The sequence below is a fragment of the Triticum urartu genome, chromosome 6A, assembly GCF_056163025.1.
Source record: "Triticum urartu cultivar PI428250 chromosome 6A, HENAU_Tu73, whole genome shotgun sequence".
NCBI lineage: Eukaryota > Viridiplantae > Streptophyta > Magnoliopsida > Poales > Poaceae > Triticum > Triticum urartu.
In genome coordinates this window covers 11811920-11956098 of record NC_141878.1, presented here as the reverse complement: position 1 = coordinate 11956098, position 144179 = coordinate 11811920, and the positions used below count along the sequence as shown (strand labels likewise).

Below are 144179 nucleotides of genomic sequence, written 5' to 3'. Positions count from 1 at the left end.
CTGGATCTTGTGTATCATTAAAGTTGACGCCGGAACAGTTGAAATACTGGACTCGCTACTCAAAGCAAATAGTGACTACAACATCTTGTATGGGATAGTCAACAGGTAATTTCAATCATTATTAACTATATATCTCGGCCTATTTAGTTCGTCATTTCATGATATGAACTATTTAATAACCCCTTTATTCATTTTTTTGTCGGCGGGCAGGGCTTGGGCAAGGTTCATCAGCGTCACGGAAGGCGAATGGAAACCACAGCTGAAATGGTTTCGATCCAAGGTAAGTAATTAAGTAGTACTAGCTAGCTAGCTAGCTGCCATCTCTTTAATTATCATGCTTGATTAATTATTATCTGATCAAATTAAATTCCATTCTCGTAATAAAGGCCTTGAAGCAGGCGCAAGGGACTAATCTGTGTGCATACTGCGTTTGCGAGAACATTCGCATGATGGCGTCCGAAAGGAGCAGATCTCAAAGACAGGAATGGGTACGCTTGTCAGAACACTATTCACAATTTTTACACCATTATCGATATCTAGTCACACAACTAATACACATGCATATTGATCTCCTTCTTAACAGTTCAAAGAGGTGCGGGACAAGCTCCTAGAAACGGAGCACGTAGAAGCACTTCAAGAGGAAATAGCGGGATTTTTGCTCGACCAGGTCATAAATCCGAAGGGAGAATACTATTACCCGCTACCGCCCCCATCGAACATGTCATGAACCACTTCCAATTGTCATCGTGCTCCGAAGGCACCAATTAGGCTAATGCCACTGGCTCCGAAGGCAACATGCATATGTAGGAGAAATTGTATATAGTTATACATGTGTGTATGTGTAAATTAATATGGTGGTTTGTGAGACATTGATGATATATATATATATATATGATTGGTTCTACTAGAAATTCTATATATATATATATATGCATAACGTGTACAATGTGTAGTACCGTAAAATACCAGCAAACGAAAAAGAATTAAAATGGAAAACACAAAATTAAATGAAAAAGAAATCATAAAACCAAAAATCCCCCAAACATTTTAGTACCGGTTGGTGTTACCAACCGGTACTAAAGGGCTCCCGACCCCCGGAGCTGGCTCGTGCCACGTGGTTGCCCTTTAGCACCGGTTCGTGCTGAACCGGTACTAAAGGGGGGGGGGCTTTAGTGCCGAAATGTTAGTGCCGGTTCCGAAACCGGCACTAAAGGGCCTTACAAACCGGTGCTATTGCCTTGTTCTGCACTAGTGGTCGTTGGTGGCGGTGGTGCAGGCGGCTCTCCCGGCGGCTGCTCCGTGAGGTTTGGGGCTGAGCGTTCCTCTTCTCGGTAGTTGTCGCATCTGATCAAATTGACGAACGCCGTCGGGTGTTGGATTTGCGTGGTTTTCTCCTTGTGACAAAACCGGCCGGTCACTCGAGCTGCAGATTGTGGTGGACATCAGAGAATCTCTTTAGATTTGATGACTGCTGCCGGCACCTTGTACCGCCAAAGCTGTGGGATGCAACCAGAAGGCCCCGTTGTGGGTTTTGGCGGCTCTCCCTCCTACCAGTTCACCTTTGATGATGGTGTAAGGCAATTTATGGATGCAACTTGATGCAGAGGGTACAGATGTGCAGCGGAGGCTCGATGCAGGTAGCTGCTGGGATCGCGGAAAAGTGGGGGCGAAAACACATGTTTGACTTTGATGTGCTGCTGCTGCTTGAGTACCTGGTCTTGAGCTTCGGGGTGAAAACCCTAGGTCAGACCCGAGTTGGTTATACCTGGCAATGATGATGTTCTTGCATCGTTACTTTGTTGAAGGCGTTGCTTGGATATGCTCGGACTTGTTCTTCAGGGTGAAAACCTAGAGTCTAACCTTTCGTGGTTGGATCCGGTGACGGTGGCGCTTGAGCGTCGTTTCCTTCTTGAAGGCGCTGTTGTTGAAGAATCCCGTTGTCCCTCTGGTGTTAAGAGAAGGCTGGTGCACATATGGTTGTTTTCTTAGTTTGCCGGCCGTTGTTTTTATCAATTCGGGTTTTTTTTCTGGCTAAGGTATAGCTTTGGTCTTGTATGACTTTGCTATTTGCCGGTGTGTTTCTTTTTGTGTGTGTGTGTTTGTGTCGGCAGTGTGCATTCTAGCTATGCAGAAGCCGGGTGTGTACTCATTGTGTTTTGTATCTACTTGATGCTTCACTTTGAATCAATAAAATCCACCCTTTATCGAAAAATTCCTATAAACTTCCTACAAACCAAAAGAGGCGTGAGAGGTGCTGGTTGCTATAGCAGAATTATTTATTAGCTCAGGGGCTTCATACAATCATAATGTATTTTTTGATACAACCATGCGAACGAAGAAAGTAATTAAAACATGAGAGAGAGAAAGCAGAAGAGCCGCTCCGGCTACTGCTTGTGGTGCCCCACCCATATGATGATGATGGCTTAAGTTGGGCATAAGAAGTCAGTCCACCTGGGTATGTTTCTTTACGGTATCAAATTGTTTTTATGATGCTCAAAGTATTTATGGTATAACAGGAGGTGACGTACAGTAGAGAAGAGTTACAGGGAGAAGACTGGTGTTCTTTCAGGTTAGTGCTGGAGCGTGGGGGTTAGTTTTGGTCAAAAGAAGATCCAATGGGTATTGCTTATCGTTTACTTGGAGTCAAAAGCGCCAGTAGTCCATGAACTCAATTTCTGGACTAGTGCGCATTTCACTCGTTTAATTGAAGATGCACTAAATTAATGGCTGGCTGTTTCTCATTTTTCTTGACATTTTCAAGCTTAATTATCCCTTTTCTAGTTAGCTTGTTAGGTACTTCTAATATATAATAGATGCCGGCCGAAGAGGCCAAATACAACCATCTCTTTTTTCTATTTTATTTAGAGAAAAGTATACTTCTCGTCCCTCAACTCTTCGTTGAGTTTACTTTTCGTCCCTCAACTCTAAAACCGGACAGAGTGCGCCCCGAACTCTCGAAACCGGTTATTTTTCGTCCCTGCGACTGAGTCAATCCGGTTTTGACCACGTGTGAACAGTACACCAGATGAACAGTAAATTCGAAAAATAGAGCAAAAAGAATAAAAAAAATCTGAAATGTTATGACATCGAAGATACTCAGGTGTGCCATGTGCGTGCAAATTTTCATCATGTTTGGAAGTTCGAGGAGCTCGCAGCAAAAATAAAAAATTAATCTACTCTGAAGTGAACAGTAAAATCAAAAAATAGCAAAAAAATCTGAAATTTTTTGGTATCAAAGATGCTCGGATGTGCAAGATGCGTACATATTTTCGTGGTCAAATGACAACCGAGAAGGTCATGCCAATAAAAACAAAATAGCGTACGTGTGTGTGCCGCTTCGGGTGGTTTCCAAACCCTCGGATCTTATTTTACCACGAAAATTTGCACCCACCTTGACCACCCAAGCATCTTCGATGGCAAAAAATTTCAAATTTTTTTGACTTGTTTTCTAATTTTTTTTGAATGTACTGTTCACTTCAGAGTAGATTTAATTTTTCTTTTTTTGCTGCGAGCTCCTCGAACTTCCAAACATGTCAAAAATTTGCACACACGTGGCTAACTGAGTATCTTTGATGTCATAAATTTTCAGATTTTTTTGCTATTTTTTTGAATTTACTGTTCATCATGTGTACTGTTCAAGTGTGGTCAAAACCGGGTTGACTCAGTCGCAGGGACGAAAAATGACCGGTTTCGAGAGTTCGGGGTGCACTCTGTCTGGTTTTAGAGTTGAGGGACGAAAAATAAACTTAGCGAAGAATTGAGGGACGAAAAGTATACTTTTCTCTTTTATTTATAAAATATTTTTAGAAGAAATTTAATTTACTTTATGTTATTTCATTTTATTTTAACATTTTTGGTGGACATGGAACATTTTTCTCTTGAAGCCGGAACATTTTTCTCTTCTCGTGAAGTTAGAACATTCTTTCCCATAGATGAATGGGTAGTATCACATAGATGATCCGTTTATAATTTGATTACAAGCAATATGGGCAATTCAAGAAATCCAGAAGAGTTGGCGAGAATTTCTAGAGGGAAAAACTAGTAATGATATTCCAGAAGACCATGTCCAACAAAGAAAATGCTAGCATTTACTTTGATGATAATTAACAGTGCGACGAGTGATCAATTCATCATCTACTACATAACCTTTTCTACTGTAGATGAAGATCAAGTTTTACTATAAATACTAATAATTCTTTAAACTGGGATAATTTTGTTATATATTTAGAGAGTGACTACCTATCACCCAGATGATTTTTTCATTTAGTTTTTGGACCAATCAACCATAACAAACCATTGTAATGGAAGCTAAAAACAGATTGACAATTAAGAAATGGATTGAAACAATAAAAGAAAAATAACTCAATCTGCCTTGGGCCTAGGGGTGTGTAGTCCATGCGACCGCATCGGGCCTAAAGTGAGGAGGGGCCCGAATTTTCCTAGGGCTTCACTTCACAACCCATTGGTCACATGCCCAACATTTCCTATTTGGTGCCTTAAGCGTCTGTTACTATGCATTTTATAAACGGACGCACACCCCTCTTCCGCGCTGGGCTAAATCACAAAAAAATGGCGCGGTGTGGAGTGAATCGAACCGCCGACCTCTTGCTTCGATGTACGTTGCAGTAACAACCCTGGCAAACAACATGGTGTGATTACTTGCATCTTTTTTCCATCTTTTCTTATTTCTACTTTTTTATTTTCCTTTCGTTTTTTCTTTTTTATTTTTCTTCTTCTTGGTTTGAACTTTTTCTTATATTCATGATTTTTTTCAAAATTGATGATCTTTTTTCAAATGCCATGAACATTTTTTCAAAATTGATAATTTTTTTTAAAATTCAATAAATTTTTCCAAATTTGGTGATTTTTTTTAAATCAATGACTTTTTCTTCAAATTCAATGTACTTTTTTCAAAATTGATGGACTTCAATTCAAATTTGATGACCTTATTTTCATATTTGTGAATTGTTCTAAATTCAATGAAATATTTTCGATTTTTGAATTGTTTTTCAAAATCAATGACCTTTTTTAAAATGGATTAACTTTTTTGAATCAATTTTCATGATTTTTTTTATGTCAACTGGTCGAGCAGTGAGCCGGTCAACTGGTACAATAGTCAACCAGCGATGGTTCTAAAGTGAGTGCACTACTTGACCCACTCGCGTTTTGTTGCGCTGCAGCGAGATGTCATTGTTTGTCCGCTTCAGGGAACCTTTTTGGTGCCTGAAGCGCTGAATAGGAGCTCCTCACATATCGATCGATCCTGCTTTGGTTGGAAGCCTCTAGTGCTAGGAAGTGTTCTACGAAGTTTTGGACGGTGAATCCTATTCAGCGCCCGTGCCACTTAAAGGCAAAACGGTAACCGGAGCACCCCCAGCGCTCACGCGTGACTCTATTGGGCTGACCCATGTACCTTTTGTCAGTTCGTGTTTGCACCAGCGTACAATTCGGTTTCTTTCTTTCTCGTTAGGCCCCCACATGTGTGTACTTTGCAACATGCGCGTCTTGTTCCATCCTGATTTTTCCTTATTCTCTGGTTATGAATAACTGGTTTAATATTTGGTTTTTTTCTATTTTCCCCTTTCATTTCTTTTTTATTATTTTATTTTTCTTTTTTGCTCTCTTAGTTTTTCTTTTTCAATGTCCCATTGTAATATATATCGACCATTTTGAATTTTGTGACATTTTGTAGTTCTATTTAAAAAAATTGAGAAATTTCTCTCAAATTTGCAAAAAAATTCAAATTCCTGAACCCTTTTTCTATTTTGTGAAATTTTAACAATTCTTGAATGTTTTTCATATTAATGAATATTTTCTAAATTCTCAAACATTTCTCAAGTTCATGAAACTTTTTCTGAGTTTGTGGGTTTTTAATGCATTGACTTTTTCGATTTTTGTTAATATTTTTCAAATTCACAAACTTTTTGACTTCATGGAACTTTTTTTGCTTGAACTTTTTTCTATCCGTGAATATTCCTCAATTTGCAAACTTTTTGTTTCAAATTCGTGAATATTTTTGTGGTTGTGAACTGTTTTTGAATTCATTTTTTATTTTGTCAGTATTTCTTTAGAATTTCTGAAGTATTTTTAAAATTATGTGCACTTTTTTGAAAATGGCAACGGTCAACGGATGACCAGTTTGTCATCTGTCGAAGGAGCTGAGTGATCAAAACTGTGAATATTTTCAAATATATGAACCTTTTATTTACCCGCTAAATCTGTGAAGTTTCATTAGCAAATATATTAACGGATGACCGAACAGGTTTTTTCATGGGAAGAGCGACCAAACAGTTCAGTCGCTAGCAAGGAGCGCTCATTTGTTGGGCCGGCTTACGTAAGCGGCGCGCGGGTACTCTATTCTTTTGCAGGCGCAGGCACAGGTACTGGTTTTTAGAAACTGGCGCGTCAAGCACCATTAGGAGCTCTCGTGTGTTGGACATGTTGTGCTGCAGTCCTCCACAGCAGTATATCTCGCTTACAGCACAGGTATCATCATTTCACCCACATAGCATGTTCCAAAAAGTAGAGAGGATTACGACAAAAGCTTGATGCACTTCGTGTACAAAATGGACAATCACTTTCGAAGTATCAAAGTTTCGGACAATAACTGCGCCACATCATTGGCTGGGACGAATGGTTCGTCTGTGTACCCAAGATTGTTTAGATCCACTGTTGTCATACCGTACTGTGGGTCTACCTGTACCCCGCCTCCTGACATATTGATCCATTTGCCTCAACACATAAAACCTTGAACCATAAGACATGAAAGCATTTCAATGAACTCCGGAAAAGTTGAAAGTTGGGATGGTATCATAATTTCACCCACATAGCATGTGCATGTACAAAACGGACAATGGTAGCATGTTCTTCTGTTACAAATTTGGCATGGTATCATCATAATAGTTGCGGGAGAAAGTCTTCACTTTTTCTTCGCTTGTGTCATTTGCTTATTGCACCGTAACCATGGATAATCTTCATTGTTTATCAGGATGCTTGGGTCAGCCTTGACATTGAAGGGAGGAATTTCATGAAATTTTTAATAATCTTTAGACATGTCTGTCTTGCCGTCCACTCCCAGGATGTCCCTTTTTCCTGAAAGAACTATGTGGCGCTTTGGCTCATCATATGATGTATTCGCTTCCTTATCTTTTGTTTTTCTCGGTTTGGTAGACATGTCCTTCACATAGATAACATGTGCCACATCATTGGCTAGGACGAACGGTTCGTCAGTGTACCCAAGATTTTTCAGATCCACTGTTGTCATTCCGTACTGTGGGTCTACCTGTACCCCGCCGCCTAACAGATTGAACCATTTGCACTTAAACAAAGGGACCTTAAAATCAGGTCCGTAGTCAAGTTCCCATATGTCCACTATGTAACCATAATATGTATCCTTTCCGCTCTCGGTTGCTGCATCAAAGCGGACACTGCTGTTTTGGTTGGTGCTCTTTTGATCTTGGGCGATCGTGTAAAATGTATTCCCATTTATCTCGTATCCTTTGTAAGTCAATACAGTCAAAGATGGTCCCCTGGACAACAAGTACAACTCATCACAAACAGTGTTGTCACCTCTGAGACGTGTTTCCAACCAACTGCTGAAAGTCCTGATGTGTTCACATGTAATCCAATCGTCCCACTGCTCCGGGTGTTTGGAGCGCAGACTGTTCTTGTGTTCATCGACATACGGGGTCACCAAGGTAGAGTTCTGTAGAACTGTGTAGTGTGCTTGAGACCAAGAATATCCGTCCCTGCATATTATTGAGTCTCTTCCAAGAGTGCCTTTTCCAGCCAGTCTCCCCTCATACCGTGATTTAGGGAGACCTATCTTGTTAAGGCCAGGAATGAAGTCAACACAAAACCCGATAACATCCTCTGTTTGATGGCCCATGGAGATGCTTCCTTCTGGCCTAGCGCGGTTACGGACATATTTCTTTAGGACTCCCATGAACCTCTCAAAGGGAACATATTGTGTAGAAATACGGGCCCCAGGATGACAATCTCGTCGACTAGATGAACTAGGACATGCGTCATGATATTGAAGAAGGATGGTGGGAACACCAGCTCGAAACTGACAAGACATTGCGCCACATCACTCCTTAGCCTTGGTACGATTTCTGGATCGATCACCTTCTGAGAGATTGCATTGAGGAATGCACATAGCTTCACAATGGCTAATCGGACGTTTTCCGGTAGAAGCCCCCTCAATGCAACCGGAAGCAGTTGCGTCATAATCACATGGCAGTCATGAGACTTTAGGTTCTGAAACTTTTTCTCTGGCATATTTATTATTCCCTTTATATTCGACGAGAAGCCAGTCGTGACCTTCATACTGAGCAGGCATTCAAAGAAGATTTCTTTCTCTTCTTTCGTAAGAGCGTAGCTGGCAGGACCTTTATACTGCTTCGGAGGCATGCCGTCTTTTTCGTGCAAACGTTGCAGGTCCTCCCGTGCCTTAGGTGTATCTTTTGTCTTCCCATACACGCCCAAGAAGCCTAGCAGGTTCACGCAAAGGTTCTTCGTCACGTGCATCACGTCGATTGAGGAGCGGACCTCTAGGTCTTTCTATTAGGGTAGGTCCCAAAATATAGATTTCTTCTTCCACATGGGTGCGTGTCCCTCAGCGTCATTCGGAACAGCTAGTCCACCGGGACCCTTTCCAAAGATTACGTAGAGTAAATCATTGACCATAGCAAGCACGTGATCACCGGTGCGCATGGCGGGCTTCTTCCGGTGATCTGCCTCGCCTTTGAAATGCTTGCCTTTCTTTCGACATTGATGGTTGGTCGGAAGAAATCGACGATGGCCCAGGTACACATTCTTCCTGCATTTGTCCAAGTATATACTTTCAGTGTCATCTAAACAGTGCGTGCATGCGTGGTATCCTTTGTTTGTCTGTCCTGAAAGGTTACTAAGAGCGGGCCAATCGTTGATGGTCACGAATAGCAACGCCTTAAGGTTAAATTCCTCCTGTCTGTGCTCATCCCATGTACGTACACCGTTTCCATTCCAAAGCTGTAAAAGTTCTTCAACTAATGGCCTTAGGTACACATCAATGTCGTTGCCGGGTTGCTTAGGGCCTTGGATGAGAACTGGCATCATAATGAACTTCCGCTTCATGCACATCCAAGGAGGAAGGTTATACATACATAGAGTCATGGGCCAGGTGCTGTGATTGCTGCTCTGCTCCCCGAAAGGATTAATGCCATCCGCGCTTAAAGCAAACCATACATTCCTTGGGTCCTTTGCAAACTCATCCCAGTACTTTCTCTCGATTTTTCTCCACTGCGACCCGTCAGCGGGTGCTCTCAACTTCCCATCTTTTTTTCGGTTCTCACTGTGCCATCGCATCAACTTGGCATGCTCTTCGTTTTTGAACAGACGTTTCAACCGTGGTATTATAGGAGCATACCACATCACCTTCGCAGGAACCCTCTTCCTGGGGGCTCGCCGTCAACATCACCAGGGTCATCTTGTCTGATCTTATACCGCAATGCACCGCATACCGGGCATGCGTTGAGATCCTTGTATGCACCGCGGTAGAGGATGCAGTCATTAGGGCATGCATGTATCTTCTCCACCTCCAATCCTAGAGGGCATACGACCTTCTTTGCTGCGTATGTACTGTCGGGCAATTCGTTATCCTTTGGAAGCTTCTTCTTCAATATTTTCAGTAGCTTCTCAAATCCTTTGTCAGCCACAGCATTCTCTGCCTTCCACTGCAGCAATTCCAGTACGGTACCGAGCTTTGTGTTGCCATCTTCGCAATTGGGGTATAACCCTTTTTTGTGATCCTCTAACATGCGATCGAACTTCAGCTTCTCCTTTTGACTAATGCATTGCGTCCTTGCATCGACAATGACCCGGCGGAGATCATCATCATCGGGCACATCGTCTGGTTCCTCTTGATCTTCAGCAGCTTCACCCGTGGCAGCATCATTGGCCACATCGTCTGGTTCCTCTTGATCTTCACCAGCTCCCCCCGTTGCAGCATCACCGTATTCAGGGGGCACATAGTTGTCATCGTACTCTTCTTCTTCGCCGTCTTCCATCATAACCCCTATTTCTCCGTGCCTCGTCCAAACATTATAGTGTGGCATGAAACCCTTGTAAAGCAGGTGGGAGTGAAGGATTTTCCGGTTAGAGTAAGACCTCGTATTCCCACATTCAATGCATGGACAACATATAAAACCATTCTGCTTGTTTGCCTCAGCCGCATCGAGAAACTCATGCACGCCCTTAATGTACTCGTGGGTGTGTCTGTCACCGTACATCCATTGCCGGTTCATCTGTGTGCATTATATATAATTAAGTGTCCAAATTAATAGAAGTTCATCATCACATTAAAACCAAAGTGCATACATAGTTCTCATCTAACAACATATAGCTCTCCAGAGCATCTAATTAATTAAACCATACATTGAAACTATGTAAAATATTTCAATGCGAAAACAAATGCGATCATAATCGCAACCAAGGTAACAATTGATCCAACGGAATAATGATACCAAGCCTCGGTATGAATGGCATATTTTCTAATCTTTCTAATCTTCAAGCGCATTGCATCCATCTTGATCTTGTGATCATCGACGACATCCGCAACATGCAACTCCAATATCATCTTCTCCTCCTCAATTTTTTTATTTTTTCCTTCAACAAATTGTTTTCTTCTTCAACTAAATTTAACCTCTTGACAATAGGGTCGGTTGGCATTTCCGATTCACATACATCCTAGATAAATAAAATCTATGTCACGTTGGTCGGCATAATTTTCATAAACAATAAATGAACCAATAGTTATAAAGATAATATACATACCACATCCGAATCATAGACAGGACGAGGGCCGACGGGGGCGGATACCAAAACCATCGCACTATATAAGATGCAATAATAAATGTAAGAAAATGATACAAGTATCTATCTAAACATACAAGTAAGAATATTTTTCCTTTCAGAAAGAAGATAAGAACAAGAGGCTCACCACGAGAGGAGAAAGCTTAAGTAGTGTGGCTCGGGCATTCCATCGAACACCTCATGTGCATAGGAGGTGAGCTAGAGCACCACAAAGCCCTCTCCCCCCCGGCCAGAAAAAACAGAGCACTGTGCTCTCCTCTTGCGCGAGGGGGTATATATAGGCACCTCATTGGTCCCGGTTGGTGGCATGAACCGGGACTAAAGGGGAGCCTTTGGTCCCGGTTCAAGCCACCAACCGAGACCAATGGTGGTGGGCCAGGAGCGAGGCCCATTGGTCCCGGTTCGTCCCACCAACCGGGACCAATGGCCCACGTGGCCCGGCCGCCCCCTTGGGCTCACGAACCGGGACCAATGCCCACATTGGTCCCGGTTCTAGACTGAACCGGGACTAATGGGCTGACCCGGCCTGGACCAAAGCCCTGTTTTCTACTAGTCTTAGATCTGGACCTAGCAGGCGGCTGGGGTTTGTGTACCTCGAGGCACGTCCACTAGTAGAAAAAGGGTCAATCGTGAAGCACATTAGTGTCGGTTTGTATTTGAGCTGGCACTAATGTATACATTAGTGCCGGTTCCAACGGCTAGCCGGGCCGCTTTCATTAGTACCGGTTCGTGGCGAACCTTTAGCACCGGTTCGTGCCACGAACTGGTACTAATGAGAGTGGTGGCAGGATGTTGTCAGACATGCGCCCCTCCAGCCCCTTTAGTACCGGTTCTTGGCACGAACCGGTACTAAAGGTCGTCCTATATAAACCCTTCATCCACCAGCACTCTGTTCTTCCCCCTTTCCCCTCTCCGGCCCTCTCCTCTGTTCTTCCCTTCTTCCTCTCGAGTTCATCACAAAATTTGCCCAAAATTTGTCAAGATTTGAAGGCCCTCATCCATTCAAATGATCACAAAGGTTAGCAACTTTGTCCTTTCATCTCTCATTGCTAGATTAGCTCTTGCATTGGTTTATATAGTGATTAATTTGTGAGTTTAGTAATTTGGGAGGATATATATATATATGTGCTAGTATTTGATTTATATGCAATTTGAGGTCAAAATAACACTAAGTTTGCATATGTAGGTGTGGTTTACTTAGTGCCTTCTAAATCTCCATCGTAGCCACCGTCGATCGCCCGCACCGTCCCGTCGCCGGCACCACCTTGTGGTGAGCCTCTTGTTCATGAAATTTTATATAAAAATTGATGTGTGTGATTTGGATATATAGTTACTCGTATAATTATCTTACCCGTACGTTGTTTGTTATACATATAGTGCCATGGTTTTGATATCCGTCCCCGTCGGCCCTAGTCCTTGTTATGATTCGGATGTGGTATGTATATTCTCTTTTAAAACTAGTTGCATTTCGTGTTTATGACAAATTATGCCCATCAAGTTGACATAGAAATTTTTTCTAGGAGGTATCTGAACCTGAAATTCCAACCGACCCTATTGCCGAGAGGTTAAATTTAGTTGAAAGAGAAAACGAGTACTTGAAAGAAAAATTGAAAAGAATTGAGGGGGAGAAGATGGAATTGGAGTTGCATGTTGCCGATGTCGTCGATGATCACAAGATCAAGATGGAGAAAATGCGCTTGAAGATTAGAAAGATTAGAAAATATGCCATCGATAGTGAGGCTTGGTATCATTATGCTGTTGGATCCATTGTTACCTTAGTTGCGATCTTGATCATATTTGTTGTTGCATTTAAATGCTTTAGCTAGAGAGTTATTTGTTTGTTGCATTTAAGTGTTGTATGAACTTTATGTATGAACTTGTATTAATTTGGTCTATTCGGTGTTGTGTAATGAAGATGAGCCGGCAATGGATGTACGATGACCGATGCTCTCCCCAGTTTGTTGAGGGCGTGCGTACTTTTCTGCTTGCGGCTGAGGCAAACAAGCGGGCGGATGGTTTTATGCCTTGTCCATGTGCTCGCTGTAAGAATGGTCACAATGACTCTACGTCAAGAACCATTCACGTCCACCTGTTTAAGACCGTTTTCATGCCCCATTATAATGTTTGGACCAAGCACGGAGAAAGAGGGGTTATGATGGAAGACAATGAAGAAGAAGAGGATGACGACAGCTATCCTGGCCATGGGTTCCCTGAATACGATGATACAACAATGGGGGAAGAAGCTGAGCCGGTAATGCGGGAAGAAGCTGAGCCGGCAATGCGGGAAGAAGCTGAAGAAGAGGCATCAGATGAGCCCGTTGATGATCTAGGTCGGGCCATTGCCGATGCAAAGAGAAACTGCGCAAGTGATTTGGAGAAGAAGAAGTTGCAGCGCATGTTAGAGGATCACAAAAAATTGTTGTACCCGAATTGCGTAGGTGACAAGAAAAAGCTGGGCACCACACTGGAATTGCTGCAATGGAAGGCAGAGAATGGTGTATCTGACAAGGGATTTGGAAAGTTGCTGGTAATGATAAAGGATATGCTTCCAAAGGACAACGAATTGCCCGAGAGTACGTACGAAGCAAAGAAGGTTGTCTGCCCTCTAGGGTTAGAGGTGCAGAAGATACATGCATGCCCTAATGATTGCATCCTCTACCGCGGTGAGTACGAGGATTTGAACGCTTGCCCGGTATGTGGTGCATTGCGCTATAAGATCTGCCGCGATGACCCTGGTGATGTCGAGGGCCGGCGCCCTAGGAAGAAGATTCCTGCCAAGGTGATGTGGTATGCTCCTATAATACCACGGTTGAAACGTTTGTTCCAAAACAAAGAGCATGCCAAGGCGATGCGATGGCACAGAGAAGACCGTAAGAAAGAGGGAAAGTTGAGAGTACCCGCTGACAGGTCGCAGTGGAGAAAAATCGAAAGAAAGTACGGGAAGGAGTTTGCAGATGACGCAAGGAGCGTATGGTTTGGTCTAAGCGCAGATGGCATTAATCCTTTTGGGGAGCAGAGCAGCAACCATAGCACCTGGCCTGTGACTCTATGTTTGTATAACCTTTCTCCTTGGTTGTGCATGAAGCGGAAGTTCATTATGATGCCAGTGCTCATCCAAGGCCCTAAGCAACCCGGCAACGACATTGATGTGTACCTAAGGCCATTAGTTGAAGAACTCTTACAACTGTGGAATGGAACAGGTGTACGTGCGTGGGATGAGCACATGGGGGAAGAATTTGACCTAAAGGCGTTGTTGTTCGTGACCATCAATGATTGGCCTGCTCTCAGTAACCTTTCAGGACAGACAAACAAGGGATACCGCGCATGCACGCACTGTTTGGACGATACCGACAGTATATATTTGGCTAATTGTAAGAAGAATGTGTATCAGGGACATCGTCGATTTCTTCCGAGCAGGCATCCCGTAAGAAAGAAAGGCAAGCATTTCAAAGGTGAGGCAGATCACCGGATGAAGCCTCACCACAGTACTGGTGCTGATGTACATGATATGGTCAAGGATTTGAAGGTGGTCTTTGGAAAGGGTCCTGGTGGACAACCTGTTCCGAATGACGCTGACGGACGCGCACCCATGTGGAAGAAGAAATCTATATTTTGGTACCTGCCCTATTGGAAAGACCTCGAGGTCCGCTCCGCAATCGACGTGATGCACGTGACGAAGAATCTTTGTGTGACCCTGCTTGGCTTCTTGGGCGTGTATGGGAAGACAAAAGATACACCTGAGGCACGGGAGGACTAGCAACGTATGCACGGAAAAGACGGCATACATCAGGGTCATGCAAGCTATGCTCTTACCAAAGAAGAGAAGGAAATCTTCTTTGAATGCCTGCTCAGTATTAAGGTACCGTCTGGCTTCTCGTCGAATATAAAGGGAATAATAAACATGGCAGAGAAAAAGTTCCAGAACCTAAAGTCTCATGATTGCCACGTGATTATGACGCAACTGCTTCCGGTTGCATTGAGGGGGCTTCTACTGGAAAACGTTCGATTAGCCATTGTGAAGCTATGTGCATTTCTCAATGCAATCTCTCAGAAGGTAATCGATCCAGAAATCATACCAAGGTTACAGAATGATTTGGTGCAATGTCTTGTCAGTTTCGAGTTGGTGTTCCCACCATCCTTCTTCAACATCATGACGCACGTCCTAGTTCACCTATGCGAAGAGATTAACGTTTTGGGTCCTGTATTTCTACACAATATGCTCCCCTTTGAGAGGTTCATGGGAGTCTTAAAGAAATATGTTCATAACTGTGCTAGGCCAGAAGGAAGCATCTCCAAGGTCCGTCAAAATGAGGAGGTCATTGAGTTTTGTATTGACTTTATTCCTGACCTTAAGCCGATTGGTGTTCCTGAATCGCGGCATAAGGGCAGACTGGATGGAAAAGGCACGCTAGGAGGGGAACAAATAATATGTATGGACGGACATTCTCTCACTGAAGAACATTACACAGTTCTACAGAATTCCGCCGTTGTGGCTCCGTATATGGATGAACACAAGAATTTGCTACGCTCCAAACACCCGGAGCGGTCTGATGACTGGATTACACGTGAACAAACCAGGAGTTTCGCCAGCTGGTTGCAAGCACGTACCATGCATGACACCTCTATTGAAGATGACTTGTACTTGCTGTCCCAGTTACCATCTTCGAATATAATGACTTTCAAAGGGTACGAGATAAATGGTAATACATTTTACACGATCGCCCAAGATAAGAAGAGCACCAACCAAAACAGTGGTGTCCGCTTTGATGCAGAAACCAAGACGGGAAAGGAAACATATTATGGTTATATACAGGACATATGGGAACTTGACTATCGACGTGGTTTGAAGGTCCCTTTGTTTCGGTGCAAATGGGTCAATATGACACGAGGCGGGGTAACGGAAGACCCGCAGTACGGAATGACAACAGTGGATCTCAACAATCTTGCGTATGCAGACGAACCATTCGTCCTAGCCAATGATGTGGCACAGGTTTTCTATGTGAAGGACATGTCTACCAAGCCAAGAAAAAGAAAAGATAAGGAAGCGAATGCATCGTACGATGAGTCAAAGCGGCACATAGTTCTTTCTGGGAAGAGAAACATCGTGGGAGTGGATGACAAGACAGACAAGTCAGAAGATTATGAAAAGTTTGATGAAATTGCTCCATTCACAGTGAATATTGACCCGAGCATCCCGTTAAATGATGAAGATTTTCCATGGCTACGACGCAAAGGGACACACGCGAAGAAAAAGTTTCACACCCAAAGATCTGGGATGTGATCGGCTTAGCTATCATCACTTTCTTCTGTGTTTCACACCCAGGAGGGAATCTCTGTAATAGTTAGGGTAGCTAGTTATGTGTTTTGGCATTTGAAACGCGAAGAAATTTTATGTGCAAGCAAATTCTTTCATGCATTTATTGATTTTTTCAGCTAAATGACCCTGAAATTGAAAAGCATTTCAAATGAACTCAGAAAAGGATGAAAGTTGGCATGGTATCATAATTTCACCCACATAGCATGTGCAAAAAAGTAGAGAGGGTTACCGCAAAAACTGGATGCACTTCGTGTACAAAATGGACAATCTGTTTCGAAGTATCAGGGTTTCGGACGAAAACTCATCCGTTACAAAGGCATTTCATTTTTAAATAACTTAAGCATTACCAAATTGAATATAATGATAAAACACACTAATATTAAACATAAAAAAAAGAATCACTGGAAAATGTATTTTTAAAGTTAAGTTATTCACAAACTAGTGATTCACACAAATTTCAAATAATTCAAAATTTAAACTATTCAAATTTAAAAACTACCGGCACTAACTGAAAGTTTCTAAAAACTATCAAAAATATTCACAAAGAAACTCTAAATACAGCAAAAAACAACTAAAAATAAATAAAACAAAATAAATAAAGCATAAAAGAAAAAACTAAATGAAAAAAGCCCACCTACCGGGCCACAGCGGCCTGCATACGACTAGAAACTCAACCTGTTGTTGGGCCAGGATGCAGGCCCGCAAGCCCAATAGACCCCACAGGGCAGAGTAGCAGAGGTAGGCCCAGAAGGCCTGCTTTAGAGAGGAGCTCGAGACAGCAGCGGCGGCGTGGCTTATAAGCAGGTGTGAGCGCCCTTCGACTAGCGAGGTGGGACTAAACTTCTGCGCCCCTCGCCTGGCAGCGCACCCCCTTTAGTACCGGGTCGTGGCACCAACTGGTACTAAATGGGGGACCTTTAGTACCGGTTGGAGCCAGGAACCGGTACTAAAGGGGGGTGCTCCCCCCCCCCCCCCCCCCCCGCTTGGCCTGGCCAAAACAGGCCTTTAGTACCGGTTGGTGGCTCCAACCGGTACTAAAGGTGTCCCCTATATAAGAAACACTTCGAAAATTTTCAGTTTCTCATCTCCCACTTCTCTCTGCCGCCGCCCCGCCCGCGCCGTCGCCGCCCCCGTCGCGCCGTCCCCGTCGACTCCGCGACGCCCCCGTCCTCGTCGCGTCGTCCCCGTCGACTCCGCGGCACCCCCGTCGCCATCCCGGTCGCCGATCCCCTCGCTTCGCCATCGCCGTCGCCTTTGGATCGACCTCGCCCTCGCCGTCTCCTCGACCTTGCCCGCGCGCGCTGTGAGCCCCTCCCCCGGCCCCTCTCCTCCCTCCAATCGATCGTAGCGCACACCGGCGCCGGCGCCGACCGTAGCGCACACACACGCGCGCGCGCACACACACACTACATGCACACACACACACACACACACTACACACACACTAGACGCGCACACACACAGAATTTTTCTGTTTTTAGCTTTTAGTTTTTTCTGTTTTTCTGTTTTTCATACAAAGTTTTAGATGAATTAATTAATTAGATTAGATTAATGTCAAATAGTATGTAGAAATGTTAGTTATAATATATATAATGTCAAATGTTATAGAAATGTTAGTTATATAGAAATGTTAGAAATTTTGGAAATGTTAGTTTTAGCTAGCTAGATGAATTAGATTAATTTCAAATTGTTAGACGATGATCGATGTTTTTTTAGTTTCTTATATTTTTAGTTATAAAATTTAGAATTTGCATATATGAAATCATCACAATCCATCATTTAAAAAATGTTACTTTACTTTTGCGGCATATAGTATTTTGTTGTCGACGATGCCCGGCCCGCATCCTCGCCGTCGACACGTCCGCGACGACGTCCTGCTTCAGAGGACCCATGTCCGGGACTGGGCTCCGCCGGGCTGGCACTGGGAGGTGCTACCTTCAGGGGCGCGACGCTTGGTGAGGAACCCGGCCCCGGGTCCCGTCGTCGACCCTCATCTCCTTTGGTGGCATTCACGTGGGCCACTTTCGGTGCGGAGGGAGCCGGCCCCGCCGGAGGTGGTACGTCGCCGTGTCAGGGAGGAGGACGAGCACGTCCATCGCTACATGGCTGCTATGGACGTCAGGTTCTCCAATACCTGGCAGGTTCTTTGGGGAGATCACCCGAGCTATGATCCAGTGATGGTTCCTTCTCTTTGGGTGTCCACCGCCCGCACCTCAGGAACCGCGAGTGGCCTAGATTACTCTGTACTATTCGATCTTTATTAGCTTGCTAGCTAGCTAGCTAGTGATGTATTCAATATTATATCTATTATTCGAGATGATATATTCGAGATTATATCTATTATTCGAGACGATGTATTCGAGATTATACTAAATTGTTTTATATTTCTTTTGGCATAGTTAAATAAAAGCTATGGCGGACAATACCGACAGAGAGAGAGAACAGACCATGCTCGATATCATACGCGGGCCAGATGATGATCAGAATGAAGAAGATTTTGACGGCTCCGAATTTCTAAACAACACCGGAGAGGGTGATATGATATTCGATCACGACGACCGAGAAGATGAAGTCATGAACTACGACGAAGAACATGTTGATCCTGAAACAACAAACACCGGCGAGGTATATATATTTATATAAGCAGGAATCTGGTGATCATCGCATGTTTTAAATGAGTTGAAGATATATTAACGAATCGATATCTTTCTTCTTTCAGCCATCCGGATCGAGCAAATCTTCAGGCAAAAGGATGAAACGAGGCCCGAACAAAAAGTTGAAGGAGGGCGTAAAGTACAATATCGAGGCAATCAGACCTAATGGCGAACCATTAGCGCCTAAGAAGATTGCGGACAAGTTCGTTCGTCAGTGCGGAGTTCTTGTGAAGGACCAACTCCCGATCTCCCTTCAAGAATGGAGAAAGCCAGCAAATCCACGTCCATATGTTACTTTTGTCGACGAGAATCAAAAAAATCTGCTTTGGGATACTCTCATGGAACATTTCACCCTACCAGATAATTTCACAGAAGCAGACGTGCGGAAAGTCAAGGACGCTGCTTTTAGGAAGATGGCGGTTGCATTCAAGAACCACAAGAGAATGACGTGGGAGAAGTACGTCAAGGGAGGAAGGAAGACTCCAGTATTCGAGGGGATACTAGAGAATCAAAGTGCTCATTGGGATGATTTCGTGAAATTCAAGGATTCAGAATTAGCTAAGGAACGGTCGAGAATAAACAAGAAGAATGCCGAAAAAAAGGATAAGTTCCATAAGCTGGGGCCAGGTGGCTACGCGGTGGCAATGCCTAAGTGGGATAAGTCTGAGAAAGAGATGGAGGATGCAGGTGTCACTCCGGTTAGTAAGAGCTGGCCCCCCAGGTGCAGGACTTGGTTCTATGCGCATGGGGGGGAGTTGGACCCGAAGACAGGCAATGTTTCGACGAAGGCATGTCTGAACGGAGCCGACGATGCGCTACTTGTTGCAATAGAAGAGGCTCGATCGGGGGTGTTCCAGCCCAACAGAGAGAACGACGAGCTTACGCGTGCCCTGGGAATCCTGAACACCCGGGAAGAACACGAGGCAAGGGCGCTATTCCGTGGTATGAGGGGTTTCCGGACTGGAACGCCGACTACAGAACCCGTGCGAGAAAGAAGATTGCGGAGGAGAAGAAGAGGAAGATGGAGGAGGAGCAAAGGAAGCTCGACTATGAACGCCTTCAAGGCCTAGAAGCAAGTCAAGCGGAATTGGCAGCTAAATTCCAACAACAGCAGGAGTAGATCGACTCACTTAGCCAGCAAAGGGGGTCTCAGCAGCTGCAGCAGCTAGCGGATGATCCAGCATTGGATACCACCGCCCCATCCATGCCGAGAAGCAGCGTGGGTTCCGCCCCGGGCGACGCAGTAGTGCTGGATAGATACCCCGTAGATGACATCACGGAGAACACTAACTGCGAGCTACACTTCAAAATGAAGAACATATCCATGAAGGTCGCAGACGCCGTTGCTTTTTCAAATTCCCCCGAGGCAACCTTCCATTGCAACCCGATTCCAGCGGGCTATGCTCGTGTCTTGGTTGATGAGGTGGTGGACCAATATTCGGGGCTAGAGCTTGACATTCCTAGAGGTGATGAGGAGCACACACTCGGAGATGCCAAACATCGTATCATCCTATGGAGAAAGGATTGCATCATTTTTCGAAGGCCAGCGACACCGCGTCACCCGACTCCTCGTCGAAGTCCGCCACCGAGTCAGCAGACTCCCGCTCCTCCAAGTCCACCAACGCGTGAGGCCACTCCTCCTCCTCCAAGTCCGGCAAAGTGTCAAGCCACTCCTCCTCCAAGTCCGACACAGCGTCAGACGTCCACTCCTCCTCCAAGTCTGGCACAACCTCAGGCCACTCCTCCTCCAAGTCCGGCATAGCTTCAGGCCACTCCTCCTCGTCCAACTCAGCCCCGTCAGCCGTCTCCACCGCCTCAGCAATCGCAGAAGAGACACCCCGCAGCTATGGTGCGTAGCGGTACCAGTCGAGGTCATAGTACAGGAAGTACAGGCGGAGGCAAGCGATATAAATATGGTCCAAACCTCACTACTCCTCTTCCTGTGAGGGCTTACAACAGGACCGAGGAGCAAACCAATGCCATAGTGCGGGCAAAAGTCGACGCCCATTTTGGACCGAAACCGCCACCGCCGCCAAGGGAGAAAGTGCCTGTGGAAGTAGTTGACCACTTCATTCGTATGGCTCAACCACCAGCTCCTAAGCCTGTTGACACAGACTATGAGTGCCACATCAGGAAGTTACATCGACAACGTCTATAGAAGGAGGCGAGCTCGAGCTCGAGCAAACAACAAGCAGCTGTCGAAAAATGCGGGAAAACCGTTGCCCAGCTGGGAGAACAGGCGGCGCAATCGACCCCCCCCCCCCCCCCCCCCGCTTGTTGTGCCGACAACACGTGACAGTACGCGCGCCCAATATTATTGTGGCCAAACAGTTTACGTTCCCGAGGTGGGCGATGTGGTAATAACCCAGGAGCATATAATGCAGGCTGAAGAACTCAAGATCACTGTTGGACAACTCCTCGAGATCGAGGACATGCCTGTGATTACAGAGGAGGAAATAAAACGGAAATATGTCCGGGGCCAACCTTTGGTCAAGCCAGAAGATGTCAAGAAGCTCTCAACGAAAATGTATGAATTGCATCAATGGTACATGGACATTACCAAGAGATCCGATCGAGAGTTCCTCATGGTGTATGTCAAGAAGGATCATTACTACCATGAGAAAGCTGTGGCCGTTGAGTATTCTGAACTGTTTCAGTTATACAATCAAGACGCACTCGACAAATCTATCGTCAGTTGCTATTGTCTGTAAGTGATTTCTTTCTGTAATTTAAGTCTCAAGCTAGCTGTAGTGATCCTTTTGATCAATCATTACCTGTAATTATCCTTACTATATTCTTTTCTGTGGTATTATGCAGGATGAAGATGTATGAAATGAGAAAAGGTGGACACTATGGCATTGGGTTCATTGACCCAAACACCGTTAATCAATACACATGGAAAATGAGCAAGTATTATGAAAAGCAGGTAAAGGACAGCATGCTAGAGTTCTTGAAGCACCTCAAATACAATGAAGATATACTACTTCCTTACAACTTCGAGTGATTCACACTTTCTTGTACTACAAATTCTCTGTTTTTGCCTACTAGCTAGCTACATGTTTTTGCTTACATATGCCCGCTTAATTAAGACATGCAAACGTGTGTGCATGCAGATTTCACTGGATCTTGTGTATCATTAAAGTTGACGCCGGAACAGTTGAAATACTGGACTCGCTACTCAAAGCAAATAGTGACTACAACATCTTGTATGGGATAGTCAACAGGTAATTTCAATCATTATTAACTATATATCTCGGCCTATTTAGTTCGTCATTTCATGATATGAACTATTTAATAACCCCTTTATTCATTTTTTTTGTCGGCGGGCAGGGCTTGGGCAAGGTTCATCAGCGTCACGGAAGGCGAATGGAAACCACAGCTGAAATGGTTTCGATCCAAGGTAAGTAATTAAGTAGTACTAGCTAGCTAGCTAGCTGCCATCTCTTTAATTATCATGCTTGATTAATTATTATCTGATCAAATTAAATTCCATTCTCGTAATAAAGGCCTTGAAGCAGGCGCAAGGGACTAATCTGTGTGCATACTGCGTTTGCGAGAACATTCGCATGATGGCGTCCGAAAGGAGCAGATCTCAAAGACAGGAATGGGTACGCTTGTCAGAACACTATTCACAATTTTTACACCATTATCGATATCTAGTCACACAACTAATACACATGCATATTGATCTCCTTCTTAACAGTTCAAAGAGGTGCGGGACAAGCTCCTAGAAACGGAGCACGTAGAAGCACTTCAAGAGGAAATAGCGGGATTTTTGCTCGACCAGGTCATAAATCCGAAGGGAGAATACTATTACCCGCTACCGCCCCCATCGAACATGTCATGAACCACTTCCAATTGTCATCGTGCTCCGAAGGCACCAATTAGGCTAATGCCACTGGCTCCGAAGGCAACATGCATATGTAGGAGAAATTGTATATAGTTATACATGTGTGTATGTGTAAATTAATATGGTGGTTTGTGAGACATTGATGATATATATATATATATATATATGATTGGTTCTACTAGAAATTCTATATATATATATATATATATATATGCATAACGTGTACAATGTGTAGTACCGTAAAATACCAGCAAACGAAAAAGAATTAAAATGGAAAACACAAAATTAAATGAAAAAGAAATCATAAAACCAAAAATCCCCCAAACATTTTAGTACCGGTTGGTGTTACCAACCGGTACTAAAGGGCTCCCGACCCCCGGAGCTGGCTCGTGCCACGTGGTTGCCCTTTAGCACCGGTTCGTGCTGAACCGGTACTAAAGGGGGGGGCTTTAGTGCCGAAATGTTAGTGCCGGTTCCGAAACCGGCACTAAAGGGCCTTACAAACCGGTGCTATTGCCTTGTTCTGCACTAGTGGTCGTTGGTGGCGGTGGTGCAGGCGGCTCTCCCGGCGGCTGCTCCGTGAGGTTTGGGGCTGAGCGTTCCTCTTCTCGGTAGTTGTCGCATCTGATCAAATTGACGAACGCCGTCGGGTGTTGGATTTGCGTGGTTTTCTCCTTGTGACAAAACCGGCCGGTCACTCGAGCTGCAGATTGTGGTGGACATCAGAGAATCTCTTTAGATTTGATGACTGCTGCCGGCACCTTGTACCGCCAAAGCTGTGGGATGCAACCAGAAGGCCCCGTTGTGGGTTTTGGCGGCTCTCCCTCCTACCAGTTCACCTTTGATGATGGTGTAAGGCAATTTATGGATGCAACTTGATGCAGAGGGTACAGATGTGCAGCGGAGGCTCGATGCAGGTAGCTGCTGGGATCGCGGAAAAGTGGGGGCGAAAACACATGTTTGACTTTGATGTGCTGCTGCTGCTTGAGTACCTGGTCTTGAGCTTCGGGGTGAAAACCCTAGGTCAGACCCGAGTTGGTTATACCTGGCAATGATGATGTTCTTGCATCGTTACTTTGTTGAAGGCGTTGCTTGGATATGCTCGGACTTGTTCTTCAGGGTGAAAACCTAGAGTCTAACCTTTCGTGGTTGGATCCGGTGACGGTGGCGCTTGAGCGTCGTTTCCTTCTTGAAGGCGCTGTTGTTGAAGAATCCCGTTGTCCCTCTGGTGTTAAGAGAAGGCTGGTGCACATATGGTTGTTTTCTTAGTTTGCCGGCCGTTGTTTTTATCAATTCGGGTTTTTTTTCTGGCTAAGGTATAGCTTTGGTCTTGTATGACTTTGCTATTTGCCGGTGTGTTTCTTTTTGTGTGTGTGTGTTTGTGTCGGCAGTGTGCATTCTAGCTATGCAGAAGCCGGGTGTGTACTCATTGTGTTTTGTATCTACTTGATGCTTCACTTTGAATCAATAAAATCCACCCTTTATCGAAAAATTCCTATAAACTTCCTACAAACCAAAAGAGGCGTGAGAGGTGCTGGTTGCTATAGCAGAATTATTTATTAGCTCAGGGGCTTCATACAATCATAATGTATTTTTTGATACAACCATGCGAACGAAGAAAGTAATTAAAACATGAGAGAGAGAAAGCAGAAGAGCCGCTCCGGCTACTGCTTGTGGTGCCCCACCCATATGATGATGATGGCTTAAGTTGGGCATAAGAAGTCAGTCCACCTGGGTATGTTTCTTTACGGTATCAAATTGTTTTTATGATGCTCAAAGTATTTATGGTATAACAGGAGGTGACGTACAGTAGAGAAGAGTTACAGGGAGAAGACTGGTGTTCTTTCAGGTTAGTGCTGGAGCGTGGGGGTTAGTTTTGGTCAAAAGAAGATCCAATGGGTATTGCTTATCGTTTACTTGGAGTCAAAAGCGCCAGTAGTCCATGAACTCAATTTCTGGACTAGTGCGCATTTCACTCGTTTAATTGAAGATGCACTAAATTAATGGCTGGCTGTTTCTCATTTTTCTTGACATTTTCAAGCTTAATTATCCCTTTTCTAGTTAGCTTGTTAGGTACTTCTAATATATAATAGATGCCGGCCGAAGAGGCCAAATACAACCATCTCTTTTTTCTATTTTATTTAGAGAAAAGTATACTTCTCGTCCCTCAACTCTTCGTTGAGTTTACTTTTCGTCCCTCAACTCTAAAACCGGACAGAGTGCGCCCCGAACTCTCGAAACCGGTTATTTTTCGTCCCTGCGACTGAGTCAATCCGGTTTTGACCACGTGTGAACAGTACACCAGATGAACAGTAAATTCGAAAAATAGAGCAAAAAGAATAAAAAAAATCTGAAATGTTATGACATCGAAGATACTCAGGTGTGCCATGTGCGTGCAAATTTTCATCATGTTTGGAAGTTCGAGGAGCTCGCAGCAAAAATAAAAAATTAATCTACTCTGAAGTGAACAGTAAAATCAAAAAATAGCAAAAAAATCTGAAATTTTTTGGTATCAAAGATGCTCGGATGTGCAAGATGCGTACATATTTTCGTGGTCAAATGACAACCGAGAAGGTCATGCCAATAAAAACAAAATAGCGTACGTGTGTGTGCCGCTTCGGGTGGTTTCCAAACCCTCGGATCTTATTTTACCACGAAAATTTGCACCCACCTTGACCACCCAAGCATCTTCGATGGCAAAAAATTTCAAATTTTTTTGACTTGTTTTCTAATTTTTTTTGAATGTACTGTTCACTTCAGAGTAGATTTAATTTTTCTTTTTTTGCTGCGAGCTCCTCGAACTTCCAAACATGTCAAAAATTTGCACACACGTGGCTAACTGAGTATCTTTGATGTCATAAATTTTCAGATTTTTTTGCTATTTTTTTGAATTTACTGTTCATCATGTGTACTGTTCAAGTGTGGTCAAAACCGGGTTGACTCAGTCGCAGGGACGAAAAATGACCGGTTTCGAGAGTTCGGGGTGCACTCTGTCTGGTTTTAGAGTTGAGGGACGAAAAATAAACTTAGCGAAGAATTGAGGGACGAAAAGTATACTTTTCTCTTTTATTTATAAAATATTTTTAGAAGAAATTTAATTTACTTTATGTTATTTCATTTTATTTTAACATTTTTGGTGGACATGGAACATTTTTCTCTTGAAGCCGGAACATTTTTCTCTTCTCGTGAAGTTAGAACATTCTTTCCCATAGATGAATGGGTAGTATCACATAGATGATCCGTTTATAATTTGATTACAAGCAATATGGGCAATTCAAGAAATCCAGAAGAGTTGGCGAGAATTTCTAGAGGGAAAAACTAGTAATGATATTCCAGAAGACCATGTCCAACAAAGAAAATGCTAGCATTTACTTTGATGATAATTAACAGTGCGACGAGTGATCAATTCATCATCTACTACATAACCTTTTCTACTGTAGATGAAGATCAAGTTTTACTATAAATACTAATAATTCTTTAAACTGGGATAATTTTGTTATATATTTAGAGAGTGACTACCTATCACCCAGATGATTTTTTCATTTAGTTTTTGGACCAATCAACCATAACAAACCATTGTAATGGAAGCTAAAAACAGATTGACAATTAAGAAATGGATTGAAACAATAAAAGAAAAATAACTCAATCTGCCTTGGGCCTAGGGGTGTGTAGTCCATGCGACCGCATCGGGCCTAAAGTGAGGAGGGGCCCGAATTTTCCTAGGGCTTCACTTCACAACCCATTGGTCACATGCCCAACATTTCCTATTTGGTGCCTTAAGCGTCTGTTACTATGCATTTTATAAACGGACGCACACCCCTCTTCCGCGCTGGGCTAAATCACAAAAAAATGGCGCGGTGTGGAGTGAATCGAACCGCCGACCTCTTGCTTCGATGTACGTTGCAGTAACAACCCTGGCAAACAACATGGTGCGATTACTTGCATCTTTTTTCCATCTTTTCTTATTTCTACTTTTTTATTTTCCTTTCGTTTTTTCTTTTTTATTTTTCTTCTTCTTGGTTTGAACTTTTTCTTATATTCATGATTTTTTTCAAAATTGATGATCTTTTTTCAAATGCCATGAACATTTTTTCAAAATTGATAAATTTTTTTAAAATTCAATAAATTTTTACCAAATTTGGTGATTTTTTTTAAATCAATGACTTTTTCTTCAAATTCAATGTACTTTTTTCAAAATTGATGGACTTCAATTCAAATTTGATGACCTTATTTTCATATTTGTGAATTGTTCTAAATTCAATGAAATATTTTCGATTTTTGAATTGTTTTTCAAAATCAATGACCTTTTTTAAAATGGATTAACTTTTTTGAATCAATTTTCATGATTTTTTTTATGTCAACTGGTCGAGCAGTGAGCCGGTCAACTGGTACAATAGTCAACCAGCGATGGTTCTAAAGTGAGTGCACTACTTGACCCACTCGCGTTTTGTTGCGCTGCAGCGAGATGTCATTGTTTGTCCGCTTCAGGGAACCTTTTTGGTGCCTGAAGCGCTGAATAGGAGCTCCTCACATATCGATCGATCCTGCTTTGGTTGGAAGCCTCTAGTGCTAGGAAGTGTTCTACGAAGTTTTGGACGGTGAATCCTATTCAGCGCCCGTGCCACTTAAAGGCAAAACGGTAACCGGAGCACCCCCAGCGCTCACGCGTGACTCTATTGGGCTGACCCATGTACCTTTTGTCAGTTCGTGTTTGCACCAGCGTACAATTCGGTTTCTTTCTTTCTCGTTAGGCCCCCACATGTGTGTACTTTGCAACATGCGCGTCTTGTTCCATCCTGATTTTTCCTTATTCTCTGGTTATGAATAACTGGTTTAATATTTGGTTTTTTTCTATTTTCCCCTTTCATTTCTTTTTTATTATTTTATTTTTCTTTTTTGCTCTCTTAGTTTTTCTTTTTCAATGTCCCATTGTAATATATATCGACCATTTTGAATTTTGTGACATTTTGTAGTTCTATTTAAAAAAATTGAGAAATTTCTCTCAAATTTGCAAAAAAATTCAAATTCCTGAACCCTTTTTCTATTTTGTGAAATTTTAACAATTCTTGAATGTTTTTCATATTAATGAATATTTTCTAAATTCTCAAACATTTCTCAAGTTCATGAAACTTTTTCTGAGTTTGTGGGTTTTTAATGCATTGACTTTTTCGATTTTTGTTAATATTTTTCAAATTCACAAACTTTTTGACTTCATGGAACTTTTTTTGCTTGAACTTTTTTCTATCCGTGAATATTCCTCAATTTGCAAACTTTTTGTTTCAAATTCGTGAATATTTTTGTGGTTGTGAACTGTTTTTGAATTCATTTTTTATTTTGTCGGTATTTCTTTAGAATTTCTGAAGTATTTTTAAAATTATGTGCACTTTTTTGAAAATGGCAACGGTCAACGGATGACCAGTTTGTCATCTGTCGAAGGAGCTGAGTGATCAAAACTGTGAATATTTTCAAATATATGAACCTTTTATTTACCCGCTAAATCTGTGAAGTTTCATTAGCAAATATATTAACGGATGACCGAACAGGTTTTTTCATGGGAAGAGCGACCAAACAGTTCAGTCGCTAGCAAGGAGCGCTCATTTGTTGGGCCGGCTTACGTAAGCGGCGCGCGGGTACTCTATTCTTTTGCAGGCGCAGGCACAGGTACTGGTTTTTAGAAACTGGCGCGTCAAGCACCATTAGGAGCTCTCGTGTGTTGGACATGTTGTGCTGCAGTCCTCCACAGCAGTATATCTCGCTTACAGCACAGGTATTTGCGGAGCCATTAGTGTGTTTTCTCGCTAGATCGCTCGGTCGTTCTATAGATTGTTCTTTTGTTTTCTGACTTCTTTATACAATGGTTGTACTAGTCCGGTTTTTATTTTTTATTTTTTTCTTCAGTTCCTTTTGTCTATTCACCGGTTTTCTTTGGGTTTTTTTCGTTGTTATAGATTTGGTTTTCCTTTGGTTTTTTACTGGTTTTTCTTTCTTTGTTTGTTACACTTTGCTTTTCTCTGTTTCTTTATTCATTTTATTTTCTTTTTCTTGCTTTTTTTATTTTTGTTTCTTTTTTTTGCCGATTTTTGTTTTTTTTCAACAAATCTTAAATGTTTTCTTTGCATATTCAACATTTTTCGTATATATCAGAAACATTTTGTATATACACGTTAAGTTTTTTTTCAAAATACATGATTAACAATTTTTGATAACTCAATCGACAAAAAAGTTGCATACACATTAATTTTTTTTCAAATTCATGATTAAATGTTCTCAAATACAATATTGACATTTTTTGAATACATGGTAATCATTTTTCTATACATATTTAACTTTTTCAAATGCTTGATTAACATTTTACAAGTAAAGATTAATTTATTTTTTAAATACATGGTCAGCATTTTTTGATACACATTTAACATTTTTGAAATGCTTTATTAGCAGTTTTTTAAATGCAAGATTACTTATTTTTTCAAAATTTTGATTAACATTTTGAAATACAGGATAAAATTGTATTCATCAATGTATTTTTTTGTATACATTATTTGTATATATGAAAAATATTTTCTCTGTACACATTTAACATTTTTCAAATGCTTGGTTGGCAATTTCGTTCAAATGTTTAACGTTATGTCTTTTTTGTTATATACTTATTTAAAATATTTGAAATTATAGAGAAAGTACAAAAAAGAACATGAAAAAAATGATGTGGCCTAGCATGCCCCTGGGCGGCTCATGTGAGGCGATAAAAGCGAGGTATAGCAGCGCCCACCAACAACTTGGAAATTGGTGTACTTACCGAAGATTCCCCTAGGGTTTGCGCCTAGGGTTCCACCTATCCTCCGGCGATCCTGCCGGAGTCCACGTAAAATCTCTTCGGCTGCCGATCTTCTTTGGCCGTCGGTGAGATCTATCATCTTCCGTCGTGTGTGCGTGTGTGCATGGCGGACCCAGCGACTCAGGTGCAAGGGGGGATGGGGGAAGCGAGGGCGGATGTAGTAGCGATGGCAGCGGCGGCTCGGCCAAGTGGATCGGGGCAGGCGAGAGGGGGGCTGAGGAGGAGACTAGGGGGAAGGATAGGCAAGATCAGAATTCGCAGGATGTGCGGAACCAGGCAGAGGGGGTCGAGGAGGAGTTTGGCGATTACTATGGCCCCGATCCAGATCTGGAAGATCAATTCGCGGGGATGAAGCTGCACGGTTGGGAGGAGGAAGAGCTTGATTTTTCAGAAGAAGTGGATGAACTCATCAAGGACGTGCGCTGGCTGGCTCTCTTCCGCGTCCATACCACAAAGCCTTTTAGCCATGCTGCACTAATGTCACAGATGCGTAATGCGTGGGCGGCAGCACAAGGGGTTACCTTCAACATCAAAGGCCCGAATTTATTCTTAGTTCAATGTCACTTCTTAGGCGATTGGAGGAAGATCATGGACGGGGGGCCATGGCTATTTAGGAGGGCTCCGGTGGTGCTACAAGAATATTATGGTTTTTCAGATGTCAAAGGTTACAGACTAAACAAGATACCTGTCTGGGTGAGAGTGAAGGGGTTGCCAGATGGCCTTACGAGGTGGAGAGAGTTGGCTGAGAAAAGTTGTTGCAAAGGTGGGGGATCCACCTTTCAACGTGATCACGAATGAGGGAAGAATAGACCCGGCTAGTACCCTACGAGTTAGGGTTTATGTGGATGTCAATATCCCATTGGTCCGTTTTGTGCCAATTACTTTAAAGGAGTACAAGAGATATAGTGTCTACTATGAGAAGCTCCAAGACTTCTGTTTTGCTTGTGGAAGAATGGGACACTTAGCTGATGAATGTGGTGACGGGGTTCACGACCCGAGAACCTTCGAATGGGGGGAGTGGTTGCTTTGGGGGCCGGAGATGCCGACAGCTCAAGGTTTAGGTGGGAGAGGGAGAGGGGATGGTGGGGGAAGAGGTAGTTGGAGGGATGCTGGTAGAGAAGAAAGGGGAGGCCGAGGAGGAAGGGGCTGAGGGGGTGGAAGAGGGAGAGGAAGAGGAGATTTTGGAGAGGAGGTGGCTGTTGCTGATACACAGCGGACAGGGATGGATGGAACGGAGCCTGATCTGGGATACCAGCATGGGGAAGAGGGAGGTGAGAAAGGAGCCCGCAAGCGGCTGGTGGCAGCGTCAATGTAAGTAGCAAATCGGTCCTGAATTTAGCTGGCAGGGTGGCAGGTTCGGTCCTCCGTATTGAGGGTGCTACCTCTTCAGGCGCCAATGAATCAACATCTATGCAAGAGAAAGTGCAGGTGGTGAAGCGGAGGAAGCAGGGTGAGGGGATGGTTGCGGATGGAGCTGAGTACACATCTAAGGCGGCCTCTGGAGAGGAGGACCGCCGAGCCCAATGAGGACTATGTGCTGGAACTGTCGAGGAATTGGCGACCTTGCGACAGTTCGTGAGCTCCGCGATCTTGTGGAGGCTAGTGCACCGTCGGTGCTATGCATCGTTGAAACTCAACTGGCAAAGTACCGAGTGGAAGGTTTGGCGAGTAGGTTAGGTTTCAGCAGTAGTTTTGGAGTAGGTAGTAGTGGAAGAAGTGGGGGTTTGTGCTTGTATTGGAAGAATAATATCAACCTCAAAATAAAAACCTTTTCTCAGTATCATATTGACTCGGTGATTTCCCAACCTGGGGAGGAACCTTGGCGTTTATCTTGCTTTTATGGAGCTGCATGCAAACAGGAGCTTGAGGTACAAAACTTGGGATACGATGAACATCCTGAGAGGTGAGAGCACGCTGCCTTGGGTGTGCTTGGGGGATTTCAATGAGATACTTCGGCCAGAGGAACAAATGGGACCAAATGAACGGGACAGTGCACAAATTGCAGGTTTTCGAGAAGCTGTTGATGTTTGCAACCTAGCTGATTTGGGGTATAAGGGATTGGATTTAACCTTTGAAAAGAGAGTGGTGGGGGGAGAGTTCTGGCGCGTACGACTGGACAGAGCCCTAGCTACTCCCAGCTGGTCAGCTTTGTTTCCTTTTGCTTCAGTTGAACACCTCACCGCTGCAAAGTCTGACCACAGCCCGATCGTCTTGTCAAATGAGTTGGAAGATAGTAGCTTGAGACACTCACTGAAGAAACCTTTCCGCTACGAGTGCGCATGGGAAACTAACGACAGATTCGGCAAGGCTCTGGGACAAGCATGGGAGGCTGCACTCCCAGCAAACACAGTAGGCGAGTTGGCGCACAAGCTGAACAACGTTGCGGCAAGCTTAAAGCGATGGAGCAAACAAACGTTCGGCTCTGTTCAGCAGGAGCTGAGAGATCTGAGGCAGCAGCTGGCAGGATATCGAGCTGATCCATTAAGGGTTGGCCCCGGTCCTGAGGAGAAACGGGTGCAGGATAGGATCGTCGAGCTGTCCTTCCGAGAAGAGGTGATGATGAGGCAGCGTGCACGAGTGCAATGGCTATCAGAAGGAGACGCAAATACAAAGTATTTCCAGAAGAAGGCGAGTGCACGAAAAGCAAAGAATAAGATCAGTAATTTGGTGCGCGGCGATGGAACTACCTACTCAGATCCATGAGAATTGGCGGATATGACAAGTGCCTTTTATGAGAACTTGTATACCTCAGAGGGCTCTATTGGGATCGAGGAGGTGCTGTCCCATATACCACGAAGAGTCGATGCAGCAATGAACGCCCGTCTGAATGCGAGGTACAATAGAGATGAGGTAAAAGAGGCATTATTCCAAATGTTTCTCACAAAGGCTCCCGACCTAGATGGCTTTCCAGCACACTTTTTTCAGCGGCATTGGGATCTTTGTGGCGAGGAGGTGACAGGTATGGTAATAAGACTACTTGAAGGAGATGATTCACCGGAGGATATCAACAACATGTTCATTGTTTTGATTCCCAAGATTGCAAGTCCAAAAATATTAGGACAATTTCGGCCGATAAGCCTTTGTAATGTGATCTACAAGACCACTTCCAAGGTTTTAGCTAACAGGCTGAAGATAATCCTTCCGGGGCAATCGCTTCTGTGCACTGAAGCTTGACATGATGAAGGCCTATGACAGGCTTGAGTGGCTATATCTCAAAGCGGTGATGCTAAAAATGGGTGTCAGCCCGAGGTTTACTGAAACCATCATGAGGTGTGTATCTTCGGTTTCTTTCTCAGTTCTCTTTAACGGTGGAATTCTGGATGCTTTCAGGCCATCACGGGGTTTGCGACAAGGGGACCCTATCTCCCCTTATTTATTTCCGCTGGCGGCTGAGGGCCTCTCTTGCTTACTGAAAGCTCAAGAAGAAGGGATTAGAGGAGTTTCTATTGCGGCCACAGCGCCGGCGGTAAATCACCTCCTCTTTGCGGATGGCAGTTTGCTCTTCTTTGAGGCAACACCGGAGAGTGCAGTTAAAGCCCAAGAGTTGTTGAAGAAATACTGTGATGCGTCAGGACAACGTATCAACACAGAAAAATCGTCCATATACTTCAGCAAAGGTGTACCAGATACATTGAGGAATGAGGTGAAAGGGTTGCTTGATGTGCATAATGAATCGCTGTCGGAGAAATATCTTGGGCTACCAACTGATGTTGGCAGTTCAAAGGAGGGGTGCTTTCGGTACCTAAAGGACAGAATATGGAAGCAGGTACAAGGATGGATGGAAAAGTGATTATCAGTTGGAGGGAAGGAAGTTCTAATAAAATCGATGGCACAATCCATACCAACATACTCTATGGCTTGTTTCAAATTGCTAAGAGGTTTGTGTGAGCAAATTAATGGTCTACTCAGGAAGTTTTGGTGGGGCAGCAAAAGGGGAGAAAGGAAAACGGCTTGGATGTCTTGGAATACTATGTGCAAGCCTAAATTCATGGGAGGAATGGGTTTTAGAGATATTGAACTTTTTAACCTAGCTTTGCTGGCCCGACAAGCTTGGCGCCTTCTATAGGAACCCGATTCTCTTAGCGCGAGGGTGCTCAAGGCACATTACTACCCACAATGCATCATCCTTGAGGCTTCATTAGGTAATCATCCCTTTCAGGTTTGGCACTCTATTATGGAGGGTAAGGAGATCCTAGCACTCGGAATTATCAAAAGAGTGGGGACAGGTCGGATACTGACATCTGGAGCGATAACTGGGTACCACGTGACTATAAGTTGCGGCCTTTGTGTGCCTTGAGGGCTGATCCACCACAACAGGTCTCGGAGTTGATCGACTCGGTCACGAGGATGTGGAACAAGCAGATGCTCGTCGAACATTTTGTCGGCCCTGATGTGGATGCTATTCTGAATATCCCGTTGAGCTCAAGGCTGCAAGATGACTTTTATGTGTGGCACTATGACAGGCGAGGCATCTTCTCGGTCAAATCAGCGTACAGGATGTTAACGGGTATAAAGTATCAGCGGGAGGATTGGATAGAGTATGGCACAAGCACATCCGATCAGGCCTCGGCCAAAAGGGATTGGTCCCGCCTCTGGAAGGCGAGGAAGCCTTCGAAGGTCAGGGTTTTTGTCTGGCGCCTCGCACATACCTCATTGCCAACTAGGGTTACTCGACATCACCGAAAGATGGTAGATACAGTGGCCTTCACTTTATGTAATGCACAGGAAGACACTTGGTGCCACTCTTTGTTTGACTGCCGTATGGCCCGCTGTGTGTGGGCACTTGGTGAAGAGGAGGTACTGGAACATGTCATTTCTAATAGATCACCGGATCCCAGGCTGTGGTTATTCTGGTTGTTTGAAACAATAAATGAACATGAGCTTGCAAAAGTTTTGATCACTATGTGGGCTATATGGTGGGCGCGAAGGAAAGCAATCCATGACAACGAATTTCAGAGCCCGTTGTCTACATGGTGTTTTATCACGAGGTATCTTCAGGACCTAGAGATTGCAGTGAAGTGGGAAGACCCGATCGCTATGTCAGCTGTCGGGACCCGGCCTCGGAACAAAGCATGGCTTCCACTGGAGGAAGACGAAGCAAAATTCAATGTGGATGGGGGAATATCGAGGCATGGCCATGTTGGGGAAGCAGCGGTGATATGCAGAGACAAGGAAGGTCTTTTCCCGAGGGCTTCGGCACTGGTCTTCGACGGTTTGAACGATGCAGTTGCTTTGGAGGCACACGCATGCAATGAAGCTCTAGCTTTGGCTACGGACCTAAATCTAACCCGCTTGCTGATTGCTTCCGATTGTCTAGAAGTGGTGAACAGGATAGAAACAGCATCGGCGACACACTATTCATCGGTGTTACATGAAATATCGGAGAGGAGAAGGGATTTCCACCATGTCAAGTTCAAGTTTGAACATAGAGAAAATAATTTCGAAGCCCATGCACTGGCGAAAGCGGCATCTTCTCTTGCTGTAGGCTGCCACATTTGGATAGGGACAGTACCAGACATTATTTGTATTCCGATGTTGATTACTGCTTAATAAAGTCCCTAGTTACCCGTCAAAAAACACCAACAACTTGGAAATGCTTAGCTCTCATCTCTTTGTTCTCATATGCATTGTTTCGGTTTATGCAGCCAGTACGTAGCGGACCAAACGCCGGTCTGCGTGGGACGTGAGTAAGTTTTTATCTTTTATCGAAATTACTTTCGAAAAGTTGGAAAATGAAAAATAATTACTTTCTATATTATCACTTATATAAAATGTTCTAGAATTACAATTTTCTAGGCAATTCTGAAAGATGTTCACGTATTTTCTCAAAATGGTTAAGAAATTAAAAAATGTGTAGGATTTTTTTCGAAATAAAAAAGATTATAAATTTAAAAAGTCTCTGAAATTTTAAAATTGTTCAAGAATTAAAGTGTTCACTGATGTGAAAATGGTCATCAATTTAACAAAGTGAACTAATTTTCAAAACAAATCATGAATTCGAATAAAAATTCAAAATATAAACATATAAAATAGAAAGTGAAAAGAAAACTGAAAAAAGGGAAAGAAATCTGGCAGAAAAATACACATAAAAGGAGAAGAATAAAAAGGAAAGAACCATTCTGAACCATTGCCAAAACCGGAAGGGAAAACAACACTAGATCCCGGGGGGGGGGGGGGGGGGGGGCATTTGATCAACACCCCTCAAAATATAAAAATTTGCTCGACACCCCAGTGTTACGTGGGGAACAAAAATTGCCGCATCGGAGGCTGTGCAACTGTTAGTTTGATGCCTCCCTGGATCATATGCGTGAACGATGACTTGTTCTACCATCAAAGCACCTCTATCAGTGCACCAATGGACACACGTTCTTCTTTATCCACCCAAAAATAGGTTATGGCGATCGCCAATTGATCCATTGCTGCAAAGAATAGACCGCATATTCTTCTGGTGCTGGTTCTGAATAGGACATCTTGTTTACACAACGTATTTGCTAAGCGACAAAAAAAAACAATGCATATTCTTTTGTGAGGTGGACCTAGTTTAGAGTTTGGCACATGCTCCAGATTTTAGCGGCTTGGTCCTGCCAGATTCCCTTCGCCTCTCATAATAACGGCTAAAAGTAATGAAAACACCTAAATGCTAAAAAAAAAACTCACCGTGAGCATGCTGCTGCAGCTCACACCGAGAGGCAAGTCGCAATCTGTAAGGTAAGGCTGTATGTGTGACCGCCCAGGCGAACAGGAATATCCGGGACATCATGCGCGCGGCTGCAGCAGCTGCTCAGGTGGAAGAAGCTATCCACGTCTGTCGGCAATGGCGATAAGGGCAGGAGGTGTAGAATAATGAGGAGCTCTCATGGTGTACGGGGACGAGGGGGTGTAGCTCAGCAGTAGAAGCTAGTCGACACCCCTGATGATGATGACTGTGGGCTCGCTGGACGACGCTGCGGCCAACGGCAGGCAAATAAAATGGTCAGAGTCGTGGCCATGGGCCATGTGAGCTCATTTTCATGGGTTGAAGATGAAAGAAACAACAGAACAATTAAAAAAATTGGGCCACAAATGAGAACACCATACTGATACAGAATTGGCCCATGAGCAAGGAAAGAAACAAGCCCAACAAATAGAATTGTGCAACTCGCCCAAATCCCACGACGAATTTTAAAAGTTCTAAAAAACTGAATTTGAAAACAACTCCCAACATATAAAAAAGAATAAGAACATAAGAGAAATTCATATTATTGGTTGTTAGAAATTTCACATAACAATTCGTCTCGGCACCAATCACGAGGCAGGACCAAGCCTGTAGGTTGTTTTGTCAAATAGATGAACGTGTCAACTAGTGCGCTTCTAGTACTACTAGTAAATTGAATGTGCAAAGCACGTCATTTATATATATAAAAGCATGAAAGCAATACATTTCAATACTTATTTCCTTTCCTAGAATCATATCGGACACGATCCAACTTGGTTCTTACCCCTCTTAGAATGTTCTCCATCTCTTTTTTATTACAGAATCAGATAAGCATGTGAAAAGATGCTTCTAGAATACATGAGATGATGAGTTAGGGGTTCAGTTAGAAGGCAAGGTGGCAGAATCCTATGAGTAGAAAACTTTATTCAACAGATTATAATGCTTCAGTTTGCCATCTTTCGACCATTGGATGGAGCATATCCAACAACTTAATATTTGAAGTTATTGACACACTATATAGCAGTACAGACACTACTAGTTCGAACACGACACCACAAATTTTACCCACTATAGTCTCATACAAATGAATTATTTTCTTAAAAAGGGCATGGAAGGAGCTAGAAACTGCATTGCATTACCTGTAGTATAGAGATACAAGGCGGTTTACATCATGGCCAATTTATAAGTAAAAAAAATAAGATGTGTTTGTCTCTCTATCTGTCTTGGGGGGGGGGGGGCATTTTTTACCATCCAATGAATAATTGATTGCTTTTAGGCATGGACCATGGTTAATGTAGCTTTCGTTTCTTTTAAATCTTGGCATGTGGATATTTTAGTGCATGTGGTATCATGTAGCTTCTTTTGCTTTTGTTATATTATGTAAAATAATACTAATACATATGGTTGGGTGCTATGCGCTTAAAGTGCTTCCTTCTCAAAGATATTGTTACTTCTCACCGTTTCCTGCGTATATCACTAGGTTCCTGCCTCTGGGGGTCTATCATCCGCAAGACCGGACATGCTTTGTGCGATATCGGTCATGAAACGTGGGTCATGTAGCACAAGCACATTGGACTTCTCTGGATTGAAGGATTCCCGTGGTCTTCTACTCTCACATGGCACCTGTTTGGTTGGAGTTGCGGCACATTTTGGAAGTAAGGACGGGACAATACAATCTTGGTTTTTCAAAAAAAAAAAATTTGGGGGGGGGTATAGCAAGGAATTTTCTTTCTTTTTAATCTTGGCTGACTAATACAATTATTTAATAATATAGATATTTTACTATATGTAGATGCGCCATGTGGCTTCTTTTGCTTTTGTTTTAATAATGTAAGAATATTAGTAGTACAGACGGTTGGGTGCTTTACGCTTAAAATTCGTGCCCACATCACTGGTTCTAGCCTCTAGTGGTACATCTATCATCCGCAAGACTGGACATGCTTCCTGTGATCTCGATCACAAAACATGGGTCCTGTAGCACACACATCGGACTTCTCCCGCTCAAAGGAGACCATGTGGTCTTCTCCTCTGGCATGGAACAATTTTCATTGGAGATGCAACACATTTTTGAAGAAATGACGGGGTATGCCCAAGGCACGTATCCAGACCATGGTTAATGTAGGTTTTGAATCTCTTAAAAATCTTGGCTGATTAATACAAAAAAAATCAATAGTGTAGATATTTTAGTGTTTGTGGATGCACCGCCTGGCCTTTTTTTGCTTTTGTTTTAATTATGTAATAATAATTACTAATACAGATCGTTGGTTGCATGCTTTACGTGTTTGACTGTAACGGCTGTGCATGCTAGCTTGTATTCATGGTGCTGCTGTAAGGTTTTGTCTCTTCATGCTGGTGCTGCTGTAAAGTTTTGTCTCTTCGTGCTGGCAGTGGCAGGTACCAATGCAGATGAGTGGTAGAGCGTACACGTGTCTGCTTGATTGGACACCCTCGTCTCTCACCACGCTCTGAACTCTCTACTTCTCTAGGCGAGAGCTTGCTCAGAACTCTCACAACGCTCCTCACTCTCTAGGCCACAGCACGCTCCGCGCTGACGAGCACGCGGCGGCAATGGCGAACGGCGACCAGGACATGGCCACCGACGAATTGATGGAGACGGAGGGGTTGAAGGTCCTTGCCGTGGACGACGACCCCATCTACCTCCATTCCTTGACGCAGATGCTTCGGCGCTGCGGCTACGAAGGTACGTCATCGTCCGGTCCGTCCATCTTGCATCTCTTGGCCACAGTTTGGTCTTCGTTTCCTGACCGACGGCCACCACGATCCGTGCAGTGACGGCCAAGCCGTCACCAGCAGATGCGGTGAGGGAGGTGGAGAAGAACCCGAACAGGACCGACTTCATCATGACGGTCGTGCAGACCCGGGGGCGAGGGATGGACGGCTTGGGCCTCCTCAAGCGTCTCGGGAAACGTTACCCAGTCGTACTCAGTGAGCCCTCGAACATGTCACACATATCTCCATGTTCTACCTTGTTTGTAGGTGTAGATCTGATAGATGTGCTGGCACACTTTTGTGCAGTGTTCTCGGGCGAAGAGAGCATGGAGACGAGAATAAGGGGAAATCAGGGGGGCGCTTGCTACTTGCTGGAGAAGCCCCTACACGACACGCAGATATACTTCCTCTGGCAGCACCTTGTGCGATGGAGGCTCAATGCCGCCGCCGCTGCCACGACAAACGCTAACCCTCACCACAGTCTGGGTGTTCATCTGGATGACTCGCAGAGGAAGAGAGGGCAAGGAGTGAACGATTCCAACAAGGGCAAGGGGGCCTCCGAAGGCGGACTGCAGCTAGGGACCACAAAGAAGAAAAAGCTCGAGTGGACTGCAGAGATGCACGAATTGTTCGTCAATGCAGTCACCCAGCTAAAGACAACAGGAGGTGCGTGAGATACATACGAAATGCATGCATGGTCAAATACATGATACCTACCTGTGGACCTTTTTTATTTCTCCATGCTTAGCTGTTTTGTTATTAATAAATGGAGCATGCTACATAGTCTATTTTTAATGAGTGCTCACTATATGTTTTAGTAGTACTATAAGCTGCATATGCAAGCATCTGCACCTTTGTTTTAATGTAATACTAGATAGACATGCGTGTCAACTCTTTTCTACGATCTGTTAACTCTATTGAGTGGTCTCTCTCGGGGTAGGGACCGGTGATAATCACCAGTAGCTCGTTATTGAGAGTGCTCTCTTTTGAGCAAGCTGTATATAAAAAAGACAGCTTCTATGTATGTGATGCACAGGGCCGGGCCGGCAAATTCCGGGGCCCTATGTGAAACTAAGGGGCCCTATGCGAAACCAAAAAAAGGGCCCTATCTTACTAGAAAAAACAAACTAAGGAGCAACTAGAGTGTATATATATATCTCGCTAGCAGCAGACTATCTGTTTTGAAGTTGTGAAGCACCCGAAGGATGAAAGCATGAAGCACCTGGAGTCGGTCGCTGATCGATCCGACGAGGTGATGATTCTGGAAGTTGCATGCAGGAAGTCAACAGCGCAGCGGCCTGAATTTCTTGCCGATCCATCCGACGAGACGAAGGCGGCGATCCCATTTCCTGTACGCAGGCTATAAGGGCATCTCCAGCCGTTCGGTCCCCCAGAGCGCCTAAATAGAGCGGCCTGGGGGCGTGCCGGCGCTAGTTCGGCCCCTGGGGGCGACCTAGCGCCTAGTCACGCCCCCACGCGCTGGCCTCAGGATGCAGGAAATTTAAACTTGGTCGTTCCCGCTCTCAAAAGGCGCCGCAAATCCGGCGATCGGACGTAGTCTAGCGTTACAAAAAACAGAGCGCCGCCGCCGCAAGTTCGCGTGCGTAATGATTCACTCGGCGGGGTTGGCTCCAGGCGTTGACGGAGTCGGCGTGCGCGGGCTCGGCGGTGTCGGAGCTGCTTCGGTGCTGGGTTGTGTCAGCGCGGCTTCGGCACTGCTGGGCGGCGACGTAGAGGCGTCGTTCGGGCTTGGCGTCCGTGTGGTCGTGGGCGTCGTCGGCGTTATCGGCGGTGACTGCTTCGCGCCGCTGAACTTCCACCCTTCACTCGGTGTTCGACAGGCCCGGTGGCTTCGATGGCGGCGCCCTCGGCTTCCTCTGCTTCGGCTGGACCACACCGCCAGTTGCGTTTGCCACCGCGCGCGGCATGGCGTACTTCTTCGGCGGCATGGCGGCAACTGGAAGGCGAGCGGGAGGGGGTTTGGCGGGAGAAAGGGGGAGAATGGCGGGAGGAAGGCGAGCGAGCGGGAGAGATGCGAGGGAAAAGCGTCAAGAAACGGCGGGAAAAGGCCCTCGGGTCGCCTCCAGGACGTGCCCACGCGCCTTTTTCGCTTGTGCCGGCTCCCCAAGCGCCCCCCAGGGCGTCGGGTTCGGCCTGGATCCGCCGGCACCAGTTTTGGCCCGAGTCGGTGAAAAACGAGTTTCTGGAGGCACGACTGGGGCTTTTTTTGGCGCCGGCGCGGTAAAATCGCTTGAAAAGGACCTGTTGGGGGCGCGGCTGGAGATGCCCTAACGACGCCATCGTGACTGCTTTTGCGGTTTTGCCTTTTGGCTTTTGCAATCGATCGAGTCCACGATCCCGTTTCTTTTTTAGGGACCCACATCCCGTTTCCGTCTTTCCAATCGTGAATGATCGAGCAGCAGCCTGGATCCATGCCTCGACTCACGCGGAGCGCTAGCGGTCAGCGCCATGTGAGGCCTAGTGGCTAGTGCTCTGAAACAATTTTTTCTTTTGAAAAATACTAGGCATGTATAATAATTTTGGGGGCCCAAAATGCGGGCTGCATAGTCCGCATACCTATGGGCCAGGCCCTGGTGATCCATATGAGTAGTATGGGATTGTAGGCTTGAATATATTCAAGCTTGGTTGGATGACCATAATTATTTCATTAGTAGTCGCAGCATGGTAACTCATACTGAATCGATGAGATATGTTTCATTGGAGGAGATGATGGCTCTGTTAGGTAGTTCTCTCGACTTGGGTTGTAACACCTCGTCGTCCCTTTCCTGCCGGCCCACCCCCCCCCCCCCCCCCCCCCCCCCCTTGGGCCGCATGTGCTCTCTCTCAGCGCTTCCCTTGCTCCCGGGGCCCTTGCCACATCCCTAATCCACTCGCTTAGGCTTCACCGCCCATTCCTGTCCTCCTTGGTTGTCCATGTCCGATTGTTTGACCACCAACCTATGCTTAATGGCCCAGTCGGTACCTCCCTTCCAGGGGTTCGTCCAGGAGCATCTTCTCTCCCTCGTTGGCCCATCTGGTTTTGACGTCCTGGCCATGCTTTGGCTCCCCCCTTCTTTGATCACCGCAACCTCCCGTTGCGTATCAGTGCACCGAAATTCTAGATTGGCTTACCTCACACTGATTTACCTCACACCAATTTGGGAGAGATAAGTGTTTTGGAGAATATTGCCGCTATGGTCAACGCCATTGGCAACCCGTGGGCCCTGGTGGGCAATTTTAACTTCGTCTGCGACCCTATAGTGCAGAAAAATGACAACTTCAATGGCCACCGACGCCCTCACTTCAATGATTAGATCAACACCACTGCTCTAGTCAAGCTACCTTTGTTCGTCTGCCTCAAAACTTGGTGAAATCAGTAGCCCCCCGCCCCCTACTCGTGAAGATGGATATGTTCCTTGTAAACAACGATTGGTGCTCGATCAAGCCAAACTCTGCCATCACCTCCATTCCGCCCCTTGCCTTCGGCCACATCCCTATGATCCCCACCACTACTATGGTGGTTCCATGTGCTACCATCTTCAGGTTCAGTGAATAATAAGCTGGGTCCCTTGTGTTTCAACGTGGTTGTCTCTGCTGCCACTACAGCCACTTTGGCAGAGTCCATGACCTGCAGCGGACCAATTTTCTTACCTCGATGTCATCATGAAGAACTGACACATCAAGGCCCTTTTCCTTGACCGCCTGGAGGAGAGACATGCTCTCTCTGACCCTAAGTTGCTCTTGCGCTCTCCCTCGTGCAACACTCCCTTGCCCTCCATGAACACCGCTCTGTGGATTTTTGGTGGTAGAGGAGCAAGATCTATTTTTGCAAGTTTGGGGATGAGAAATCAAACTTCTTAATGCCCATGTGTCAGCTTTATTCCACAAAAATCAGACTGCCTTCCTCGATCGTAACGGAGTCAAGCACCGCGCCCATCATGACACGACATGCACCCTTCATAACCCCCCTGCTCTTCATGGCAGACACTCTCTTTGATGCCTTCTAGGCGGCGTTGCTCATGTATCTGCTCTCTGCCTCCAAGCTCAAGGCCGGCCTATGACTACGCGAGGCCTTACGTGTTTGGTTCAATTTTTCTCAAGCATGCATAGGGGTTCTTTGTCCCCGATGTTATCACCCTCGCAAAATGGTTCCACAATCATGAGGCTTATTATCCGGCATCAACATATCCTTCATTGCCCTCCTACGCAAGGTGGATGCTCCCACCTCTCTGGAAATTTTTTGTCACATTTTGTTTCAATGCCGCCCTCGAAGACGTCGCCGTGAGTCATGATGTCTCACTGGGAGCCTCTCATCTCTTTCCTTGTGCATTTTAAGCAGACATGCTTTCTGGGTAGACGTGGAATGTTTGAAAATTTCATCCTCACAGCAGAGATCGCCCAATACTTCCAGAAGCATGGTGCGCTGGAAGTGGTGCTCAAGATTCACTTCAAAAAAGTGCCCAGTTCCATTTCCTGGGTGGCACCTGGTCACCCTTCCTGCTGGCGATGGTGGGTTTAGGACCTCAACAGATTGAGCCGGTCCACAGTCGTCCTCAAATGGTGTCCCGGGCAATTGGATCGCCTACTGAAAAGGTATTCATCAAGGGATCACGTGTCCCCTACCTCTTCATCCTAGTTGTGTATGTTCTCAAGTGCCTCTTTCTCACCATTGGTGCCAACAACGGCCACCTCCACCCCCTCGTCCCATTTGGTGGCATGCCCAGTGTTGCAATATGTGAAATACATCTTCACGGAAATCACTGGCCTCACCCTCAACTTTGATAATTGCATGTTCGTTCCTCTCAACGCTGCATCGGAAATTTCCGAACAACTAGCTTTTTGTCTTTGGTTGTCCGGTTTTTAGCTTCCTGCAATAGACTTGGTCTTCCGCCCACTTCCCTCAAGCTCCGGATCATCGACCTTGGCCCTCTCAGTGTCCGTGTAGACAAATGGCTCACTTGGTTGTATGGCACACCGCTCTCCTTGGTTGACAAGGGTAATCTTGTCGACGCCATCCTCACCACCCTACCCACCTACATCATGCAGTCGATGTAGCTTGTCAAGGGCTTGCTTGCCACCTTCGTGAAGTGATACCAGTCCATGTTCTAGTAAAATGACACTGGTGTACCTTGTGCCAAGTGCAATGTCATCTCGACGGAAATCCACGACCCTTGCCAGCGTGGCAGGCTGGGCGTGTGTGACCTACATCTACAGAATGCCCGCCTTCTCATGAAACTCCTCGCCCTCATTCATGCCTCGCGTTCCATGATGTGGCATGTATGGTTCAGGGAGCACTATAGGTGGTTGGACTCACGTGATCTAGGCGAATCCAATCACATGGACACTTCTACCTGTAATGCGTTACTGGTGTTGCTGCCACGTTCTCGTGACTAAACCATCTATATAGTTGGAGATGCGAAGCGCATGGCTTTCTAGAGTGACTTATGGTGTGCTGAGGATACTTTGGAGGCTCGTTTCCCTGTTCACTTCTTGCACCCTATCCCCCAAAAGCATGCATTGTGGCTATCCTCATGTGTATTGAAGACCAATTGCTGCCCATTTTTTCCACAGCCATGCGCGCCGAGCTTGGCAGCTTGCATGCCGAGTTGGGGAAGATGTCACTCTCGCCTAGGGTGTCGGACCGCTGCGTCATATGCCCCTCCAGTGCCCCATTCACAGCACATGATGTGTATCAGTTAAGCACAGGTACGCCCCTAGAAATGTAAATTCTTCCGTTGGTTTTTCCATTATCAGCGACTTCTCATCTCCACCACGGCAAAATCATTTCCAATGCAACATATGTCTTTTGAAGTGGTGAAGAAACCCTGAAGCACCTGCTCAAGGCATGCATTCATACCCATTGGCCGCTGGCCATCCCTATTGCCACCACAGTGGAGGTAGTGCGCCTCGTCAGCACCCTTGACCTCTCGGATCACCCTGTCGTATACTCCATAGTCTGCCTCGCAATCCTCTAGAATATTTGGGTGAGCCGAAACGCCAAGGTGTTCCGCGACTAGCTTGCTCCCCTCTCTATTGTTGTGTGCAACATCGCCACCGATGTCCTGTTGTGTCTGTGGTGATGCTTGCGTATGATCTAAGAATTTTGGGTGCAGTGCTTCGCTTCCTTGCCCTAGTGCACCGTTCATTGCCCTGGCACCTGCTCGCTTGTCAGCATCCTAAAACCCTATAGCTCTGATGTTCTGCCATGATTACGACTAATGAAAATGTTCATTTCGGCTTTCCCCCTCACGACCTTTCAAATAAAACTCTTATTGAATATCTTCTATTTGATTAGAAGTTCAATTATTTATACGAACTACTCTAATTCTCAAATAAGGCATGTCTATGTGTTAGTCATCTCTTCTTGCAAGCCACAAGAGTCTAGTTTTTTCAAGAAGATCACCATGGAGAAAGGATTTCAATCTGAATACATTACTTCAAAGCATTACAACACTACACCCTTGACATCTCTTTTACGAGGTCACTAGTCAAGATACATAGGTTATGACCTTATAGTACAATGCTCATGGTACCCTGTAATGAATATGCCATCCAATCATGGAGATCAAACTGCCAAATGTGATGTATATTTGTGGAATTGGGTTACAAGGAGAGGGTGCGTTACTTGTTTGTTGCAAGCAATATATGTGATTTGAGGGCAGTTTGGGAAGATCAAGTTTTTGGCCTGCTAACTAATCAAGGTGACACACCAATTCTACTTCTTCATTTTTGGTAACGGGCTACCTCATTTTCGTAGATGAGAAACTTTTCGTCATCAAGGAGGAAGCTACATAGAAAGTATCTCATCCCCGCAATGACACATGGGCATGATGTAGGCGACATGTGCTAAGGGAGTCATGACCGCCATGACGTGGTTCACAGTGCCATCACCACTCTTGGAGGCCAACTCACTTCGGGTTACCAATGGCCTCTTGTGTGCTGATTTCAGTGGAGGTGCTACATGGCTGCTACCAAGGACCTGCTACACATGCATCAACATAACAAGTGACAAGCTCACTGATGATGTCTAGGATCATGAGCTAGATTCATCCATTTACTTGTTACTAAGCATAAGATCGAATTGCTGGAGAATTTGTACATTAGAAATTTTACTGTTCCCCTTTGTAGATTGGCTATGCTCAATTCACATCCAAAATTTTAGTTGTATATTAATGAAGGCTTGAAATTCATTGATGGCTTGGTAGTTGTGGTAGCTGTCACCAGGAGAAAATTTTGAATGCCACACATTATCTACGTTGCAATAATACAACTGGAGCTTAGATAATTGAACCCTTAACAGATAACAAGGTCATGAACGTGCAACATGGTCGTGAGGTCATGGTTGTGCCAGCCTATGGCCTCAACGGGATCGCAGACGTGCGACACCGCGGTGGGAATGGCGACTAGGTGAGCACGGTGGGAGCTAGATGGATAGAGCAAACTAGCACAAGGATGATGAAAAGAGGAGATTGAGGTTTTTTCCATGTATGTACATTATGGGCTGAAATTTCTCATTAGGCCTTTCCAAAAGAAGAAATTTGTTTGCTATGAAAAATAGGGAAGTTGTAGATTTTCCTAATAAATCAATGGTGAGATTAGATGTGTACCGCTCTATTCCCCTAGCGGTAGGGGGATGGTAAAAAAACTCATAATAAAAGCATGTAGATGTTATAACTTTACAAATTGATAAAATTAAGGAGGGTGGAGGTTGTACATGGAAAAAGACTACCTAGATGGTGAACATGGCAACCATCACCACAAGAACAATCACATGTAGTGAAGGGAGTTATTTCACATGCAAGGAATATCAAAGATAAAAAATGAAGCAAGAGCCCACACCTAGAACATGAAACTCAGTACAATGGAAGGAATATTGCCGTCGTATAGACTTGAGCTTGCACAACAACAAAAAGATGTTCTTAAAGACAAATTAGGAGCAAGAAATTTGAAAATGACGACACCCTGTGGTACTGCCCCACAATATTACTACAACAACGAGCACAAAGACCAATGTCAATGTTTGGGAACCATGCCATTAGTATCACGGGTAGAACAAGCTCATGTGTGAGCAACAAAGAACCATGCCATAGTGGAACCTGGGCATGAGTGGGAAGGTGTAGCTCCATGAGCACACCTCAAAGGAGGTTATTGATTCTATGGTGGTTCCATTGAGTTTGGCACACACACATAAGGAGTATATGAAGGGACATTCGAAATTTTATATAGTGGCAGGCGTTTTGAGTTTAACTTTCTATACTTTTCTTGGGAGACTATTAGTTGTTAACAGCTAACATGATTTTTATTACCACCTTTGGGTGGTGCCATGACGTACCAGCTTCCAATACCTAAAGCAGATATCTCTTTAAGACCCATCTTCGATTCATAGATGTACCATTTTTATGAATACTTCTCCCAAAGTCTTGCAGCCCATATGATTCCACTTTTAAACCATTTCTATGCACATAATTTAGTTTCAAAGGATTCAATACATTTGATTCATCATGGACCCATCATTTCAAAACAAACACAATTTTCTACCATATTTTGGATGGTACAATAGGGTACTAGAAGTATAGTACATTCTCACCTAAAATAGATACCTCTTAAGGATACGCCTTCTGATGGAGTACACTATTACTGTATATGAACTTTTACCCTTAACGCAGTTGCCCATATATCCATGCTCGGGGACCTATTGTACCAACACAAATAGCTTCCTCTAAAAGTATTCGATGTGATACAATAAGCATGACCCCAAATGGTTCGTACATGAGAGTCAACATTTGTTAGTACATCAAGGAAAACCTATACTACATTATGTCGTAAATATTTAAGTTCGTATATCTCAAGATATTACTAGTGCGGGTGATGGTTAATTACTCGCTTTTTTTGCGGGGGTGATGGTTAATTACTCATGTTCCACAGCTTCTAAATGTTCCTATGACCTTGTACTCGCCTAAGTCAATATTGGCCTGATCTCCTCAGGGCAAGCCTATGCAATATCCTAGTCTTGTGCTACTTTCTTCATTGCAATGGAATTTAATAATCCAGTCTCTATCATTTGACCTTGCCATGGAAAACTTTTTGGGGTGAATGCACTTCCACTATACTATTAATCTAGTACATGCGGAACAAGTAATATACACTTATTACAACTCCCTAATAAATCAACGATGGAATTATATGTGTACCACTCAGTTCCCTACTAGTACGGGGTATGGTAAAAAAATCTCATAATAAAAGCATGCAAATGTTACAACTTTACAAATGTCTAATTAAGGAGGGCTGAGGTTGTACATGATAAAGGATTGCCTAGACGATGGACATGGCAGCCACCACCACAAGAACAATCACATGCAGTGTAGGGAGGTGTTTCACATGTATCATCGAAGATCGAAGATCAAAGATGATGCAAGAGACCATACCTAGAACAAGAAGCTCATCACAATGCAATGAATATCACCATTGGATAGTCTTAAGATTGCACAACAACAAAAATATGTTCTTGAAGGCAATATAGGAACAATAAATTTGAACATGAAGACCCCAATATTACTATATCAGTGAGCACGAAGACCAATGTCAATGCTTGGGGTGGGTGTTCCTTCCACTTGGACCCATGCCCATTAGTATCATGAGTAGCACAAGTTCATGTGTGAGCAGCAATGAACCATGCCATGGTGGAGCCTTGGCAAGAGTGGGAAGGTCTAGCTCCATGAGCACACCTCAAAGGTGGTTATTAATTCTAAGGTGGTACGGTTGAGTTTGGCTCACACACATAAGGAGTATATGAACATACATGGGAAACTCTATATAGTGGCAGACGTGTTGTGTTTGACTCTCTACTTTTGTTGGCAACTATTAGTTTGTTAACAGTTAACTGAGTTTTCTTACCACCTTTCGGTGGTGCCACGAGGTACCATCTTTCAATACCTAAATTAGATATCGCTTCAAGATTTCTCTTGGATTCATAGATGTACCATTGTTACGAATACTCTTCCGAAAGTCTTGTAGCCCATGTGATTCGACTTTTAGATCATTTCTATACAAATAATTTAGTTTCAAAGAATTCAATATATTTTATTCAGCATGGACCCATCATTTGAAAACACACATAATTTTTGACCATACTTTGGATGGTATGATAAGGTACCAGAAGTATAGTACATTCTCACCTAAAATAGATATATCTTAAGGACACACCTTCAGTTGGAGTACACTACCGTTATATATGAACTTTGAACCTTAATCTAGTTGCCCATATATCCACACTGGGAGACCCATTCTACCAACACAAGTAGCTTCCTCCAAAAGTATTCGATGTGTTATAATCAGCATGGCCCCAAATGGTTCATGCCTGATAGTCAACATGTGTCAGTACATCGAGGAAATCTTGTAGTACATTATATCATAAAAGTTTAAGCTCATATATCTCGAGATATTACTAGGGTGTGATGGTTAATTACTCATGTTCCGTAGCTTCTACAAGTTCCTGTGATACTATACTCGCCTAAGTCAATATTGTCTTGATCTCCTCGGGGAAAACCTACACAACATCCCAGTCTTGTACTAGTATGTTCATTGCAACGGAATTTAATAATCCAATCTCTACCATGTGCCTTTCTCATGGAAAATTTTGTCAGGTGAATGCACTTCCATTGTACTACTACCGACTACATTCAGAACTAATAATATACACTTATTACAACTTCACCATCAGTTGGAATAGCAGAAGATTTGCTACCAAATTTCTCCGTCTATCACACTTCATCTACATTCCCATGGTCAAACCATGAATAAATAGATAATTCGCTTCTCTTAAAACATTCAAGTCACTAGCTTCGACAAGGAGGCTCGCACATGGGAGACAATGAGCAAGTTAAATCAAATAAAAGACTAAAATATCCGAGTATTCAATCCAATGGTCTTAAAATATAATGAAGCCACTAATGTTACCAAGGCTACACTACATTGGTAACTTATGAAAGTGTCTACGACCTACAACGACAATTGCAATGACACACTTGGGGTATTCTTTGGGTACCTAACTTGATTATCCTAGCTTTCTTCATTGACAAGTATCTATCAAACCTCTACTATATGCCCCCACCTTGCCGAGGTAGTCACTATGTAATGAATACGAACTTCCTACCATATTTGGGTGGTACAATGCAGTACTAATAATATAGATATAACATATAAATAAAAATATACACCTCTTACCATACAATATATTTGAATAGATATTAAAATGGTATCAACTTTGCCCATCTACGACCTCTTCGTCACCTATATCGACAATACAAGTGACAACCTTGGAGTGAACAAAGGCAGCTTCCTTGCTTGCACCACTTTGTTCATTGACAAGCCCATCGGGGCTTCATTATATTTCGTCCAACTTTTCCACAGAAAGTGTTGGTTAGAGTAAGCTCAGTTATATACCATGTGTATGTGGTACCATGAGTTATCAACAATATACTAGCATTCACAAGAAGTGGATATCTTGTTAAGATCTACTGTTTTATAAGAATGTATACATAAATGATATGAAATCTTTCCCTTCCATCATTTTACCCCTATGTTCCAACATTTGGGACATGTCAAATCTCATGAGGAGGTTTTCCTAAAAGTACTCAACTTGTTGGCTTCAGCATGGCACCAATAGTTTGTGCATGAGAGGTGGCAAATAGCATTACATCGGATAAAGGCATGAGCACGGGATATCATTTCATGGTTCACTTATATTGGGAAGTCATTTATGTTCTAGTTTACATGCCATTTTAGAACTTATTAAAGTGCCAATCCTTGCCCAAGTCAACAATTCGAGTGATACCCTTGATGTGAGCCGTGGCAGCTACCCTATACATAATACTTTCTTCATTGCAATGGGAGCAGGGTCTCCAATGTCTATCCTACATGTTTCTCATAGAGAGTGTTTAGATACAAACACTCAAAATTCTACCATTGGGTGGAAACATGACGCACCATTAGTTCAATACATTCTCGTCTAAAATAGATACCTCTTCAAGATCCACAAATGGTTAGAATTGTGCAAGAATTGTTATGAATTTTGTCCTCTATCTCATGGCAACCATGCTTCCACCTTCGAACTACATCTAATATCGCAAGTAGATTCATCTAACAAGAACTATGCATTGGTTTCGACATATCATGAAGGTTCGGAAGCCCGTACGGGGCACATGTGCAGGATGTGCAACTGCACAGGGCCCCCCAAGAAAATGGGGCCCCAAATTAGTTTTCACTACAGCCATTTGTACATGAAGAAATTAGCCAATTCACTCCGGAACACAACGCACTAGCTATTGAGAGTATTTACTCCTTGATAAATCTGGACAGGTCTTTTGGTCTTCTCTCCTTTGATTACTTTCTGGGAGACGCATGCCTTTTTCACTCTTTGCCTTTGGACTTCTCAATGGCAGCATTGATGGGACTACTTGTTGATGTGATTTTTTTTTCTAAATTGTTACTACAATATCACTTCAACTACCAAAGGACCACAGTCATTTTTGGTGCTTTCATTTTAAGAAAATGAAAAGGAGGGGAATTATTTTTAAAATGTAGCACTTCGGAATTGTGCTTGAAATTCTTCAATGGAGATGAACTTGAAGATTTTGTGGAAAAAGTTCCACAAAGATTGGTCGTTGCAACTAAAATACATATTGGTAGATATTAATTCATAATTTTACACAATTTTTTGCACCACATAGATCTTAGAAAAATTGTGTTGCGTATATGGTAAATTAAAAAAAAACTTCTTTCCCGAACGATTTTTTCTTAGTGACCGGACCTGAACTTTGATTTTGCACTGGGCCCCCAAATTCTCAGATACGGCCCTGAAGGTTCCCATATGAGGTACTTTAGGAGGCATTACGTTGAACCATGGGTTATGGAAATCATGTGATGGTATGTAGGCCACAAAAAGCCTCTCGTGTTGCCTATGCCAGTTCAGTTGTTCATAAAAAGTTTCTACATACTCCTCACCTAGGTAGACAATGGAGATGAATTGCCATGTGTGAACTTGGGAAACTTCCCAACTTATCCTACTTTCCTCATTGAAATGGGAGTCGAGATTTCCATATCTATTCTTCGACTTCTAGATATTGGGCGATGAGCGGTGAACACATAATTTATACCATACTGGAGTACCAAGACTAGAATGGTTGAATGCCATCTCACCCAAAAATATATACATCTTTAAGATCGAACAGTTTTTATAATATAAGTAAGGTGGTAATCAACCAATCTCTTCAATCTTGTCACCCTATGTGTTCGTCCTTGTAGACCATGCCTAAACACATAAGTGGCTCCATCTAAAATGATTTGACAAGCTGGCGTCAACCGGCCAGACAACTTGAATTTGAGAGGTGCCATCCCCAATATTGCAATGCATTGATTTTAGCACTACAAATTGCATGTTGGTTCACGTAGGGGGGTAGTGGAGGCACAATGGAGTTAGCAAAAAAGTTGCATTTGTGTATGTTTGATAGAGAATTATAGAGGATTACGCTATTGTAAGGAGAGAGAGAGAGAGAGAGAGAGAGAGAGAGTGTCCAAAAACATTATAGCTAATTAGTTATACATTTCCAGAATATCTATCACAAACACACGTAGGCAAAATCAGTTTACTCAAATACGAAATTAGTCTAGTTCATGTAGAACATTTTTATCCTTTAATTACCTCTGTATGTGCAACCTAAATTATGTTATATTTGACATGATTTATTCATTTTTTAACCGAAAAGTTTTTCTTTTTCCCCCATGTATAACTTATCATCTGCGAGTCCATTAATGCATAACAAATTCATTGATTCTATATCTTTGTCATTTTAAGCCTGTATTTGGACAAATATAGATAAATACGATAACACATAACATGCATTTTTACCTCTATATCACATTATAAACAAAATGATATTGTGATTCTATGAACGCTTGTATGTTGCTGAAATTTTAGTATTTTAGTTTTCCATGTGCAATTGCATATTTTAATATTTTAATTTTATTATAACAACAAATTAGCTAAATAGTGCTAAATTGTGCCCCACCAAATGCTATAGTGTTGTTATATCCCGAGATAGCATGCTATTTAAAACTATGATCCCTTGACATATGTAATACTCGTTGCATGCTTTATTTGCATTATTTTCCTAGCTCTGATCATTTAGATGATTTCTTCTTACAATTGGCATGGATAGTCAAGGGAATTTTTAGGGTGAACTTAGTATGATAGACCTGAAATAAATAAAGCATGTGTTTGTGATTTTTCTATCTTTCTAAGCTATGGCTACTTGTTATATTTGTTTCTTTTCTAATACAGACGACACGCCAAACAATATAAGAGAATTTTTGGAGATTGATGGCATATATGTAACTACAGCTCAAGTCAGTAGCCATCTGCAGGTAAGATTTAGACTACCTAGTCGATGTTTCTTCAATCTGAAACCAACTATCAGATCCAATTTATATGATCATGACATAAATTATCAGAAATTGTACCCTTGTAACCAAGCACCAATTTATTGATGTTTTCACAATATTTGAAATTTCAGAAATACAGAAGCGACCACCGTACTGGTGGGTTATCAACCATGCCAAGCTCTAGGCCATCACATTCTAATAGTACTTCCAAGAACTATTCGGAATCTCAAGAATGTGAGGGGAGTTACAGAATCCATATGAGATCCCAGGGAGCAAGAGATATTAACCAAACCAGCTGGCTCAGCGGTGGTGCATCACAAGTTGACTATGGCGTTCTTGGAAATTGGAACCAAACAACTAATCTTGGCGCAGGTGCTGCTTATGGTCATGGTTATTATCATGGTAATGGCATTGGCGACATAAATGGTTATGATCATCATTATGGTATTGTCAGTGCTAATGATTATGGTCAGCATTATGGTAATGGCAATAATACATCTTATGGTTATCCTCACGGTAATTCTAGTGATAATAATTGTGGTAATGGTAATGGTGGTCGTGGTGGAGTTATAACAAGTGGAAGCATGGTAAGTGCGTCATTGCTATCCAACCTAGCACCACCAGTACAACATGGAATGCGTGCAGATGCTTCTGCTGGTCAGGCCAGTGTAGTGCATCCTCAAAACCTTGACAGAGGTTTTTTAAACTGGGCCAACACTAGTTCTGAAACAGCCGGCACATCAGGTGGAGGTGGTGTAGTGACAGACAGGACGACTCATGGGCTAACTATGGAGGAATAAGAAAACCTTATGAAGCACTAGGTACGTACTGTTTTCTATATTTCCTGCATGGATGTTTTTGTTTCATTGTCCCTTTCCAAATTTGACCATTTTTCCTGTACCCTTGCACCCCATTCCATTTACTACTCGGGGGGGGGGGGGGGGGGGGGGTAGTATTTGTCCCATCTTACCGTTTAGTTTCAATGGGAGTAACATAACGACCATTCACATCCATTTCCTTTAATTCGGGGTGCATTTTCAACCGAAGCTACTGGGCAAATTTCTTCTCGAGGGCCAATGTTTATCAGCCACCCTCAGGCCCACTGTTAGCTCCCTCTGCCACCCTAATCTGAGCTCATCATCCTTGCTGCCACCGTGCCCTGTCGCTTTGATGTCTCTCTCGGCTCCCTTCACCTCCATTCGTGTGTGTCTTTCCTTGGCAAGAGCGTTGCTGCAATTTTTTTACTAACACCTGTAGCATGTGTGTGCATCTATGTAACATTTTAACATTATTTTGTTTTATCTGAACAACCATGCAGGTAGTCAAATGGATTAATGGGTCTTCAAATCACAAAAATGTAAGTTTTTGATTTCTTTGTGTTAATACAAAATTTTACCAAAGGGAGTGAGCACAGCTGAACGACAATTTTACTAATCATTAAGAGCTTTCATTATCTGCTCCTTAATCTAAAACCTGATAGCTCCCTCAACTGGAGTATGATAGGTTCACAGTGCAGCCTGAACTTTTTCAGAATTCAGGGCTTAAGTAAAATTTAACTTCCTGTAAGATTTAGGCGACTTCTGAGCTAGTATTCATTATGTTTCTTGTAAAAAACAGAAGTACGAAATTCAGATTACTGATTGTTAGCATTTATGTTAGATTACACTGTTAAATATGTATGTGTGTTCCAAATTTCTGAATATTTTGATAATTTATTTTTTATGCAGTTAAGGGAGAAATTGATTGCACCAAGAGTTTTTGCATGAATGAGATTGGTGTTAAGTCTAAACCTGAAGATGGTGACCTAGTGATGGACAATGATGCAATCTTACTGGATGCTACCCGCAAGAGATTATTACCAGTTTGAAAAATTGTGTGATCATAGTATACTGTTGCTGGCTACTTTGCTGATTTTTGTTAAGTACTTGAGTGTTATTACAAATTTCTCTCAAAATAAAATATTTCAAAAATAAATATCATTCAGTCTCGATTTTTCAATTGCAGTGGATATATAACAATCTTGGTTCATTCCACAACATTTTCGTATGTCTCAGATAAATAAAAAATAAATGTAGTTTTAGTGTGATTTACCTAATAGATAAATATAGATTTATAGAATTCTCTTATCTTGCACAAAATATAGAATAAGAACAACAACCATGGCCAGAACCTCATGCAATTCCTTACCATGGACACCATCAAAGCAACATAGGTTTAGGCAATTATTCAGAATATTTATTTTCTCACAAACAAATATTCAGATGAAAATAGGCAGCTGCAAGACCTAAGAGGTAATAAAGCAACCGTCGTTCTATTTTATGGGTACACCCAAGGGTCGTAGTTGACCAATACTGCTCCCACAAATGAGCAGTGTAGCAGCTGCATAGCTCTGTTAGACAAGTAAGATCGCTGCCTCTATTGCTAAAATTCCAAGATTGTGATCTTTGCGGGAACATGTAAATGAATTTGTAAATGAACATGTAAAAAATGAATATTGTCTTGGTATTACCCTCATAAGTGTAAATTTGGAAGTCAAATAGGTTAAAATCTACCTAACATGTGGTCGAAGGTTGTGCATTTAGTGATTTATGCTTGCTTAAGACTTTTACATTCTTTAGAGAGAGCACAAATTATATGGAATATCCTACGAAACGAAGTATTAAATATATGCCTATACAGAGGGAAATTCAATAAAGTTAACTTGTTTGTAACTTCGCATACTAACAAAAAATTTAGGAGGATAATTTTCCCAACCTGGCTCATGCGACAAATTGCAGATCTATTTCAGTAGAATAATTCGCAACCCAACCACTTGGTGATACATAAACATCACATAATATTTTGACAAAAATTAGGAGCGTCTCTTCCTGAGAGGGCTCTCGTGTAAATCTGTGAGGCCTACAATGTAAAATAAAAATAATTAGTCCAAGTTGAAAATGGTTAGAGAAATTGTGCTTCCCTGTGCCTGGGCGTGCGGTGATATTCCATGGCGCGGTAGCACGGGAGGGAACCTTGTGGCCGGCGCCCAACGATCTGTTGGTTAGAGACGATGCCCAGGTGGAGCTCCCGGGACTGGAGTGTGGAGGGCCTTTTGGATGACCCTTGGCCCGGTCTGGAGCTGCTGGATTTGGCAATGTAGAGCCTGTAGCCCCGTCTCAAGGGCTCCGCCTCACGCTTGAGCGATACACCTCACGACGTCCAGCTTGGGGGCTCTGTCGAGCTCCACCGCGTCTTACTTGAGCGATCCACCTTATCGCATCCGGCTCGAGAGCTCCATCTCACCGCCTCCGGCTCGGGGGCTTCACCTAGCTGTGCCCAGCTCAAGGGGCTACCATCCTTCATAAGACCCCACTGCCTGACTCGGCGAGTTGGCCGGAGGATAGGAGGGTATACTAATCGTGCCCCCAATGTCTACAAAAGACAGAAAAAAATCAGGAAGTCGACAAAGACCTTAGGACCGACTCCGCGAGTCAGCCGAAGCAGATTAGAAGGTGGACCACCAGGCCGGACATCAGCCCAGACCCGCTACCCGGGGGCAGCCAGCTCGGGGCGCATCATTTACTTGGAGTACTTTTTTTAGAACAAAGATGCCAGGGACGTCCGGCTTTAAATTAATAAAACCCATATCATAGGCAGCGTAACAACCATAGTCAATATACACGAGCACGGAGGCTCCGGCCATACAATCACGAGGTCTAAAGGGTTCAGACGGCCAAAAGAAGTATGAGCGAGATGGTTACATGGCCAAAGGCCAGGGCATTGAGCACACAGGCTCGCTCACACGACAAAAGGGCCACTTCACGACGGGGGAGTGGCATCGGGCTCCCCAGCCAAAACGTAGACTTGACGAAGGTGATCTTGAGCTTGCTTCATTTTTGCAGCATCCTTGCGCCTCGCCAACGGACTCCACTGCTGCAGGAAGAGATTGCATTTGTAGATGATGTTAGCCGGGTGAGTTGGGAAGATCCCCTCAATTGCTAGTTTGTTCCTAGTGAGCCAGATAGCCCAAAACAAAGCTCCAATACAGCTCCAAAGCACGCGCTTGTTGCTGCCCTGGGCGGAGTCAAGAATTGCCGCGAGGTCAGAGGACGACCGCGGGTCCCAGGTAGAATCGGCCGCAGACCGGACTGCACTCCAGGCAAAAGGAGCCAGCGGACATCGAAAGAACACGTGATTCGCATCTTCTTCCACGTTACAAATCGCACAAGCGCCGGTCGCCGGGCCATTCCTTTTGGCGACATTTGTCGAGGTGGGAAGCCTGTTCCTAAACAGCTGCCAAAAGAATACCTTGATCTTGAGCGGGAGGCGCGCGTTCCACAACCCTTTTGGCATCTGGAGGGACGGGCCTTGGCAAAGTTTGCGGTATAGGGACTTCACCGAAAACTTGCCGGACGAGGTGAGAGCCCAAGTCACCGAGTCCGCGGAGTACTAGACATGTACTTTAGGCATCATCTACTTGGGATACAAGCCATATATGCGAACCAACCTGGGCTTATGTAACCCTACACCTCTCCACCTATATAAGGGGAGGTAGACACCCCCCCCCCCCCCGAGATGGTCAAGTCACTATACTTAACGCAAATCTCTCTTGCAAGAGTACGGGATACAAGCCATATAGTCAGGAAGTCTTCTTACAGGGCACATCAAGAGATAACCCGACAACTGAAATTGCACTAAAAATGGACAAGTCCACAAAAAATGACAAGTCTACACTACCTAGCATAATAATAGTAGGGCCTAACGCAATGACATGCCACAAACTAAGGCCACCTGAGCTCCACGATGCCCCCACGGGTGCCAATTCTCTCTTGAGGAGGTCACCGCGGTTCTCCTCTGCAAGCATGGGCTTGAGGTAAAAATTCATGTCCATCTGTTCACACACGGTGTACCTCCTGGTTGTTGGTGCCAAATGCAGAGCTTTCACTCGATACGTCACATGTGCCACTACAAGGCACATGGCTCATCGAGCCCACCCTGGAGGACGGCCTGCCGTGGCGAAGTCTAGATCTTCCGAAGTAGATCTGGATGCCACCATTGCCTCAAGAAGAGAAAGAGACATGCTCGTATGTTGTTACACCCATCACCGCCCACACAATCAAGAAGCGTAGACACTACTAGCACCACAAGCCTTGCCAGACAGCCAATTGAATAGTCTGCCACACGAGAATGCTTCTACAGCATCCTGCTTGGTGCCATAATGCGCGGACACCACCCACTAGAGGAGAAGAGGGCAAAGGGTGGTAGGAGGTCTAGGAAGGGGGCCGCCACCCGTGTCACCCATGGAGGCGACCCGGGGGCTGAGAGGTTTGATGTGAGATCGATATACACTGTAGCCACATGGAACATGTGGCAAGCTATGTCAAAGTGAATACAAAATAAGCGCTAAGTCATTTTTACCGGTTCTGGTACATGCCGGTAAGAAATCCAACGTCCATCTCCGCATCAAGATGGGCAAGGATGCTACGTAGGAATCACCTATTCTGCCATACCAAAGGGAAACCGACGTAGTACAAACGTGGGACCCATAACCAACTAAGTACCCTGCATGGATCCACCCTATTCTCTCTCTTCCCCATTCTCTCTCTCCTCTCTCTCTCTCACACAGGCGCGCGCGCACACACACACACATGTCCCCCTTTCTTTTCTCCCATGAGATCCAACAATAACCGACAGGAGCAAGGCCGGATCATGTTGGCCGACAATGGAGCCATGGATGGGCAAGCACGAGAACACACCAGCTATGCGATGGCATCCAGATCGGGCAACCGAGTGCCTGACCACCGCGCCTCTCATCGATGACGCGGCCTCTCTGTCAGACCTCAGTGAGAGCCCAAGGTGGCTGGCTGGTGGCAGTGCACGAGGAGGCGAGCCCAAGGTGGCTTGACAACGGCGATCCTTCGTCCTTGAGTGAGTCTTCGGTTGCGTGGCTTCCCTAACTACGATGAGCTCTCCACATGGCCAATTTCTTTAAGGAGCACAATAAAGAAGCCGAGTGCAAACATAAGCCACTCATGCCAAAGTGGCTTGTAGCAGGCTCCAATCAAGGCAGCCCATGTAGAAGACCCCAAAGACCCTAGCCCCTTGGACATCACACTCTATTCTCATACCAAGTGCAGGAGGGTGTGTAAAGTCTATAACATGCCAAAAAAGAATGATATTTAACTTGTCATATCTGTCGAGAGAAGAGCAACTTGTATTATTAGGAGGCCAATGCCAACATATATACACATACATGAGGATGCCAAAAGGCTACAGGAGGATGCCAAAAGGCTAGAATGCAAAAGGCCAAAAGACATCACTGAATATAACTCTAACACCCCCCTCAAACTCATGGCGGATCCACAACACTGAGTTTGGAGAGGTGAAATCCATGTTACGCTCTAGTCTGGGCCTTCGTGAAGAAGTCTGCTAGCTGTAACTCAGAAGGCACATACTGAAGAGCAACAACATGATCCTGCACAGCAGCGCGCACATAAGAAGCATCAACACCAATGTGTTTGGTAAGCTCATGCTTCACGGGGTCCCGCACAATACTGATAGCACCTGTGCTGTCTGACAGGAGGGTGGTGGGTGTAGTAACAGAAACACCAAAGTCCTCCAGTAACCATCGTAACCAAGTCACCTCAGCCGTCAGAAGAGCCATAGCTCGCAACTCGGCCTCTGCACTCGAACGAGAAACTGCAGTCTGTTTCTTCGTCTTCCAGGAAATGAGGGAACCACCAAGAAAGACACAGTAGGCAGAAAGTGAACGGCGATCCGTAGGATCACTAGCCCACGTAGCATCCGAATAGGCCTGGAGCTGTAACGAGCTGGAACGGGGAAAAAGAGACGATGAGAGATCGTGCCACGAAGATATCGTAGAACACGAAGAAGGTGACTATAGTGAACTGAAGTGGGAGCAGAAACAAACTGGCTCAGAATATGGACAGGATAAGAGATATCAGGACGAGTGACAGCAAGATACACAAGACTCCCAACAAGATGACGATAACGTGTCGGATCAGACAAGGGATCACCATTAGAAGCACGAAGGTGAATATTGAGCTCCATAGGAGTCTCAGCAGTGCGCTCATCACTAAGAGCTGCACGAGTAAGAAGGCCCTGGATATACTTTTCTTGGGAAATAAAAAAGCCAGCAGAGGTGGAGGAAACCTCAATCCCAAGAAAGTAACGAAGAGGATCAAGATCAGACATAAGGAACTGCTCATTAAGACGTGCCTTGACAAAGGCAATGTATTCAGAATCGTCGCCAGTGATGATCATGTCATCAACATATAGAAGAAGAAGAGTGCGACCACGAGCAGAAAGGTGGACAAACAACGCTGGATCATGATCACTGGGTGAAAAACCAGTAGCAGTGACCACAGAGGCAAAACGCTCAAACCAAGCACGAGGGGCTTGCTTAAGGCCATAGAGAGAGCGACGAAGATGACAAACCATGCTATCGGGAACTGAATACCCAGGTGGTGGCTGCATATAAACCTCCTCATGCAACTCACCATTAAGAAAAGCATTTTTAACATCAAGTTGTGACACGGACCAGTGGCGAACAGAGGCCACGGCGAGAAGTGTGCGGACAGTGGTCATATGGGCCACAGGAGCAAATGTCTCATCATAATCACGACCATGCTCCTGCTGAAAGCCACGAGCCACAAGACGAGCTTTATAACGCTCGAGAGAACCATCAGAGCGAGTCTTAATCTTATAGACCCACTTACAAGTGATGGGACGAACACGGGGAGGAAGAGAAACCAGATCCCATGTGTTGTTGCGCTCAAGTGCGGCAATCTCCTCTGCCATCGCAAACTGCCATTCAGGGTGAGTAATAGCATCATGATAAGAGGTAGGCTCAAGTACAACTGAAAGGCCATATCGGCTAGGAGAATAGCGGTCGGGAGGAGGGCAAGGTCGAGCCCGAAGACCATAAGTCGGCTGGGACAAGGAAGACGGTGCACCAAAAGTAGATGGCACGTCAGTAGATTCATCCATAACACGTCGACGACGGGTATAATGAAAAGGAAAAGTGGGATGAGAAGGAACCACCGGAGGTGATGGAGATGGAGAAGACATCGGTGATGAAGGTGGAGTGTCATGCAATAAGGAAGGAGAAGAAACAATAGGAGAAGATGGTGTATCAGGAAATGTGAGGCACAGAGGGAGGAGTAGGAATATGAGGCACAGAGGGAGGTGTATCAGGAAATGTGAGAAAAGAGATATCCTCTACTGAAAAGGTCGAAGAGGATGGTCGTGGGTAGAATGAACGAGACTCATCAAAAGTCACATCCCTAGAAATACGCATCCGTCGACCGACAGGATCCCAACACCGATAACCCTTATGTTCATCACTATAGCCCAGAAAAACACACTCGACAGACTGAGCGGTTAGTTTGGTGCGTTCTCGGGGGGCAAGGAGAACATAACAAACACAACCAAACAACCGAAGAGCAGAATAATCAGGAGAATGATCAGAAAGACGCTCTAGAGGAATACCTCCCTGTAAAGCAGATGAGGGTTGAATGTTTATGAGATATGTGGCAGTGGAGACAGCTTCAACCCAGAAATGAGGTGGAAGAGAGGCGGAAATCATCATCGCACGAGATGTCTCAAGAAGGTGACGATGCTTGCGCTCAGCCACGCCATTCTGAGCGTGAGCACTAGGACAAGAGAACTGAGCAAGAGTACCTTGCTCAGCAAGAAAACCATGCAACATTTTGGAGATATACTCGCCAGCAGAATCAGCACGAAACACGCGAATAGGTGTAGAGAACTGAGTGTGGACCATGGCGGCAAACCGCTTATAAATAGAGAGAACCTTGCTACAAGAAGACATGAAGTAAAGCCAAGTGTAGCGAGAGAAATCATCTATAAAAATAATATAGTAGCGATGGCCCCCTTTAAAAGAGAAGGGAGCCGGGCCCCACACATCCGAATGTACTAAATCAAAAGGGCGCTGAGACACTGACTCGCTAGTAGGATAAGGTAACTGAACTTGTTTACCAAGCCTACAACCCTGACACTGTAAGGAACATCTCCTGAGATAGGCCCCAGAAGACCACGACGAACTAAAGATGATAGTCGAGAACCACAAAGGTGACCAAGTGGATGATGCCACTGCTGGAAGGAGCTGGTAGCTGAAGCAGCAAAGGCAGATGGACTGGCGAGTCTGGTGGCAGCGGAAGGAACATTAAGCCAGTACAACTCCCAAAGCCCCTAAGAATCATGGCGGCGCGGGCCAGCCCCAACCAGAGCCTTCGTGTGGCGATCCTGTATAGTGCAAGAATCAACGTCAAGAATGACACGACAACCAGAATCAGTAAGCTGACCCACAGAAAATAGGTTCATGGTAAGGCGAGGCACATGAGAAACATCAGGAACATAAAAGGAAGAAGTGGCAAGAGTGCCTCGACTCGCAACTGGAAGAGGAGTACCATCAGCAGTAAGAACATTAATAGGAAAATCGAGAGATCTACGAGAGGACAAGATAGAAGAATCGGAGGACATATGAAATGAAGCTCCAGAATCCAGAACCCATGGGGATGTACCTGACTGTGTAGACAGTGGTCGCTCAGCACTAGAAGCACCAGTCACAGAGCCTGCAGTACCCGTCGAAGAACCTGAAGCCGCAAGTAGACGCTTGAGCTTCACAATATCTTGCTCAGTCAAGGAGACAGTAGACATCATCGAGGAAGAAGCACGAGTCCCAGAAGAAGAATTGCGCTCCCTATTACGCATGTCACGCTTCTTCTTAAAGCAATCAGACTCGGGGTGACCATCCCTGTTACAGTAATCACAATGAGTACGAGGACGAGAGCGACCTTCACGAGAGCGGGCCTCACTACCCGAAGGAGTGGGCAGTAGTGGCGGAGCACTGGAGCGAGAAGACACTGGTGGAGTAGCAGCTCGAGCACCGAGCACAGAGGGAATCTGAAGCAAACCAACACCACGAAGGCGAGTCTCCTCAGCACGAAGCTCAGAAAGCACCTCAGAAATAGGAACACGGCCACGAGCAAACAACTGAGCACGTCGAGGCTCAAACTCACCACGAAGCCGTGACAAGAACTCATAGACGCGCTGAAACTCCAAGTCTGACCTCACAGTCTGGCAACACAGGCAAGTGCCACAAACAGTAGTGCGAAGAGAGTCAAGCTGGCGCCAGATAGCAGAACTCTGAGTGTAGAACTCATCAATAGTGGAGTCTCCCTGCTGAAGAGCATGCTCCTGACGGACCACAAACAAGTAGAGAGCATCATCAGAGGGCTTATAGCGCTGACGAAGATGAGTCCACATCTCAAAGACAGTACCTAGGCCAATAAACTCAGAAGCAAACTGAGGCAAAACACTGGAAGTGAGAACAGTCGCAGCACGAGCATCATCATCACACCACTGATTGTAAGCAACCAGATCGTCACGATAAATAGAAAGAGCATTTGAATAATCCAAGACCTCCTGGTCATAAGCGGCAGCTGCATCATCAGCAGCAACTGTGGCTGCAGCCCTATCAGCATCAGAAGCATCTCCGTCAATAGCCGGTGGCGTCGGCGGTGGGGTAGGAGCCACAGGAGGCACTGGGCACGCAGGACAAGGGACCTCACCGGAAAGAACACCCCACAGACGAATGCCACGCATGTGAATACGCATAAAGGCAACGAACTCAGCATAGTTAGCCCCATCGAATATCACCAGGCAGCGAGGGATGGCAACATATCCAGATGACGCCAAAGACATGATGCTCCTTTTCTGTCACAAAGACTCAACTAGCCAAGGTGAGATCGGCCAGAACCAGCAGCAGATCAATCAGACAAAAAGCCAGCCGAACCAGGACCAAATCGATTAGACAGAGTCACCATCTAGAGCAGTAGACACCCGGACCAGAAACGGCAGCATCCACTGATGTAACCACGCGAGCGCCCCGTGGGTAGCCGCGGAAGACAGCAGCGTCGCGTAGGACGGGGCCGGCAGCCGGTAGCAGCGGCGCAGATGGGCTGGCGACAGGTAGCACCGCAGAAGGTAGCAGCAGCGCGGACGAGGCCGGCGGCCGTCAGCCGCAGAAAGCAGCAGTGGCACGGACGAGGCCGGCGACAGCGGCACGGACGGGGACGAGGCCCACGGCCGGCAGCAACCTTGGAAGAGGACGAGCGCCAGTCTGAGACGCGGCGGCGGCGGCCGGACCCGAGTGCCAGCCAGAGACGCGGCGGTGGCGGCCGGACCTCGAGCACCAGCCCGAGACGTGGCCGCGGCGGCGGCGTCCTGACCTGGAAGAGCGGAAGGCCGGCGGGGGATGCCAGACCTCGAGCGGCAGGGTGCAGACGAGACGGCGACCGGCACCAGGAGCACCAGCGCGATCTGGCAAAATGGATCGACGGCGGAGCAAAGGAAATGGATTCACGGAGAGGAGTAGGAACGACTCCAAGTCTCGATTGGATCCAACAGGCAACAATGGATCGATGTGTGGACGCCCGTGGGAGCAGAGAAGCAGAACAGGCTGATAGGAGATTGGATCGAAAAAAAAAGCCTAGAGCTCTAATACCATGTCGAGAGAAGAGCAACTTGTATTATTAGGAGGCCAATGCCAACATATATATACACATACATGAGGATGCCAAAAAGCTACAGGAGGATGCCAAAAGGCTAGAATGCAAAAGGCCAAAAAACATCACTGAATATAACTCTAACAATATCTATCCATTACAGATGATCTGTCCTTTTATATCTCGTGCACTGAAGGATAAGACACATCCTATTGTCCACCTAGGTCGCTGGTTAGACACCAAACGATGGCTTCCTCCAAGCACACACATGGTATTGGGTCGGGCCAGTTTTCTTTGTTTTGCTGTGTGTTTCCACTTGTTTTTTGTTGACTTCATTTTCTTTTCTTTTTTTGTATTTTCTTTCCTTTTCTTTCTGGTATTTTCTTTTCTTTTCTTATTTTTTATTTTTAATTTTTGTTTACACTTTTTAAATTCATTAATATCTTGTAATTTGCTAACATTTTTCAATTCATGCACATATTTTATTTTGTGATTTTTAAAATTCAATCAAAATTTTTGAAATCATAAACATTTCAAAATTTCATGAATATTTTGAAAATATAATTATTTATTTCTCACACCATTTTTTTAATTCAGGAATGTATCCAATTCAACTTTTATATATCATTTAGGAATTGTGAACATTTTTCAAAATTGTGAAGATGTTACATTTTTGCGGATATTTTTTTAAATCACATTCAAATTCATGTACATTTTTTTTGAATTGACGAATCATTTTTGTATTCACAAAACATATTAGATATCACTAACATTTTTCCGATTCATGAACATTTTTTTAAATCACAAATGTGTTTCCAATTCAAAAATGATTTTAAAATTCCAAATATTTTGATTAGCGGAACTTATTTGAAATTAGTTAATATTTTTAGTTAACAAAAATTTCTGTCATAAAAAACATGTGTGATATCCCTGATTTTTTTAATTTATCAAGTGAACATAAACTAGCTGAATAAAAGAATAGACTAGAAAACAACTGGTAAAAAAGGGTAAAGCTAGTGGACACTGGGCATGTCGACTTACTATTCAAGCAATGGGAGAAACCGGAGCATCTCCAACAGACGCACGGTTGCGTGGCGCGCAAAAAATCTTTTACAGCACTGAAATAGCGTTTTCGCGCACGGGGTGGGTGGGTTGGGGGGGGGGTGGTTTGCTTTAGTAGGCGCTGCAAATTTTAGCGCACCGCTGTAGCACAGCAGGCGCTGCAAAATCCAGGCGCGCACACAGTTTCCATACGATGCAAAGATAGTTCAAATTCATAGCATAAAAACTAGTTCAAATTTATAGCAACAACACATAAAATTCATGCGCCACACCACAAAATAGTTCATACAATGCAAATAAAACTAGACTACTCCTCGTCCTCCACGATGGTGTAGTCCGACGATGTAAACGGGTCGGCCCATCGAGGATCATCCTCGTCCCAGGTCGACACAGGTTCAAGCTTGCGCCGGGATTCCGTCTCGGCCTTCCGCGCATGCTTGTCCACCTGATGCGTGGCTCGGTTGGCCCTCCTGTGCTCCCAGAACTTGGTCTCGGCGACGGCGTCCTGCGGGAAGCGCTCGGGCCATACCGCCATGGCGTGCTCATCTGCCTCGACGATGAGGAAGCGGCGCTCCCGCCTCCGCTGGACGTGGCGATCCTCGTCGGTGATGAATCTCGTGGGAGGTGCGAGTTCCTACGCCTGCTCACGCATCCGCACGTCTAAGAAGTTCATCTGCGCATGTGGCCTCCCGAGGCAGTACGCCGCCGTGTCGTACGCGCGGGCGGCCTCATGGGCGGTCTCGAACGTCCCGGCCCCAAGGCGTGTATCACCATAGTGGATCTTCGTGTAATACACGCCGAAGGGGCGGAGGCGGACGCCGCAGAAGCTTGAGCTGCTCCAGGGGCGCGAGGGCATGGCAACGGCGGGGGGGGGGGGGGGGGGGGGAGGCGCGGCGGCGATTGCGGTGTGCTGGAGGTGTAGAAGAAGGGTGTGGCGGCGGCAGGGCACTGACAGAGGCGAGGAAGAATGTCGCGGTGGGAAGAGAGAGGCGATGGAGACGGCGGTTGGCGGGCGCCCGCGCGCGGGTTTTGTGTAGCGCGCTGGACGCCGCGCACCAAAATTGTCGCGCGCGTTGCCGCTGTTTCGCGCGCGCAATTTTTTTTTAGCACGCCGTACTTTCGCGCGCACCTTCTCGAGTGCGCCAACAGGGCTTGCGCGTGCAAAAACTGTGTTTTTTCTTGCTCGCCCGTTGGAGATGCTCTTAGGCAACACCCCTTTGCTTTTGTTTAGCTGGTACACACCTCTTGATATCTTATTTAATAGTGTAGATATAGATAGATTATTTAATAGTGTAGGTATAGATAGATAGATAGATTATTTAATAGTGTAGATATTTTAGTGTATGTGGGTGCACCATGTGGCTTCTTTTGCTTTTGTTTTATTTATGTAACTAGCAAAGTGGCCCGCTCGATGCGCGGGCTAGGTTTTATAAAATTTAATAATAAGAACATAACTTTTTTTGTCTAAAGAAGAATCAAATATGATAAGATTTACAAATATAAGACTCCTATTATATAGTTTTGTCTTCATTGTCTTTGATTCTTATTGATACTTAATTATATACGTTAACCATTTACAATTTACTTGCCAATTATGCATGCCGATCTACCTGTATTTTTTCTGATCACATCTGTTCTACTAATTATATTTGTATCATTTTTCATTCATTTTTATGACGTTGCATTGTATTCTTTAAAGTCATATCTAATAGTTCTCATTTTTGTGTGGAGGCATGGGTAAATTTTCGAACACTCTGCAAGCTTGACATATTATTAATAATTCTAGTGATCTTTTTAATGTAACTGGTTTTTTGAATTTGGTAGATGAAGTTAGTGTGCATTTATATATATACTATATATATGCAATAAAACTATAGTGTTAGGTATTTGATTGCATGATCATTTGATTTAGCTATGTTAAGAAACATGCACTAATCTAGACCAATGTTGGCTCATCTTTCAACTTAAAAAAAGTTTGCTATAACATTGTCCACACTTTCTAGAAAAGACAATGTTGAGACTACTTATTTAGTGTACAGGACGACTGTGGTTTCATGGGTCCTGCCGTGTGTATCCTTCATTTTCCCCTTTCTGTAATATTCTTCTCTTAGTAGCTCCCAGCCATGGAAGTAGCCAATCCATCATGGATCCACAACGTGGAGGGTCACTCCGAAGGTCCCCTGGTTTTCCTTCTTGGTGGCCCTCAGTTGGATCTACATTTTCAGCTATTTAATCCTTGGAATTTAAATACACTAGTAGACCGCCTATGCGTTGCTACGGGCTACAATAAAGTGCATATAAATAAATTAAACAAATGACTAAAGTTGTCTTCAAGGTCGAAGCTCATTTCTCCCTTATATATTTGGGCATGTTTGGACATTTCTCCCTTGTATATTTGGGCATGTTTGAACATCAAACGGACGGCGGATAGGCTCTCCAAAATTCAGCTGTGTGGACAGTCACTGCAACATAGCTAACCCTTGATTTGTAATCAACCACTCTCTTCCCATAACATCTTTTTTTCCCTGTCATTGTAGCCCAATTATTGAGCTCCCTCCATAGTCACACATTTCCTCACACCGCCAACCCGTCAACCACGTTGGGGGACACCCGAAGACAACCGTCCTTATCGTCGCCCTCTTGCTGGGAGGGACAAAGACCGAGGCATAAACATACACATACGTAAGTTAATTCATTATTTCATTAATTAATTACTAAATATGATGTCTTGTATCCTCTACATGGACAAAAAATACAACAAAAATATTATCTTCATTCTACATAATGAAATTGAAAACATGTGAACAAAATCACAAATAAGTGTTGAAAAGTAAGAAAACATGAGGATCCTTAAATTGGTGATACGATTTACATGATACTAACTCCTTCCATATACATAGGTCCCCTATCAAAATACTGAGAAAAAAGAGAAGTGATTAATGCCCATCTCATGGGCCTCGCATACTTGGACAGACGATGTAAATGAAATCCATATATTAGCTAAATTATAAGGTGCTTCCAATCAAAACAAAACATGTATAAGGGAAGGGGCTACTACAACTTGTACAGTCCCGAGCCACCACGCTGCTAACACACTCATTGTCCAGTGTATGCAAGTCATCTCTTCCTCTCCCCATCACAAGTCAAACTCCAAAGTCGCTGGATTGGATCCTTCAATGCGAAGACACCAAATTTTGAGCTCCAAGGTGCAACCTTGCAGCCTTCATGGCCAGAGAGGCCAGATATAGTGCACTTTTGAGAACGAGAAACATTCACATGATGCAGTATATTGGCCAAGGTAGCATACCATCAAATTTATAGCCGATTATATTTTTATACTTCTCATAACATAGAGATTGACAAGATATGATGATTATCACTTGAGAATATATACCAGCAACAAAAACATCCACAAAATATAAACACATATCACTTTTAAAAAGGTAAAACTTTGAGACACAGCAAAACACTATATGCCTAGATGTAAAAAATGACAAAAGGAGAATAGGAATAAATATGAGGACGTGGAGTATTTGAACCCGAGCTCACATGCTCCTTGATGAACAGTAAAATCCGAAAACACAGTAAACAAATAAAAAACTAATTTTTTATAAACATTTATGAAAGTTTTTACTTCTTGCAAATGTTTTTGATGACATGACATTCGTGTAGGTCTGGGGAAAAAAATCGACGCTCCAAAAGATTCGTTCTCGGAAGCATTTTGGAGCATCGATTTTTTTTCTTTTTGTCCAGACCTCCACCGATGTTATTTCATCATCAAAATTTGCAGGAAGTTAAAATTTTCATCGATGTTTAAATCCAGAATTTTTTGAATTCTTTAACTATTTTTTTGGATTTTACTGTTCATCAGGGAGCTTGTGAACTCGGGATCAAAAGAGGACTTTCGTATATATGAGTCGAATTAAATAGAGCTAAGAGCTAATAGCTTATGTACATCTGGAGAAGCCAATAAGTTAAGTTTAGTGCAAGGAAGTTTCTGCAGAAAATGAAGTTATTTAGTAAAAATGATATCTTTTTACATCGTGCCGTCCAACCCCCTAACACTCATTATCATGGCTCATCCATATCGTTCGGTTTCAACAGAATAAAGTTACCGCTAACTAGAAGCTCGTCATCTTCCCTGAACATGCATTGTAATTTCTAGATTGAAATACCTATGAGTTTTCCATTTATTATGATAAATGTAAATTCTTAATACTGAATGATAATTTTGTTCATAATTCTGCATTAAGTTTGTAAACCAGAATTTTGCATGCATACACAAAATAGTTATGCAAAATTTTGTTAAGTGACAAAACATGTAAATATGGGAGATGGTAGAAAATAAAGTACATGATTGGAGATAATTCAAGTGTTTATAGCCAACAATTTTGAACATGTACAGACACTGCTGAACTGATAGGAAGCAAAACTCACCGATGGTCTAAGACTTCTCGTCACCAGGCACATCTCCTCTTCGCGTGAACGGCCTTCGGCGTCGCCAAAGCAATAACCTCCAACTCTGTGGCATCAAGCTCAACCACCTTGCCCATAACCTTCGCATGGTGTGGTACGAGTACGAACCAGTGGCGGAGCCAGAAAATATCTATAAGGGAGGCAAAGTGCTACTAAAACAGGTTGAGGAGGGCCAAAGTGTTGAAAAATAGTTTTTTAGCAGCAAATTAGTACTAATTTTCCACTGTTCATAGCAAATTACATGCAAAATCATGGTGTTGGGGGGGGGGGGGCCCTGCTGGCCCCCCTGTCTCCGCCACTGGGTACGACCTAGTGAGACCAGCTTAGGACTTTGTACAACTAAAATCATTAAGTGGACAGTTGATCAAGCACAAACATAGACATGGAGAGAGAAGAATAAAAATTCTAATATATTCATCTGATTGTACCAATCATCGTCTTCGTATTGTCCGCAATGAACATTTGTTTCACCGGGAAGTGGACCCCCAAATCTATTGGCTTGTCTGTCATGAACCCTTGCCACAGATGGATTGCAAGCTATAAATTTAAGTTTTCAAAAAGGAAATGTCATGAGACCATTGCCCATCAGATCTTCATTGCACCACAGTGAACACATGAGAAGCATCAAACTCACAATGGACTTGCGTGGTTGATCCATGCATCTTTGGTGGGCTACTTCTTGGGTCCTCTGATGATAACATTCCCAAACAACTCCTCTGCATCCTCCGGCATGGTTGGCCAGATGCCCCTCTCGAGGTCCAGTATTAAGGTTGGCCTTCGGGCTGTGGGTACAAAAATCTATATTAATTGTTAAAAATGCAAAGAAATCATAAATATGATTCATGCATAGACACCTTGCTGGAGAGGACAATCTGACAGAGATGGAAAAGAGGTGTGAAGGAGGGATTCTCCTGGCTGTCATTTTCATCGCCAAGGGTGCTAGTATAGGGAGGATATGGAGGAGGTACTCGTGCTCACCGCAGGTGACCATCCGCGAACGGCCATGAATCATCTCCTCGCAGTGTGATGGAACTGAACATCCCCAACCGGCCATGAATCGTCCTCGCAGGTGATCGTCTGCGACCAGCCATGGATCATCCTCGTAGTGCGATGGAACTAACCATATACGAATGAATTGAAGTAGCTAGAAAATAAAACTAAAGATATTTTTAAAAGAAATAATAATAAGTAAGAAGAATGGTGTCAAGGGAGGGAGGCTGGATCTAATGTGCAGCGGAGGACTGATCATTATGTATATACTTTGGCTGCGTTAAACAGTAGAAATATTTAAATGTTTGACCAATTTTTGCCGTGTTAAACAGTACATAAATATGACGTATGAGCATGTGCGGCGAACTGCTCACTATGTATATATTTTGGCTGTTCAGCATTGAGAAGATGACACTGATCCAAAATGAGTATAACAATTTAGCATCATTTGTTCAGACGATGCCGAAATATTGTGAGCATAGAAATAAGACAAATATGACATATAGTACACTAAATGACGCCTTGAATTTCATAAAAGTCTGTTGGCCAAGTAATCAACAATGAAATTCTAAAATCAACCAAGAATTCTACCCTGCACTCAAATCTTCAGTTGACCAAATGATATATATCAAGATGAGAATAATGTACCATGATGCAAAAAAAAGATGGAACCAATATGCTACAGGAAGTTACTGAAACAACAAAGCAAACATGAATTATATCACCTAGAGTGGTCATCAACAGTGGCAGTAGCTTTTCCTTCAGCGCACTTGGTAATATAGCAGACAATCTAGACACTCCATGATTAGTTTCCAAATCCATAATTTCAATGAGAGAAAACAAGAATGGAAGCTACAAAATGTATCCATATCTACCTATGGGCAGGCTCACGGGTACTGCAGATTGTGTTAAAAAATCATACTCTCTCCCTGTATTAATTAGTATGTTACTATAAGCAAAATAGGCAGCGGCAGTGCCTCAATAAGAATAATTATGACATTCAAAAATAATAAGAAGAATCATTATACAGGACACAATGGCATACATGGCAGCATGAAAATCACGGCTCACAAGATTCAGAGATATACATACCAACAAAAGGACAAAGAAAAGCTGAAGAACCACACCTGCATTAGTGCATCGTCCCGAGCACGACACAGATAGACAAACACCCTTGAGGTCGGGGCAGAGCGAGAATCCTACCAGGCCAGAGGCGTGCTCCAAATCAGGGACGCATGCGTGCATACTGACACCTCCACAAGCTTGTCTGTGCAACCGCAGCTTCATTCGCTCTCGCAACTGCTCAGGTTGACGCAGCTGCGCAGCCGCTGCTCCATCCCCTCGCCGCTGCTCAGGTTGTTGTGGCCTTTCCTCTTTACCTTCGCTCCTCAACTTGTGCACCGCATTTGCCACATGGTCTGGCCACCCCCGCCAACCCGGGATCGTTCCAACGCAATATTTCTGTCGGTATTCTGAAAATCTGCAGAAGAGGTTGTGAAACATCATCAGCCATCAGGAGTGTACCCTGCATACAGAAGACCAAGATTGGTACGTGCATATAAAACAGAAAAAATTATGGATACATTTGAACATACAGAAGACCAATCTAATTTGCTTGTAACAAAAAAAAATTATGTGTATCTTATATAAGAAGAAAATCTACACAAACAGAACACGGAAAGAATGGAAGTTTTGTAGGCAAAATTGTATTTGTCCTTATACTGGCAGGAACAAGCAGAACTGTCTCAAACTACGACATGCAGGGTACACTAGTAGAAAACATGGCTTTGGTCCAGGCCGGGTCAGCCCATTAGTCCCGGTTCAGTCCAGAACCGGGACCAATGGGGGCATTGGACCCGGTTCGTGAGCCCAGGGGGGCGGCCGGGCCACGTGGGCCATTGGTCTCGGTTCATCTGGACCTTCTGGTCCCGGTTGGTGGGACGAACCGGGACCAATGGGCCTCGCTCCTGGCCCACCACCATTGGTCCCGGTTGGTGGCTTGAACCGGGACCGAAGGCTCCCCTTTAGTCCCGGTTCATGCCACCAACCGGGACAAATGAGGTGCCTATATATACCCCCTTGCGTAAGAGCAGAGCACACTGCTCTGTTTTTTTCTGGCCGAGGGGGAGAGGGCTTGGTGGTGCTCTAGCTCACCTCCTATGCACACAAGGTGTTCGATGGAATGCCCGAGCCACACTACTTAAGCTTTCTCCTCTCCAAGCTCGACCTCCAAGCTCCATTTTCCACAATATTTGTCTAGGTTTAGCGGTCCGTCACGCCCCGTCCCCGTCTTCACCGCCGTCGATCACCCGCGCCGAGCTCATCGCCGGCACCACCGTGGTGAGCCTCTTGTTCTTATCTTCTTTCTGAAAGGAAAAATATTCTTACTTGTATGTTTACATAGATACTTGTATTATTTTCTTACTTTTATTATTGCATCTTATATAGTGCGATGGTTTTGGTATCCGCCCCCGTCGGCCCTCGTCCTGTCTATGATTCGGATGTGGTATATATATTATCTTTATAACTATTGGTTCATTTATTGTTTATGAAAATTATGCCGACCAACGTGACATAGATTTTATTTATGTAGGATGTATGTGAATCGGAAATGCCAACCGAACCTATTGTCGAGAGGTTAAATTTAGTTGAAGAAGAAAACAATTTGTTGAAGGAAAAAAATAAAAAAATTGAGGAGGAGAAGATGATATTGGAGTTGCATGTTGCGGATGTCGTCGATGATCACAAGATAAAGATGGGTCCAATGCGCTTGAAGATTAGAAAGATTAGAAAATATGCCATTCATACCGAGGCTTGGTATCATTATGCCGTTGGATCAATTGTTACCTTGGTTGCGATTATGATCGCATTTGTTTTCGCATTGAAATGTTTTACATAGTTTCAATGTATGGTTTAATTAATTAGATGCTCTGGAGAGCTATATGTTGTTAGATGAGAACTATGTATGCACTTTGGTTTTAATGTGATGATGAACTTCTATTAATTTGGACACTTAATTATATATAATGCACGCAGATGAACCGACAATGGATGTACGGTGACAGACACACCTGCGAGTACATTAAGGGCGTGCATGAGTTTCTCGATGCGGCTGAGGCAAACAAGCAGAATGGTTTTATGTGTTGTCCATGCACTGAATGTGGGAATATGAGGTCTTACTCTAACCGGAAAATCCTTCACTCCCACCTGCTTTACAAGGGTTTCATGCCACACTATAATGTTTGGACGAGGCACGGAGAAATAGGGGTTATGATGGAAGACGGCGAAGAAGAAGAGTACGATGGCAACTATGTGCCCCCTGAATACGGAGATGCTGCAACGGGGGGAGCTGGTGAAGATCAAGAGGAACCAGACGATGTGCCCAATGATGCTGCAATGGGTGAAGCTGCTGAAGATCAAGAGGAACCTCACGATGTGCCCGATGATGATGATCTCCGCCGGGTCATTGTCGATGCAAGGACGCAATGCGAAAGTCAAAAGGAGAAGCTGAAGTTCGATCGCATGTTAGAGGATCACAAAAAAGGGTTGTATCCCAATTGCGAAGATGGCAACACAAAGCTCGGTACCGTACTGGAATTGCTGCAGTGGAAGGCAGAGAATGCTGTGGCTGACAAAGGATTTGAGAAGCTAGTGAAAATATTGAAGAAGAAGCTTCCAAAGGATAACGAATTGCCCGACAGTATATACACAGCAAAGAAGGTCGTATGCCCTCTAGGATTGGAGGTGGAGAAGATACATGCATGCCCTAATGACTGCATCCTCTACCGCGGTGCATACAAGGATCTGAACGCATGCCCAGTATGCGGTGCATTGCGGTATAAGATCAGAAGAGATGACCCTGGTGATGTTGACAGCGAGCCACCAGGAAGAGGGTTCCTGCGAAGGTGATGTGGTATGCTCCTATAATACCACGGTTGAAACATCTGTTCATAAACGAAGAGCATGCCAAGTTGATGCGATGGCACAGTGAGAACCGAAAGAAAGATGGGAAGTTGAGAGCACCCGCTGACGGGTCGCAGTGGAGAAAAATCGAGAGAAAAACTGAGATGAGTTTGCAAAGGACCCAAGGAATGTATGGTTTGCTTTAAGTGCGGATGGCATTAATCCTTTCGGGGAGCAGAGCAGCAATCACAGCACCTGGCCTGTGACTCTATGTATGTATAACCTTGCTCCTTGGATGTGCATGAAGCGGAAGTTCATTATGATGTCAGTTCTCATCCAAGGCCCTAAGCAACCTGGCAACGACATTGATGTGTACCTAAGGCCATTAGTTGAAGAACTTTTACAGCTGTGGAATGGAAACGGTGTACGTACGTGGGATGAGCACAGACAGGAGGAATTTAACCTTAAGGCGTTGCTGTTCGTGACCATCAACGATTGGCCCACTCTGAGTAACCTTTCAGGACAGACAAACAAAGGATACCACGCATGCACATACTGTTTAGATGACACTGAAAGTATATACCTGGACAAATGCAGAAAGAATGTGTACCTGGGCCATCGTCGATTTCTTCCGACCAACCATCAATGTCGAAAGAAAGGCAAGCATTTCAAAGGCGAGGCAGATCACCGGAAGAAGCTCGCCATGCGTACCGGTGATCACGTACTTGCTATGGTCAATGATTTACACGTAATCTTTGGAAAGGGTCCCGGTGGACTAGCTGTTCCGAATGACGCTGAAGGACACGCACCCATGTGGAAGAAGAAATCTATATTTTGGGACCTACCCTACTGGAAAGACCTAGAGGTCCGCTCTTCAATCGACGTGATGCACGTGACGAAGAACCTTTGCGTGAACCTGCTAGGCTTCTTGGGCATGTATGGGAAGACAAAAGATACACCTGAGGCACGGGAGGACCTGCAACGTTTGCACGAAAAAGACGGCATGCCTCCGAAGCAGTATAAAGGTCCTGCCAGCTACGCTCTTACGAAAGAAGAGAAAGAAATCTTTTTTGAATGCCTGCTTAGTATGAAGGTCACGACTGGCTTCTCGTCGAATATAAAGGGAATAATAAATATGCTAGAGAAAAAGTTTCAGAACCTAAAGTCTCATGACTGCCACGTGATTATGACGCAACTGCTTCCGGTTGCATTGAGGGGGCTTCTATCAGAAAACGTCCGATTAGCCATTGTGAAGCTATGTGCATTCCTCAATGCAATCTCTCAGAAGGTGATCGATCCAAAAATCATACCAAGGCTAAGGAGTGATGTGGCGCAATGTCTTGTCAGTTTCGAGCTGGTGTTCCCACCATCCTTCTTCAATATCATGACGCACGTCCTAGTTCATCTAGTCGACGAGATTGTCATCCTGGGGCCCGTATTTCTACACAATATGTTCCCCTTTGAGAGGTTCATGGGAGTCCTAAAGAAATATGTCCGTAACCGCGCTAGGCCAAAAGGAAGCATCTCCATGGGCCATCAAACAAAGGATGTTATCGGGTTTTGTGTTGACTTCATTCCTGGCCTTAACAAGATAAGTCTCCCTAAATCGCGGTATGAGGGGACACTGACTGGAAAAGGCACTCTTGGGAGAGACTCAATAATATGCAGGGACGGATATTCTTGGTCTCAAGCACACTACACAGTTCTACAGAACTCTACCTTGGTGACCCCGTATGTCGATGAACACAAGAACAGTCTGCGCTCCAAACACCCGGAGCAGTGCAACGACTGGATTACATGTGAACACATCAGGACTTTCAGCAGTTGGTTGGAAACACGTCTTAGAGGTGACAACACTGTTTGTGATGAGTTGTACTTGTTTTCCAGGGGACCATCTTTGACTGTATTGACTTACAAAGGAAACGAGATAAATGGGAATACATTTTACACGATCGCCCAAGATCAAAAGAGCACCAACCAAAACAGCGGTGTCCGCTTTGATGCAGCAACCGAGAGCGGAAAGGACACATATTATGGTTACATAGTGGACATATGGGAACTTGACTACGGACCTGATTTTAAGGTCCCTTTGTTTAAGTGCAAATGGGTGAATCTGTCAGGCAGCGGGGTACAGGTAGACCCACAGTACGAAATGACAACAGTGGATCTAAAAAATCTTGGGTACACTGACGAACCGTTCGTCCTAGCCAATGATGTGGCACAGGTTATCTATGTGAAGGACATGTCCACCAAACCGAGAAAAAGAAAAGATAAGGAAGTGAATACATCATACGATGAGTCAAAGCGCCACATAGTTCTTTCAGGAAAAAGGGACATCCTGGGAGTGGACGGCAAGACAGACATGTTTGAAGATTTTGAAAAGTTTCATGAAATTCCTCCCTTCAATGTCAAGGCTGACCCAAACATCCTGATAAACGATGAAGATTATCCATGGTTACGGCGCAATAAGCAAATGACACAAGCGAAGAAAAAGTGAAGACTTTCTCCCGTAACTATTATGATGATACCATGCCAACTTTGTAACACACGAACATGCTACCATTGTCCGTTTTGTACATGCACATGCTATGTGGGTGAAATTATGATACCATGCCAACTTTCAACTTTTTCAGAGTTCATTTGAAATGCTTTAATGTCTTATGGTTAGGCCCTCGTAATACCATTATTCAAATTTTAACTATTCAAATTTGAAAACTAATGGCACTAACAGATAGTTTATATTTTTTTTTCTAAAATAGATGGCACTAACAAAAAGTTTATAATTTTTCTAAAACTCATGGCACTAACAGAAAGTTTATAATTTTGCTCCTCGCCCCTGGCCCATGACCATTAGTCCCGGTTTGTGCCACAAAACGGGACTAAAGGGTTGGTCCTCGTTGCGGGCAGAGTTTAGTCCCACCTCGCCAACCGAAAGGGGCTCACACCGGTTTATAAGCCCTTCCCTCTCTGCCTTGTTGAGCTCCTCTCAAAGTGAAAATAGATGCCCTAATAGAGAAAAGTTTAACCTAAATTCATAGTGAATTTCTCTGAAATTCATAGAAATTTACTATGAATTTAGGTTGAATTTTCTCTATAAGCGCATCTATTCTCATTTTTTTAGTAAATTAATCACAAACTTGTGATTCACACAAATTTCAAAGAATTCAAATTTTAACTATTCAAATTTGAAAACTAATGGCACTAACAGAAAGTTTATAATTTTTCTAAAACTAATGGCACTAAAAGAAAGTTTATAATTTTGCTAACCTAAAAGCAAACAGAATTAAAAATTAAAGAAAAAACAAAAGAAAATAAATAATGCATAAAACAAATCAAAAAAGAGGAAAATAAACTATCTTTATAGTAAAGTTAATCACAAAATAAAATAAATAAAGCAACAAAGAAAACAAAAAAACTTAAAAAGTGTTTTCAAATTTGAAAACTAATGGCACTAACAGAAAGTTTATAATTTTTCTAAAACTAAAAGCAAAAAAGAATAAAAAAATAAAGCAAAAAACAAAAGAAAATAAATAATGCAGAAAACAAAACAAAAAAACTGGAAAAAAATAGCAACAATAAGTATTTTGTTGTAAGTAGAAACAAAATAAAATAAATAAAGCAACAAAGAAAACAAAAAAACAAAAAAAGTGTTTTCAAATTTGAAAACTAATGGCATTAACAAAAAGTTTATAATTTTTCTAAAACTAAAAGCATAAAGAATTAAAAAATAAAGCAAAAAACAAAATAAGATAAAATAAATAAAGCAACAAAAAAACAAAAAAAATGCCACCTACTGGGCCCCCACAGCCTGAATACGACTAGAAACCCATCCAAGGGACAGGATCCAGGCCCGCAGGAGGCCCGGTAGGCCCACAGGCATAGCAGTGACAATTAGGCCCGTAAGCCTGCAATGGAGAGAAGCTCGAGAGGGGTGCGGCAGTGGGGCTTATAAACCACTGCGCACCCCTCTCAACTAGCGAGGTGGGACTAAACTTTCGACGCCGCAGCAGCACAAGGCCTTTGGTCTCGGTTGGTAGCACCAACCGGGACTAAAGGGGCATTGGCCGCTTCCCGCCCTTTGGGCTGCTGAAAATTGGCATTTGGTCCCGGTTGGTGGCACCGCCATTCGCGCGCTGCCGCCCTGCGCCGCTCCTGCCCTGCGCGGCCGCCGCGCGCCGCCCCTGCCCTTCGCTGCCGCTGCACGCCGCCCCTCCGCGCGCCTCCCCTGCCCTGCCGTGCCGCCGCCCCTGCGCGCCCTTCATTTTTATTAGTTTTTGTTCATATATATATAATGTATATGTGTATGTATGTGGCTATGTGTATGTATATGTTCAAAATGTATAAAAAATTGTTCAGAGCATGTTTTTGTTCATATATGTATTTTTTTTCATATGGGTATTAATCTTTTTCCATATATGTAATTTTTCTGGTTCATAGAAAGAAGAGGAAGAAAGAAGAAAATTTTGTTCATAGAAATTTTGTTCATATATATATAGAAAGTTTTTTGTTCATAGAAAGGTTTTTGTTCATATATAGAAAGTTAGAAGAAAATTTAGAATATGCTAAAATTTAGAAGAAAAATAAGGATATGAAAGAAGAAAATAAGAAGAGGAAGAAAGAAAGAAGAGGAGAGGAAGAAGAGAAGAAATAAATAAGAAGATGAAAAAAGAAGAAAAAGAAGAGGAGAAGAAGAAAGGAATAGAGGAGAAGAAGAAATTTTTCTATTTTTTCTTCTTCTCCTCTATTCCTTTCTTCTTCTCCTCTTTTTTTTCTTCTTTTTTTTCTTCGATCTTCTCCTCTATTCCTTTCTTCTTCTCCTCTTTTTTTTTCTTTTTTCATAGCATTATTTCCATGTATATATGTACGTGGCTATGTATGTATAGATGGATAGAATTTTTTCCATGTATGCATGTCATTGTCGATATACCCCCTCCGTGTTAACTTCGACAGGAGGGGGGTCGATATAACCCTCCCCGATAACTTCGACATGAGGGGGGGTCGATATACCCCCTCCCTGATAACTTCGACATGAGGGGGGGTCGAGAACTAGTTTAGGGGGTTGAGGGTTGAGAACTAGTTTAGGGGGTCAAGGGTCGAGAACGTCGGACATTCATGAGAGAGGCGAGGAAGAAGGGGAAGAAGAGAAGAGGAAGAAGAGGAAGTCTTCTCCTCTATTCTTTCTTCTCTTCTTTTTTCTTCTTCTTCCTATATGTATTAGTTTTTTTATTTAGGTTGTTAATTAGTAGATATTAATTTTGTTCATATATGTATGGATGCATGTGATATGTATGTATGTATGTATCGGGTATGTCATTCTCGATATACCCCCTACCCGATAACTTCAACATGAGGGGGTCGAGAGGGGGTCTAGGGTCGCCGAGGGGTCGAGGGTCGTCGAACATGAGAGGAAGAAGAGGATAAAAAAAGAAGAGGAAGAAGAAAAAAAAGAGAAGAAAGAATAGAGGAGTTCTTCTCCTCTATTCTTTCTTCTCCTCTTTTTTTTCTTCTTCTTCCTCTTTTTTTATCGGGAACGAGGGTCGTCGAGGGTCGCCGAGCGGTAGAGGAAACCCTAAATAGCAAGTATCGTCGGTGTGAGATACATGTGGCCGTCGGTGTCGAACAGTACATCCACGTCCCACAAGTGACGCGGGCTTCGACGCCCACGTCACTTGTGGGACGTGGATGTAGTGTCCGACACCGACGGCCACATGTATCTCACACCCACGATCCTTGCTATTTAGGGTTTCCTCTACCGCTCGTTGACCCTCGACGACCCTCGTTCCTGATAAAAAAAAGAGGAAGAAGAAGAAAAAAAGAGGAGAAGAAAGAATAGAGGAGTTCTTACTCCTCTATTCTTTCTTCTCCTCTTTTTTTTTCTTCTTCCTCTTCTTTTTTTATCCTTGAAGCATTGTCGAGGCCACCCCAAACCCTAGAGAAGCAGCGTCGAGGCCACCCCAAACCCTAGAGAAGCAGCGTCAATATTTGTTGTCAATATTTGAATAATATATCCATCTGTCATGTTTGAATAATAATTGCCATGTTGTCAATATTTGTAGAAACTATGGACACCGCCCGAAACGAAGTACAAGAAGAGTTGTTGGGGGACATAATCTCACGAGGAAGGGATGCCGTCTGCTCGTTGTTTCTCAACGACACCGATGGTCTGGAAGCAGCTGGCTATGATTATGATGGCTCCGGTGACCTAATGCCGATGCAAGAAGGAGACCGTGATGACGTCTCCGGTGACCGAACCGAGTCCGGCCAGGTATATATATTAGTTAAGCTTCTGCTGACTAGCTAATTGATGCATTCATTGTTTTGGTATGTACACATATTAATTAAGTCTTTGTTCTTTTTTCTAGCCCTCCTAATCGAGCACAACTTCGGTAAAGAGACGAGGCCCGAAGAAAAAGTTGAGCTCGGATAAAAAGTTTGAGATCATGGCAATCGCGCCCGACGGCCAACCGATTGAACCCCTCCGGACAAAGAGCGCATTTGTTGCTCAGTGCAGGGTTTTGGTTAGGGACAAGATCCCGATCAGCATCCAGCAATGGTTAAAGCCGGCTACAGAAGACCCTGAGGTGTCTTATGTCAATGATATGCAGAAAAATGATCTTTGGACTGAGCTGAAGTCAAATTTCACCCTACCGCCAGAGGATGATCCAGAGAAGCTAGTTAAAGAGCAATTAATCAAGTCTTTTGCTCTTAAGAGGATGGAAGAACTATTTAGGAGGTGGAAGAAAGAGCTGAGTAAGTTTGTCGAAAATAAAGAGACACCAGAATTCAAGGGCAGATATGAGAAGATCAGAGATCACTGGCCCGCATTTGTGGCCCACAAGATATCGGAAAAGAGTAAGAAGATGTCGGCGACAAACAAGCAAAATGCTGCGAAGAAGAAGCATCACCGTCGCACGGGGTCAGGTGGCTACCTCGTAGCCCGGCCTAAGTGGGCCAAGACTGAGAATGATCTGGTTGATAAAGGGATCGAACCAGAGACAATTAACTGGTCAGACCGTTGCCGGACTTGGTTCTTCGGGGCTGGCGAAACCTTGGACCCTGTAACAGGGAAGTGCGTTTGGACGAACAATCAAATGGACATACTAGTCAGGAAGCTTCAGCAGTATATCGAAGCAGCGCAACAAGGGACGTTCTTTCCAGACAGAGAGAACGACGAGCTCACAATGGCCCTCGGGAATCCTGAGCACCCTGGACGGACACGAGGCACGCCAGGCTCCATTCCGTGGAAGGTTGGGTTTCCGGACGCGGGCGGTTACAAATCCCAGGAGAGGAGGAAAAATTGCAGCAGACCCAAATGCAGGCGCTGCAAGCAAGGGTACAAGCGATAGAGGAACGAGAAGCAAATCGCAGCAAACGTACTGCCGAAGCTTCCCCCGAAGCTACCCCGCCATCTCAGCGGAGAAGCAGCGTGGCTTCCACCGAGCTGCTTCAGCCGGAGCATTCCTTGACGGCTCCTGCCAGCTATCCCGTGGATGCTATCACGGAGTCTCAAAATTGCCACCTTATGACGCAATGGATGAATTTGAAGGTCAAGGCGGCTGTTGGCTCTGTTTATCCTATTGAACCCGGTGCAACTTTTCGCTGCCGGCCGATTCCAGAAGGATATGCTAGGGTGATGGTGGATGAAATAACAGAGGGATTTGAGGACCTCCAGCTTGACCACCCTACCGGTGAAGGGGAGACTAGGCTGGGTTCTGCTCTGAAGACTCCATGCCTATGGCGGAAGGAGGTCATCAACCTTCCGAACTGGACGCCTCCGCCTCCTCCTCCTCCTCCGGCAAGTCAGGGCACTCCGCCTCCTCCACCGCCTCCTCCTCCGGCGAGTCAGGGCACTCCGCCTCCTCCACCGCCTCCTCCTCCGGCGAGTGACGATCAGGGCACTCGACCGGCTCCTTCTCCGGCGCGTGGCGGCACTGCGCCTCCTTCTCCGCCTGCGCAGACGCGCCCGAGCAGCCAGCCTCCTCCTTCTCCGCCTCGTCAGCAAGGGCGGAAGAGACCTGCCGCCGCTCCGGCTGCTCCGGCGCGTCGTAGTCCTTCTCCTCCGCCTCGTAAGCAAGTAAAGAAGACAACCGCTCCGTCTGCTCTGCCGGCGTCTAGCAGTACAGCCAGAGGCGGGAGGAAATACAGATTCGGTCCTTCTCTGAAGACTCCAGAGAAGTTACCATACAAGAGGACCCCGGAGGAGAACGCCGAGATCGCACGAGAAGAAGTGAGGAAGTACTTTGAAGGGGTGAAAGCAAAGAAACATCCACCTCCGGAGGAGAAGGTAGATCCGGTGAAAGCGAAGCGCACTCTGGCTGCCCTGACAAAACCACCAAAGTCTCCGCCGAAAGGAAACTATGAGCGCATTATTGGAAAGGAATTTGCCGAAGCGGAGCAGTCGGGAAGTACTGTCAGTGATAAAAGGCTGAAAGAATGACGAGCTGGGAAACAAATTGCCCAGCTCGGCGAACAAGCGAAGCAATCGTGCCCCCCGCTCAAGGTGCCTAGCGACATCGTCGCTAATGATCCGAGGATGGTGCCCGGTTATAGCAATCTTGCCGATTACCTGCCCGACAATGTACATTATGATTTCATGGAGGTGCAGATACAAAGATACGAGTACGGGAAGCCTCTCGTCAAAGATGAAAGATCTCTATCAACGATGATGCGAAGATTGCATGATTGGTACTTGAAAATCTGCAGAGAGTCTAGGGGGAGGAGTACTTTGTATGTGAGAGTTAAAAAGGAGCATGACCTCGTTGGAATTGAACTGTTGCCTGTTCCATTTGAGGAGTTTTTCAATCAATTGGCCCTCGATAAAACAACCGTCACCTGCTACTGTCTGTAAGTAGTACTACTTCTGTCATTAAGTCTCTCTATATAGCTCAGCTCTTTCATTGCATGTATTTATAATCATCCTCACTATATTATGCAGATTGAAGATCGCCGAATTGAAGAAAAGACAAGTCGGTGATATTGGGTTCATTTACACATATCTCATAGGTGCAACTCAGGTTAAATTACATGCCGCAGATACCGAGGCCAACTTTCTACGATCGTTGGTAATAAATGAAAACAAAGATATAATACTCTTTCCTTACAACTTCAAGTGAGTGTTACTGTCTTGTGCGTATTCTGTTTCCCTTATATATTAGTCAAGGTTATAGTAATGTAATTGATGAGTTATGCATGCGTGTGCAGTTTCCACTATATTCTCCTAGAGATTAAGCTTGAGCAGTGACTAGTAACCGTCTTAGACTCAAGACGAAAAGATCCCCAGGACTACGCGGACATGACTCAAATGCTCGAGAAGTAAGTTAAATCGATCATTATCCACCATATCAGCAACTTTGTTCATTTCCTGATATATCAAGTAATTGTTTTCTTTGTCTGGCAGGGTTTGGAAAAAAATCACCAAAAAAGCTCCAGGAATCCTGAAGAAGCTGCAATTTAGACACACGAAAGTAAGTACTATAGTAGCATGTTCCGCGCATCTCCTATTGATTCAAGCGCTAGTGTTTCATCAATACCATTTGGCATTCTTGTAAAGTGGTTGTGGCAGGAACAAGGGAATGATTTCTGTGGATACTACGTTTGCGAGTCCATCCGCCACACAACCTGTGAGCGGGGCTACACTGACGAACAATATGAAGTACGTAAATAACAACATTCACAATTTTATTTTATTACCATCATTTGTGTTGAGTTTCATTCATTCATATATATATGTATTGACCCCCTTCTTCAAATTAGATGTTTCGGAAGCGGGATGAACTCCTAGCACCAGCTCGCATGCGAGCAATTCAAGAGGAATTGGCGGCATTCTTTCTTGACCACGTGATCGCTGAAGACGGAGAATACTATGTGAACCATGAGTCCGTATGATTATATTTGTAAGAGATAATTATTGTATATATGTAGCCGGTAGTGTCGGATAGATATACGAGAACTTGTTGTTCGACCAATCTCTCGGAGAAGGAGAGGTGGTCGATATCACTTCTCTTTGTATGCATATATGTTCATGACGATCTTCTGTTTCCTTCGTTTGCTTACTAGCTAGCTAGCATGTCTAGTCCTCTCTATACGTATGTATAGTACGTAGCGTCGACCAAGCATGGACATAAGAGAGGACACTTCTCTCTATTAATTATAGCTAGCTAACACAATATATGAAACACCTAAATTAACCCCCCAAATCCCCCCAAACCCCCCCCCCCCTTTAAAAAAAACAAAAACCCCAGCCACAGAAATGCTGACGCATGGATGCCTATTGGTCCCGGTTGGTGCCACCAACCGGGACTAAAGGTCCTCCTGCCTGGGCTCCGCGCACAGGCCACGTGGAGGCCCATCTGTCCCGGTTCTGGATTGAACCGGGACTAAAGGGACAGGGCATTAGTACCGACCCTTTAGTCCCGGTTCAGGAACCGGGGCAAAAGGCCCTTACCAACCGGGACAACAGGCCCTTTTTCTACCAGTGGTAGCACATCGAAAATAAAGGGACCACAATAAACATAAAAGCACTGAAGACAGAGAAAAATATACCCGCATTCTCCTTTCGAGAGTAAGTCTTACAAAAGATCACCCAACTTCTTCTCAAGTTTATTCTTCGCCTCCCGGAGTGCACCAGCTACATTTGCAGTCTGAAGAAGCAATCATGCATAAGAATACTCACAATGGACAGCAATAAAACAAAGACGTTACACAAGATCGGGAATTACGAACAGTAACATATGCAAAAGAAATCAGAGATAACATTAGATTAGGATGCTTTTCTTTTAGGTGAGATAACATTAGATTAGGATTAGGACCATCTCTAAACCTAAACAACATTAATCAGAAAAGGTGGTGGGCTCTCCCTCTCAACCTCGGCGACATAGCCCGCCTACCTACATTCCTCAGAGTCACCTATCTTCAGCAACAAGGAAACAACATTCAGAAGACCCTAATTTCAAACACTAATCCCCTGCTCGTGCTGCTGCCGGTGAGAGGAAGAACCCGGGCTCCAATTTCTGCAAATTGCGCTTGTTCATTAATTTCAAACGCAATTGATCATGTATTCTGCATAAATGTTGCAAAAAAGTTAACTGAATGTGTTCACCTCCAATGTCAAAGAAGTTAACTGAATGTTCTTGGTCTGGATAAACATGTTCTTCAGTTAACTGAATGTTAATAGAAGTTAACTGAATATTTGTAAATATTGCAATATGCCATTTAATTTACTGAATTGAGTTGAGTTGAGTTGTCATGCTGAAATGTTGCAATGTTGATACAAAAAATTCAGTTGACTTTTCAACAGAAGTTTGGAAAATTTCAAACATTGTTTGCTCCAGATTTTGGATGCTATTGTTGCATTCAGATTATGAGAATGATTAAGGGTTCAACAATCAGATTATCATTATGACCAGAATAGAGGAACAAATATCATGGTTAATGTGTAAAAAAAATCAGAAAATGGAGTTACCCACTTGAAGTTATTGTAGTTACTCACTTGAAGTAACCAAAGAATAAAGTGTAAAGAATAAATTTTCAGAATAAGAATAAGAACAGGGGCCTGAGGATGTTCCCATCTGAATTCAATTATCACATGTACTGTTCATACTGAATTTATATTGTATGTTTATCTACTGTATGTTCACCAATACTGAAAGCATACAAAGTGCAAGGCTAGCTGAATCTATACTGTATGTTCACCAATACTGAAAGCATACAAAGTGCAAGTCTAACTGAATTTATACTGTATGTTCACCTGCACCAACCGAAGCAACATCCAATCCTATGCAATACTCCATTCCTCCTCCAATCGCTGCAAAAACCAATCGCTGCACAAAATCAGCTCACCTGCTTGCTTCAACAGACAGACATCACCTGTAAATTCAGAAGACAGACCTGCGCCGTGGGCGAGCGGGGAGCAGAAGCAGAAGCGGCAGCGACGGTGCCAGTGCAGCGAAGAGTGCAGATCCTCCATCATCAGCCCGCCAACTCAAGGAGCAAGACAAGCACATGGCAGTGGCATGTGTGTGGAGCAAGTCTTTGTCTTCCCATGCCCTCGTCGTTTTTCCCACGCCGCCGCCGCCGGAGCACGAGGTCTGGAGGAGGTGCTCGAGGACGAAGAGCAGGTCATCGAGCGCCGCCGTCGAAGCCGGCAAGGCACGGACTTTGCAGAAAAGGGGATCCCTTCCCTCTTGATCTCCTAGTGCGGACGGAGAGAATCGGCGAGACGAGGGGGAGAAGGCGGCCGGCTCGTGGCAAGGCGACGGAGCAGGTGGCGAGGCGGCGGAGCAGACAGCATGCGTGACGAGGCGACGGAGCAGGCGCGATGGGCTGTTGGTCGACCACGGCGGAGATCGGGAGCCCTCTTTCTCGGCGGAGAGGCGGCGGCTTGGCTTGCAGACAAGCGATGGACGTTGGGCAGGTCGACGAGCTCGCGGCGGCGCGGGAATCCTAGCGCGTGCGAGGGTACCAGAGAGGATCCGCTCGCGCAAGGAGAGGGAGGGGAGCGGTTCGTGCGTGGGGTGGGGTGGGGGGAGGGGACAAAAAAACCGGCGAAAAAACCAGCGAAAAGAAATCGGACGAAAATTGTGGGACGAAAATAAACCCGAAACGCAGCCTATCAACTGAGACATTAGGAGTAGAGATTTATTATTTCCTTGTTTTCAAAAATCATCTGCATGCTGTCTATGCCAACCTTTATTCCATATAATTCCACCATTCTTTTTTTTTGTGCACACAATTTCTAACTAAAGTCAGGAGCAGACATATATCAGACAATGTAATGAAGAACACACAATATATATAGTTGGTCATCAAGGGTAGAGGAAACCCTTGTTTTAATATCACCATTCCACAATTTGGTAATTTCATTTCCCTTTAAATAAAAAGGAAGTGTTGTGAGACTAAAACATGGTATGATAATACAGTTTTTTACAATACCATCACCGGTTCATTGTAACATAAACATGCGAATTGAACTACACATATATAATACAGTATTGTGAACTTGGGCGACCGTATGCATTGACTAATAATACTCATTGGTGTCTCCAGAAGAACACCATAAGCATGAGAATTGAACTACACATCTATATATAGTGCATTCACAAACATGTCATATCTGCCGAATCAATAAACAAAAATTGCTACTCCACGGTTCTTTTTCTAATAGTGGGAACTCTTCAATTAGTATTTAGGCAGTAACTACATGAACATTACAATACTTGTTTTAGATGCCCGTACTCACAGGTACCTGCAATAAAAATACAGATCTAAATGAATACTCTACATAGCAGTAATCGAACTATTTGGTTGATAACTGAATAATCCTGTACACATTCCTACAGAACCCGCACTCCATTAGTAAATAGCTTTAGGAAGTTCACCGGAGGTCTACTGTAGATGAATGTCAAGCGTACTGTAGAGATTTAGATATTAATTGAGAACACTGCTAACAGAAAAAATCTGGTGTCGTGTGCATAATTCTACAAACATGTAGATCGGTGCTGTTAGACGAATATGTTGTGGTGAATGTTGAGCAACATATGTTTCCCCTTATAGCATATAAAATCTGTATCTTGTGGCTGAATCATATAATTCTTATCATTTATATTTTTCCTAATAGTGTCAATGCACATCTAGTACTACCATCTTGAACACGTAACTGCATATCCAGGAAACTGAAGCCAAAATACATTTAATATATGTTTAGTAAATCTCCAAATCGATAGGCAGCATACAAAACAGATCATCTTGTTCCGTCTGTTCTCCTAATTATCGTCAATTCCTCATTGTACCTCTGCTCATTTCAAATACAAATTAATTATTCGGCAAGGTGCACCTTCCCTATCTGTTCATCCAAGTGGCTACACGTTTCTTTATTCTGCTGGGAGCAATTCAAACCTCCTCTACATAATTCACACCTTTCTCTATCCAATTGGTTGATCCTTTGATTTCTGATTCCAAGTGGTAAAGGATGGAAAAAAGAGAATATAACAGAGAGTAGTTCAAGTAGTCCCCGGTTGCATGAGACATGTCTTGTTGCCTCGCCCCAATCTACACAGCGTGAGCTTATTTCCATGCCCGATGAACTGATTTCCATGGCATCCATGCTGAGTGTGGTCACCTTAATTTTCTTCATACATGTACATCAAACTTCCAAGTAGTAAGAGCTATCACCAGGGACTGATCAATCAACGTGAACACCTCGTGCCACCAGCCAGAGAACCCGGTACTATAGACAGTTTTGCTCATCAAATGCCTACACTCCACAATGTATGGCTCACCATATTGGATCTACGTCAAGACCATGTTTCTTTTCATCTTGTTTCTTCTTGTCCTCTTGTTTCTTTTGCCATATTCCTCTGTGGAGAAGACCTTGGCAAAATGGACCACTTATTATGTTCATTGCATGACACGACCAGGAGGTTCTGTCTCTTGTCTCTAACCGCGTGGGACATCCTCTTCTCGTAGATGCATCTGTGTCCGACATTGACGCCGAGGATGTCAAGAAGACTATTGCGGACGACACTTTTTTCCAATGGCGTGTTTTTAGTGGTCCTGAACGTTGTCTCTTTCATGGCCTGGACATCGTTGTCTGTCACTTGTGACTGTAGGCTGTGGCGAGCCGGCGGCACACGATGGACTCTACACCACGACCAACATCATCTTCAGCGATCATATGCTAGAGGTAACTGGCGTCGCATGACAAACTCTGCTGCATGTCAACATGTTCTCCGTGAGTGAGTCATGAGAGTTCCAAAATAATCGCTGAGCGGTAGTCTTCACCCCTCGTATTGGCAACTTTTATTTTTAGGTTGTTTCTCTAACAATCTGCTGATGGACTGGAGCAAGCCCAGCCGAGGCCCAATGAGACTTCGTGGCCCAGGCGGGAAGCATACCACACATAGCGCTCAGGAATCGTTTTTTCAGGAACACAATGTGCAAAAAATTAGTATAGTGCCACCTCGCGTATATGCTTTAAATTCAAACTGAAAACGTAAAATTCATAGGAAGAAAGCATATTGTGACGGTGAACCCGACAAAATCAATCCGTGCTTTATTATTAAAAAAAGACGGTTGGGTGCTTCACGGTTAAAGTGCTTCCATCTTGAAGATATAGTTTTTGTCTCATTGTTTGGTGCCCACATCACTAGTTCGTGCTTCTAGGGGTGCAAGACCGGACATGCTTCGTGTGATCTTGATCATGAATCATGCACGGGTCCTGTAGCATACACATCGGACTCCGCTTGAAGCTTCCGCGCGGTCTTCTTCTCTCACATGACACCGGCTTGATTGGAGATGCAACACATTTCGAAGAACGGACGGGAGAATACAAACTCACCTTTCAGTATTTTTTTTCCTTGGAGGCACGTGTCCGGACTATGGTTAATGTAGGTTCTGTATTTCTTAAAAATCTTGGCTGATTAATACACAAAATTAATAGTGTAGATATTTTAGTGTTTGTGGATGCACCACGTACCCTTTTTTCGCTTTTGTTTTAATTATGTAATAATAATAATACTAATACAGATGGTTGGGTGCATGCTTTGCGTGTTTGACTGTAACGGCTGTGCATGCAAGCTAGCATTCATCGTGCTGCTATAAGGTTTTGTCTCCTCATGCTGGTGCTGCTGTAAAGTTTTGTCTCTTCATGCTGGTGCTGTTGTAGAGCATACACGTGTCTGCTTATTTGGGTGCCCTCGACTTTCCGTTTCAGTTTCAGCACGCAGCCCTCTACTTTTTCTAGGCGAGAGCACGCTCCTCACTCTCACAACGCTCCTCACTCTCTAGGCCAAAGCACGCTCAGCCTTGACGGGCAAGAGTTTGACGCGCGTGTGACCGGAGCGCGCGGCGGCGATGGCGAACGGCGACGAGGACATGGCCACCACGGGATTGATGAAGACAGAGGGGCTGAAGGTCCTAGCTGTGGACGATGATCCCGTCTGCCTGCAGACCTTGACGCAGATGCTTCGGCGCGGCGGCTACGAAAGTACGTCGTCCGGTCCATTAATATTGGATCTCTTGCCCCAGTTTGCTCTTTGTGTTCTGACCGACGGCCGCCTCGGTGCAGTGACGGCCAGCGCCTCGCCTGTAGATGCGCTGAAAGAGGTGGAGAAGAACCCGGATGGAATCGACTTCATCATGACCGTGGCACGGACGCGGGGACGAGGGATGGACGGCTTCGGCCTTGTCAAGCGCGTCGGGAAACGTTACCCTGTCATCCTTAGTAAGTCCTCACACATGCCACACATATTTTTTTATAAATAAACACATGCCACAAACATATCTATGTTCTAGGTTGTTTGTAGGCATATATATACACATACTGATACTCATAGATGAAATTGTAGATCTGATAGATGTGCATGCTGCTTTTGTGCAGTGTTCTCGGGCGACGAGAACATGGAGACAAGGGAAAGGGGATTGCAGGAAGGCGCTTGCTACTTGATGGACAAGCCCCTACGTGACGTGCAGATATACTTCATCTGGCAGCAAGTCGTGCGGTGGAGGTGCAAAGCCGCCGGCGCAGCCATGGAGAACCCTAACCCTCGCCACAGCCAAGGCGTCCATCTGGATGACACGCCAAGGAAGAGAAGGCAAGGACTGAACGATTCCAACAAGGGCAAGGGGGCTTCCGAGGGCGGCCTGCAGCTGGGGACCACAAAGAAGAAAAAGGTCGAGTGGACTACAGAGATGCATGAATTGTTTGTCAATGCGGTCAGCCAGCTAAAGACAACAGGAGGTGCGTGAGATACATACGAAATGCATGCATGGTCAATACAGGATAGCTACATGTGGACCATCTTTTCTTTCTCCATGCTTATCTGTTTTGTTGTTAATAAATGCATCATACTACATAGTTTATTCTTAATAATTGGGTGCTCACTACGTGTTCTACTACTGTGGTACTACTAGATAGACATATATGGCCAAACTTGCTGACATATGAGTGATCTCTCTTGGGGTGGGGACCAGGTGATAGGGTCACGAGTAGCTCGAGAGTGTTCTCTTTTCTGCAAGCTGTATATATAAGATAGCTTCTATGCATGTGATGCATATGAGTAGTATGGGATTGTAGGTTCGAATATATTTTGGCTTGGTTGGATGAGAATAATTATTTCATTAGTAGGTGTAGCGTGGTAACTCATTGAATCGATGACATATGTATATTGGAGGAGTGGATGGTTATGTTTAGGTAGCTCTGTAGACTTGGGTTGTGACACCCCGTCATCCCCCTCCCCCTTCCACTCCCGCCGCATGTGCGTTCTCTCGGTGCTCTCCTTGCTCCCCAGGCCCTCACCACATCCCCCAGTCCACTCACATTGGCTTCACCACCCATTCCTGGCCTCCTTGGTTGTCCACGTCTAGTCGTTTGACCAGCAACTTGAGCTCACCGTCCCGGTCAGCACCTACCATCTAGGGGTTCGTCCGGGAGCATCTACTCTCCCTCGATGGCCAATTTGTTTTGACATCCCGGTTGTGCTCTAGCCCTTTCCCTTCCCCTGCTTTGACTACCGCAACCTCGTCTTGGTCATCGGTGCATTGACATTCTGGATTGGCTTACCTCGCATCGATTTTCATGACTACTTGTGTTGGATTTGTCTTCCAAAAAGCTATTGCCAGCCCCACGGTGGCCAATTCATTATCTCCCACAATGATCTACACCATGGTCGTAGCCTCCTCCACTTCCACTCGTCCTTGACCATTGCGCATCCCCTGTTCAAACTGCACTACTGCCATAGGGATTGGGCTCCACTTCCAGGAGTGGGCCGTTTGCTCCTGGGTCTATGGCAGTTGGGCAGTTCCTTGGCAACAGCTGCAGTGTTGCTCTGGTTCCCCCTGCTGCCTGGGACCACCAACACTTGAGTGTTGTAGCGACTAGGAGAGACAACTACCGTGACCTACCCCATCTTGTCTCATCTACATTAATGTGGTCGCTCCCCCTCACATTCCTAGCCCCTGCCCCTAGCCCATGTGATTCATCCACCCCACCACTTGACACCTCGCCTCCTCATGTGCACCGCATGCTCCAGCCTCGGTTAGCATGTTTGTTGCCTCCACTATATAAAAGAACATCTCCCTCACTTACGCATAGATTGCCTCTTCCCAGCCCTAACCATCTCCGCTAAAGGGCCTCGCTCCTCTCCCAAAGCATATCACCAAGCGGAGCTCTCTAGCCCCTAGGGCCACTCCCTCTACTTAAGCCACCGTGTCAAAGATTGCCGAGATCCCATTTTCTACATTCGTCATAGTTGCTCTGGGCAGAGGAGGGCGTCCTGCAAGGTTCCGGCCTTCGTGTTTTCCTAAACATGCATGTCTTTCCCATCCCCGAGTCTCCGTACAACCCCCGCTCCCAACCTCCCCCGACCTGGATGGTGCTACTTCCTCTCCACTACCGCACCACGCCATGCCAAGCGAGCTATGCTGGGAGATCACATGGTGCCTGGTTTTGTTGTGGTCCAGGCCATGCTAGCGTCGACGCCACCTGGAACGATCCGGCCTTCGGCCTAGTTTTGTCAACTAAAGGCCTGGGTTCATCTCGACGCCTTTTTCCTGCCCCACATCTAGGGTTTGTTTCTCCATCACCAACTCATACGGCCCATGCAATGGGCAAGAGAGAGGAGTGTTTTTAGAGAATATTGCTGCTATGGGCAACACATCGGCAGCTGTGGGCCTCGGTGGGCAATTTTAACTTTGTTTGTGACGCTGAAGTGCGGAAAGATTGTCGGCGTTCTGGGAATGGGGGTCCCCAGACTTGCCTGCCTGCGGCCCATGGCGTGGCTGTGCTGGCAGGTCTGTACGGCCCATCATCATCAACAAGGCATTCAAGACCCTCACGAGGGGCTAAGCCTCGCGAGGCGGACGTCCCAAGACCTCCTTAGCAGCGGCCTCACCAGGCTGCCTCGTGAGGAGCGGAGATATCAAGGCGGGGCGAACCTCGCGAGGCTCTCGTGGCGTGAGCCATGACGATCGACACCAGGCGGGCGCCAGCGCGCAGTGTCCTTGTTTCCTCTTTGGTGCTAAGGAGGCAAGCGTAGGTGCGGAGTACCGAGGCATCAGGCAAAAGGTTTCCATATCGGTGCAACAAGACCAAGACCAGAAGGACGGCAGGATGGAGGTCACCATGGAGCCCAGCACGGCGTCACCACCAGAGCCTTTGGCAGGCGAAGACCACCTTTTGTCAGGACAGCTTGTACTAGTTGTCCCCTTTCAAATTGGCCGCCGTTGTTGGCTCCCTTCCCGCTCAATATTTGGGGAGAGGACCATGGCCTATATAAGTAGGACTAGCCACCACCTAGTGAGAGGGATCGAAGGGAGAGAGAGAGAGATCAAAGGAGATAGGATCTGATAAAAGGCCAACCCTTGGCACACCAAGCACAAGAACACCTCAACCTTAGGAGGCTGTTCTTCCCCTTGTTTGGTTCATCATCAGCCCAAGAGGTGATCCACCACCACCGCACTGGAGTAGGGCATTACACATTGTTGAGGAAATCGTTAACTGGTAGCTGCTCGATTGGCTGGCGAGTAGGGGATTAATCGGTGAATCGGCAAGTTAATCGGCCATTTAATCAATTAATCGGGCGATTTTTCAGTTTATCGGCTACTCGGTGACCCTACGAGTAGGGATTAATCGGCAAGTTAACTGGTTAATCGGATGAATTCTTGAACAGGGGTATTACACCACATCGGTGGCCCGAACCAGTATAAACCTTGTGTCTTTGTGTTGCGAGTGCGTCAAGTTCGTCCGCGAGACCTTAGCGAGCTAGGGCGTAGATCGGTAGGAGGGAAAGAACTTCACGCGCACCCCAGAGTTCGAACCTCAAGGGTTTGCTGAAACCCGTGATCCGACAAAGAAGACAACTTCAATGCCCACCAACGCCCTCCTCTTCAATGACTACATCGACGCTGCTACTTTATTCGAGCTACCTCTCCTCGACCGTGTCTAGCTTGATGAAATCTTGACCCCCCCCCCCCCCCCGCACACGTCAAGATGGATACGTTCCTTGTGAACAACGATGGGTGCTCGATCATGCCGGACTCTGTAGTCACCTGCATCCCCTCTCACGCCTTCGGGCACATCCCTATCGTCATCATCACTACTACGACGGTTCCATGTGCTACCATCTTCTGGTTCAGTGGGAAATGGGTTGGGTACCTTGTTTTCCATGTGGTTGCCACTTCGGTAGCGCCCCTGACCTATAGCCGACCCATTGTCTCGGGTTGCATCTGAAGCGGATCTAGAGTGGGCTTAAGATTTTTCAAAGAAGCTCAAATACCGCAATGTCATCGTCAAGAACTGTACATCACAACCCTTTTCCACGATCACCTAAAGGAGAAAGATGGTCTCCCTAACCCTAAATTCCTCTTGCACTCTCCCTCGTGAAACACTCCCTTGCCCCCCATGAACACTGTTGTGTGGAATTTTGGTGGTATAGGAGCAAAATATGCTTTTGCAAACTCGGAGATGGGACTTCAACTTCTTCCATGGCCGTGTGTCAACCCAATTCTGCAACAAGTAGATCGCATGCCTCAATCTTAATGGGGTTAAGCACCGCGCCCATCGCGAAAGGAAATGCACGACTTCTACCATCCGCTCCCGGGCACGAAGATATCGGTTCACGGCAACATTAACCTCCAACTCCTCATGACACACACACTCTTGAATGCCTTCCAGGCGGTGTTGCTTGTGTATCCGCTCTCTGCATCTGAGCTCAAGGCAGTTGTCTTTGGAATGAAGCCTGACACTACTCCAAGCCCTAATGGGTATTGTCCGATTTTCCTCAGGCATGCCTATGGTCACTTCTCCTCAATCGTACCGCTCTCACAAAATTGTTCTACAAACAGGAGGCTGATTATCCGACATCAACATATCCTTCATTGCCCTCTTGCTCAAGGTGGACACTCCCACTTCTCTGACAAATATTTGTCGCATCTCATTGCAAAACTGCCCTCCCCCATCCAAAGATGTTGTCCTGAGTCATGATGTCTCACCAAAAGCCGTACATTCCTTTCCTTGTGCATTTTGAGCAGCCATGCTTTCTCCATGGGCGATGGATCTTTGAAAATTCCATCGTCCCCGTGAAGCTCGTGCAATGCTTCAGTAAGTACAGTGTGCCGGCGGTGGTGCTCAAGCTTCACTTCAAGCAGCATTAGATTCCACGTCTTAGGTGGCAATAGTGGTTTCCCTTCCCTCGGGCGAAAGTGGATTTAGGACCACAACACGTCAAGTCGGTCTGTAGTCATCATCAATGGTATCCCCAACAATTGCATCACTACCGAAATGGGCTCCATTAAGGGATCCCTTGTCCCCTACCTCTTCATCCTAGTTGTGTATGTTCTCCAGTTCCTCGTCCTCACCATTGGTGCCAACGATGTCCACCAAACACCCCCTCGTCCCCTTATTGTCATGCCCAGTGCCGCTATATTTGGATGACATCTTCGCGACAATCGCCGGCCTCACCCTCAACTTTTCCAAGTGCACGTTCATTCCTCTCAATGTCGCATTAGAGATTGCCGAAAAACTGGACTCGGTGTTTGGTTGTCTGGTGTCCAGCTTCCCGCAATAGTACTTGGGCCTCCGCTCTCCATCCACAAGCCCATATCATCGACCTCATCCCTCCCATTTCACTTGTACACAAAGGACTCACTAGGTTGTGTGGCACACCGCTTTCCTCAGCTGGCAAGGGTAATTTTGTCGAAGCCATCCTCACTGCCCTACCTACCTACACCATGGGTCTCTATAGCTTATTGAAGCGCATGCCGCCTCTGTGAAGAGATAGCAATCGATTTTCTAGGACCATGTCACCAGTGTACCTAGTGCCAAGTGCAATATCGTCTGGATGGAGATCAACAAGCCGTGGATACATGAAGCGCATTGCTTTCTGGTGGGGTGAAGAGACTTGAGTCTTGCTTCCCCGTTCTCTACACGCACTTCATCGGCCCCAAAGCATGCATTGCGTCTATCCTTTTGTGCATTGAAGACCACCGACTAACTAGTCTCTCTGCGGTCATGCACACCGAGATTGGCAACCTGTGTGATGAGTTGGGGAAGATATCACTCTCATCTAAGGTGTCGAACACCTCTCCGATGCCTCATTCATGGCACATATGGTGTATTAATTAAGCATGGCGATGCATGTTGTGGACACCATCGCCCCCCATGATCTAGCATAGCTACACCCCTATAAATGTAAATTATTCCTTTGGTTCTTCCATCATCAGCAACTACCCATCTCCACCACCGCCATAACATTTGCACTGTAGCATATGTCTTTTGTTGTGGTGAAGAAACCTTGAAGCACCTGCTTCAGGCATGCATCCACGTCCATGCCATTTGGGCATTGAATGTGCCTATTGCCACCATGCTGGAGGTGGTGTGCCTTATCAGCACCCTCGACCTCACGGATCACCCTCACCTATACCCCATAGTCTGCCTTGCCATCCTCAGGAACATTTTGGAGATCTAGAATGCCTAGATGTTCGCAACCAGCATGCTCCCTTTTTCTATTATTATGGGAAAAATTGACATTAATGTCCTATTTTGTCTGTGGTGACACTCACTTATGATCTATTAATCGATCTTAGAATTTTGGGTGCTGGGCTTCGCTGCCTTGCCCTGGTGCACCTTTCATTTCCTTGGTTGTTGCCTGCTTGTCAATGGCCTAAAACTGTGTAGCTCTGATATTCTGCCATGATTACGGCTAATGAAAATGTTCATTTGGGCTTTCCCCCTAGTGACCTTTCGAATAATAATCATATCGAATATCTTCTGTTAGGTTAAAAATTCAATTATTTATATGAACTACTCTAATTCTCAAACAAGGCATGTTTAATTATATATGTTAGTCATCTCTTCTTGCAAGCCACAAGAGACTAGTTTTTCAAGACAATCACAAGGTAGAAAGGATTCCAATCTTAATATATTACTTCAAAGGCATTACAACACCAGACCCTTGACATCTCCTTCAGGAGGTCACTGGTCAGGATACATATGTTGTGACCTTACAATTCAGTGCTCTTTTATGGTGCCCTATAATTAATATATGCCATTCAACCATGGAGATCAAACTTCCCAATGTGATGTATATTGGTGGAATAGTTGGGTTAGAAGTAGAGACAACACTGCTCATTCGTGGCAAGCAGTATATGTAATTTGAGCACAGTTTGGGAATATCCTAGTTTTTGGCCCGCTAGCTGATCGAGGTGACACACCCATTCTACTTCTTCTTAGGTTTTGATAGCGGGTTGCCTCTTTTCCGTAGATGAGGAGCTCATCGTCGTCAAGGAGCAGGCTATACAGAAAGTATCTCATCTCACAATAACACATGGAGACGACGTACATGACATGTGCCAAGGGAGTCATGACCGCCATGATGTGGTTCAGAGTGCTTTCACCACTCTTGGTGCCCAATGGCCTGTTTGGTGGTGACTTCAGTGGAGCTGCTAAGTGGCTGCTGCAAAGGACCTGCTACAACTGCATCAACATAACAAGCGACAAGCCGAACGACGATATCTATGATCGTAAGTTCGATTCATCCATTGGCTTGTTAATAAGCATATGATCAAATTTCTGGAGAATTATACATTGGAAATTCCCTTTTGTAGATTGGCTATGTTCAATTCAAATTCAAAATTTTAGTTGTATATTAATGCATGCTTGAAATTCAGCGATGGCTTGGTAGTTGTGGCAGCTGTCACCTGGAAGAAATTTTTATTGCCACATATTTTCTACGTTGCAATAATACAGCTAGGGCTTAGATAATTGAACCCCTGATCAATAACAAGGTCATGAACTTGCAAACGGTTGCGAGGTCATGGATGTGCCAGCCTATGACATTGACTAGATCACAGACGTGCAACATTGAGGGGGGGGGGCTAGATGCTAGACGAGCACAGTGGGAGCTAAATGAATAGAGCAAACCAGCATGAAGAGGATGAAAAGAGGAGATTGAGGTTTTGTCCATGTATGTACAATATAGGATGAAATATTTCCCATTAGGCCCTTACAAACAAAGAAATTTGTTTTCTATGAAAAATAGGGAAGTTCTATATTGCCCTAATAAATCAATGATGGGATTAGATGTATATCGCTCTATTCCTAGCAGTAGGGGTATGGTAAAAAAATCTCATAATAAAATCATGCAGATGTTACAACTTTACATATGGATAAAATTAAGGAGGGCCGAGATTGTCCATGACAAATCATTTCCTAGACGATGAGCACGGCAGCCACCACCACATGAACAATCACATGTGGTGCAGGGAGGTGCTTTGTATGTATCATCGAAGATCGAAGATCAAAGATGATGCAAGAGACCACACCTAGAACAAGAAACTCATCACAATGCAATGAATATCGCCGTTGGATAGACTTGATCTTGCACAAAAGCACAAAGATGTTCTTGAAGGTAATATAGGAACAATAAATTTGAACACGATCACACCGTGCGGCAGTGCCTCTCGACTCCAATATTACGAGATCAGTGAGCACAGAGACCAATGTCAATGCTTGGTGTTGGGATTCCTTCCACTCAGACCCATGCCCAATAGTATCATGAGTAGAACAAGTTCATGTGTCAGCAGCAATGAACCATGCCATGGTGGAACCTGGGAAAGAGTTAGCTCCATTAGCACATCTCAAAGGCGGTTATTGATTCTATGGTGATACCGTTGAGTTTGGCTCACACACATAAGGAGTATATGAAGGGACATGGGAAATTCTATATAGTGGCAGACGTGTTCAGTTTGACTCTCTATACTTTTGTTGGGCGACTATTAGTTTGTTAACAGTTCACATGAGTTTTCTTACCACCTTTTGGTGGTGCCACGAGGTACCAACTTTCAATAGCTAATACAGATATGTCTTCAAGATCTGTCTTGTATTCATAGATGTACCATTGTTATGAATACTCCTCCCAAAGTCTTGTAGCCCATATGATTCTACTTTTAGACCATTTCTATACACATAATTTAGTTTCAAAGGATTCAATATATTTATTCAGCATGGATCCATCATTTCAAAATACACATAGTATTCTACCATATTTTGGATGGTACGATAAGGTACCAGAAGTCTAGTACATACTCACCTAAAATAGATATCTCTTAAGGATACACCTTCAGTTGGAGTACACTACTATCATATATGAACTTTCACCCTTAATCTAGTTTCCCATACATCCACACTCAGAGGCCCATTCTACCAACACAAGAAGCTCCCTCCAAAAGTATTCGACGTGTTACAATCAGCATGGCCCAAAATGGTTCATGCAGGGGAGTCAACAGGTGTCAGTACATCGAGGAAAGCTTGTAGCTCATTATGTCATACATGTTTAGGTTCATATATCTTAAGATATTACTAGTGTGTGATGGTTAATTACTCATGTTCCGTAGCTTCTAAAAGTTACTATGATCTTGTACTCACCTAAGTCAACATTGGCTTGATCTCCTCAGGGCAAGCCTACACAACATCCCACTCTTGTCCTAGTATGTTCATTGCAATGGAATTTAATAATCCAATATCTATCATTTGGCTTTATCATGGAAAACTTTTCGCAAGAATGCACTTTCATTATACTACTAATCAAGTACATTCAGAAATAATAGTATAACTTATTGCAACTCCACCATCAATTGGAATATCAAAAAATTGCTAAAAAATTTCTCTATCTATCACATTTCATCTACATTCCCATGGTCAAACTATGAATAAATAGACAATTTGGCTTCACTAAAAACATTCACTCACTAGCTTCGACAAGGAGGCTCACACATGGGAGACGATGACCAAGTTACATCAAATAAAAGACTAAAATGTGCGAGTATACAATCCAATGGTCTTCAAATATCATTATGTCCCTAATGTTTCCAAGGCTATGCTAGATCGGTAACTTATGGAAGTGTCTACCACCTACAACAATTGCAATGACACACTTGGGGTAAGCTGGGGGTAGTTGACTTGATTATCCTGGCTTTCCTCATTGACAAGTCTCTATCAAACCTCTACTATCTGCCCCCCACCTTGCCAAGGCAATCACTATGTAATGAATATGAACTTCCTACCATATTTGGGTGGTACAATGAGGTGCTAATAATATAGCTAGAACATATCAATAAGAATATACACCTCTTACCGTTATCCCATTATCATACATTCCTATGTCGAAACTTTGAGTAAACATACAAATAGATTAACCTACCCTACTTGAATAATACATAAGGTTTTTTCTTATGTTTGTTTATTCCATCATCCCAGTCCACCCCCTTTTTCCAGTTTTGACAATTTTTCTCACCTACTTTCCTTGAGATGTCTCAAATGTCCACGCCTTACAAGCTTACCAAGGAAAATAATGTTTTCTACGGTAAGTCAATATGTAGTGACATAATTGCCATTCATAGTTTTTTTGTGCATGGACATCAACAATAAAATGACATATAGATCATGGAGAATACATACGAAATAATTCTGCAACATTGTGAGGCACGACCTTATTGTATATTACTTAGTGAAATTTAAAAGTTTAACACATTGGTCTCAATAGGCATGTATCATGCATGAGAAAAATGGAGCTCAGTATGTGAAATAAAGTCCTAGAACACTAAATGTGGTTACCCATGTTACCACAATTATGCTAGTCTGACAACTTTTAAAGCATCTACGACCTCTTCATCACCTATATCGACAATACAAGTGACACGCTTCGAGTGAGAAAAGGAAGCTTCCTTAGTTGCACCACTTTGTTCATTGACAACCCATTGAGGCTTCATAATATTTCATCCAACTTTTCCACAAAGTGTTGGTTAGAGTAAGCTCAGTTATATATTATTTGTATGTGGTACCATGCGTTATCAATAATATACTATTATTCACAAGAAATGGATGTCTTGTTAAGATCTTCTATTTATAAGAATGTATACATAGATGATCTGAACTTTTCCCTTATATCATTTTACCCCTATGTTCCTGCATTTGGGACATGTCAAATCTCATGAGGAGGTTTTTCTAAAAGTACTCAACTTGTTGGCTTCTGCATGCTCCAACAGTTTGTGCATGAGAGGTGGCAGATAGCATTACATCGAATAAAGGCAGGGGCACGTGATATCATATCATGGTTCACTTATATTGGGAAGTCATCTATGTTCTAGTTTACATGCCATTCTAGACCTTCTTAAAGTGCCAATCCTTGCCTAAGTCAACAATTCGAGTGATACCCTTGATGTGAGCCAAGGCAGCTACCCTATATATAATACTTTCTTCATTTCCATGGGAGCGGAGTCTCCAGTGTCTATCCTCCATGTCTGCCATAGAGAACGTTTACATACAAACACTCAAAATTCTACCATGTTTTGGTTAAAACATGACGCACCATTAGTTCAATGCAATCTCTTCTAAAATAGATACCGCTTGAAGATGTACCGATGGTGAGAATTGAGCAAGAATTGTTATGAACTTTTTCCTTTGTTCATGACAACCATGATTCGACCTTTGAACTACGTCTAATATCGCAAGTAGATTCATCTAGCAAGCACTATGCATTGGTTTCGACAAATCCTAAAGGTTCCCATATGCGATACTTTAGGAGGCACGCCGTTGAACCATGGGTTATGGAGATCGTGTGATGGTATGTAGGCCTCAAAAAGCCTCTCGTGTTTCCTATGCCAGTTCAGTTGCTCATAAAAAGTTTCTACGTCCTCTTCCTCGCCTAGGTCGACAATGGCAATGAATCCCCATGGGTGAGCTTGGGAAATTGCCCTAGTTTTCCTACTTTTTTCATTGAAAAGGGAGTCGAGATTGCAATATCTATCCTCTGATTTCTAGATACTGAGGAATGAGTGGCGAACACATAATTTATACCATATTTGAGTACCAAGACTAGAATGGTTGAAAGCCCTCTCACCCAAAAATAGATACATCTTTAAGATCAACCATTTTTTAAATATAAGTAGGGTTGTAAGACACCAATTTCTTCAGTCTTGTTACCATATGTGTTCGTCCTTCTAGACCACACCTAAACACATATGTGGCTCCGTTTAAAATGATTTGACAGGCTGGCGTCAGCCATCCAGGCAAATTGCATTTGAGAGGTGCCATCCCCAAATATGGAAAATCATTGATTGTAGCACTACAAATTACATGTTGGTTCACGTGGGGGTAGTGGACGCACAATGGAATTAGCAAAAATGTTGTAATTGTGTGTGTTTGACAGAGATTTAGAGCGGATAACTTCGTTTGGGGTTTATGCTTGCAAATGGATTTTGCACATAGCTATTGTAATGGAGGAGAGAAGGGGGGGGGAGGGAGAGATGGAGGGAAAGGGGTAGATAGAGAGAGAATGTCCAAAAACATTGTAGCTAATTAGCTATACATTTGTATCACAAACACACCTAGGCAATTCAGTTTACTCAAATACAAAATAAGTCTAGTTCATGTAGAACATTTTGACCCTTTAATTACCCCCCGTGTATACGCAAGCTAAATTATCACATATTTGACAGGATTTATTCATTTTTTTAACAAAAAGGTTTTCTTTTTTCCCCATGTATAACTTATCATTTGCAAGTCCATTAATGCATAACAAATTCATTGCTTCTATATCTTTGTCATTTTTGAAGCCTGTATTTGGACAAATATAGATAAATATGATAACACATAACATGCATATGTACCTCTCTGTATCACATTATAAACGAAATGATATGGTGATTTTATGAACGCTTGTATGTTGCTGAAAGATTTCAGTTATCCCTGTCCTATTGCAAATTTTAATATTTTAATTTTATTATAAAAAATTGAGGTATAGCGCGCTAAATGAGCTAAATAGTGCTAAATGGCTTAGCGTGATGCCCCACCAAATGATATAGTGTCGTTATAGCGTTGAGAAAGCGTGCTATTTAAAACAATGATCCCTTCACTTATGTAATACTCGTTGCATGCTTTATTTGAATTAGTTGCCCAACTCTGATCATTTATATGCTTTCTTATTACAATTGGTATGTATAGTCAAGGGAATTTTTAGGGCGAACTTAGTATGATAGACCTGAAATAAATAAAGCGCATTTTTTGTGATTTTTCTATCTTTCTAAGCTCTAGCCACTTATATTTTTTCCTTTTCTAATACAGATGACACGCCAAACAATATAAGAGAATTTTTGGAGATTGACGGTATATATGTAACTACAGCTCAAGTCAGTAGCCATCTACAGGTAAGATTTAGACTACCTAGTTGATGTTTCTTTAATCTGAAACCAACCAGCAGATCAAATTTATATGATCATGACATAAATTTTCAGAAATGGTACCCTAGTAATCAAGCACCCATTTATTGATGTTTTTACAATATTTGAAATTTCAGAAATACAGAAGCGACTGTCGTAAGGGTGGGCTATCAACCATGCCAAGCTCTAGGCCACCACATTCTAATAATACTTCCAAGAACTATTCGGAATCTCAAGAAAGTGAGGGAAGCTACTGATTCCATATGAGGTCCCAAGGAGCAAGAGATATTAACCAAGCCAGTTGGCTAAGCGGTGGTGCATCACAAGTTGACTATGGCATTCTTGGAAATGGGAACCACTCAACTAATCTTGGTGCAGGTGCTACTTATGGTCATGGTTATCATCATGCTAATGGCATTGGCGACATAAATGGTGATGATCATCATTATGCTACTCTCAGTGCTAATGATTATGATCATCATTATGGTAAAGGCAATAATAAATCTTATGGTTATCCTCACGGTAATTCTAGTGATAATAATTATGGTAATGGTAATGAGGGTAGTGGTGGAGTTATAGCAAGTGGAAGCATGGTAAGTGCATCATTGTCGTCCAACCTAGCACCAGCAGTACAACATGGAATGCGTGGAGATGCTTCTGCTGGTCGGACCAGTGCAGTGCAGCCTCAAAACCTTGACAGTGTTTTTCTTAACTGGGGCAACACTAGTTCTGAAACAGCCGGCACATCAGGTGGAGGTGGTGTAGTGACAGACGGGATGATTCGTGGGCTAACTATGGAGGAAATAGAAAACCTTATGAAGCACATGTACGTACTATTCTCTATATTTGCATGCATGGGTGTCTTCGTTTCATTGTCCCTTTCAAAATTTCATCATTTTTCCTGTACCATTGCACCCCATTCCATCACAAAAATATTTTGTACAGAGCCTTTTTACGGTACATTTTACTACTAGGGGGAGCAGCATTAGCCCCATCTTACCGTTTAGTTTCAACGGGGGTAACATAAAGACCATTCACATCCATGTTCTTTTAATTCGGGATGCATTTTCACCCGAAACTGTTGGACTAATTGCTTCACAAGGGCCAATGTCTATCAGCCACCCTCACGATCACTGTTAGCTCCCTCTGCCACCTGATCTCATCATCCTTGCTGCCACCGTGCACCGTCGCTGTGATGTCTCTCTCGGCTCCCTTCACCTCCGTTCGTGTGTGTCTTTCCTTGGCAAGAGCATTGCTGCAATTTTTTTACTAACACATGTACCATGTGTGTGCGTCTATGTAACATTTTAACATTATTTTGTTTCATCTGAACAACTATGCAGGTAGTCAATTGGATTAATGGGTTTTCAAATCACAAAAATGTAAGTTCTTGATTTCTTTGTGTTAATATAAAATTTTCTATAGAAGGTACGCTGGGACCTACACATGATCTTGCAATTGGTGTCATTCTACGCACTACAAATACATGTTTATATTTTCAGTGAAGATGCTTTACAACGTCCGTGTGCAGCAGATTTCAGTATGATGGAGTTACAATTCTTTTTACACTAATTTGTGAAGTAACTTTATCATGTAAAGGATGAAGCAATTAGAAATTATATTTACTGTTCTCCAAGCATGAAACACATTGTGTGTTACTTAATTGGCTCCAAATAACGGAAAAAGGGGATTGAGCACCGCTGAACAACAATTTTACTAATCATTAAGAGCTTTTATTATCTGCTCCTTAATCTGAAATTTCGTAGCTGCCTCTACTGGAGTATGATAGGTTCAGTGTGTAGCCTGAACTTTTTCAGAATGCAGGGCTCGAGTAAAATTTAATTTCCTGTCAGATTTAGGCAACTTCTGAACTATCCATTATGTTTCTTGTAAAAATCATAAGAACAAGAAATTCAGAATTACTGATTGTTATCATTTATGTCAGATGACACTGTTAAATATGTATGTGTGTTCTAAATTTCTGAATATTTTGATAATTTATTTATATGCAGTTAAGGGAGAAATTGATTGCACCAAGAGTTGTTGCATGAGTGATATTGGTGTTAAGTCCAAACATGAAGATGGTGACCTAGTGATGGACAAAGATGCAAGCTTACTGGATGCTCACCGCATGAATTATTATCAGTTTTAAAAATTGCGTGATCATTGTATACTGTTGTTGGCTACTGTTGTGATTTTTGTTAAGTACTTTAGTGTTATTACAAATTTCTCTCAAAACAAAATATTTCAAAAATAAATATCATTCAGTCTCTATTTTGCAACCGTAGTGGATCTATAACAATCTTGGTTCATTCCACAATATTTCCGTATGTCTCAGAAAAATAAAAAGTAAATGTATGTTTAGTTTGATTTACCTAGTAGATAAATATAGTTTTATAACACTCTCTTATCTTGAACAAAATATAAAATAAGAACAACAACCATGGCCAGAACCTCATTCAATTCCTTACCATGGGCACCAACGAAGCAACACAGGTTTAGGCGATTATTCAAAATATTTATTTTCGCATGAACAAATATTCAGATGAAAACAGGCAGCTGCAACACCCGTGAGAGTAATAAAATGCAACCGTTCGTCCTATTTTATGGGTACACCCCAAGGGTCAAAGTTGGCCAATACTGCTCCCACAAATGAGCAGTATAGCAGCAGCATAGCACTGCTAGACAAGTAAGATCGCTGTCACCATTGGTAAAATTGCAAGATTGTGACAATAATTTCTGCAATCTTAACGGGAACATGTAAAAAATGAATATGTACAATGAATTTCTTGATTTTACCAAATAAGTCTAACATTATTATTGCTCTTTTCTTAGTTTACCGGTAGCTGAGGAGTGATGTACCTACAAGGAACATGTCAAACAAAGTGGTATAATAGGGAGAATTCTAAAAGTCATACAGGAAACTACACCTAGAATATTGTCTAGGTACTGCCACTACCAGAATCGCCCCCTATGCCTAGCCCTGAATCCCGTCGGGACAGACCTATGCCGACGGCCCACGTCGGCATAGGGCCGTCGGCAACATATACGTCGGCATAGCCCGGGAGGCCGTCGGCATAGTAGCTTTCCCGACGGGGGGCGTACATCTATGCCGACGGCCCTGGCCGTCGGCAACGTTCACACCTAACGGCGGCCGCCGTTAGGTTTGCCCAATGCCTGGTCGCCACGTGGCACACCTAAGCCGACGGCTAGGCCGTCAGCTTAGTTTCAAACTATGCCGACGGCCTAGCCGTCGGCTTGGGTGTGCCACGTGGCGACCAGACGCTGCTCGTGGGACAGGGGTATGCCGACGGCCTAGCCATCGGCTTAGTGTCAAACTATGCCGACGGCTAGGCCGTCGGCATATTCCTTCCTCCAGAGCTACCAGCAGCTTCCACGTGGCATCTATGCCGGCGGCCTAGCCGTCGGCTTAGTTTAAAAACTGTGCTGACGGCTAGGCCGTCGGCATAGGCGTCGCGTGTCAGCTACTGGGAGCTCACGCCAGCCCTATGCCGACGGCCTAGCCGTCGACATAGTTTGCATTTGATGTTTTTTCCCTTTTTCTGTTTGTTTTCAGATCAATTCAATTCAAATATATAGCACATATCAGCAGATATATATGATGGAAATAGACATACAGAACACAACAGGATATCATCTGGCACCATCACAACAATATATGCATAAGCATCATCACAATCAACATAAACATAAGCATAAGCATATAGAGAAGCACACAAGTCATCTAAAGGATCATCACCACACACAAGTCATCTCAAGGATCATCACCACACACAAGGATCATCACCACACACAAGGCTTAAATGCCTGGACGTCGAGCACCGCGTAGGTCGTCACCGCCAAGACCGCCGAAGCCCAGGTCGTCAGTGCTAGCGGCAGCGCTACTGCCAAGACCGCCTCCACCTCCGCCTCCGCCTCCGTGGATCGGAGTGGTCGGGCTCCGTGTCTCGGGAGTGTTGCGAAGACCACCGCCAATGGTAGATCCACCTATTCCCTGGATGTTGAAAAGACATATTCACGGGATATATGACTGTGTTGAAAGGCATGACATGCTTTGGGTGAATAGATTGGGGATGAACTAACCGGCGAGGGGCCAGTGTTCTGTGCCACAAACTCCTCAAAGGTCAGCAGCACTGGTTGTGCTGGAGGACATTGTGCTGGCTGCAACTAAGGACACCTGCCGGCCGCCATTTCCTGAAAAGCCTACTGCATCTGGCGATCCCTCTGCACTTGGTGTTCATAAAGCCTCTCATGCCACGCCATGGTCTCCTGGCGTGTGTACTCCAGGTTGGCCTACGGTATGACATGATGGAACTCATAAAACTACTAAATGCGGAAAATAAAGTGAGGAATGAAGATAAGAGGGAAAATACTTACAGATTGTTCCTCCTGAAAGAGGTACTGTGACTGTGCACTGGTCACTGGCTGGCTCGTGCGCTGGCTCAGGCTCGGGTCGATCCGACGAAGCTGTGTGTAGGAGATAGTAGGAGTGATCACAGCATCGAGAACCGCCTCCCGACCGTGCTCCTTGGGCCCCATGCTCACCACCGCCCTCTCGTCTAGATCCACCACAATGGGGTCAGGTGTGTCAGGATGTAACTTCAGATATGCTTTGGAGTAGGCCTTCTTCCTCCCCACGGTCTTCTTGCTGTAGTACTTGGGCTCGCCAGGCTTGGGGTCCTTCCGCGTATGGGCGATCTCCCACGCCTGCATGTGTGAGAGCGGCCGCTTCAGTTTCTCCTCCCGCACCACCAAACAGAGGTTAGTCATACATAAGAAAGTGATGGTAAATAGTATTAGAGTTATTGTACTACACGTATTGGGTATAGAGTAGTACTCTACCCCAATACGTATCCTCCTTGTATACGCCACCACGGGGGCTCTTCCCGTGTATATAAACACGTAACCGGCTACCCCAAAGGGTACGTCCGTTCACCCCAAAATCGACATGGTATCAGGCCCCTCCCCTCCCTCCCTCTAGCCGCCGCCTCTGGAGCTTCTCTCCGTCGCCACCAGGACTTGGTCGCCGGTCTTCCCTGCCGACCTCACACCAACAACTTAGCCTCTACAGGATCACACCTACAAACACCACGCCCTTGATCGCTTCGATCGCCTTCAGGACAACTACAATCTTCAACAACCCTCAAACACCCAAACCCTAGCCGATCTCTGCCGCAACACAACATCCATGGCATCTTCGTCTTCCTCTGCTGGGGCGACCATTGGTGCTCCCCCTGCCACAAAGCTCACGCAGGACAACTTATTCTCGTGGCAAGCTCAAGTCCTGCCCACCCTCTGTGGAGCTCACGTCATGCGATTGCTTGAAGGTTCCGATCTGCCACCGCCTGAGTTCCTCGATGGCGAAGATGCTGACAAGGAGAAGATCCAGATTCCCAATCCTGCCTATGATGTCTGGATCACGCGGGATCAACAGGTCGTCAGCTACATCGTCAACTCTCTATCTGAAGATATTCTCTCTCATATATATGGTATGGTTCATGCGGCTGAAGTTTGGCATGCTATCCACGAGCTGTTTTCTTCTCAGTCCAAATCACGGGTTTCCAACCTCCGTCGTGCACTCACCAACACAAAGAAACTTGATATGACAGCCCAACAATAGTTCCTATAATGGTTTTGTTGCTGCTCTCAAAGTTGTTCCCTCCACATCTCTCAATGACATGTGCTCTCAGCTGCTCTCTTATGAAAGCCGTGATGCTATTCTCTCTGTTACTGGTCAAGCTTCTGGGTTGTTTATGTCATCTGTTAATGCTGCTTCTCGTGTTCCAAACCTTGACTCTGCAGGAGGTCCGGCAAAACAGCCAACACCAGCACTATACATGCCCCCTCATCATCCTTCCTACCAGCAGCCCCACCAGTATCAGCCGGCTGCTCCATACGCGCCTGCTCCTCCGGTTCCTCAGTATGCGCCTGCTCATGCTCCTGCTCCTCCGGTCCCTTAGTTTGTGTCTGCTCCTCAGTACCCTCGACCGGCTCCATACATGTCTCCATACCACCAGCCGGCTCCTTACATGCCTCATCAGTATCCTACTCCATACCCGCATTAGTTTGCACCAGTGCCGTATATGCAGCCCTACATGCCTCCTCAACAGCAGCAACAACGCCCTCAAAGTCCTCCCCAACAGCATCCACCCCAGCAGCAGCAGCAGCACCCACGTCAGGACCGTCTTCCAAAAGGAGGGCGCAAGGATCGTCGTGCCACACCATGGCAGGAAGGTATCTTCTGCCAAATTTGCAAAAAGGAAGGTCATTCGACTGATGAGTGCTGGTGGCGCTATGGTGATGATGATGATGATACTGACAAGCCACCAAAGGAGACCAAAGGTGCCTATGGTGTTGATACAAACTGGTATATAGACACAGGCGCAACCAATCATGTTACTGGCCAGCTCAAAAAGCTCCATGTTCATGAACCATATCAGGGGCATGATCAAGTTAATACTGCTAGTGGACAAGGTATGGATATTGCACATATTGGTCATTCTGTTTTGCACACCCCTGATAGCTCTATCCAACTTAGCAATATTTTACATCTTCCTGATGCATCTATGAATTTACTTTCTGCTCATAAACTTGGTCTAGACAACAATTACTATCTGGAAATTCACCCTTTTTTCTTCTTGATCAAGGATCAGGCAATGAAGCGCACCGTGTTTAGAGGTCCCTGTCATGGAGGCTTGTATCCACTTGTTCCCATGTCTTCGGATTCCTCCAAGCATGCTCTTGCCACTATCCAGCCTTCATCCTCTACATGGCATCGTCGTCTAGGCCATCCATCTTTGTTTATTGTTCAGAAAATTCTTAGGAAGCATAAACTTTTATATTCCCCAGAAATAAATCCTTACATATGTGATCCATGCCAACAGGCCAAGAGTCATCACCTACCCTACCCTGTATCCACTAGTGTGTCTACAGTTCCTTTGGAACAAATATTTTCTGATGTATGGGGTCCAGCTCCTCTCTCTCTCTCTCTCTGTAAGCAAACATGCATACTATGTAAGCTTCATTGATGATTTTAGCAAGTTTACCTGGATTTATTTACTTAAGAAACGTTCTGAAGTGTATCAAGTTTTTCTTGATTTTCAACAGTATGTTGAGCGCCAATTTGGTCGCAAAATTCTCACCATGCAAACCGACCGGGGTGGTGAATATGAAAAATTGAACAGTTTCTTTCAACGTATAGGCATTGTTCATCATGTGTCATGTCCTCATGCTCATCAACAAAACGGTTCTGCTGAATGCAAACACTGTCACATTGTTGAAGTAGGCCTTGCTCTACTTGCCAACGCTTCTATGCCTCTCAAGTTTTGGGATAATGCCTTCATCACAGCCACCTTTCTTATAAACATGCTTCCTACCAAAGTCCTCAATTTTGACACTCCCACTGAAAAACTTCTCCAAATCACACCCAATTATGAGCCTCTCCGTATCTTTGGTTGTGCTTGCTGGCCCAACCTTCGTCCATATAACAAACATAAACTCTCCTTCCGATCCAAACGGTGTGTTTTTCTTGGATATAATCCTTGTCACAAAAGTGTTAAATGCCTTGATGTGACCACTGGTCGTGTCAATGTTTCTCGAGATGTTGTCTTTGATGAAAATGTTTTCCCTTTTGCTTCTCTTAATCCTAATGCTGGTCGACGTCTCCGTGAAGAAATTCTTCTTCTTCCACACGATAACTCATCTTCGGCATGTATGGATAGGGGTGTGCCTACTAATGATCATTATTTGCATCTTGCTCCTGTTGTTAATCCTTCTCAGGTTGCTGTCAATGGAAGCCCGGCCCGGTTGTTTCAGCTCAAGCATCTGGTCAAAATTCTGAGGAAAATGCATCACATAGCACATCAAATAACGCTACACAATAGGAGAATAGGACAACAGGAGTAATGGGAGATATGAGCAATCCCGAGGCTGATTTTGGGCCAGATTCTCCTCTGGAATCTGTGCAGGCAGACTGCAGCAACAACACTTTCACCGCGCGCCACCCGTGCGATGGATGGGTCGGTGGCCGACCAGACGACAGGGGCGGGACCCAGCCTGGATGCCTCGCCCTGCGCGACCGAGCGGGCGGCTAACGAGGGCGACACGTGGCTCGCTTCTACTAGAGCACCGATCGCAAGGGAGATCTCCTTAGATCTGGAGCGATCGGATGCAGCGGATCCGGCTGGATCTTTTGTGCCTTCCACTCCTGCACCACCCCTTGTTATTGGAGTTTAAACTAGGTTGCAAAAAGGTATTCGAAACCCGAAAGTATATACCGATGGTACTGTTAGGTACGCCCTTCTAATAGCTACAGGAGAACCCAATAATCTTTCTGAGGCTCTTACTGATCCAAACTGGAAACATGCTATGCAAGAAGAATATGATGCTCTTGTTGCTAACAAAATCTGGCATTTAGTGCCCCCCAGTTCCACTAAAAATATCATTGATTGCAAATGGGTTTATCACATCAAGAAACATGCTGATGGCACTGTGGACAGGTACAAAGCACATCTTGTTGCAAAAGGATTCAAACAGAGATATCGTATTGACTACGAGGATACTTTCAGTCCTGTTGTTAAGGCTGCCACTATCAGAATTGTTCTTGCAATATCAGTTTCTCGAGGCTGGAGTTTAAGGCAGCTAGATGTGAAGAACGCGTTTTTACATGGTGTTCTGGAAGAGGAGGTTTACATGAAACAACCACCAGGTTTTCAGTCTTCCGCTAATCCAAATTATATTATCAGACTTGATAAAGCACTATATGGTCTGAAACAGGCTCCTCGAGCTTGGTACTCTCGCTTGAGTTCCAAGTTACACACCCTGGGTTTTCTTCCATCCAAAGCTGATACTTCATTGTTCCTTTTTGATAAGCCAGGACTCACTATGTTCCTCTTAATTTATGTTGATGACATCATTGTTGCAAGATCCTCTGATTTGGCTATATCAGCTCTCCTTCATCACTTAAGTTCGGATTTTGCTCTCAAGGATCTTGGCGATCTTCATTATTTTCTAGGTATTGAGGTTCACAAACAGTCCAATGGGCTGCTTTTAAGTCAGGAAAAATATGCTACATACTTACTGGCTCATGTTGGTATGCGTTCTTGCACGCCATGTCCAACACCCCTCTCCACTACAGAAACATTACGCTTGACAGATGGATTTCCTCTTGGATATGAGGATATTACACATTATAGAAGCATTGTTGGGGGACTCCAGTATCTGACACTGACTCACCCCAATCTTGCTTTTTCAGTTAATAAGGTCTGTCAGTATCTTCATGCTCCTACTACTGCACATTGAACTGCTGTTAAACGTATTTTGAGGTATATTCAGGGCACAAGTAAGGTTGGTCTTACTTTCCAGAGGTCCAGCTCCACCCTTCTTAGTGCCTATTCGGATGCAGATTGGGCAGGTGATCTGGATAATAGACGCTCTACTGGTAGATTTGCTATATTTTTTGGGCCCAATCTTGTTTCTTGGAGTGCTAGAAAACAGCCTACTGTGTCCAGGTCAAGTACAGAGGCTGAATATAAAGCTCTTGCAAATGCCACTGCTGAACTTATTTGGGTTGAAGCACTAGTTCGTGAACTTGGTGTTTCTCTTTAGGTGAAACCATGCCTATGGTGTGATAATCTTAGTGCTACCTACCTGTCTGCCAATCCAGTTTTTCATGCCCGTACAAAACACATTGAGATAGATTTCTGCTTTGTTCGCGAATGGGTTGCTCGCAAGCAACTTGATGTGAGGTTCATATCAAGCAAGGATCAGATTGTAGATGGTTTCACAAAAACATTATGTGTAAAAAAAATTAGATGAGTTTAAACGTAATCTAAACCTCTCCCATGTATAGATTAAGGGGGGTATTAGAGTTATTGTACTATACGTATTGGGTATAGAGTAGTACTCTACCCCAATACGTATCCTCCTTGTATACGCCACCACGGGGGCTCTTCCCATGTATATAAACACGTAACTGGCTACACCAAAGGGTACGTCCGTTCACCCCAAAATCGACAAATGGAAGAAGAAGAATGTTTAATGGGGTTAGTCATACATTAACTGCATTGTGGAGATAGTGGTTTCGGTTTCCCTGAGCATGTACTCCCTCCTTCCCTCGGTTAGCCTTGTTTTTGATTCTCATAGCCGCCCAGGCTCCAGCCTCATCACACCAAAGATCCACCAATGCCGCCCAGGACTCGTCTTTTCCATAACACCAATTTGGACACACCTACATAATGAAAGCATAATGGCATCTCATCACGAAACGGTGAAATGTACCACAAGGTAGTGAAAGCATAATGGAAGCATAATGAAAAATCTTTTATACTTACCGCCAAGTACTCGTGCCTCTCCAAGGTAATGCCCATCCTCCGCGCTTCTTCCTTGGTCATCTTCACACCAAGAGCGTCGTGATAGTATGTCGAGATGGCCACATAGCGCACCTCATACTGCATCTGGCGGGCCTTCTTCTTGCATTGGCGCAGCACGATCTGGTCTGCTCTGGCCCTGTGCTCCGAAAGAACTCGATAGAATTTCTACAATCATGCATGAAACAACAATGGAAGAAGCCATGAGTTAAATCATTCATGAAACTAGAATGGACTTGTGCTTCTGAAGAGAACTCACCGAGAAAGTAGTGATCATGGCCTTGGCATGGGCCTCATGGTCCGCGTGGAGGGCCGCTTCCTAGTGGTCCCAGCTCGTGGCCAAAACCCGACGGTCCGGGTGCCTGACTGGATCCGGGCAGTACAACCCTGACCTGTATAACTTCAGCAAGACAGTGATGACGCCGTTGGGAATACGGACCCCTTTAGAATATATCTAGTTGCTGCAAAAGAATGAACTATTAGCATGTTACAAGCAAAATAAATAACAACCGGAATAAGCATGTGACAAGAAAAATAATGAAATTATTTTAAAGTGGCACTTACTCTTTCCCCGTAGGCTCAGTGAGCCACTTCTGCTCCTCAGTAGCAGGAACCTACTTTGGTAGCTTTGTGTTACCATGCAGCCAACCCTTGTATTCAACCCCCTTCCCGTCACCACCATCATCCCCACCACCACCCTCCTCCTCGCCTGCCTCCCCCTCCCCAACCTCCTCCTCCTCCTCCTCGCCTGCCTCCTCCTCCACCTCCTACTCGGTCCCATCCTGAACCTCCTCCTCCTCGTCCTCCTCCTCGCCAGAGGGTACCTCACTAGAGGAGGGCCTCGAAGACAACACCCCTAAGTCGGTGAGGGTGCGCTCTTTCTGGCCGCGACCCCCTGTAGTGGCTCTCCCCCCACCACCTCGCCCTCTAGAGGCTCTCCCCCCGCCCCCTCCTCCTCTAGGGTCACCTCTCCCTCGACCTCCCTGTGAGGAGTCATCGTCAAGTAGCCGAGGGGGAGGATTACGTGCTCGACCACTCTGACTAGGCAGGCCGACGACCTTGCGTAGGAAACCCATGCTGTCGGCCTTCCCCCTGCCCATGTTCCACGAACCTGCATTGAAAAGAGAATAAGCAATTAGTAAATTAATGAAATGAAGGAAAAGGCATGATAATAAATACATTAATAAAAATGCATAAAAAGGCATATTCCTAAACTATAGAAAAAAGACTTGAAACGTACATCTGCTAGAACCCATATGAATCATCACCGTTGTAACCTCTTTCTCGGTCCGTCTCATCATCACTATCAATCATATCATCTTCGTTGTCCGACGGAGGTGGAGGCTCTTCCTCGTCGTCAGCGTCTTCGTTTAACTTGTCTAGCATAAGTATGTCATTTTCATTGACAATGGTCTCAACATCATTTCGTGCATCGTCGAAGTTTGGATCCACATCATCATGACCCAATGGTCTAGCGTCATCATTTCTAACCACATCATCATCATCATCAGGTTGCTCTTTATAGAACACTCCCTCGTATGTCATGGGGTTAATGTTGTAGTAATCGTCTTCATTCGGGTCTGGTAGCTTACCATGTGGCGACACCTTGAACACAACTTCCCAACCCTTTAGATACTCTTTCTAGCATGGGTAAGGCAGATAATATACTTGTGTAGCTTGGGTAGCCGTAATGAAGAGATCGGCTCCGGCATAGACGGTTGATGGTTTAACTTCGACCAAACCAATGGAAGGCGTATGTTTTACCCCCTCCCGCGGATCGAACCATCGGTATTTGAACACAGGCAGACTTAAGGTCTCACGCCCCTGGCGGAATTTAACCTCGTATATATTTTGTACCCTTCCGTAGTAGTCTAATGAATTTTGACCGGGGGTGTACACTCCGGTATCTATAGTTTTGGGATCGGGCCGGCTGTTTTGGTGCTCCTCTGTATGGAAGCGATACCCATTCACATCATACTTTTTACATGTCATGACGGCAGGGTCAAAACCCATGGAAACGCATCTCAATTCATCATCCGTAGATATGTTCGGATCTTTTCCCTACAAGTATAATTGAAATTGTTGCGTGCATTAGTTCAGTTAACTAATAAATGTTGAACTAGGTATTTAATAGGGGAGTGTGGAAAATTACTTTCTCCATGAACCAAGCACCAAATTTTTTACGTCCAGGGTTTCCATGACGGAGAAGAGTAAGTGCCTCCGCCTCAGTAGGAGGATTCACTCCCGTCCATTCCTCTTGAACGAAATCACTAAAAAAAGATAAGCGGTGTTAGACCGGGACTAAGTGAACCTGAAACATGATGATGTGGAAGACATAAAGGAATGGTGTAGTGGTATTACCTCATCCACACTTCCTCAACTTCCTTGATGTTATGCAAGATATAGAACATGAGGTCCTCCCACTCTTGTCGTGGCATGTTATAAGATTTCGAGGCCCCAGCCCTCCCACCTTGCGCGTTGAATAGATCGAGCCTGGGTTGATACTTGGGCTCTTCTATATTGTATCGAGGCACCTTGTTATGCAGATGGGGAACGTGGTCTGGATAGTATGATGTCCTGAGGTCTGACACCTCCTCTAGGATAACTGCCTCAGCTATGGAAGCTTCAATCTTAGCTTTGTTTCCACATTTCCGTCGGAGATGCTTGTTCTGCCTCTCAGGGCCGTACTGCCAGCGATTTTGCACAGGGCTGCTACCTGGAGGTCCACCTTTAGTCCCGGTTGGTAACACCAACCGATACTATAGGAAATTTTATGATTTTTTTTGAATTTTTTTTTTGAATTTTTTTTTGAATTTCAAATTTCTGAATTATTTTAACCTCTAATCTCTAATCACCCCTCATCACTGCTCAATTTAACCTTTAATCTCTAATCACCCCTCATCATTCCAAATCATCTAACTTCCCGTTTCCAAGTCTGCACTTGTTGTTTTCCAGACAATAGTAAGATGTCAATCCTATTAACCCTTAGGAATTTAGCTTGAGCACGAAGTCACACATTTCACTGTTTGAGTTTGAAACTATTATTCTAAAAATCAGTAATTATTTAGTAACACTAATATTTCTTGAATAAGTAGTTTGACCACAGTTTGACCATAGTTGACCAAAATTCAAAAAAACTGAAATAATTATTTAGTAACACTAATACTTCTTGAATAAGTAGTTTGACCATATATAGTTTGACCAGATTTAACAAAAATTCAAAAAAAACTGAAATTTGAGCATAACTTTTTTTCCTTTTAGAATTTGAGGATTCTAAAAATTTGCAAAGAGGCCGTATCTCACTTGAAGTTTTGTTAAATCCGTTTTTTTCCGACATCGTATGCAAAAGTTATAGCCGTTTTACATTTTCCCTACATTTTTTGCAAAACATGTCCAAATTTAAGTTTTTAAATTTTCCTAACTAGTAGATGTAGTAATATAACTACCTCTCGAAGGATTTTATTTTTTGAAGTTTTTATCATTTTCTTTTGATTTTTTCAAAACAAAAAAGGCGATCCACATGGGGGGGCAGAGTTTGAAAATGGGACCTTTAGTCCCGGTTTGAGACACAAACCGGGACTAAAGGGCATCGCACCCTTTAGTCCCGGTTCGTGTCTCAAACCGGGACTAAAGGTCTAATCTTTAGTCCCGGTTTGAGACACAAACCGGGACTAAAGGGCATCGCACCCTTTAGTCTCGGTTCGTGTCTCAAACCGGGACTAAAGGGCTCAGGTGAACCGGGACTAATGCCGTAGCCGCACAAACCGGGACCAATGCTCACATTAGTCCCGGTTCGTAACTGAACCGAGACTAATGTGAATATTGCCCCGTGACCAAAGCCCTATTTTCTACTAGTGGTATTACCTCATCCACACTTCCTCAACTTCCTTGATGTTGTGCAAGATATAGAACATGAGGTCCTCCCACTCTTGTCGTGGCATGTTATAAGATTTCGAGGCCCCAGCCCTCCCACCTTGCGCGTTGAATAGATGGAGCCTGGGTTCATACTTGGGCTCTTCTATATTGTATCGAGGCACCTTGTTATGCAGATGGGGAATGTGGTCTGGATAGTATGATGTCCTGAGGTCTGACACCTCCTCTAGGATAATTGCCTCAGCTATGGAAGCTTCAATCTTAGCTTTGTTTCCACATTTCCGTCGGAGATGCTTGTTCTGTCTCTCAGGGCCGTACTGCCAGCGATTCTGCACAAGCCCCCCCCCCCCCCAACAATACCTCATTCGCGAGGTGCAGAATGAGATGTGTCATCGGAATAAACAAGCCTGGCGGAAAGATCTTCTCTAGCTTGATATCAACTCCGGTGCCTTCTTATGCAATTTTTCAATCACCTCTTTACTTACTTCTTTAGCACAGAGCGTGCGAAAGAAATGGCTAAGCTCGGCAAGCACTCGCCAGACATGCTCGGGGACATAGCCTCGAATCATCACCGGCATTATCCGCTCAATCCATACATGGTAGTCATGACTCTTCAGGCCGGTCACTTTGCATGTTGAAATATTGACTCCCTTACTTATATTCGATGCATAACCATCGGTGAACTTCAAAATTTGTTTCAGCCAGATAAGTACTTCCTTTTTCTGGCAGTTTAAGGACAAAGTCAGCATCTGGCTTGAACCAGTTTTTTCGACCGCCTGTGGGAGGCTTCATGTTCAGGCGTGGTCTATCACAAATTCTCTGTTGATCGGCTCTAGCTTTAACGTTATCCTTCGTCTTATCAGGAATGTTGAGGATCGTGTGGAAAAAGGACTCTGCCACATTCTTTTTGGTGTGCATCACATCAATATTGTAAGGAAGTTTGACGTCCTTGAAATAGGGAAGCTGTGAGAAGGGGGTAATGTGAGTCCAGTTGTGCATCTCACCATATCCCTCGAAGCCTTTGCCTTTGCCTTTGCCTTTGCCTTTGACTTTGGCCTTGAGAGCTTTTAGCTGAGCAAGAACATCTGCCCTCAAAAATGTTGGAATCTCGGTTACTTCATGAACAACCCGGCATTTCGTGAAGTTCTTCTTGTCTTCCCTGTCTGGATGGTCTGGAGGGAGGAACTGTTGATGCAGGTCAAAGGCTACATACTTGCCACCCTTACTCAGCCAAATCATTCGCAGAGCCTGCATGCACACTGGGCATGGCATCTTCCCACTTGTACACCATCCACAGAATAGAGCATAGCTGGGAAAGTCATGCATGCAATAGTGCAACCAAACTTTCATCAAGAAATTTCTCTGCAGATCCCGGTCGTATGTCAACCTCGGAAAGTACCAAGAATGGTGCAAAGCATCCACCAGCAGCTGCATAAACACACCCAATTGCTTCCCCGGGTATTCATGCCCCTGAATGACGAGCGACAAGAACATGATCTTCCGTTGCATTAGAGCACCGGGAGGAAGATTGAGCGGAATTACAAACACGGGCCAGCAGCTGTATGGATTGGACGACATACCATATGGATTCAACCCATCACCTGATATGACTATTCTGACATTCCCAGCCTCGGCTGCTTCCTCGGGGTATTCTTCATCGAACGACTTCCATGCTTCCCCGCAAGATGGATGTACGATTTTTTTTGGATTGTACCTTATACCTTCCTTGTGTCACTTCATCATTTTGGCAGACTCCTTCGTGATGAAAAGGCACTGCAGTCTTTTTATAAAATCAAGATACCAAAGAACCTTAACGGGGATGGTTAGCTGCTTTTTCTCACCATCCTCACCGACCATCTCAATGTACCGAGACGAACCGCACTTCCTACAGTACTTGTCATCCGCATACTCGTGCCTAAACAAAAGGCAATTCTTCGGGCAAACATCTATTTTCTCATAATCCATAGAGAGTGCCTTCATGATTTTCTTTGTATCGTACATGCTTTTCGGCAGTTCATGACCCTCAGGGAGGCTGTTAGCCCATACTCCCAGGAATGCTTCGAAGCATTTCTGGCTACAGCCGTACTCAGCCTTGACTGCAATCAGTTGTGAGATGGCATTCAGCTGAGATATTTTCGCACCTGCATAAAGAGGTTTCTTCGACGAGGCCAAGACCTCCAAGAAGGCCTTTGCGGTTGCCTTCGGCTCCTCCGGTTCATTCTCTGAAGGTGTCGCATTTGCCGTTTCTGCAACAATGACATCATCTAGCATGTCCCTGACCCCGTCGTCCTCATATCCATCGATGCGTTGTCACATCACCTCCTCTCTACCACGGTCCTGCTCGGCTATGTTTATCCGTGGCATGTCAAAGTTTGGCATATATCCGTGCATGCGAAGGTGCTCACTCATGTCCGTCTGATTTCTACGGTGACGTCTGGCACATCTCGCACAGGGGCATGGTGGGATAATTCTCATTGGACGATGGAATATCTCCTTCAAATACACATCGGTTTTCGTGATCCACTCTGATGTTACTCGATTCCGACGGATAAAACCACTATACATCCACTGACTATCTGCCATCCTCTGCTTTTTTGCAAGCCACACAACATAATTAAGGATTCACTTAAATTAATCACATCAAATTTTCAGTTTCTACCGCGTTGAATCTACCTACGTCTCTAATAGGTAAAGATGGGTCCTAATGCCACCCGAGGATTTGTAGATTGAGTACGTTCTCCATTCTACCCCGTTCCGAGACAAAATTTCGGCAGCACCTCCCCGCTATTCTCCAGATACACGTCTCGGCAATTAATCGAGAGAATGTGCTCCGGAGAACAATGGGGAGGCGCCGCCGAAATCCTGTCTCGGAACAGGGTAGAACATGGAGAACATACCCAATCTACACATCCTCGGGCTGTCCGTGGAAAACGTTGGACAATCCGAAAGAGCTGCGGTGATAAATATGCAATTGAATGCATATTTATCGATGCAACCCTTTCGGACGGGAGATGCCTAGGTTACGCCAGTTGACTTGAGAATGAAATCTAGTGATATGAAAAAATGGAGGAGATGGACTTGTAGCTCACCCTCGGCTGTAGAGGAAGTAGTCGAACAGCAGAGGGGTGCTCAGGGGGACCAACGCATCGGACAACGGTCACTCCGATGAAATGCGACACCACAAAGCCTGCAAATTCCATCGCGGCAAAAAATTAGAACATCACAACTCATAGAGCATATTAAAAACATTTAAACATGCATTCATTTATTTTTGCATCATGTAGGCAAAAAAAGTAACATTAACAATATATTCATCATCGTCATCACATATTCATCATCATCATTATCACCTATTCGTCATAATCATTGATTCATCTCATCGAACCAATTTTTTCAAGATATGCAACATATAGCATCTCATCTAACCAAATTTTTTTACTACCTATCTCACTATCTATCTAACTATCTAACTATCTATATAACTATCTATTTAAGTATGTATCTAACTATCTAAATTCCTATCTAAATACCTACCTAAATACCTATCTAACTATCTATCTAACTAGCTACAAAATTACTAAAAAATACATAAAATTTTCACCTTCGAGACGGTCGGCCGGAGTTGGGGCGGGGAGGTGCGGGGTCGGGGCGGGGCAGCCGGCGCGAGGTCGGTGCGGGGAGCCGCAGGGTCGGCGCGGGGCAGCCGGCGCGGGGTCGGGGAGGGACGGCGCGGGGTCGGGGCGTGGCGGCGCGGGGTTGGTGCAGCCGGCCGGCGCGAGGTCGGGGAGGGGCGGCGCGGGCGGGGCGGGGTCAGGGCAGGCGGCGCGGGGTCGGGGCAGGGAGGAGCGGGCGGCGGCGGGGTCTGGGCGGGGCAACGCGGGGTCGGGGCGGGGAGGAGCGGGCGGCGGCGTGCTTGGGGCGGGGCGGGGCGGGCGGCGGAGGAGGTGGGCGGCGGCGGTAGGGGTCGGGTGTGGGTCGGGGGGGAAGGGGGAGATGGGGAATGGGTGGTCGGGGGCGAACCGCAGCGGATAAGGTCAACCTATGCTGACGGCTTGGCCGTCGGCATAGGCCTGGCCCTTTGCCACGTCATCGATCCGTGGCCGTGTGCGCTGCCATGCCGACGGCTAAACCGTCGACATAGATACTTTGCATTTTTTATTTTTTATTACGACATATGTGTGACTCTCAGCACAATGTAAAAAATAGTCTCACCTCGCCCAAAAATAGTCTGAAGGTTTCACCGTTATAGTCCACTTTCCATGATGGATGCCGTTTTCCACCTCCGAGACATGGCGGCAACGACGCCCGTGACGGGGGCACACCCCAGAGTCGTGTGTCGGGTGCCTGAGCATGCCACCATGCTTCCACAAGCGTAGTAGGGCCCACCGCAACACCTGGCGGCATTGCTACCCCCCCCCCTCCGGTACCCCGTCCCATCTAACCCTAACATAGACGACCACTGGATCTAGCTCTTTGACTTGCGCCGGACTGGGTTTGACCCGTGGACCTTTTCACCTGATTTTCGTAGCCCAGCCCATAGTTGCACCCCCCAACACCAACACCATCCCGGCCCAACCCACCCAAAGATACCCTCCGTGTCGGCCCGACGTGGCCGTTTCCCCCCTCCGGGACACGGCGGCAGCCACGCCCGTGAGGTCTACACGGCGGAACGGGGGCCCTGGTGGGGGTAGCAATGCCACCGGAGCGTCACATCGGGCCCTCATACATGAGGGGTGGTGTGGTGGCATGTCTGAAGAGGCGGCACGCGTCTCCGGGGTGTGCCCCCCTCACGGACGGCGCCGCTGCCTCCATCTGGAGGGGGAAACGGACGCGTCGGGTCTACACGGAGGGGATCTTGCTGTGTGTCTGGCCCGGATGTTGCTCCAAAGTGTTCCTATGGGCTGACCTAACACAACCGGGTGGAGAGGTCCACTGGTCAAAGCCTGTCCGTGCAAAGTCAAAGGGCTAGATACCGTGGTCAAACGCTACAAGGTTAGGCGAGACGGGGACCCTGGGGGTAGCAATGCCACTGGAGCGTCGCACCGGGCCCTCATACATGATGGGTGGTGTGGTGGCGGTGTCCGAAGAGGAGGCACGCGTGTCCGGGGTGTGCCCCCCTCACTGACGGCGCCGCCGCCGGCACCTGGAGGGGGGAAACGGGCACGTAAGGGCTACACGGAGGGGATCTTGCTGTGGGTCTGGCCCGGATGTTGCTCCAAAGTGTTCCTATGGGTTGACCTAACACAACCGGGTGGATAGGTCCACTACTCAAAGCCCGTCCGTGCAAAGTCAAAGGGCTAGATCACGTGGTTAAACGCTACAGGGTTAGGCGGGACGGGGGCCCTGGGGGGTAGCAATGCCACCGGAGCGTCGCACTGGGACCTACTACATGGCGTACGGAGTGGTGGCATGTTCGAAGAGGCGGCACACGTCTCCGGGATTTGGCCCCCTCCAAGTGATGGCGGCACTGCCTTGCATGCAGGGGGGCACACCACGGAGCACCAAGACGGGCGTCTACACATGCCTGAACACTTTCACATATGCATCAGGACCCTTGCGATGTTTCGGTGACATAGCTACACCCCGAATCCCCCCACCAACCAGAATTCCCTCCGTGTCGACCGTTTCCCCCCACCCCCTCCGTGACACGGCGATAGCGACGTTCGTAACGGGGGGCAATCGATATACCATCGGGGTATGTTTTTTTTAGATAAGGCATAATTATCTTATGCAAAAACAAAAACTAAAATAAAGTAAAAATAACAAAATAAAGTAAAATAAATGTATGCCAACGGCGGCAAGGCCGTCGGCATACCTGTGCACACACGGAGGTGCAGTCCCACAGATCGATGGCGTGGCATGGCACACGGATCGATGACGTGGCAGAGGGGCCTATGCCGACGGCTATGCCGTAGGCATACCTTTTCCATAGATAGTATAAAGCAAAATTAAAAATAAAACTAAAGAAACATATGCCGATGGCACGGCCGTCGGCATAGCCACGCACACGGATCGATGACGTGGCAGAGGGGCATGGGCCCGATTTATGCCGACGGCTATGCCGTAGTCATACCTGTGCCACAGATATGCTGACGGCCGCCGTTACCTCGGCATAGATTCAACGCCGTCAAACGGTCAGCGCTGACCGGGTAGGTGGGCCCGGGCTATGCCGACGGCCTCGCCTATGCCGACGGGCCCCGTAGGCGTATCTCGAGCGGTCCTGACGGCCTCGTTTATGCCGGCGGCCCCGTCGACATAGATGGATGTATGCCGATGGCTTTTCTACGCCTACGGCCTGTCCTTGGCCGTCGGCATAGGTTTGGCCGTTGGCAACCCATGTTTTTCTGATAGTGTGCCCTCAGTGTAAATTTGGAAGTCAAATAGGTTAAAATATGCCTAACAGGTGGTCGAAGGTTGTGCATTTTGCGAATTATTGTTGGTTATTTTAGTTGTGCACAAATAACAATGCTATGGCAGCCAAGTCGATAGGTCTTAGTTTTTCTTCAGAAAGTTCAGTAGTTTCAGATTTTTTTTCAGTTTTCTGTTAGCACACGAAGGGCATGATCATTGTTTGTCCCGTGTGTATAGTTAGGAAGCCAGCTGCACGACTTCGCTCGTGGGATGGCGCAGGCACGATGGGGTTGTTGTGAGCATCTCGGCATTACTCTCGATCACTGAATAAAAGGTTCAAGGAAACAGAAAAGCAGTAGAACTTGCACTGCACAAAACCACTTGTCTCTGTTCTTCTTCATCTGTGTTCAGAGAGTGAAGGGGCGGGAGTGAGAGAGGTAGGAGGTGCTACGGCGAGCATCTCCGGCAACACTTGGAATCAGAGCCTCAAGTCGTGCATGCGACCATGTCGTCTGGCGGCAACGGTTCGAACGCCCGGCAGGGCTCGCAGACCCCTCCACGCATGAGAGCAGCGTCACCGACCCGGGGCAGGAGCAGGAATCGCCGTGGCGGCGAGGTGGTGGTGCACCAGCAGGTGGTCCGGGAGACGAGCTCTACCGGAGTCTACCCCATGCTGACGCGCACCAACTACACAGAATGGGCTCTGCTCATGAAGGTAAACCTGCAGGCCGAGGGCTGGTGGGATGTCGTTGAAACCGGCGACGCACCTTTCCGTGACGAATGCAAGGCCATGGCTGCGATCTTGCGAGCTCTCCCGCCGGACATGGTGAGTCCGATCGGCGCCAAGGCCACTGCCAAGGAGGCCTGGGAGGCGATCGCGTCTCAGCGCATGGGTGCCTCCCGCGTGCGCGAGGCAAACACACGGTGGTTTCGATGCGAGTTCGAGGGAATCTCGTTCTGTTCAAGGGAGACGATCGACGACTTCTCGATGCGCGTCTTCTCCCTCGCGGCGAACCTGCACCCCCTCAGTGACAATGTGCAGGAGTCCAGCATCGTTGCCAAGTTCCTACGTGGTGTTCCTCAACAGTACGCGCAGGTTGCTATCGCATTCGAAACCCTTCTCGATGTGAGTACCTTGTGTCATGGGTTGCCTCCGTGTCGTGCAAGATCGGATCACCGACAACGCCACCGAGTCTTCCGGCGGCCGTCTGCTTCTCACCGAGGAGGACAAGGGCGTACGAAAGGGATCGCTTCAGGGGGGTGGGGATCGTCCTCCGGCGGTGGGCGCGGACACCCCCAGCGAGGCCGTGGGCGTGGCCGCGGCGGCCCACGGGGCGGACGTGGCGCCGGCTACATCGACAAGAGCGGCGGAGATAAAAGACACATGCCGCTACTGGGGCATCCAAGGGCACTGGGCCCATGAATGCAGAAGAAGTAGCGCGAGGAAGCTCACCTTGCGCAGGCCGACGAGGACGCGGACCCGGCGTTCCACTCGATGGAGATGGTGGGGATCACCGCGGTGGAGGCCCCTGCGGACACGACAGCAGGCCTCGACACTCCTGCACCAGTCCTGGTCAACGCCACCATGGCAGGGACTCTAGCCATGGGGGAGGCGAGCACCTCGCTCCCTGTCTTCCTCAACAAGCAGCAGGCGGAGATCACTCCCGGCGCTGTCGATGCACCGTGGGAGACCACCTGGTTCTTGGACACCGGTGCCTCGAACCATATGACCGGGGACCACAGCGTCTTCGCCAAGCTGGATGAGAGCATCACCGGCACTGTGCGGTTCGGCGACGGCTCGATGGTGCAGATCTGAGGACGCGGGACGATCGCGTTCAAGGTGGATGGCGGCGTGCAGCGCACCCTCACCGATGTCTACTTCATCCCACGTCTGAAGAGTAGCGCGGTGAGCCTGGGGCAGCTGGACGAGCTCGGCTGCGACATCTGTCTCCGCGGCGGGAACATGACGATCTTCGATCCACAGCACAAGTTCCTGGTAAAGGTACACCGCGCGTGAAATCGCCTGTACAAACTGGATATGACCCCTGTACCTCCCGCGTGTCTGTCCCTGCATCCTGATGGCGAGGCCTGGAAGTGGCATGGTCGCCTCAGTCACCTGCACGTCGAGGAGATCCAACGCATGGGCGCGGCGGACTGGTCCGCGGCTTCCCTCTCGTCGAGCAGCGGCACGTCCCGTTCCCCAGAAGGCCAAGTACAGAGCTGAGAAGCAGCTCGAACTCATACATGGCGACTTGTGCGGTCCAATCACGCCGGTGCCACCCAGCGACGCCACCGAGTCTTCCGGCGGCCATCTGCTTCTCACCGAGGAGGACTAGGGCGTACGAAAGGGATCGCTTCAGGGGGTGGCGGATCGTCCTCCGGCGGTGGGCGCGGACACCCCCGGCGAGGTCGTGGGCGTGGCCGCGGCGCCCACAGGGCGTACGTGGCACCGGCTACGTCGACAAGAGCGGCGGAGATAAAAGACACATGCCGCTACTGCGGCATCCAAGGGCACTAGGCCCGTGAATGCAGAAGAAGTAGCGGGAGGAAGCTCACCTTGCGCAGGCCGACGAGGACGCGGAACCGGCGTTCCACATGACGGAAATGGTGGGGATCACCGCGGTGGAGGCCCCTGTGGTCACGACAGCGGGCCTCGACACTCCTGCACCTGTCCCCGTCAACGCCACCATGGCAGAGACTCTGGCCACGGGGGAGGCGAGCACCTCGCTCCCAGTCTTCCTCAACAAGCAGCAGGTGAAGATCACTCCCGGCGCTGTCGATGCGCCGTGGGAGACCACCTGGTTCTTGGACACCGGTTCGTCGAACCATATGACCGGGGACCGCTGCGTCTTCGCCGAGCTGGATGAGAGCATCAATGGCACTGTGTGGTTCGGTGACGGCTCGGTGGTGCAGATCCGAGGACGCGGGACGATCGCGTTCAAGGTGGATGGCGGCGTGCAGCGCACCCTCACTGATGTCTACTTCATCTCACGTCCGAAGAGTAGCGTGATGAGCCTGGGGCAGTTGGACAAGCTCGGCTGCGATATCCGTCTCTGCGGCGGGAACATGTCGATCTTCGATCCACGAAACAAGCTCCTGGTAAAGGTACACCGCGTGTTAAATCGCCTGTACAAATTGGATATGACCCCTGTACCTCCCGCATGTCTGACGCTGCATCATGACGGCGAGGCCTGGAAGTGGCATGGCCGCCTCAGTCACCTGCACTCCGAGGAGATCCAACAGATGGCGCGCCACGGACTGGTCCGCGGCCTCCCTCTCGTCGGGCACATCGGCGAGCTCTGCGAGGTGTGCCTCGCTGGCAAGCAGCGGCACGTCCCGTTCCCCACAAGACCAAGTACAGAGCTGAGAAGCAGCTCGAACTCATGCATGGCGACTTGTGTGGTCCCATCACACCGGGGACACCCAGCGGCCCACGTCACTTCACTTGTGGAGAAACGCCTAGCTACGGCGTGCCAAAAACAGCCTTGGTGGAGTGGACACCCGATGCCATCAATATGGCGCGAGTGTTATAAATTAGCGCTCGCGTTGGCACCTACGCCATCAATATTTTGGACATTAATGGTGTGCCGTGTTATCCACGCCAGCAGTACTAGTCATCAGTTGTGACATCTATGTTTTGACATCTATGTTTTGTCGACGCCGGTAATTTGATTTTCAAATTTATCTATTTTTTGAGTGAAAGGATTTTCAAATTTATCTATACCTCTATATACCTATACCTACCTACCTATACTAATTACAGACTCTCAGGAAATTACCACGTTAATTAGATTTTACGAGCCGTTCATCTGGTAGGACCGAGTTATTACGGCCTAGATATACCCGAGATGACTCATTGAATCAAAAAAAACAAGCTCAGATTAAATAAAAAGTCCGTATCATGTACGGCTCATCCTGTGTTTATCTTTTTTTATCATGCAACTACTACGATCTAATCAATCTAGAACAAGTAAAAAAAACTAGACAAAGTTCAGGAAAAACGAGACAAAAAAGTCCAATCACATACCTACCACATATAGCGCACAAACAAGAAAAACTGCCTAGCGCATCCTCGCCAATGCCACGCCGCCGATGACTCTCGCATCTACTCCGTCTCTTCTCTCTCTCCCACCCTAATGAGATCTACTCCCTTCATTTCTAAATATAAGTCTTTTTAGACATTTTAAATGGACTACAACATACGGATGTATGTAGACATATTTTAGAGTGTAGATTCACTCATTTTGCTCCGTATGTAGTCACTTGTTGGAATCTCTAAAAAAACTTATATTTGGGAACGGAGGGAGTATTTGTTAGATTTAAGCACATCATGGTCATGTGTGTTCTATTTCCAGCCCGCTTGCAGCAAAAAAGACGAATCAAGTGCATCATCGATCCGGAGGTGTACGCCTATGTACAGGAGGTCGTGTGGATCTCGACGGACAAATAGATCACGTCGGAAGGATTCATCGCCGTTCATAGGGGCCAGTACAATCGCGATTATGCTGAGAATCAACCGTCTCTCTCACATCTTTGTTGGCAGCCCGAGGAAATATATTTCCAATGCTGGTACGTAGGTACGTACTCATCTGGCCGGATTTTTTTGATGAACAACGTATGGCTGGAATAGGTCACCTGCTTGGAAAAACAGCTTACATGCTTGCCTCCGTGCAATGTGAGTCAACATGTACTTCCAAAATCCCATCTTTCTCTCTGTCCACAACTCCCGTCCGGTTTCTTTTCTCTTTGGCTAATGTCCCTAAATCTGATGGTCTTCTTCAGCTTTTCCCGGAGGATATCTAAGATGGCACCACTACACAGAGATGGCTGGGTTCCTATCGTCATTTATATGTTCAACAACAAGACATCGGAGAGACGTGATAGGCTCCGGTCGCCGTGGGCGGCCGCCAGATTCGCCGTGCACCGCTCCGCCATCGACGCCGATGGCCTCGTCTCCGTTGCCCAATCTCTTCCAATCGGATCTGATCGAGGACACTTGCGAGGCGGATGCGCGGGCGGCGGAGGGTTTGCGCTGGGCCGTAGGGCTGGACACGAGCCAAGCCGAGCCAAGCTTGATCCGAGCCTGGCTTTGGCTCGCTCTGGAGCGGCTCAGCTCGGCTCGGCTCGCTTAGCTGACGAGCCTACTTCAAGTGGCTCGGCTCGTTTTGGGTATGGCTCGGCTCAGACCGAGCCGGCTCGAAAGCCAGCTGCCACCAGTCTTCATTTTTACTTACAGAAAACAAAACATTTGTATATAGTCCACAATCTTGATTGTTTTGCAGCAATTAAACCCATATTTTGAAAGAAAAACAGTTTATACTGCTTAAAATGAAACATCCAGCAGTATATTGTTTTAAGAAATGGTCATACTAATGAAAAATAGGCTTTCTTCTTTGAATTCTTCTACAAAAATTGTTACAATGGAACAGATGTGAGAGAAGGAATTGTGCAGCATTTCTATTGAATTTTGGACAGCACATCCTTTGAACTTTACACAGCAAAAACATCAAATATTGACAGCGAAACAAAGAAATTTTCACTCTCCGCAAATTCATCTAAATCTGATTTGTCACCAACCCCAGACGGCACCTCAAACAAAGTATCTTGCTCCTCCTCGTCTTCTTCCACATCTTTGTGTTCCTCCTTCACTTGCTTATCATGCTCCATTGCCTAGCACACAACAACAACACACACATGAGCTTGGACCCACATATATTTGACTTTTGGATAGCAAAAACAGCACACACATGAGCTTGCACAAACATATATTTGAGATTTGGACACCAAAAAAAGCACACACATGAGCTTGCTCTTCATAATGGAGTCCCCGAGACCGGCAACTTACTCTTCATAATGGAGTCCAAGGTCCTCTCTTTCTCCTTCTCCTTCCCATTCGCCTTCCCCTTTTCCTTGTCTATTGTTGCGACGATAGGCCTCTGCACACATCAGCAAACAACACACGGTCAATCATCGACAGAAGTAAACTAATTACACATGGAATCAATGTAATTTCCCAGCAAGTAGTTTTTTTTCAAGCTGCTATGCTACAGCAAGTAGATCATCAACAGCAGAAAACTAATTACACATGGAATCAATGAAAATTTCGATCCATTCTGCCCTATAACTCCATCCATCCATCCGGCTCTTCTAGATCTAGCCCTACAGGCTACAATACATCCATCCATGATCCATCCATCTAGACCTACATCTACATGACTACATCCATCGATTGATCGATCCATCCATCCATCCATCAGATGCATGCTAGTTTAGACACCTACGGCTAGGGATTGGGACAGAAGAACTACATGAGTACATCCATCGATCCATCCATCCATTGATCCATCACATGCGTAATAGTAGTTCAGAGAGTTGCGGCTAGGGATTGGAAAGGAAGGAGGTACCTGCTCCTGCTCGTCACGTTCGGCGAGAAACCAGGGGAGGCGCGTCCGTCTGCGTTCGGCATGGTGAGGAAACGTGGCGTCGCCCATCGCCGTCGAGCCCGTTGATGTCGGTGCGGTTAGGAGACGCGGCGTCGCTCGTCGCCGTCGATCCAGCTTTGCGGCGCAGAGCAGAGAAAGGGGCGAGGCAGCACAGAGCAGAGAAAGGGGGAGGCGGCGCTCTCTCTGCTTCTCTCGTGCCCTAATGCGTTGCGTGCGATGGAGATGGACGAATTGGGCTGGGCCTCAAGCGAGTCACCGAGTTGGACCGGGCGAAACTCGGCTCGGCTCAGTCAGGAATCGGGCCACTTTTTCCAACTGGGCTCGCTCATTTATTGTATCGGGCCAAGCTGTAACGGGCCGAGCTGGAGCGAGCTTCGGGCCGAGCCGAAAAGCTCGCTCGGACGTCCAGTCCTACTGGGCCGTGCGTTTCTGTGAGGGCCACGGGGAATGGATCAGCGGCCGTCTGCACCATTCTCCGGCATCTCGTTGGACGGTGTTGCTGGATCTGGACAATGACGTCCGCGCTGGCGACTATATTGAAATTGACGGCCAGATGAAGGTAGGAACTCTTTTGCGTATTGATATTTTCGATGTGGTTGTGGATCTTCGTATGCGGATGGTTTCGGAAGAGGTTCATTCGATCGAGCTAGTTGACTCGTCCTCGGAGTCTAGCGGAGGGAAGCTAGATCGGCGGGTTGGAGGCCGTTTCTGGGTTCTTGCGGACGAGGACGGCGAGGAGGATGGCGACGACAGGAAGTGCACCAGCGAATCGCCGGAGTTCTCGCCGACTATTGAGGCCGTTGGTCCTAGCAGCCAGGCGGCGCGACAAGGGCCGACGCCTGATGACAAAAGCAAGTTAGATCGCCAGTTAGTTCGCCGGGGTACGGCGGCGACGATGATCAAGCCATGGAAGGGCCCCCTGCCTAAGGTATGCCTCCCGACCCTCACACTCTTTGATTTGATTCACCCCGAGTCCTGGATTACGGTTAAGAGAAGGAAGAACAAGTGTGGGAATGTGGCTGGACCGGCGCCAGTGTTGGCAGCGGCGACCACGCCGGCGATCCCGGGGATCGGGATACGGGCGGCTCGGGAGGCGCGTTTGAACTCTTTATTAGGCCGAGATGGGCCGATTCTGCAAGAGATTTTGCCGCAGCCTGTTGGGCCGGAGATAGCTGGGTATGAGGCCCAGGCTATTCCGGTACCCACAGTCCTTGCGTGCGCAGACACATGCAGCGATCAAGAGGATCGATCTACGTCTGTCTCGCTACTTCTGCCTAGGGTTCGCAGGTGTGGGAGGCCGGGGTTTCGTATCTGCGGCTCTGGACGTGCGCGGCGGATTGCTCCGCTCACTGCAATGGCAGGTCGCGGGGCGGGGGGTCCTACGGGGAAGAACCCACCTCTGGTAGTGGTTGTGAACGGGCGCGGCAGGACTGCTGCGCTGCCGCCTACAGCTTCTGGGCGGGGCGCCGCGGGCTCTTCGGTGGTTGCCGGGGCGCAGCAGGGCACGTTGGGCCGCGGTGGTGGCCACCACAGCGTCCGGCCTTCGGTGCCGGCTGTGGGTCGTGGCGGCCCGCCTGTTCCCAGGCCGCCGGCGCCAGCAACAACTCAGGACGGGGTTCCGGCTGCGCCTGCTGCAGCGGGGCGGGGCCGAGCGCAAGGTCTGAGGCCGCCTCAGCCTAGACCGGCTGTAGGCATTGCGCCACCGCCTCATCTACGGCCGCCGCAGAAGCGGCCTGGTCCGGTGCACGCACAGACTCCGCCACCTCAGTTTGGAGCTGGAGGGGCGGGAGTGCCCCGTGGACCAGCCAACGGTGGAGCTAACGGACCGCCGCGGGGTCAATGGGGAGACGATGGTCATGATGTTTATGGTGAAGGTCTACACTGAGGTTCGTCGTCCACAGGTGGTGGATGTGGTCATGCTTGGCAAAGCGATGGCACAGCTGACAAACCTTTTTATGGACCCCCGGGTGGCTTTGTTGAAGGGGCATCAGGCCCTAACGACCGGCAGCATGGTGGCTATCGTGGTCATCGTGGTCGAGGTGGCCGGTACCGGCAACGTCATCCTCCTCCGCCTGTTGTCGTTGAGCAGACGGACGCCACAGAGGCGCCCGATCCTGGTCAGACGTCGGATTTGTCAGATCACGCTATGGAGGTGGTCACAGAGCTGGCAACGACTATCGCCACAGCGTCGGGGTCGGTTAACAATGCAGACAAGGCAGAGTCTGATAGAGCATCCAAGTGGGCACGCAAGAAGGAGAAGATGCTATGCTATCGTTGTGGTGAGAAGGGCCACTTTATTGCGGATTGCGTAACTGAGCTTTGTGATACCTGCAGCAAGCCGGCACATGGTACGGGGGCAGTGTCCTATCTTGCGTGATCGGATGCCCACTATTTCTATACATGGTGTGTATTGTGCTGAGCTGATGTTCTTTGAGTCCCCTAGTGCACGAGATATCCCAGAGGAGACCCCGAGCATGATTACTGGAATTGTGAAAGTGACCAAATGTGATGTATCCGAGTCTCAGATTGCGCAGAGGCTTATGGAGTTAGTTCCAGGTGACTACCAGTGGGAGCTTGTCAGTCTTGAGGGCAATATGTATAAGGTTGACTTTCCCTCTTTTCAGGATTTGCAGAGACTTTTGAGTTTTGGGCTGTGTCGTGTGCCTGGCACAGAGTGTATTCTGGAGTTCCACGAGTGGAAGAAGGTTGAGCCAAAGGGCAAGCCTCTTACTCGGGTGTGGTTACGTTTCTCTGGAGCTCCCTCGAAGCCGATGCAAGACGCTGAGGTCGTTGCTAACTTGGGCATTTTGGTAGGGAAGACTGAGCAAGTGGATATGGCCTTTACCCGAGCTCACGGGGTGGCTCGTCTACTGGTGAGTGTTCGGGATATTGAGTTTGTGCCTGATGTGGTTATGTGGACATATCGGGGCGAAATGTTCCCACTTGAGATTGAGTTTGAGGATTCTGAGCTTTTTGCTGACGCCATCAATGGGACTGATACAGACATGCACGAGGGAGATGATAGTTCTGCGGCCAAGGAGGCGCCCGGGGCTGATGTTGGACGTGAGATGTCCAACAGTTCGAGGCCCGCTGCTCAGACAACCGTGGGCAAGACAGCATCCTCCCCTTCAGTGCCGATGACACGCTAAGATTTGGGTCGTTTGAGCCAGCTTCTGCACCTCCCAGACTTTGGAGTGAGCGGGTGGAGGACGATGATGAGCTGGAGTATACGCTCCCTCCGCTGGTTTCTGCCGCTGCTGAGGATCCGGTGCTCGCGGTAACGTAGGTGGCTTGCTCTCTGGTGGCCTCGGCCGATGGAGGGGGGAAGGAGTCTGGGCAGGTGGCCCCTCTTTCTCCCACTCTGACCGTGGCCTCTCCGACGGCGGTGGTTGAGCCTAGGGGAGGGGGCTATGTTCAGGTGGCTGCGGCTCCCTCCTCTCCTCAGGTGGCCTTTGTGGCCACACAGACCGTGGCGCCTGCGACGCCTCCCAACCAGAGGGTCGGGACGGGTGGGGAGTTCGGGCAGGAGGCCCACATACTCCTCTCCCCCGGCGCGCTTGAGGCCCATGGCATCGGTTCCAAGCGGACATCGGCGGGGCATACGAGCAGGGCAGGAGGCCTTGATGTCTGTAGGCCCTCTCGTGAGGAAGTGATCGCGTTCGGAGGGATTTCGGATCCAGTATCTGAGGGATGGCGGATGAGTCGCCGACTCTAGGATTTTCCGCAGGTTGATGACATGCAGCACAGGTGCGCCATGCGGGCGGCCAAGCTTCGTGACATTGAGGTCACCACTAGTATGTCGGTTAATACCGCTAATTCAATTTAGCATTTTTCAGATGATGAGATTATTAATAATGCAAATCAATTAGGTGTTTCACTAGGTAGTAATGATAGTGAAATTTCTAATTCTGTAAATGATTTGCTGGATCTAGAAGTGGAGCGTGCTTTAGAAATGATTCGAAACTTAGCAGCGGTAAAACCCATGAATGACTCCGATATTGATGCATTGGGGGTCAGGGTACTGGATAACTTCTATGCGGACCTTGCGCCATCCTTTCCTGAGTCTGAGGAAGAGGGTGACACTATAGAGGGTGAAGTAGCTAGATCCACTGAGCCCGGTTGTGAGGATCGGGTGGAGGATCAAAACAAAACTAAATGCAAGTGGAAGCGGAAGATTTACCCGGCTTCGACGGTGCGCAGGAGTGCTAGGATCCGTACCTCTAAAAAAATTCATGACAAAATATGAAAGGAATCTTTTGGAATAGCAGAGGTCTGAAAGAGTTGGCTAAACGTAGGTTTCTTGCAGACGCTTCTATCGAGCTCTTTCGGAAACTGGTAGAGATAATTTTGCGCCCCAGTTTCTCAATACTTTATCGGGCGGTGTCGATTTTGATTGGCACTGCCTGCCTCCGCGAGGAAGATTGGGTGGGATCTTACTTGGAGTGCGATGTGATACGCTGGAAGTCCGAAGTGTAGTGATGGGTGACTTCACGATTAAGTTCCGGGTTAGATCCAAAGCTGATGGGTTTAACTAGGCTCTGGTGGCGGTTTATGGTGCCGCACAGCCCGAACTTAAACCAGAGTTTTTGGTGGATCTTGTCCGAATTTGCGGCTCTGAGCAGCTCCCAATTTTAGTTGGGGGTGATTTCAATATCATTAGAAGGAGAGAGGAAAAGAATAATGACAATTTTGACGGCAGATGGTCGTTTATGTTTAATACCATTATTGAAAGCTTGGATCTGAGAGAGATAGAGCTTTTCGGTAGAAAATTTACTTGGGCTAATGCATTGCCAAACCCGACGTATGAGAAGCTAGATCGAGTCCTAGCGAGCGTCGAGTGGGAACAGAAATTCCCTTTGGTAATGGCCCAGGCTCTCTCTCGTGGTATTTCTGATCACACGCCATTATTCGTGGACTCGGGGGAGCCAAACCACGTAGGAAACAAAAATTCCTTTTCATTCGAGCTGGCATGGTTTGAACGTGAAGGCTTCTTGGATCCAATAGCCAGGGAATGGGCTAAGGATGCAGGAGGTAGGACTTCTGTTGAGCGTTGGCAGAACAAGATCAGGCATTTGAGAAGTTTCTTACGAGGGTGGGCTAAGCACCTTAGTGGGATTTATAAAGTTGAAAAGGAAAGGCTCCTTTCACCTATTCAGTCCTTAGATTTAAAAGCCGAGTCCACGATTTTTCAAGCCACGGAGCTTCATGTTAAACTTGAAGCGGAGATGAGGCTGAAAGAGCTTCTCCGTGAAGAGGAATTAAAGTGGGCGTTGCGGGCTAAAGTCCGCAAAGTTGTCCAGGGAGACGCGAACACTCAATTCTTTCACTTGATCGCTAATGGCAAGCACAGAAAGAAGAGAATCTTTCAGCTTGAACAAGATGAGGGAACTATTTAGGGACAGGATAACCTCAAATTATACATAACCGAGTACTATAAGCAGTTGTTTGGCCCTCCGAAGGATAATTGTGTGTCCCTGGATGAGTCCAGGATTGAGGATGTGCCTCAACTCACTGCTGATGATAATGATATTCTGCTTGCCCCGTTCTCGGAGAAAGAGGTGTTTGAAGCTATTGCGCAGATGAAAAACAATAAGGCTCCAGGGCCGGATGGTTTTCCGCCGGAGTTTTATAAAAAGTGTTGGCATATTATCAAGGGGGATTTGCTACCAATGTTCCATGATCTATTCTCTGGACAGCTTCAGTTATTTCACTTAAATTTTGGAACAATAACATTGCTTCCTAAGAAAACGGAGGCTGTGAGAATTGAGCAGTTCAGGACGATTTGCCTTCTCAATGTTAGTTTCAAAATTTTCACCAAGGTTGGGACTAACAGGCTCACACAGATTGCGCACTCTGTGGTACAGCAGTCCCAAACTGCTTTCATGCCGGACAGAAACATCTTAGAAGGGGTGGTGGTCCTTCATGAAACGCTCCACGAAATCCACTCGAAAAAATTAGATGGAGTTGTTTTTAAGGTGGATTTCGAGAAAGCGTACGATAAAGTCAAATGGCCATTCCTTCAATAGGCCTTGCGTATGAAAGGTTTTGATGAAGCCTGGAGACGTCAGGTAGAATCGTTCACGCAAAAAGGGAGTGTTGGAATTAAAGTGAATGACGACATAGGTCATTATTTCCAGACACATAAGGGCCTGAGACAAGGGGATCGAATGTCTCCTATCTTGTTCAACATTGTAGTTGATATGTTGGCAATTATGGTAGGAAGGGCTAAGGAGGCTGGTCAGGTGGGTGGCCTAGTACCTCATCTAGTTGATGGAGGTGTGTCTACCCTTCAGTACGCCGATGACACGATCATCTTTATGGAGCATGACTTGGCCAAAGCGAGAAACATGAAGCTGGTGTTATGCTTATTTGAACAATTGTCTGGGTTAAAGATTAAATTTCGTAAAAGCGAATTGTTCTGCTTTGGTAGAGCCAATGACGAACAAGAGGCATATAGGCAATTGTTTGGGTGCGAATTGGGGACTTTACCTTTCACATACTTAGTTATCCCAATTCAACATCGCAAGCTGACAAACGGAGAATGGAAGTGCATCGAGGACCAATTTGAAAAGAAACTGAGTTGCCGGAAGGGCAAGCTCATGTCATACGGAGGCCGATTAGTTCTGATTAACTCGGTTCTCACGAGTATGCCTATGTTTCTTTTGTCGTTCTTCGAAGTCCCAGTTGGAGTTAGGAAAAGACTGGATTTCTATCAATCACGTTTCTTCTGGCAGAGCGATGAACTCAAAAGAAAATACTGTCTCGCTAAATGGGATATCATCTGTCGACCGAAAGACCAAGGGGGTCTTGGTATTGAGAATCTTGAGGTCAAGAATAGATGTCTTCTCAGCAAGTGGTTGTGGAAGTTATCGGTAGAGACTGATGCCACTTGGGCGCAGATCCTTCATAGCAAGTATCTTCATTCCAAAACTTTGTCCCAGGTGACAGCAAGGCCGTCTGACTCGCCCTTTTGAAAAGGGCTTATGAAAGTCAAAGTAACCTTGTTTAATAGGACAAAGTTTCTTATTGGCAACGGAGCTAGCACGCGATTTTGGGAGGATACTTGGCTCGGAGAGACCCCCCTTGCCATTCAATACCCGTCGCTATATCGTATTGTTCAACGGTCGTGAGGTATTCGTTGCAACGGTCCTTCAATCCACTCCACTTAATATGCAGTTCAGAAGGGCGCTAATTGGCAACCGTTGGGAAGCATGGCTCCATCTAGTAGGTACACTGATGGAGGTTCAACTATCTCAACACCCCGATAAATTACGCTGGAAACTTACTAGGTCTGGAGAGTTTACAGTTAAATCATTGTATGTTGATGTTATCAATTCAAGCTCGATTCCTAGTTCCAAACATATTTGGGCTGTCAAAGTTCCGTTAAAGATCAAAGTGTTTATGTGGTTTGTCCATAAACAAGTAGTTTTAACCAAGGACAATTTGACAAAGCGTAATTGGACAGGACCTACTAGGTGTAGCTTCTTTGATCGGGATGAAACTATCAAACACCTTTTTCTTGACTGCCCGTTAGCCAAAGTTCTCTGGAGGACAGTCCATATTGCTTTTAACATCACTCCACCGAGTTCTTTCAACACGTTATTTGAAACGTGGCTTAATGGGATAGGGCCCGAAACAGCGAGACACATTCGTGTAGGAGTTTGTGCTTTACTATGGGCAGTCTGGAACTGCAGAAATGATTTGGTTTTTAACAGAACAACAAATATTCATTTTTTGCAGGTTATTTTCCGAGCCACTGCGTTGATCCGTATGTGGTTGCTACTCACTCTGACGGAGGCCAGCGAGCGGTTGGTTGCTGGATCTATCCGCTGGGAGATGGTAGCACGGGATATATTTAACCGGTTTGGATGGCGGTCATGTAATAGGATAGGCAATTAGTTTACCTATCTGTCTTATGCCAGCCGGTTGTGGCTTTTTGTCTTCGCCTTTTTTGGCTCTGGGTGAGCATTCTTTTTTTCGTTTTTGTGACTTTAAGACCTTGTTAAACCTTCTTATCCATTTAATAAGTTGGCCGTATGCATCGCTCCGATGCAGAGGCCGGGGAGTCCCCCTTTTCGGAAAAAAAACCACTACACAGATCGATGCCTCAAATCTTATTTACGGGGACGTAGAAGACGGTGGCCCACACATCCAGCCAGAGACAAGTAATATTTCACGGATGTAATAGCAACAACAGAGCATCGTTTTGTCCAGTGTGCATGTTGATATTGTTGGCACTCAAATCAGGTACTCGCTCCTAATAAATTGTCATGTTTTATCTCTGTAGCTGATTATGAATGAAACCCCCGCAAAAAAAAGATTATGAATGAAACAGGCCATGTATTACATGCATACCTTATGGGTATGTATTTTTACACCGATTGTGTGGACTGCTATTTCTTAAAGTTGAAAACATAGTACGTTAGATATTTCTGTTTGTTATTTTCTTTTCTAAGATAATTCTGTGTGGTTGATCACTTTACCAAAGCATTTAAAAGAAACAATGATTAAAAGTGGAACATATAGGTAAAAATAAATCTTCATACATCAGGTAGCTTTTGTTGCAAACCTAGGTATTTGGTTGCGAGGATTTAATCTCAACAGAGGCTTAGCTCCCAGGTAGCTTTTGTTGCAAACATAGGTATTTGATTAAAGTTAGTTTATCTCTAAATATGAGAGAATTTTTGTTCTTTATAGTAATGAACTGACAAATGTTGGCTGCAGGCTACCGCCGATCCAATCTTTTAGCTTATAACCAGAGTGCTAGCTATGGATTTTTTATGTTTTGATGGCATTCCAACTAAAGTTGTTTATATCAAATCTGCTGCTGCTTTACAATCACTAAACGTGAATTAAATGCCTTTGTTGATCAATCTAACAGTAATTTGTGGTTATCTTTATAAACTCTGTTGCTACTATATATGGGCGTTCACTACTCACTAAATTTGAATTAAGGGTCCCTACTGATTAATCCGACAGTGCTTGGATGTCAAAGTGTGTAAAATGTACATATTTAAATCATATAAAGACTGGCCGAAATATGCTTTTACAATTCTTTCTCATGACGCCCTGAGTGATCTTACGCAGTCGGAATTACACGAAGATGTCCGCGTGTAGTTGCATGTGTACGTAATTAGCTTAAGTACAATTACATACAATTATACTTACGTTTTCATCAAGTAATGTGTTCCCATCGTCATCTTTACTGTACCCAGATAGGATGTTTTGGAGTTTTAAAACATTCATGTGGCTGTAGGCTTACATAACCTGTATACTGTGTGACACTAATAACTATTGATGCAATGCAGGGGTTTGTTTTGGACACCACGTTCTCTTGGCATGCATGCTCTAAGTTAGTCAAGTGACATCATGGTTTTTCCATAATGCACTCTACTGATTCTTCTTAATTTGTTATTTCACAGAGACTTAATACTGTAGTTTTGTGCTCAACATAATTGTTTTACAGATGGGGAGTATTGGGCACAGATAGATGTACAATATGTGGACGAGAACAATGGAAATTTCCAAGGTCATCAACACGAGTGTGGTCTATTTTTGCAGGATGCTCTGGGCGATTAGAAAGGTAAGCTAGCTAGGGTCATTGATAAGACTGTGATTTACACTACTTCAATTGTTTAATTAACTATGTAAGACAACAAGATATTCTTGGAAGTATTACTTATCTTTCTATTTTCATAGGCATCTCACAGCTTTCTTCTTTGCCGGGGAATTTTGATCATGACTAAAATTGGCAAAAGGTAAATTCTCCAAAACCAAATACAGTATAAATATTCATGGTTTGTATAGTTGAGTTTGAGGACTTTTATTCAGCTAAGCAATCCTCGAGTAATTGCCTATAAATATTTATCCAAATTGTATCTTTTCAAATTCACATGCACACCCTTGCATACCTTTTAAGCGAATGTGGTTGTCGGTGTCAAAACCGGCGGATCTCGAGTAGGGGGTCCCGAACTGTGCGTCTAGGCCGAATGGTAACAGGAGGCAAGGGACACGAAGTTTTACCCAGGTTCGGGCCCTCTCGATGGAGGTAAAACCCTACGTCCTGCTTGATTAATATTGATGATATGGGTAGTACAAGAGTAGATCTACCACGAGATCAGAGAGGCTAAACCCTAGAAGCTAGCCTATGGTATGATTGTTGTTGTATATGTTGTCCTACGGACTAAAACCCTCCGGTTTATATAGACACCGGAGAGGGATAGGGTTACACAAAGTCGGTTACAATGGTAGGAGATCTGCATATCCGTATCGCCAAGCTTGCCTTCCATGCCAAGGAAAGTCCTTTCCGGACACGGGACGAAGTCTTCAATCTTGTATCTCCATAGTCCAGGAGTCCGGTTGAAGGTATAGTCCGGCCATCCGGACACACCCTAATCTAGGACTCCCTCAGTAGCCCCTGAACCAGGCTTCAGTGACGACGAGTCCGGCGCGCAGATTGTCTTCGGCATTGCAAGGCGGGTTCCTCCTCCAAGTACTTCATAGAAGATTTTGAACACAAAGATAGTGTCCGGCTCTGCAAAATAAGTTTTCACATATTGCCATAGAGAGAATAATATTTACACAAATCTAATCTGCTGACGTATTCCGTAGTGTGACACACCACGGCCAAGCCTTTATCCGAGTCATTTCATTATCCCACCTCAGCGCGTCATGCGAGGCGATTTCCTTGGCACGTCTTGTTAAAGCAGAGATCGTGTCCCCTTATTCCGGGGTTCTCATCAATACGGGCGTGACTAACCCAACCACGCCATTGATTACGGCTGTCAGTGTCAAAACCGGCGGATCTCGGGTAGGGGGTCCCGAACTGTGCGTCTAGGCCGGATGGTAACAGGAGGCAAGGAACACGATGTTTTACCCAGGTTCGGGCCCTCTTGATGGAGGTAAAACCCTACGTCCTGCTTGATTAATATTGATGATATGGGTAGTACAAGAGTAGATCTACCATGAGATCAAGGAGGCTAAACCCTAGAAGCTAGCCTATGGTATGATTGTTGTATGATGAAGTTGTCCTACGGACTAAAACCCTCCGGTTTATATAGACACCGGAGAGGGTTAGGGTTACACAAAGTTGGTTACAATGGTAGGAGATCTTGAATATCCGCATCGCCAAGCTTGCCTTCCACGCCAAGGAAAGTCCCATCCGGACACGGGACGAAGTCTTCAATCTTGTATCTTCATAGTCCTGGAGTCCGGCTGAAGGTATAGTCCGGCTACCCGAACACCCCCTAATCTAGGACTCCCTCAGTAGCCCCTGAACCAGGCTTCAATGACGACGAGTCCGGCGCGTAGATTGTCTTCGGCATTGCAAGGCGGGTTCCTCCTCCAAATTCCTCATAAAAGTTTGTAAACACCAAGAGTAGTGTCCGGCTCTGCAAAATAAGTTTCCACGTATTGCCACAGAGAGAATAATATTAACACAAATCTAATCCGTTGACGTATTCCGCAGCGTGACATCACACTACGGCCAAGACTTTATTCGAATCATTTTCACTTTTCCACCTCAGCGTGTTTTGCGAGGCGATTTCCTTGGCACGTCTTGTCAAAGCAGAGATCGTGTCCCCCATTTACGGGATTCTCATCAATACGGACGTGGGTAACCCAACCGCGCCATTTATCACGGCGCTGGGCAAGCGAGTTTTACTAGGCTGGTGGGGACGCACAGTTGCATCCGCCCATATAAGGGGATAAGGATCCACCTTTTTACCTACGCCTTCTTCCTCCTTTGCCTATCCATCTTCTGCGCACCCGAGCTCCAGCGCCCAAGCCCGCACTTCCTACCTCAACCTTCTCCAACAATGTCCGGAGCGGGAGGCAAGTGGATGGTCTCCTCCGTTATGGAGGGCCATGTCCAAAAGCTAAGGAAGGCCGGATACCTGTCCAAAGACATCGCGCACCGGCTTCCTGAGGAGGGGCAGCTTCTCCCCACCCCAAGGCCCCATGAGAGGGTAGTATTTCTTCCCCACTTCCTCCGCGGACTGGGTTTTCCTCTCCACCCATTCGTCCGCGGGCTCATGTTCTACTATGGCCTAGATTTCCACGATCTGGCCCTGAACTTCATCCTCAATATCTCGGCATTTATCGTCGTGTGCAAGGCTTTCCTCTGCATCCGCCCCCATTTCGGCCTCTGGCTCAAGACCTTCAACGTCAAGCCAAAGGTGGTGCGCGGCAACCAGGCGGAGTGCGGAGGTGCCATGGCGGGCAAAATAGCCAACGTCCTATGGCTCGAGGGCTCCTTTGTGGAGACCTTGAAGGGGTGGCAGTCGGGGTGGTTTTACATCACCGAGCCACGCGATCCGAAGTGGATCGCAGCCCCTGAATTCCGATCCGGACCCCCTACGGGGCTCACGTCCTAGAAGGAGACGGGCTTGTCGTGGGGCGACGAAGAAGAGGTGACCGGACTGCAAAAATGCATCCAGTCCCTAGTGAACAAGCAGCTCAGGCTTGTCAACGTAGTCCAGGTCATGCTCGTCCGCCGGATCCTTCCATGTCAAGAATGGGACTTCAATATGTGGGAGTTCAACCCGGCGCAGCACCGAACTCTGAGCAGGCTCTTCGACACGACGTAC

The 144179-nt window shown here is 45.5% G+C and overlaps 5 protein-coding genes and 1 pseudogene across 6 annotated transcripts; 3 read left to right on the top strand and 3 right to left on the bottom strand.

The window, feature by feature from the left end:
* Positions 1-38691: 38691 nt before the first annotated feature.
* On the top strand, positions 38692-55344 carry LOC125516343 (uncharacterized). The gene is made up of 7 exons (XM_087528466.1): positions 38692-38902; positions 38992-39147; positions 39238-39597; positions 53270-53352; positions 53502-54191; positions 54689-54727; positions 55098-55344. Exons 1-5 carry the CDS (start codon positions 38770-38772, stop codon positions 54168-54170), a joined length of 1401 nt encoding a protein of 466 aa, XP_087384592.1. The 5' UTR covers positions 38692-38769; the 3' UTR covers positions 54171-54191; positions 54689-54727; positions 55098-55344.
* A 7243-nt stretch (positions 55345-62587) lies between these two features.
* Positions 62588-64095, bottom strand: LOC147963156 (uncharacterized). The gene is made up of 2 exons (XM_087529489.1): positions 62913-64095; positions 62588-62634 (listed from the first exon to the last, which is right to left on the bottom strand). The coding sequence occupies exons 1-2, from the start codon at positions 64093-64095 to the stop codon at positions 62588-62590; spliced, it is 1230 nt and encodes a 409-aa protein (XP_087385615.1).
* A 6309-nt stretch (positions 64096-70404) lies between these two features.
* Positions 70405-72671, bottom strand: LOC147963155 (uncharacterized). The gene is made up of 5 exons (XM_087527803.1): positions 72554-72671; positions 71415-71552; positions 71071-71234; positions 70858-70973; positions 70405-70519 (listed from the first exon to the last, which is right to left on the bottom strand). The coding sequence occupies exons 1-5, from the start codon at positions 72669-72671 to the stop codon at positions 70405-70407; spliced, it is 651 nt and encodes a 216-aa protein (XP_087383929.1).
* Positions 72672-91039: 18368 nt separating this feature from the next.
* On the top strand, positions 91040-106799 carry LOC125516344 (uncharacterized; annotated as a pseudogene). Its single transcript, XR_015608566.1, has 7 exons — positions 91040-91311; positions 91393-91548; positions 91705-92064; positions 104443-104525; positions 104675-105363; positions 105881-105919; positions 106550-106799. The product of XR_015608566.1 is annotated as an uncharacterized LOC125516344 (transcript).
* A 2085-nt stretch (positions 106800-108884) lies between these two features.
* LOC147963154 (uncharacterized) lies at positions 108885-115013 on the bottom strand. The gene is made up of 3 exons (XM_087528392.1): positions 114890-115013; positions 114613-114786; positions 108885-109265 (listed from the first exon to the last, which is right to left on the bottom strand). Exons 1-3 carry the CDS (start codon positions 115010-115012, stop codon positions 108885-108887), a joined length of 678 nt encoding a protein of 225 aa, XP_087384518.1. The 5' UTR covers position 115013.
* Positions 115014-125654: 10641 nt separating this feature from the next.
* Positions 125655-127166, top strand: LOC147963153 (uncharacterized). The gene is made up of 3 exons (XM_087529488.1): positions 125655-126275; positions 126612-126953; positions 127047-127166. Exons 1-3 carry the CDS (start codon positions 125655-125657, stop codon positions 127164-127166), a joined length of 1083 nt encoding a protein of 360 aa, XP_087385614.1.
* Positions 127167-144179: the final 17013 nt, after the last annotated feature.

Coding starts and splice junctions, on each gene's coding strand:
- LOC147963153 (XM_087529488.1), top strand. CDS start 125,655: ATGTCGTCTGGCGGCAACGGTTCGAACGCCCGGCAGGGCTCGCAGACC. Junction 126,276..126,611: donor CATTCGAAACCCTTCTCGAT/GTGAGTACCTTG, acceptor CACCTTGCGCAG/GCCGACGAGGACGCGGACCC. Junction 126,954..127,046: donor GGTTCGGCGACGGCTCGATG/GTGCAGATCTGA, acceptor CCACGTCTGAAG/AGTAGCGCGGTGAGCCTGGG.
- LOC147963155 (XM_087527803.1), bottom strand. CDS start 72,671: ATGCACGCATGCGTCCCTGATTTGGAGCACGCCTCTGGCCTGGTAGGA. Junction 71,553..72,553: donor GGGACGATGCACTAATGCAG/GTGTGGTTCTTC, acceptor GTATATGGTTAG/TTCCATCGCACTACGAGGAT. Junction 70,520..70,857: donor AAGACGATGATTGGTACAAT/CAGATGAATATA, acceptor CCACACCATGCG/AAGGTTATGGGCAAGGTGGT.
- LOC147963156 (XM_087529489.1), bottom strand. CDS start 64,095: ATGTCTTTGGCGTCATCTGGATATGTTGCCATCCCTCGCTGCCTGGTG. Junction 62,635..62,912: donor ACCACTGTCTACACAGTCAG/GTACATCCCCAT, acceptor TGCACTATACAG/GATCGCCACACGAAGGCTCT.
- LOC147963154 (XM_087528392.1), bottom strand. CDS start 115,012: ATGCAGTATGAGGTGCGCTATGTGGCCATCTCGACATACTATCACGAC. Junction 114,787..114,889: donor AGAGGCACGAGTACTTGGCG/GTAAGTATAAAA, acceptor TTCATTATGTAG/GTGTGTCCAAATTGGTGTTA. Junction 109,266..114,612: donor ATCTCCACAATGCAGTTAAT/GTATGACTAACC, acceptor TCACACATGCAG/GCGTGGGAGATCGCCCATAC.
- LOC125516343 (XM_087528466.1), top strand. CDS start 38,770: ATGGCGAACGGCGACCAGGACATGGCCACCGACGAATTGATGGAGACG. Junction 38,903..38,991: donor TCGGCGCTGCGGCTACGAAG/GTACGTCATCGT, acceptor CGATCCGTGCAG/TGACGGCCAAGCCGTCACCA. Junction 39,598..53,269: donor CCAGCTAAAGACAACAGGAG/GTGCGTGAGATA, acceptor TTTCTAATACAG/ACGACACGCCAAACAATATA.